This window comes from Haemaphysalis longicornis, unplaced genomic scaffold (genome assembly GCF_048455015.1).
Source record: "Haemaphysalis longicornis isolate Haplotype H1 unplaced genomic scaffold, Haemaphysalis longicornis Haplotype H1 scaffold_6, whole genome shotgun sequence".
Classification (NCBI taxonomy): Eukaryota; Metazoa; Arthropoda; class Arachnida; order Ixodida; family Ixodidae; genus Haemaphysalis; species Haemaphysalis longicornis.
In genome coordinates this window covers 62,139,690-62,256,935 of record NW_027526407.1, presented here as the reverse complement: position 1 = coordinate 62,256,935, position 117,246 = coordinate 62,139,690, and the positions used below count along the sequence as shown (strand labels likewise).

The 117,246-nt window shown below is 44.3% G+C and overlaps 3 protein-coding genes across 17 annotated transcripts; all 3 read left to right on the top strand.

Annotated features, from left to right (window-relative positions):
• Positions 1–6,703: 6,703 nt before the first annotated feature.
• Positions 6,704–34,554, top strand: LOC144142806 (uncharacterized). Its single transcript, XM_077674574.1, has 12 exons — positions 6,704–6,824; positions 12,910–13,120; positions 16,103–16,186; positions 24,427–24,495; positions 25,951–26,007; positions 26,241–26,297; positions 26,527–26,583; positions 28,476–28,568; positions 29,104–29,163; positions 29,241–29,327; positions 32,362–32,646; positions 33,787–34,554. The coding sequence occupies exons 1-12, from the start codon at positions 6,793–6,795 to the stop codon at positions 34,003–34,005; spliced, it is 1,311 nt and encodes a 436-aa protein (XP_077530700.1). The 5' UTR covers positions 6,704–6,792; the 3' UTR covers positions 34,006–34,554.
• Positions 34,555–46,110: 11,556 nt separating this feature from the next.
• Positions 46,111–73,375, top strand: LOC144142807 (uncharacterized). Of its 5 annotated transcripts, XM_077674575.1 has the most exons (12): positions 46,184–46,269; positions 54,447–54,513; positions 55,007–55,220; positions 57,629–57,712; positions 63,498–63,566; positions 63,645–63,716; positions 67,170–67,226; positions 67,453–67,509; positions 70,026–70,085; positions 70,163–70,249; positions 70,891–71,175; positions 72,614–73,375. In XM_077674575.1, the coding sequence occupies exons 1-12, from the start codon at positions 46,266–46,268 to the stop codon at positions 72,830–72,832; spliced, it is 1,275 nt and encodes a 424-aa protein (XP_077530701.1). In that variant the 5' UTR covers positions 46,184–46,265; the 3' UTR covers positions 72,833–73,375. The 5 variants fall into 5 exon arrangements, with proteins under 5 accessions (XP_077530702.1, XP_077530703.1, XP_077530705.1 ...); XM_077674576.1 differs by lacking the exon at positions 54,447–54,513 and having other exon boundaries at positions 46,111–46,269; XM_077674577.1 differs by lacking the exon at positions 63,498–63,566 and having other exon boundaries at positions 46,182–46,269.
• Positions 73,376–78,496: 5,121 nt separating this feature from the next.
• On the top strand, positions 78,497–115,109 carry LOC144142805 (uncharacterized). 11 transcript variants are annotated; one of them, XM_077674563.1, is made up of 18 exons: positions 78,518–78,689; positions 85,723–85,933; positions 91,556–91,639; positions 98,074–98,142; positions 98,223–98,294; positions 104,929–104,985; positions 105,217–105,273; positions 105,507–105,563; positions 105,798–105,854; positions 106,088–106,144; positions 106,379–106,435; positions 106,671–106,727; positions 106,963–107,019; positions 108,924–109,016; positions 109,569–109,628; positions 109,706–109,792; positions 112,204–112,488; positions 114,210–115,101. In XM_077674563.1, exons 1-18 carry the CDS (start codon positions 78,658–78,660, stop codon positions 114,426–114,428), a joined length of 1,668 nt encoding a protein of 555 aa, XP_077530689.1. In that variant the 5' UTR covers positions 78,518–78,657; the 3' UTR covers positions 114,429–115,101. The 11 variants fall into 11 exon arrangements, with proteins under 11 accessions (XP_077530699.1, XP_077530695.1, XP_077530689.1 ...); XM_077674562.1 differs by having other exon boundaries at positions 78,521–78,689; positions 106,668–106,727; positions 114,210–115,099; XM_077674573.1 differs by lacking the exon at positions 85,723–85,933 and having other exon boundaries at positions 78,497–78,689; positions 106,668–106,727; positions 114,210–115,109.
• Positions 115,110–117,246: the final 2,137 nt, after the last annotated feature.

The window sequence follows — 117,246 nt, the reverse complement described above, 5'->3', positions numbered from 1 at the left end:
GATCTGATCGCCGCTTTTAAGATAAGCCCTGATAGTAATCCCTAGCACAATTTTTTACCACACTTGCACCTACTTTCTCGCATGTGGAACTTCTTTTTAGCGATCACATTGATTCGGAAAAGCAGCGACAAGCGGTTGCTACCGTGGTCTGCATGCGCCTATTCGAGCCGCTGAGTGTACCGAGTTGGCAGGCGCGGCCGGCGTGTGCGCGGACTGTTCCTGAAGGCAGAAAACGCTTCACGGTTGCCTGCTTTATTCATTTCTCGCGAGCGACGACCGGAATCTACAAATTCCGCTCAGCGATCGTCATAGTTGAACGGGTGAGTCGAGGAACGAGCCGCAGGTTTCGCTTCAGCCATGGTCACGCGCAGCCTCGCTGGCTGCGAGAGAGACGCAAGAATGCAAACTCCAGCTTTGGGGCGCCCACTATTTCTGCAAAATAGCGTGCACGCTAGACGCAAACCCAAAACCCAAAGGACGGCTTGGTTTCTGCGCAAGCGCAGTGCGAAGCCCCAAATCGCTTGGGGGCCCCAGAGCGTTGGGGCCCCCTATTCTAAAACTCCCTAACAACTGCCAGGAATGCACGCGGCAGCTCTTGCAGACCGACACTCCTCCACGTCGTGGAGTGCTGCACCATATTCACCCCTCACTATTTCCCTCCCCCAACTGCCCTTCGTGTGGTGCCCTAGCCACCGTGTCGCACTCCATGTGGGCATGTCCTAATGATCGCTTCCCCTCCATAGCGTGTGACGAGCAGTAGGAGGGGGTGCTGGGTAGCTGGGATCCGGGGATCCAATCTCCCTGGTGAACCGAGCCATCGCTGTCGCCGTCAGGATCATGTCACCGGCCACCCCGCCCTCTTAACTGCATTGTACAATAAAGTTTCTCTCTTTCTCTCGCTCTCTCTCTCTCTCTGTCCTTCAGCTGAACTTGAAGCACTAATAGCGTTATTTGAATACGTGGACGAGATCGGTGTCACTTAAGTGATTTAAAACTACTACTGAGAACTTGATGTTCTTCGAACTCTTCACACAAATTCCATGATGTCTGCTTTTTTACTTCTTTTGTCCTGTTTCTCGAATAAAGAGCTTGCTCTTTATTAGAGAAGAACTTAGGAACTTAACCTTAACTCTCTCTCCGGGTGAATGGGTATTTGTGAGGATTGATCGGTTGACTTCGATTGGGAAGCCTACGACATGCGGGGTAATATGGCACTGTTGCACTGTCACTAGATGCGAAATATTTAATCGGGTAATGCTGTTCCTTACTCCGGAGCGGCTAGTGAGTTGGACTTGATAGGTAACTATCTGCGTACGTATAATTTTCAATGTAGCGTTACGGGCTTGCAGGGCACACAGTCGATAGTTTGCAGCAGCGAGTGGGAGTGCCAGGGCAATCGATGTTGTAAGGTTCACAGAGTGCCCGAACGAAACACTGCTTTTAGTGCGTCTAAGAGACATGAATTCAAGCGCGTACGCATGGAGCGGATGACATCACGAATCTCGCATTTATTCTTTAATGCCTTTGTCGATGAGTGTCGCAATTGTGGCCCTCTTCTTTATTAAGCTCGTAAGCGCGCGCAAAACCACACCATAACGGGTATCACGCTTCATGTATTTTGTTTTTATACGGCACGAATGTCATTAATAGGACAAAAAAAGGGTAACATATATGCTAACAGCGACGCCCCGATGCTGCTTTTTTCGTCGGGACTTGGTCTTCTGCCAAAAAAGTGTTTATTTTTGTCTCAGCAATATCAACGAAAAGGGTACACAAAGATAACGTAAAAGAATACAGATACATAAAACATAAAAAAAAACATATTAGTATTTTTGTTTTATGTATGTGTATTCTTTCCCCTTATATTGGCATTCTGCCTTCTGGAACAATGCACACCAGCATTTTCGTCACGTCTTATTGCAAAATATTTACATCCACTTTTGATCTCACTGTAGGCATAAAAGCAAAGTTGTGCTGGTGCGTTAGCTTGCTTCTTTTCCTGCGACCCTGAGACAAAGGCGGTATAATAAATGACTTATAAGATGTTTAAAGCACGCTTCTTTCATTGGGAAGCTTGCAAATCTGACCATATTAACACAAAAAAATTTAACCACCTTGAATGCTAACTGCAAAGGTTCTTACCCACCTAACGGAAGGTGAAAATTGTTATAATTGTATATATTTGCCGCACTTACTCAAGAATAAGCTCAGTTTTCATTTTTTAGATTTCTGTCTTGAGCTAAATCTATATTTATAGTTTGTTAAGGCAATGCGCTAGTTCTTTTCTCTTGTTTCGAAGTACTGTTGTTGAGACTTTCATTGCTCATAATGCAATGTGTTACGGGTAGTCAATTTTTCGGAGCGTAAAAAAATCATAATGCGTGTAGTGCCCCCGATAACATTTTGTACTTATTTGTATGCGTGCTGAGTTTGTGCAGTGTAATAAAGTTGCCTTGTGTTTATCCTGGAATAAAATTGACATCACGATTATGACATGATTATGCATTATTTCTTCTCTTAGAACAGAAGTGCACAAACCGCGTAAGCATTATAAAACCTTGATCTACCCTTATGCTCGCACGAAACCTTCGTATGCGCGACGCTATTCAACAACGAAACATTGGCGTAGGCAGAAAGTTGTGTCGGGGGGAGGGGGACACGTTTTTTTATATAAAGGGGGTAGCAGCAGAGAAGTGTGGTAGGATGTCATTTTGTGCTCTGTAGCCCATGGCAGAAAAAATTGGGGGGGGGGGGGTAGAGGGGGGGGGTTACATGTTTTGTTCACTGTTTGCCACCCACTGCATTAGAGGTAAACAACTGCTTGCTTTTATACACCAGTGAAAGATATGAATATAGAATAATGTTAGAGAGAACAAGCAAGATGTTTTCAGCAACACCGAGGCGAATCATACGACAGTATGCTTAAGTACGTTTCTCTAGTCGCGACTCTGTACTATTTAAGCTGGCAGTGACATGAGCCCTCAGCGGTGAGGCCCGCTGTAGCGATTTTCAAGTCGAATTATTGCGCTATTATTATAGATTATTATAGAATTATTATAGATGGCCTCACTTGTTCACCAGATCTTGCATCACGTCCGGTTTATTTTTTGTTCAGCCAGAAGAGTTCCTTCCTCACACAGGTGGCGCTAAGCTTCGTTAGCAGCTTAAGTTCCGCCATTTTCTGAATGTATGGGCTTTCATGGAAGCTTCGCTACCAGGTACATTTACCTTGGTTTTTAGACTCCCTCAGTCGATTCTGTTCCTGCATTTACATGGAAAGCAAGACATACCTGAAATTCATCAAATTTATCAGAGAGTAGCTGTACCGATTTATTAAGTTTTCGAACTTTTTCAGGTTAATTCAGAAGAGCTTCTTTCTAGGTGTTGAATGGAATAACCTAACTTGAAACGTGGACGCCAAGTCTTTGCTTTTCTGCCGCGTGATTTTTCTTCTGGGATGTACCTGCGCATGTGTAGCACTTCCAGTGCTCCTTTGTACCACTGTGGTTGCCCAGTGTTCTGGTTACCCATTGCGGTTGCCCACTCCAGACCAGACACTGCGATAAAATTTTAATTGAAACTCAATGCAAGTTCCGCATATGCCGTTTTCAGGAACTTCCAACCGACACACATAACAGCGCGACATTTTTCCCGGCCAGACTGGTAGAAAGGTAACCAGCTTTTGGCAGCAGCAGCTCACAATACATCGTAATAAAAAAAGGACCGGAAAAATAAGAGGCGAGTTAAGAAAATGTGCCTGAACGAATGTGCCAGAAAATTGAACCAACTTCTTCGGGAACGAGCTAAGATGCCAAGGCGATGACATTGTAAACAGAAAGATACCAAATACGCCACTGAAATGCGGCTTACGAGGCCTTAACTTTAGTGTTTATGCAGCGAATCGCCTCTCCTTAATTCCGTACCAGCGATAAAAAAAGAACAGGCCGATAACAAAAACGCTAATAATGTTTGGCGTGCGCTCAGCGAGCTAAACAACGGCGTAAGCAATGCCAGGCTCAACCTGGTTTCATTGATACTAAATTAGTAACCGAAATAATTTATAATAAACGGAAAGTTGAGATCACCAAGAATGACTAACTGGGGCCACCCTGACTCGAACACTGTCACTAGCAGTAACATTAGTGAAAAAAGTTTTGGTATTTTTTTTTGTCCGGTGCAGTAGGCATTGTCTGAGGGCTCTGGGAAGCGACCGCAGTTTCTTGAAAAACCAGCGTGATAAAACGACGTACATTTTACTGGCCAAGCCACAGCTACGTGGCTAAAGAGGAGGCGGAAATTTTCTTGATAAGGACAATCCACTTTCAAACAACCCAAATGAGGCACACCGCTTTAAATCTGGGGTATCGTTGTCGACAGAACAAATTCACAGTGAATTTGGCCTGTTTTTTGCGGAAGCAAAACGTAAGCGAGAAATCAGGGACGTGTCACGCATAGCTATGGTGCAGTGTAATTTGGTGCTTTGCTTACAAAGATCACAACCCAGCCATCAAATATTGCGCATAAAAGATATAAAAACACTTGGCATGTATTACAAAAATTAGGACGGCAGCTTATGTTGGCAAAAGAAACACATGTCTCCCAGTTAAAATCGCCGTCAACACCACAAGGCGATGAAGTTACGTTGACCCAAAAGCCAGTGAATAGCAGGTGTAGGGTTAAAGAAAAAGCAAAATCTTTTTTACCGTATCTATTTATTTCTTTCACTCTCTTTTACTAACATCTTTGATCTCTCTCGTTCAATGCAAGCTTTGTTGCCTTATCACCTTCCAGGCCGCCACCATCGCCAGGCTATCGTCTCCTGCTATGTTACAAGTCTATGGCGTGATCACAGAAAAAGACGGCTGCCACCATCGGTTATGTATGACACATAAGGGCACCGAAGCGCTACGCCTCATAACCACGCAGCGTACCGATGCCGCCGATTCCCACATTCGTCAAGCTAGAGTTCAATCAGCGCAGTTATGAATAAAGCAGCCAGTTTTCTTTGTTGTTTTTCTCTTGAGTTTGATCATGTGACCCAGGCAGCTTACTTGGAGGAGCGTGGACAAATGCCATGAATTGGGTCCACTTTGTCATGTGGAGGCTTGTACTGCCCTCTGATGTTGCTGTTACGAAAAAAGAAATAATATTTATTTTATTTCCAAATATAAAAACGAAATACGGCAGGTTATTTGTATCCTCCGTTATCGCTGACTTGCAAACAGCAAAAGTGTCTTTCGCTAGAAAACAGTTTTAAACCGCGCGTCATGCGACACAGCGCCTGGTGCAAATTGAAGAGGATTTTACGGCGCCGAAGGTCGGTGATTTTTTTTGCCCTATTTACGGCGGTAGCAGCCGCCATTTTCAAGCTGTTACGTGTACCGTTGTGTCAGTTTTACGCAAGTTGAAGTTTCCAATGTGTGACGTGTTCGTTCCCGCACATTAAGTTACATCACACCTTTTCAGCCAATGATAGCAAGGGCGTGATATGCAAGCCGTATCGTGGTTCAATAGCAAAGACAGGCCTACGTTGTCATGTCCACTGCATTTAGTCTAGTTTACCATTAGCAGCCAAGAACTATGAGCTTTTAGCAAAGAGAAATAAGCCAATCTTTAAAACTGGTTTCAGTAAACGTCATGAAACGTTAAAGCGACGAAAGCACACACAATCGATTGTCAACTGGAACCACGTGACCAAAACTGAAAGCAAATCAGAAAAGATTTCCTGCATATTCACAGTTCGCTGTGAATTTGTGCAGTCGAGAATAGGGCCCAGGGTGTCAACAAAAGGGAATAGCCAGGAACGCAATTTGTTTGCAAACATTGCGGCATCGCTTTACTTTATTGATGTGTATATTGGAAAGATAAAGCCACATATGCAAAAGTCGCGGAATTTTCGCTTGTCTACCAGCGTCATGGCGTCACTTTATTCCTAATACTGAAAGTATCTCAAGTGTCTGGCCCCTGGCTACAACTCGTCGCCACCCGCCAGATCCGGACTATTGCTGAAAACCAGGTTACAAAATCGTGAAACGGGATGGCAGTGCGGTGAAAGATCGTGCTGGGTATCATCGTGGGCGCGGCTTCACAAAACGGTGGTGCTAAGTTTGTATTCCGAAAACTGACGTGCCTTCGTTAGCACGGCCGGCGCGAACAGCAGTGCCACGCAGCTAGTAGTATGTGGAGCATGCGCGCCGGCTGCTAAAAATGAAAAAGGGTGAACTGAAGGGCTTGTTGGTACATCATATCGTTTGAAAACAGCGCGGAAGACGGGACGGAGCAAGTAATAGACGACACAAGCGCTGTGTCGTCTATTACTTGCTCCGTCCCGTCTTCCGCGCTGTTTTCAAACGAAAAAAATGAAAAGCCGGACGAACCACTGAGTGAAGCCAATGACTGCACGTACCAATGAGCGCAAGCTCACTGACAAGTGCCTCTAGGTTGTTTTGCTCGAGCTTATTAACCCGTAGCATGCACAGAACTTTGAGACGCAAGTAAAGGATGAAATCTTCAAGCCACCACCCTTTGAAGGCCCCTTTTTTATCGCGCTAAAGTGACCATTTTTTTACATGATAAGCCACATCCAAGTGGCTAGAGAGGAGGCGGGAATTTTTTGATAAGGACAATGCAATTGTTAACAGCCTAAATGACGAATACTGCTTTGGAAGCGCACCACGCGTTGCCACGCCCCTTAAGAAAAAAAAAACAATCGGCATTAGGTCATGCGCACAGCTTGATAGAACACGATACTGCTAAAAAGTTAGCAGTAGCAATCGCCGTCTAGCAAGCAAGATGGCATGCGAGGAGCTACGGGGTGACCACGGGTATGTTTTTCTTCACTTTTTTCGCTATGCTTCCTAATAGCGCTCGCGCAAGTGGTCCACTGCTTTTTAGCATGAATGAAAAAAGATTGTATCTAGTACAGATGTTTTCACGTCTTTGTACTTCTACGCCACTGATTTCGAAGTGCTGCCGTTTTGAATGTTTGCATCGCCGAACGGGACTGCTGAGCACAAAATCTGCCCCGTTTTTTTAGCAAAGTGCTTTGGAATCTTATAGCTGGTTTTAAAGCTTTTCTTTTGCGTTGTTGAACTTGAATTACATCAGGCCAGCAGCATCAGAACTAAAGAAAGGTATCACAATCAGCGCATGCAATAATTTCTCCGCCTTCGTTTCACCATAGTGCCCACAAAACGCCGGCCAAACGTCAAGTTTTCGGGAAGGGGCGGTTTTGCACCGAAGTTTTGTCATCTCGATCAAACGCAAGGCGGGAGTTTCTTTTTGCCACGTATATCTCTTGCCTAATCGCGGTCAACCTGTTCTGTGACAACCATACTCAAATCCGCTCATATCTTTCGTGATTTGAAAAGCTGCAGTCGCGTTGAAGTTCACCAATTCGAATTTTGTCCATTCCCCGCCAACTGCAGGATGACTAGAATGTGCTGACAAGGCCGGGTTGCGGAAAAAAATTCTAATTGTCGCAAGGCAAATACAGTCGCTAGATTTAGGTTTTGTCTTTTGTCGGTAGAGGCAAATTTATTTGGGTGCTGGCAGCATTGGAAGATTTCAGTAAAAAAATATGTTTGTGCCTCTTATTGTTTTGCGAGTATTTAGCCTACCCAAAATATGGAAGCATATTTCGAAATTGAGTTTTTTAGCAACTAAAGCTTGTCCTTTAGCATGCCGATGGGTAGGCGCCCGGGCGTTCGTACGCACTAGAAGTCCAATCACGATACATTGAAATACTAACAGAGCAGAAGGTTTTCTGTGCACGCGGCCATTGCTGGCGAAGAGTCATGCGTGCGTGGTAGAAGTGGGCTGCGAATTTGTGTATCAGCATTCATATGCAAAAGACGGTTGCTGAGTATGCGAGTATTGCCCTGCCGCCTTGTTTGGCACACTTCTGCATACGGGTCTTTTACGTTTTGGCTTCATGTAGCAAAAACAGTGCTCGTCGCTACATGTCATCAAAAAATAAAAGCTTGCCGTTTGCATGATATAAAAGTCGCCCCGAATGCTTACAAGTTTTACAGCGCAAGCGCAGTTAAGTTTACTGCCATGGCGGTCTGAGATTAGAACTCTTCCTTCCTTAGAACAGAAAGCAATGTGAACTGCTCGTTGCACCTTATCTTTTTCGTGTATACTATCTCGTATACAGCATTTCACGTGCTCTGTAACCTTATATCCCAGCAGTGAAATGAAATTAGTGGCGAACGAAGCCGTTGCGTTTGGCTACATTGCGCATGTAAAGACCAGTATAGAGCATACTGCTACCCTAGTCTACAGTAAACGGAACTGCAAAGCGTGCGCATACCGGTACTTTTGTCAAGTGCGTCGGTAGGATTTAGAGTATATATTTATTATTAGGATGATACAAGGAGTGATGTGATAAAAATCGTGCTCTGCTTCGCATTACTCAAGCGGGTCGTCTGCAGCTTATGTCACTTTTTAAACAGTGTGGACGCGCTGTTATTTTAAGGCGTACCATTCTTTGCATTGTACCCCCACAGCCGGGACAGTGTTATGCCCTGCATTTCCAAATAGATGCAGATTTGGCAAAAGTTCCACCTTTAATGGTAACAATAGAGTAAACGAAGATAATTGGTCGTACATAAGGTTGAACCCACCCCCCCCCCTCCTCCCCTCCCCCCAAAAAAAGAAAATAGGACCAAAATTTTAACATAAACAGGACAAAGACAAAAATAGGAATCATATACATCTATCCCCAAAAATGAAGATTACATGCAAGCAGTACGCAAAAGAACGTTAAAAGTCCGGATAAAAAATAGCATCAACGGACTACTTCTACCTTCGCAAGAAATATAATCAGCGAAGTAAGGAAACTGCAACGGCATCACGATATAATTTTACATCACTTGCGAAAAGAAAGAACAAGCTCAAAAAGAATGAAATATTATGACTTCCGCGATACCATAGGCATATTTTTCTGCAAAGAACCCGCACTCTAGTCATGCGGCATCAAAGTGCTACGCAATAGCACAGAATATGTGCTATTACGATGGTGCCCAGCGTATTCTCGTAAGCGCTGGCATGGGATCGCCAAACTAAATGCGCCCATGGTCCTAGTCGGGCATTCTAACGCTACCTCAAACACTTCCGGGGCGGCGGCCGCTGCTTCTTCCGCCCTGTGTGTTGTACAGCTCCAACTAATAGAATAAACAGCGCGTTTGTGTAAACGCTGAAACGAGGAATATTCATTGCACAAGATCTTCAAATTCTGACTGGGAGTGAGTTGTCCGGAACTTATTCAACGGCTCAGCAAGAGGAAACTTGTGGTTATCCCCAAAATCTTTGCTGTTGACTCTACCACATGCACAACGCATAGTCACGGGAGAAGACACCGTTTACTCAATCGTTCATGCCCCAAGATATTTGGGCCTGGGAGAAAAGCCGCTGCTGGACCAGGTTCGCCGCCGAGAACTTCTCGACGGTGTAGCGCTTGCATCATGCTCTTATTTTCTAAAAAAATGCACTGTCAAGGTCATTTACTTTGCAAAAGCCTTGGCCCAATTTCATCAGCAGTGCATACAAAAAAGAACTGGCTATCCCGATTGAACTCAATAAGGGAAGCGCGTTCTGCTTACAAGCAGGGACTTGTAGGCCGTTACCAAGGGCGTGTTCCTCTCTTAACAATGGATTGTTACCATCAATTCCTAAAGAGACTTAAGAAATTAGCGTAGGATAACAGTGCATCCAGTCGATAGTCAAACCTTCAAAGGGTTAAATCACAAACGAACAAATAACCGACAAGACGATTTTTCAAGAAGTAAACACATCTATAAACGCGTTAAATGTATCTAAATCTAAATACGTGGTTTACGAGATAAGGGTATACTATTGTGTGCATCATCCATGACCGATGCGTGTATTCTCTTATTTAGAAGCGTTGCTTCTCCGCCACTGTCAAGTAACCGTTCTGAAACAACGGAATCCTAGTTTCACGTACGTGGCGTGTTTTGAGAGACCTTATCGGTCGAGAGAGATCAGTCGGCCAACCGAGCTAAGGGAAAACGAACTATATTCTTGACAGAACTCCATCTGTACACCTAACTGATAAAGCATTCGCTTCAATTTAGAACCGCGCCACCAGCAACCATAGTAGAGACATTCCCACGTCTGCTCGTCGCTGTCGCCCCTACAAGATGTATTCTTGGCACGGGAAAACTGAATTGCACCACAGGCAATACACAGTACTGTTCGGGGCCGCCGGCGCGAACGCGCAAAGTGCGGAGGTAAAAGGAAGTTTCCCTACCGATAGCTCATTTTTTGCGAAGGGTGCATGCAGTAATCATGCCACGGGCCTCCACTCTTCGCTTTGTCCCCTTCTCTGCATCCTTGGAATGAACGAGTGAACAAATGCATTAATTCACGTTTCCGTTGTCGATGCTACGGTGTACACGCACGGACGCAAAAAATTTGCCACGGTGGCTTCAGACAGCTTCGCAGCAAAATGGCTCACTTGGAGGCGTTTTATACCACGAGGTGTTCAATAGCTCGATCTTGTTACTCTCGGGCGTGGCCGCAGGTAACTCGTACCATAGTACAAGGCCTGCCACAGTACATAGTGCCTGCCATCGCACAAAGCGTTCCACACCTCGAGCTAAGACTTTCCATTGGCGAGAGGTGGTCGTCAACGACAAATTCACGTATCATTTTTGCTCGCAAAATTCGCTGTAAAGGAAAATAACATTAAAAAGGACTCTTTAGGCTACCGAAGCACCGTCCACAAGGATGCAAAATATATAAAAAAAAATTCAATAAGGCAGTGTATGCACGCTGTTATAAAGCCAACAAGCACACACAAAATACTAGGACACCAAATTATTTCACATGCGTTATAAATTTAAGAACATTACATTTTAATTGCACGCCGCACAGGGCTCTTTCAATTGAGTATGTCGACGTCACGGCCAATCGGAATGTGTATCGTCCGTGAACTTCTTTCGGCAGCTGCCATGGTGTCTCGCTATTCCCACTAAGCGATCGTGAGAATTTCAGTTGGCGGTGTTAATGTCGCCGCCAAATGAGAATTAGTAAAATGGCCGTGGGCTTTTCACGGCAGGCGTCACCGCCACCGGTTACTTATATTATTGGTTTGTTTTTCTCGTACTCAGATTTAAGGCGCGTTAAGAATATTTTTGCGAATGAGTAAGCGCGACCACCACCAAAGATATTACACGTCAACCCGAGTGCACCGATTTCGGAAGTTTTTCAAGTAAGAAGCAACAATGTCTGGTACACCATCAGTGAGCTAGGGCTTTTGAGTTGTAGTAAAGCGGCTTGTTGTCTGATGACCATTGGTTTTATTGTCAAATGTTCACAAGTTTTGCAGACGTTACAGTTGAATTACTTTCATCTTTTTATTAGCTGAGATGCCTAAGTTTTCCTCTAGCCATGCTCCACGTCAGCAGATAACATCACGCCAGAAAGTGGAGAGGCCCAAAACGCTAGTTCATGAAGTGTGAGGGGAGTTTGGAGGAGACACCGAGCAAACGAGATGTCGGGAAGGTGGGCCTCACGAAGCAACCGGTTCCCGTGATCTGAAACAAACATGGTCCCTTGCGTTATCACAACAGCGTGTGTCCGATTTTGCTATTATCGCATTCGGTTGGCAAAATATTTTGTTTGAGTTGGTAGCGCAGGCAGTGTATTTGGGCCTTGGCTGCGTTTAACTCTACTTTGTGTCCGGAATTTGGCAGTTTAGATATTGTGGACATTAATGTTTTTCACTTTGCATGAAGTCTTCGCTTTTCACCCATCATTTTTCAAAGAAAGGGGCAGAATTAGGGGAAGCCGAGTTAAAGGTACTCATGGGCGCAATTGCAAGGTGGGGTACTTTTTTTGCATTTTCGGCATCTTTAATTTGTTGGGCTGACCCGAACACAGATTTTGCCCAGAGATTTTTCGGCTCAAAGGGAAATTTGTGTTTCTGCAATATATACAGTACTCTACATGGATATTTATGTCCATCACAGACCCCGATGGAAATTGTAGGAACATTTTGTTTTGATGCACTGAGTTTAGTGTAGGGAAAAGAATAGAATGGACTTGTGAACAAAAAAGGTTTGTTTTCGTTTAGCATAAAAGAAAGTGAATCAATGATGTACACAACCGAGAACGCTTTTACGATTAGTGTATTACTCAAAGCTCCTTCTATATTCAATATCTGAAGATGATTATCAATGAAAATGGAAGAATTCAGAATTTTTCACATGTATCTTATTGGAGATCAAGTACTGTTAATCAGACAGTTCGCATGTTGTACTGTGCATATCAAGGCATGGAAATGGACAGCTTTGTTGCACTACTTCATATAGTACAAAGTTGACGTTCCCTCCTTGTCTATTCATTGGTCTCTGGTTCATTCCGCAAGCATTATAAGTGTACGGCAGGCTTTTTCTGGGAGTCGAAAGTCGGTGTTGACTGAAGGGGCAGAAACGTGAGGATATCCTAAACCCTGCAGAAAGCATAGCTCAAGCCCGCGTATCAGAGCCACTGGCAGAGTAATAAACGAAGTTACGCTAAGTGCAGGTCCAAGCGTTTTAATAGGCGTGAACTTAGTTTAAACGCGTCCTTTCTCAATTTGGGAAAGTGATCGTGGGCACCGCGTGTTTCACTGACAGTCGCTGGACCATCAGGAAAACAAAATAGCTTCATGAAAACTGGTCTCGAATTAGTGAAGACACACAGCTGGACGTAATAATGTGCTCAATAAGTCTTCATGAAGTAATGGATACTGAAATATGAGGATATAAGCGCTTGGAAATTATTTATAGAAGCCGTCGTAGTGCAAAGGACACGAGATAGTATAAAGATGATGATGGTCGTGGATACGATAACAGCGGGGGTGCGGAATATACTAGTGATGATATTTTAATTCTTTTTCAGCAACGTTGTGGCTATGGCCTTCCCAAACGGAAAAGTCCTGGCCAAGATTTACAGTTCGGCCTCCGACAAATTCGTCAAGTGTGAGAAGTGCGGTTTTGTACCAGAGACGTTCTACAATTATAATTGCCAGCACCGCATCTGCGCACACTGTGCCACATATGGCGGATCCTACCTCTGTGCGATCGACAACATCACGACCCAAATCACAAAGGTGAGTTATCGTTTTTAGAGCAGAGCATTGGTTTTTGGCCTACCAAACAGCGCTGGCAACAAAATGACCTGTTTATGCCCCAAAATCTCGTCTCGTACTTAGATATAATGGCGCATGAGAAGACTAACCTTGCGCACATTTCTGATCAGTGCTGTCACCAGTACAAAATGCTCACCACTTACACAGGAACATCATGTTAATGTCATTTATGCTTTCAAGAACTGTCACAACGGTACATTAGGGATAATGTAACGGGACGTTTTCAGTTATGTATATTTCATTACGGAGCACAGTTGTCTACATACCACGCGTTTAAATTGACATGTCCAATAATTCTTCAGCAGCTGAATGGTAGCTTTTGTGGTGGTGAAAGCTCTCGCATCCCTTTCACTTGCGCGGACATTCTCTGACTGCCAAATAAAGAGTGTTGATGACGGCATATAGCGTATTCACATGCCCTTCTCTGTTTTTATTCATGGTAACTTTACACATTATACTTTTTGAACTAATTGTGTAGAGCCGTTGTGAGGAATTAAAAATATTTCGCACGTAGGCCGTGCCGGGAGCCACACGTATTTTCTTCTTTTCACATTTTCCGTCATTCGCTGTTGCTCCGATAGCTGCTGAATAAGAAATACCAGGCAATGTAAATAAGCACTCCTGGAGGTTGACTGGGGACCGCTGCCTTCATGTTGTAACGAGTGAGAACATCATCCACGTTCAGTCCCAAGTTCTAATGACCAATTTTTGTGACAGCAGTGTGCAGTGTGATAAACACAAAATTTGCATGAAAACTATTTGTCGACTTCGGCGAGTAGAAACTACTTACCCGTAGGGCATTACATTCATCCATGGTCTCAATCTGTTGTGATTTTCTAGAAACCCATTCCACAACTTCCCTAAGTCTAAATGTGAACAAGCAGGGCACTTGCGTCCATATCAGTAGTCTTAGAGAACAGCTTCCTAGGAATCGACAGAGCCACCAAGTTACAGCACTGCTCTTCGGTCGTTTACAAAAGACTATGCTTTATTACTAAAACATGTGCAGCTTTCCCGCTCATGGCACTCCTTTCAAAAGTGATTACTCTGCAATTTTTTAGCGAAATGAAAAGTTATTTTGCACAGCTAATATTTGGGGTGAATACTTGCTTTGTGCACAGTTTCAAGTCACGCACGTTGCGCGACTAGGTGCCTGAGGCATGGAAACTATCCCATAGAAATGCATGGGGAGTAAGATTTGACAGCGAATTACACATAAAGTGTTCAGAATCCTGGAAACTTCTTTTAGCTTTTTCATCCTCATGTTGACTTCTGGCTTTATCCCAAATATCATTTTCCTAAAGTGGTTTTGCTAGGTTCCTGACAGGTTGGAATTTTGAGAGGGAAAGCTGGGTATGGAAACTTGTGCATCATTTTTGTTGGAGCATGCCACTCCCAGTAACATTCTTAGCCCTATGATGCCTTTCACCATGGCTTGCCTTCAGAAAAAGAAACCGTGCGACCGCACTGTTAACCGTATTTGCCTTGAATTACTTGCTGTAATTAATACAACCCCTCTGTATCGTAAAAATAACAAGTAAATTGATAAGACCGCTATTGTGGAGGCCAGTTTACGTAAGCAGGGAGCAGCAGCCATTGCTTTAGAGCCCATCCTTATGCTGGAAATCCTGCACGTCTTGATGGCGCGGTTAAAACGTCAGTGCGATCTGTTTAGCTGTCGAATGACACCTATACTAGCAGAATTGGGGCGGTTCAAGCACAACACTTGTGCAGTTCCAAAGACTACTTACGACGCACAGTTTGAAAATAGTGTCGGCTGCAGCCCACATTTAGAGACATTTTAGCGAGCGCTTAGCTTGTGCACAGCAAACTTCTAAATACACCTCCGATAGTGTGAATACCATTTCTACAAGAAAAAGAATTTAACTATTGGGGGTGGGGCGGAAGAGGAGAGAAAACATCCCCCTCGCGAGGGTGACGATCAAATGCAGAGCATTTCCGGGGGCGCACGACGTTAAGTAGTTTGCGTTACATTAATGTTGTTGCACTTGTGGCAACTGCTGACGAGAGAGCGCTCGTCAGCAGTATTTTGAATGAGTGAACGATATAAGGCGCGTTCGTAGTGTCCCATTCTGTGTCGGCTTTGTGGCGCAGTGGGTAGAGCACCATGTACATTGCGTTCCGCCCGCAGGGTCGAGGGATCGAAACCAGGCGCCGGATAGTATTTTTTTATATAGTAGGAAGGGTGCGGTGCGGGCTACGGACGTCAACGCTGGTGACATCGTGAGTTACTGATATGTTCTGCATTTAAAACACATCATTAGAAGCTATGTATTCTGTTTGGCTCCGCTTAATTCGAAGCTTTGGGATTCGAAGTACAACTGGTTTATTCTGCTTCTTTAAAATTCACAATCAAATGGAATTCACACGTTATCGGCTGCACAGATTGCAAAACTTGGTCTGCCATTTGTGAAATATCACCTATGTTTTATGGTTGTTACCTTGGGCCTGTAAGGTAGCTGTATGGACTCACCTCATAAAGAAGCTTTTTTGGTCTTCCTGTTAGTACCACAGCGGTGAATGTAATGCTAATTAGTCATGTAGCTTTTTAGCGTTCACAGATTTATTTTTTACTCCCATTATCGTTTTCTAGGAAAGCGATATACTAGAACAAGTGTATGCAGGACAGTTTTGGACAGGTGGAAGAGGACCTGTCCCTGAAATTATTTGTAGTACGGGTACACGTTGTGAGACCATATTCCAAATTTGGCATTGTAAAATCTTCGTGAGGAGCGAAACCTTTACATCTCATGTCGTGGATTAAAGTTGCTTGAACGTTGTGGTAAACAACGTTTCTGTTCATTCACCGCCCGTGAAAACACAATGTTGCGTACAAATATTTACAGCTAAAGCTGGGATTCACGTAGCACGTATTTTGTACCCAGATCTGATTCACCGTGGTGTGTGTTTTATCTTTTTAAGCCCGCAGTCCCCAACGCTGCTCTGAAGCGTGCAGGCCTACAATGCCCTGCATGTTGCGAAGTCATCCAGTGGGGGCACATTAGGGTAAGCAATGTTACCTATTGATATCATCGTTTTCTGTTGACAAACTCTGTGGGTGTGTCATCATAAAGAATGCTCCTTTCGTGATGGTAACTTGATTGATTGTAGGGTTTACGCAACGCAGGTGATGAGGCGTGCCGTAGTGGAGGGCTCGGGATTAATTTTGACCACCTGGAAATTTTTAACGTGCGCCGAAATCTCTCACAAACGGGCGTTTTTGCTTTTCCCCTCCATCAGAAATGTCGCCGCCGTTTCCGGGCATCAAACCGGCGACCTCGGGCTCAGCTCCGTGATGGGAACACTGTTCAATAGTTGGTGCTTGCCACCGATGATAGAGGCTTTTAGCGAATTCTAAAAAACGGTCTTTATTAGGCTACGTAAATTATAAGCAGGATAGAAGTGGACATGGTATAAAGTGGAAACAGGGTGTTGACATTGTCAACATGGAATCGAACTCACGCAGTATACTGGGAAAATGAAGGCACTGTTGTTTGGGCAAGCAGATCAGATCAATGGGCTTTGACGAACGAAAGGTGATTTTGTGTAATCTCACGTTAGCAGGCACTGACATCTTTCGACGTGCTGCTGTATGTAGCATGGTACATATTCAAATGCACACAGACTATGAGAGCCCAGAGGAATATATAAGGCACAGATATTACTAAGCTTTGTAAGTACAATGGTCTTTCTTGGGTAAATAGAAAAAATTTGGTATGGATATCTGTATGCTTGTGTATTACAGAATAAAGCCACCAGGCTCAATATAAAATGAATTTTTGAAGAAAAACTGTACTTTGCACTTGTTCTGCAACTCTTTAAACAACCTCCATACTTGTCAACGCTGCTGAGCAAAAAAAAAGCATCAGGCATAATATTTCAGGCAAGGTATCAACATAAAAGTGGTATGTGCAGGGGCCTTTACTGAAAATTCAGGGATGTTTCATACTTTTGCTTGCGAATGAGAAAATATGCTTTCAAGCAATGTTTGACCCAAAAATACAAGAAGCGCCCACCCAATCCTAGCGATCGCGGCGGCATTCCAAGGGCTCCGTCAAACAAAAATAAAAGGCCCAGTATAAAGCATGCGAGCTGTGGAACGCAGCAAATTGAAATGAGTTCAGCACAGGTGAGCCTGTTTTGGGGAGAAAGGAGAGATCGTGAGGGTAGGCTGTAAAGAAAAGAGGGATTTACGAGGGAAGAGTGGCAGCAGACAACAGTATTTATTTATTTGTTAATAGCCCGTGATGTGCATTACATAACGAGTGGGCGGAGGTTGTATACAAACGCAATAATCTATCATATTTGGACGAGGAGTAACACTCAAAGTACAACGATTATTCATCGCTCTTCCGATCAACGAAAAGAATTAGTACTGCGACAGGGTTACGTATATATTGCTAGCAAAAGGAACTCCTAGGATAAAAAACATCCGTAGGCCCATTGCAAAACATGCATACAATAAAATCAAACAATTCCAAACTGTGCACACTACAAGATCACAATGGAAAAGTGAAACTGCAAACAAAAATGCACATATTACAACACTTACAAAAAACATTTCCTAATGCTTTCTGGTAAAATTTTGGGTGATAAATGAGTGCAACGTGGTCTGTAAGGAATATAATTCTGTTAGATGAACGATTGTGGCCGGGAGCGACTTCCATTCCTGTATTGTTAGAGCAAGGGGAGGAGTTCAGACACTTTTTGGGTTCTAGCAAAAATCGGTCGTACTTTGTGCGCATGATCAGTTGGGGTGGAAATGTGACGAGCCGGCAAAATATTGGATGACCTGAAAGATGACTCTGAGTAGTGAAGGAAGTAGAAAAAACGCAAAAGTTTCCTTCGGGTATCCAGATTATGCAGATCAAGAGAACATTTCAGAGCAGATACCGTTATATCAAAGGAGTAGAAACCCAAGATAAATCTTGTAGCTTTGTTCTGCACGGCTTTGAGGGAGTTAATAAAGAGCATGTGGTGTGAATGCCAGATCACAGAAGAATATTCAAATGTGGATCTTATTAAGGAAATGTGCGCATGAAGTTTGCTAATGATGTTAGCTTGAAAAAGGCCGCGTTTGGGAAATCCAAGATTTTTGAGGGACTTATTTGTGATGTATTCAATGTGAGTGATCCAGGTCAGATCAGAAGTAAAAAATATACCCAGATATTTAAATGAGGAGACTGTTTCAATTCAACCGTTGCCAACAAAATACTGATTGGAAGGACTATCTAAAAGGGCAGAAAAAGTTGTTTGGTTTTTGATACGTTAATCTCCATTTGCCATCTGTCGCACCATTTTATTTTGGACAAGTCATCCTGTAGACTGACGTCATAACTGTTAGTTATCTGCTTATAAAGAAAACAGTCATCCTCAAAGAGGCGCAAAGACGAGTTAATACGAAGTGCTATGTCATTATATAGATTAGATACAGAAGGCGAATCCGCAAAGAGGCGCAAAGACGAGTTAATACCAAATTCTATATCATTCGATAGATTAGAAACAAAAGGCCACCTTAAACTGAGCCCTGTGGCACTCCCGACTTACCACAGCAGGTGCCGGATATGCACTGATTGAAGTTTACAGAACGAGATCGGTTTGTCATATTCATTTTTCTAGCGAGTAGATTTTTCGTTGAGTGGTAACGGCTCAACTTTAAGCATTATTCGATTGGTGGACACGCGATCAAACGCTTTGGAAAAATCCATGAATATTGCGTCTGTGTAAAGGGACATGTGGATTGATTTGTGAAGGTCAGTTACCAATTCAAATAGGTTATGCATGATCGCCTATATCTGAATCCATGTTGATTTGCGATGTCTATATAATGTTTTCTCTAATTTACTATGTTGATTTTTTGATAGAAAATGTTTTTTCATTTAAATGCACCAATAATTGCGTGAATATGTTTCTGTATCTTGCAGCAAACTGAAGCTAGGGAAATTGGTCGAAAACCGTTCGGATTGCATTAACCCCTCCCTTCGGTAAAGGCTTTACATGCGCTTTTTTTCCAATCATCCGGTATACTACTTGGGTCTAATGACTGTTGCAAAATTATTGATAATGGAGCGGCTGATGTGTGGGCAGTCATTTTGAAGAGCTTCGTGATACTCCCATCTGACCCCGAACTAGAGCTGAGGGGAAGGTGGTCAATTGCTCTCATCACGCAATGTCTGGTTATGGTTATCGGGTCATTAGTATTTGGGATAACAAGGGGTTGAACAGGTGCGATGGCATCGAAAGAAAGTTCGTCTCTGAACAAGCTTCCGAACTGCGTGTTAGGCAGCACTGAACAAGCTGCTAGAGATAGAGCGCCCCCACTCACGTCAGGAAGGGTAGGTACTGCCTGATTTTCCTTCGAATTAACCGCGCGGCAGAATTTTGTAGAATTACATTTTAACGGATTAGGGAGACTTTCGTTAAAATAGTGGTTTGTGCTGTTTTTATTGTATCTTGCAAAGTAGCAGGCAACGATTTATACTTTTCCCAATCAATGGCAGAATGTGTTCCAGCAGCCTTTCAGTATGCTTTCTTTTTGCTTAAATTTGCCTAACGTTCCTTGTAATCCGAGGTCCATTTTTTTATTTGATATTTATTTTTGGATTTGCCAGTGTTTTCTGTTTCTTGAGCTTATCTCGACACATTACCCAGTTTTGGTTTTGCGCGTGGAAAAGGAATCTTGATATGGACAGCAAAATGATTGAGCATGCGGTGCATTTTGTCTGTATCTGCCTTAGCATACTTCAGAATCTGTTCGTTAGTTTTCGTTTTATCGTGAGATGAAAATGACACAAGGCAATGTACGCAAGGATGAGCGCTGATTGTTTTCGAGAACTCGAGCACTGGCGTTACTTGAGGTATTCGTGATAACTAAGTCTAGTATATGCGGACCAGGTGGTTGTGTACGCACCAGATGGGAAAGGTGAAATAGGCTTAATGTGTGCACGAAACGAGCGCATTCACTTCCTCTTGAAAGGGTGACAGGTGTCTCCCAGGAAATAGTCGGGAAATTAGTCTCCGAAGGAATTGAACTCAACCTGGGAAATTTGTCGAATATGTGTTCCAGTGAGTTATGCAGGTGGTCCACAAAATCTGAGGAACTGTTTGAAGGCCGGTAACACGCACCAATTACAAAGGTAAAGAGACCAAAACACGTTTTTACACAAAGAAGCTCAAGGCTACTATCGCAAGATATGATCTATGGTTGGAAAGCATTTTTCACAGCAATCATTACACCGCCCCTCGAGAAACGTTTCCATATTTGCGGAATACTGTGAAGTCATCAAGAAAAACCGAGCCCGAAATTTGTTGTACCTTCGAAGCCAAGTTTCCGTACCGATCACTACGTCCGCTGAGCACGTGTGCGCCATAGCATGAACAGAATCAAGTTTTTGGAATATACTACGAAAATTCGCCATCAGCCCAGAAACTTGCTCGTGGTTACAGCATATCCTACGTCGGTCGCACGACGTCATTCTGAAGCTGGCTGGATCTGGGCGCTGTTGCTTATTTATACCACTAGGCCAGTAGCCGAACTTAATTGGTACATCATCCCAATTAAATTATCTTCTTGTAACGAACTGTTCTGACCGCGTTTGCAGCAAAAAAGATAGGTGGTTGATTTTCTGTTACAAACTTTTTGAATCGTATATATTGCACAGTAAGTTGATGCTTGCAGTTCTCGTATTGATGTCGACTATGGCAAGAAGTTTCATCTAAATCGGACATCTCAAATAGTCTCCCTAATGGAATTCCAACAAGTTACGCCCAATTGCCGCGAACTTTGTAAATACAACAATAATACTTTTCTCTTTAATCAAAACAAAAGTGAAAATTCGTGCAGATAAACGATCAAGAGGAGTAGTGGGTTGTTGCCTGGAGAATAATACCCGAATGTTCGAATCGTATAGCTGAACAGAAGTTCTCTGAAACGCCTGCATTCTACGTTGCCTGTTCAACAGTCCCTACTAAAGCAAGAATACATTGTATGCACATCTCTTTTCTGTGATCAAGTTTCGTGCAGTGCCAACGCGGGGGACAACCACAGAAAGGCGTATCATCAAAATCGATAACTTCCAACTGAGAGTTTTTGACAAAGGCGCGAATTTTTACCCGTGTGCGCGACATTACCGTTTACCAAAACTGAAAAAGAAACCTCCAACATTTACACACACTATACTTCACACAAGGTTGTAGACAAGAGGCAACACGAGGCACTGACATTGGTTGACGCCACCAATTTTGTTACAGCATATCTCGTTCGCAGATATCTGCGGACGGTGCGCTCACGCATAGGTCCTGGAGGCGTGCTATTCCAGTCTCTTCAATGATTTTATTGGCTTTTATATTGGGGTGAGCAATGGCTATACAAAACTCAGAGTAAGGCTTACAGAAACAGACGTGGCGAATAATGGTTATGTGCGCTTGGAAAACTACAGCGCGCAAGGTTCCTCCGGGTGCCACATTAAAGAGGAAGAGGGCGCTAAGACAGAAATTAACAAAATCGACAAGCAGCATAGAGGCAATTGCTAGCGAGAAACACGCATGCGCAGTGAGCTATATCGACAGCCGGCGCGGCGCTGGAAGGATTCGCCTCAGGGGCTGAGTTAGAAGGAGGTGTTAATGAAGGCCCGGCCTTCTCCTAATCAAGAAGCTGTGGGCGACAGCCCGGCCCATTGCTGTCTACATGAGAAAGTTTTTTCCCTGCCTGGCACAAGAGACGGAATTTCCAGTTCTGTGAATTTTATGTCTGTTTCAAAGTGTCCACTTTGAGCGAGCCCTTATTCGCTGACCGAATGTATCGCAGCACAAGCAAGCCGCTATCATTGGGGAAGAGAACCCGGTACTGCAAATACTTCATGTCTGAAATTGACGTTGTATGAACGTTTTTGAGGTGTACACAACATAGAATTTGAACCCAGGTTTTTTATGCGCACTGACTTCGCGGTTCTTTTAATTTGTCTCTAGTATTCAGATATTCTAACTGGTCCATTTGCGAATTAAAAATTTAGCTCAAGAAAAGGGTTTCCAACAGACTTCGAAACATGCACCTGCGTTGTTTTATCCAAGCGCCCGGGGATCTGGTCGGATGCCGAACAGGAATTGAGTACTCTTGTGGTTCCAGGAAAAAAGGAGCACACGTTTTATCTTCGTGTTCGTCAAAAAATTTATTTCAAGCATAAAACAACTAAAACTTAAAGGTTCCAAGAGAATGAGCCTTCCGGCCATCAGCGCTCATACAATTCAAACAACTTCTGGAGCGGGTTTTTACTACCTTGGTACTGGCGCAGTTAGACTACAAGAGTGTCGTGCATGGTCTAGCAACAACACATAAAATAAGCTCGACCCAGTTCTCCACAAGGAATTCGTCGTACGTTTGGTTCTCTTCGCACTAGCCCTGAGCAAAGTCTGTATTTGAAATGTGACACATGGTGCACAGGGAATCACCACATGTACCTTGACTTCGTACAGTAGAACGGTGTTTTTAATGACTATAGTCTTTCTTGGGCTACTTAAACCACTAAATTTTGCTCTGTCTGTATGTCTGCTGTCTGTCTAACTCGAATCAGCCACCCGGCCAAAGTAAAATTGATATATCGCAATAGTCTTATATACTCACAGCCAAATGTAAACGTCTAAGCCCGGTTTATACGTTCATACTTGTCAACTTTCTGGAACAAGCAGCAGACATAATACAAATATAAGACAGGAAATTAGTACTCAAGGGATATTTACCGTGTTCCTTTAATAAAAATTCCCGGATGCTTGGTTTTTCTATAGCAAATAATATTCTACATCTACTGCAGAAAACCACCGCCTCCTGGCGGCATATAAAAAATCACGCGGCAACAGCAACAAAAGGTTCCACTAGCTAGGTTCCACGTTCTGCTTGGAACGCACTTGGAGCACGGCCACGCGGTTCTATGAACCTTGTAGTCGGCCGCCTCCATTCCCGCGCGTCTCCCCCGTACTGCAGCGCTGGCATCGAGGAACCCGGCCTGTAGCAGTGGAATGCGGTAAATTCAAATCGCCTTGCTCAAACCTTTAGTGTGTTTACCTTGGGATGAGCGCGACGGTACAGGAACAGCATTAGATATGAGTGGGAAAGCAATCGGGGCATTTCCTTGGCAAGTTTCTACAAAGGCTACCGTCTTTTGATGACATATGCAACAAAAGAAGGCAATACGCTGCCTATTTTTTTAACAGACCAAGAAAAAACTCGCAGTGCCCTGTAAGCGTTTAAGGTGAACAGGCCGTCAGTACCACAAAAAACATGCGGGTAAACATACAAAAATCATAAGCCATGGTCCAAACACAGTTTCTTATTTTTCCATTTTAAAGGTTTAAAAACATCTGACAAGTGTTTTTTTTTTCTTTCTTCGGCTCGGTGAAATAGATTTCCCTCTCCAATTGTTGATTGCCTTGTGGCTCTCATAATAGGCGAAGTGGCTTACGTACCTTCGTATAACGTCCACTTAAATCGGGTTCTACAATGAATCAAAGACAATAGTGGCAGTGGAAACAGTTTTTAAACACGTGTATTGTTCCGTGTCAGTACATTGTCGACTACTCGCGAGAACGTCGAGTCCGTCTTCAAGCGAGAGGGCTTGCCGTTTTTTGACGCTTTTGGTGCCCGTGGCAAAGGCAAAGTCTGAAACATAGCTTCTCTTGCAGGAAACTCTTGAGGAAAACTCTACACCATTTTACAAGTAATTTCGTGGCGCTATTTGCTTTTTGTTTGGCTCGCTCCTCCAAAAAGTAGCAACAATCTCTTGAGGTTCGTGATATCGGGTTAGTGTCTTTGTGTGTTCCTACCGAACAGTAGATTCGTAATTACTCACGTGCTGTTTCACTGCCGTGAAGATTTACAGCCTAGGAAAATCAAATAAAATATACAAACCCTGCCGCACACTCCATTGCATGCATTGGAATAGAAGCTGACATATATTTGTAACTCAACACGCTTGGTACTGCAGTGGTTTCTAGAAGGGCAGTTCTTTCCTTCAAAGACTGTTTCTCAAAACGTACAACAGTTTTTTTGCGAAATACATTGATAAAACCAATTGAGTCTCTTCGTTTTGCTACGAGAATATTGAAACTGTACGAATTCAATGCTGCACAAGTAATCAACGAATATTTGTGTCCATAAAGATTAACGCGCAGTGCTCGCGGTGTTGTATGGGAGGGCATCAACTAAAATAAAATATAGCGTGTACAGCTAAAGATTCTATGTATTTTGTCCACAGAGCCACATCCAGAAGGAACACCCTGACCTCTGGAAGGAAGGAAATGCGCATACATGGTCTGATACCCAGGTGATTTTATCGCAGCAGCAAGGTTTCAATCTTGCTGTTAAACCATACATTTTGAAAAAGTTGGCTTTTTGCTTTGAGATGGACGCGGACCAGAATACCGAGAATCGTGTAGTACCGGATATTAAAAATAATTCCAGTAGCATTGCCGAGGTGAATATTAAACACTTGCCTCTTTTGTGTGCATCTGCATCTCCTGCCTCTCTTGCATCTTTGCATGTCTTTCTTCCTCTTTTTTTTCTTCTGTGCGCGCGCTTAATAATTAGCAATTGTTAGTTGTTCTGATAGCGAAGTATATTGTTTCTCATTTCTGATCTTCGTTATTTACTTGATTTTGGAAAGTTTAGTTTTACCATTGAGCAAGTGCCCCAGATCTTTGCTGTGCAAGGAGAAGCTGGTTCGTAAACGCCGTACGCATACACTATTTATAGCATGGAAAATGCTAGTTACGAACATTCCTGCGCTGCGATCTCCTCTTTTACTTTTTCTAAACATTGCTGTGATATTTTCAGTTCAAATTTGGTTATCTGTCACGTACTGGAAAAACTAAGACTCCATTAGTTGGAGACGAACATTTTAGTGAGTCGTTTGTTTGATTCCCGTGGTAGCCTGAATTTGAAAACGGAAATCGAAGCATTACTTTGATTACTTTGATTTGAAAAGCAAGTTTGATGGTCGCAGTTTTCCTCAGTCGATTTTTTGGTGTCGCCCTTCTGGGGTAAACTCCTTTCATTGGATCATGTTCTGCACTTCTTGTAAACGCACTTCTGCCATAGCAAGCAGTGCGGACACGAAGAATATATTGCAGCCTTGTCATGAAGCATTGAAACTCATGAAGTAGCTCATACACGCCAGCATCGTCTGCGGGTAGGAAACATTAGGCACACTGGCTGCAAGACTAAGTGCATACCTGAGGCTACCATTGCTTTTTTGTAAATGAACGCTTGATTGGTTAAAAAATCAGAGAAAAAACGTGTTCAGAAAGCATCGAAGGTAGTAGCAGAAGATAAACTGTATGTATCACAGTTGCGCTATTGGGCTCAAGGAAATGTAGAAAAATGTCGTATGGAGCTCCGAGATTGTTTCAGATTTGTTCAACTCGAGCCAGACTGCTTTGGGGCGAGGCCAACTCTGAGCATAAACGACGTGCTGTACGTGATGTTAGTAACTCTGTTCTTGCTGGTAGCTAGAACTTCCCGATAGGCAACAAGAGTAGTTGCGGACGTTGCTCAATTTGACGTAATTTTGGTTTCTCGTGCCACACCAAGAAAGTCTTGATGGGTAGAAGCCAGTGAAAATAACCTAAACCGGTAGCACTAAGCGGGCTTGCTTTATCGAACAGCACTGAGAATTCATGGCGGAAGGATTTTTCACAATTTTTATTAGTACAATTTTGCATGGCCCCTGACCAAGCCTCGCAGTAACCTTGCATTGATTTGTTTTCCCATTCCATGGAAGGCATCAACCTCGCCGGAGTCTATCGCAGACCCTGTGCCCCTTGATATCCCTGGAAAGGTAACCCATTGTCAAGTGTTCCATTCCAGAAACAAAGCCTTCTTTACGCTACATACCAGTGAAAGTACCACCATTGGATTGATATTTGTGTTCTTAAACGGTCTTGTTTTATCAAACAGTACTGACAATGCATGACGGAAGTTTTTTTTCACGATTCTTAGTAATATGTTGTATGACCCCTGAGCAGACCTCGCAGTCATCTTGCATTGATGTTTTTTTTCATTTCATGGAAGGCATCAACCTCGTCGGAGGCTGTCGCAGACCCTGTGCCCGTTGATATCCCCACACAGGTAATCCATTGCCATGCGTTGTTTCAGAAACAAAGCTTTTTTTACGGCACATACCAGTGAAAGTACCAGCATTGGATTGAAATACGTGTTCTTAAACGGGCTTGATTTACCAAACTACTGACAATTCATCACGGAAGGTTTTTTCACAATTCCTGTTAGTAATATCTTGTATGTTCATTGAGCATGCCTCGCAGGTAGCTTACATTGATTTTTTTTCATTCCATATCAGGTCTCAAGCTCCTCTGAGCCTCACGCAGACCCTGTGGCCCTTGGTATCCACACACAGGTAACCTATTTCCATGCGGTGTCTTTACGAAACAAAGCCATGTTTATTCTACATACCAGTGAAGGTACCAGCGTTGGATTGAAATATGGGCACTAGTCCTGCGGATACCTTTTTTACGTTCTTGTTTTTAAGAATGGTCTTACTACACCGGCCCTTTCGTTTTGTATAGATACGTTTACATACAAAACGAAAGCAGACCCAAACTTAATGCTGCCGCATTACGTAAACTTGCTTTTGAAACTGCACTAGGAGGAAATACATTGCCTTTTTTAGATGTCGCCTTTTATACTCCTTCGATAAGGCGGAGTTATTAAAGAGACGATACAGTGCTGTGCAGAAAAGCATTAAAGAACAAACTTGACGCCATGAGGGCTAACCTTCAACTTTTATTTGAGTAAACACATGGAGCTCATATATGTCAATGACCACAAAAAAAATTGGGGTCAGTTGCTTAATCGGCCATACGCTACGCTCTGCGGTGTCTCAGAGGCTAAGGAATTATTCTGCTACTCCCAACATGTGAGATTGATTTCTGCCACGGTGGTTTCTGTTTGTATGGAGGCAAAAATCAAGCATGTCCATGGATCAAGGTTTCGGTATGTGTAAATCTTGGTTGGGGAAGGTGTTAAATTAATCCTAAGACCTCTAATTCGGTACACATAAAGCCCTGTTATTTGGTTCGTTGCATTGTACCACAAAATTATACATTACCGCTTAGATATGACTCTTACTACTGCTATAATTTCCCGTTTCCCTTGCTTGCTGTGTATAAAAACTGCTTCCATGTGGCGCTGCCACCGGTAACGAACAAAAGAGTAAAGGCTGAACAAAAAGGAAACGTTCGTGCACAGATATTTTGATGAATATTGGGTGTCAAGGGGTTTACAATAACTTTTCAAATCGTTTTCCACACTCTTTAAAATCTAGGTGACTCCTCAGAACCTAAATCCCTAAGTGTGACTTTACAGGGAGTGAAAAATGTGTTATTTCGGTGTTCTTCACTCATGCGCTGCTGAATGAAATATTGGAACATGCAAAAGTGCGTCCTATAACTAGCTGTTCAATAGGGCTGCCCCTTTAAACGTTTGAGAATATTTTTCGGCCAGGTGTATTACTGTGTCATAATAAAAGGATATCCCAAACATTTTTCTCGTACCATTTTACGGGAGACGATAAATTTACTGGTAATATTGATTGATTGATCGTGATTCATTTACCGTTAGATCGATCGCGGAGGACAAGACAAGTAGCAGTACTGGGGAAATGGGATTCGGGAGTTTGAAAACAGCATCATTGTATACTACCTAGAGGTCTCAAACGGCATTTGAAATTCTTTCGAGGTGAAGCCTTGGTTTTGCAGGTGTGAGGTTGAAATATTTCTGTTAAGAAGAGACAGAATGCACCAATATAATATATTTCAAATGTGCCTTTTAGGAAGCGTTTTACGGCCTACTTCTGTAAAAATGGGTTACTTGTGGATACAGAACAATCACAAACAATGAACTTCCCAATGCAGAAAAACAGTATGTTCTAGTAGCCTTAAATAGTATATGCCAGCTGTACCTTTTTCTGAATCTTTGTGCCGCTACACCACAGGAGGAAAATAGAAATAGTACAAAAACTAGTGCCTTGAAATTTATTATGTTTGAGTTATCAAACTTCCTATGAAACACGACCTATCATGTGTGTCAGTCAGTGTTCCTGGCATTCTTTGATGCCTACTTCCCGAGATGTACTGCAGAAGAGGTATATACAAAATTGCTTGTCTATCTTCTGTTGTAATGGACAGTCAGTTTTACGTTTGTGCACTCTTAAAACTGAATATGCGTGCAATCTTTGTGCTTGTTCTGAAAAAAAAAATATGTTGAAAGTTTCTACCATATTTTCTACAGCAACGGCAGCAGAAGACTTCGATCAACGAGACGTACATAATGTATATTACACGCCTTCATACGACGATCTACTCCCTTAACGAAGAGATCGCGGTAAGCTGGTCATTCTTTCTTGCCTGCCAATATTTCTTTTCCTGCGGTAAAGAAGTACACCCCGCCTTGAATTGGATCAATTTTCTGATTTATGATTCGAGTGGCAAAATTCACGTTGGAGCAGCGCCCGTATAAATGTTGCAGCAGAAGTATCTAACAGTTACTGGGTGAATATTTGTATGCCACGAGCATGAAATGGGGTTTTTATGATCAACATTGTGTGGTAGGGACGCGAAAATACGTCAGTAATATTTCCATTATTGTAGTTAATACTCCGACTATCTTAATAGTCTTCATACTGCGACAACAATTTTGAGTCCCATTTGGTGTTGCAAGGAAGGCCTAGCTTTTCCGCGAGCTTTTCACCCAATATGAACGTTTTTCGTGGGAATTCACTAATGGTAAACTTCCCGATTTATTTAAAAAAAGATTTATAGTGTCGCAGTCAACAGCTGTCTATGGTTGCACGTATGAAAAGTTTGTTTATTTAAAACCGTTTCTGAAGTGGTCACAAACATGAATTTTTATGTTACAGGAACTTAAATCAACTGTCCAAAAGCTTATGTCGGCTGATGAGGAGCATCGCTCCACCATGGTAATTGTATTCATTCGGTGACGTTTTCTTAGTTCACAATACATAACCCAATACTACTTTATCTCTCCCTACTACAGGCTAAATACGTAGAAAAGCTGAACAACGCCATTACGTTCCGCTTGGATGTAGATGAGGTCCTCAGGAAACACTTCAGAGAACGTCAGGTGAGTTGCTGTTTTAGAACTATGGACACTCAACAGCGGAAGAATTTTCTGTGCAAAAAAAATTTTTTGTACAACACTTAAGTCTGTTTACCTGACGTACACTGAAGCACGGCGCATGAGAATTGAGTGGTAAATATGATTTCTCGTCGTCGTCCTAATGTCGTTTGCAGTTTAGTTAAAAAAACGGGTCAATTTGTTGGTTTAATAAAACGCCAACATTTTGATACGTCCGTCCGCCTCACTGCATCTGTGTCGCCTGTCTCTCAATACAGCCTCCCAGTCAAATGTAAAGAATGCTTGAACAGGTGATTTATAGAGGTAGAACATTTCAATCCCCTTTATTTGGAAACATGCCCTATATTTGCCAACGTTGCCCAGCAAAAAGAAACCATCGGGCATATTTAGGGAAAAAAATCAAATTATATTAATTTTATTTCCATTATCGAAACTAAACTTAAGGGAACCCATACAAAAAGCCACTAAGGCTTACTGCGACTGCGCCCCCTTGAGCATTACATGGGCAATATATCCTGGCATAAAGCAGGATCTTCTAAAAAATTGACTGTAGAGGGAAACATTCCTTAGTCTTCAAGTTAGATCTGTGCACTGAAACAAAACAAGCAAAACAAAAAAATACAGGAAGTCGCAATTTCACTAAAGCTAAAAACGATACCTCTATAGCCCTGAAAAACCGAAAATACAGCCCCCCCTAAAATAGGCCCTTTCCCATATGTTGCAGTGAAATACACAGAAATGCAAAAAAAAGTACCACCACAAGTGCAAGCGCGCAACAAATCAATTGCGCTCCAAGAAAACTCCAGAGCGACACTGCATGCAGTAAATTCATGCGCCGTATAATTTGCACCCTAATACATCGCTGCGGTGTTCAGTAAAACAGGCAACTGGCGAAAACTCTTGCGACCATAGTTCTTCCTTGCTCGTGGAATTTTCCTGAGCTTATTTATTACACGTACGTTATGGACGTTTTCGTTTAATGTCAGATTGTACAATATGAATACATAACCGTTACTTATTTGGCTCTTTTAATTAAAAAAATAACATTTCTTACGAGAATGAAGGTTAAATTATGAAGATTTCTGTTGTGAAGCAAGGGTCAGTCAGTGCAAAATTCAAGCTTCCTCAATTTCTTCAGGATGATGCAAACAAATGGACGTCGACTGCATGTCGCCAGGCACCCAGGTTCAATTACAACCACCAAAAGCGGTCTTTTTTTCTTGGTGCTTCTATGACGTACGTTAAATGGGTTAGTCACAAACTCATATTAAGGTGGGTCCACGCAGAGCTTGGAGGAAATGAGACACACTGAGACAGTGAAAAACATTAACAATTTAATGGGGTGCCTCAGTGGTGCCGCCTTCCTCACCAGGTTGGGCGGAATCGTTCGGGTTGCAGGGGGGTCAATCGTCGACGGGTCGCCGACGGGCCAAGTGGGTCTCGGGGCCACGAGATGGAGGCAGTGCGGAGGCGGTGGCTCGAAAGGTCTGCGCGGTGAACTGCAGGGAAAGAACGGGAGTCAGTACCGGACCGGTAGTTCGGCGAGCTCGAGCTGTAGGCCGCGGTCAGGAAGGAGAGGCTGGGCAGGACAGGTAGCTCAGCGAACTCGAGGTATAGACCGGGGCAGGAAACGCTGGCAGCGAGCGGGCTCCTGGGAGGGACGCGCTTTCGGATTGCTGCTACGACTGCGTCCTAATGACAAGACGGTCGCCCCAAGTCTAACCTCGATTCCCTGTGTTCCGCTTTTCTCCTCCACCTCCTACTTTCGAGCAGCAGTGAGAAAAAGGGAGAGAAGTGCCGGCTTAAAACGGCGGTGGACGACGAGGCTGTCTGCCCATTCGCCAAGGACGCGCCGAACGGAGGGAAGCCTGGCTCGCCCCGAGGCAAAAAGGAACCATGTGTCCTTAGCGAAGCGGCCACGCGTTCCTACGGGAAAACTTCCTGCTGCCAAAGTTCTTCCATCTGGTTCGGAGTAATCCGGGCACACACACGACCACCACACTTCCCATCTTGTAAAGTTGGCATTCCTGAAGCGCATTTTGGCAAAATCATTGCACAAGTGAGGTATCAAAATGTCTCTTTAAAATAGATGTGTTATCAGTGGTTGTGAATGCAAAGGAATAACGCGTTGAATACTTAACTTGAATGCAACAAAAAATCGCGACCTTGAGTCGTGTTCTTGGCTGAAGGGCCAATCTCAATGGTCTGAAGACGAGGCTCTACAGCAGTACAAACGCGCTGAAAGTGAACTCGGTAAACCTGCAATGCGTGCACTGATATCAGATAAAACATATATAAAAACAGAAAACAGAAACTTAATGTTTAGTTCATATGTCGCCCTTATTATCTAGGTGTTCATCCTTCTGTATTTGTTTTTTCGCTCATTTTACCATGTCGAAGTTGTATTCCCCACTACACCAAACTTCCGGGCTGAATAAAGCGGGTTTTTGTTTCGCGTAAAGGCACAAAAATAAATATAACAAGGAGTCGAACCGCATCCAAACAGAAGCGAACCGGAAACCCCAACCAAACCGTATGTTTACACGAACTCAAACCGAACCGAAAGTGTTACAATAAACACCCTGGACACAGAAAGCAACTGAAATAAAATATAAACGGTTGCCCTTTGGTAAAGTGGTAACACATGCGCACTAGTGTTGCATTGATATGTTTTGTCGCACTTTGAGAGCGCAAGGCTGAGCAAAACGAGTGACACAAGGATGGCGAACACAAAGTAGACAGGGCAGGCGCAAAATTTGAGTATTTATTTCGTCATGAGCTGCTCTCTACTCAACCGAAACAAAACGTCCAATCGCAAGGCGAGCGAAGAGCGAGCGAAATTGAATGGAATTGGAGAAAACCTTCTCACATTCGTCATGAGCCGAGCGAAGGGTGAGAAAGGATTTCGGGAGTAGGAATTGTGAGAGACATCACGTGCTTATTCTGATGTATTATTTGACATTTGCAGTGAAGGAAGCAGTTATGTGGGCCATTTTATTTCTCTCTACTGTTCCCGCAGATCACTCCTATGTTCCGGCATACTTGGACGCTCCGGCCGTACTCGGACCTGTGGCAAGAGCTTGTAGTTAATAATGCTACCCTGTCGACGGGTGTGCTCTCCGTAAATACTCCGGGCTACAAAGTTGAACTGACCATTAGCATCACGGGGCACACATGTGAATGGCGACGTCCATGGCTGAAAGATGAGCTGTGTTGCCCACCTTCGGCACTTCACGTGGCCTTCATGGTGAGGTTACACCACGGGGAAGAGGACGACTTGCTAGTTTGGCCTTTTACGAATAAGGTAAGGAATTCTGAACAGGCCCACTTGGCGGGTAAGAAAGCTCTGTGCGATCTAAGGTTACCACCGTGAGTGGCCTTTGAGCCCGCCTGAGGTGTGCGAGTGTGTGCTGTCAGTCTCGTTGAGTTTAAATTGTACGTACTGCTCGACGGAGTTTAAGCATTTCATTCAAGTGTTTGCACTGAAATGGCCGGTAAAGATGTTTGGTTTAGAAAGCATGTAATTTCAGCAAAACAGAAATTTTTCAAAGGTGTCTGGAAGAATTCGCCACGTTAAGCCTTTCGAGGTTGAGAAAATGCATTAGTGCAGCATAAAATGAAAAGGATATTTGAATTGGATGGAATTGGCTTCTTCGGGAGCGCCTGAAGTGTCGCAATAAACATCATTATGATTTACTTCAGGGACACATACATGGAACTGATGCAGATGGCGCACTGAGATCGGTATACGCTGTGGCAGCAGTTACCGCATATTTCTTCATAGTCATGCCAGACAGCTCTTAGTTGTGGCTCTGTATAACTTTAGGAAACCCTAAAAACAGACATCACTGACAGGAAACCGTGAAATTTGCATTTTCTGGGTGGAGATGTTTCTTTATATAATTCCACACTTTGTCGGCGGGTACATAGTTAATGTAGTCGACCTATTTGTTCATTTCTGTCAAGTACCAAAGCTTCAAGAAAAGCAAGAGAGAAGTCAAATTTTGTTTAGAGTGTGATAAATTTCCGAATAGGCATATTATGAACACTAACGGGTTATGCCAGGTAAATGAGTAGAAGAAAATTCAGCATTTTCCTTTTTAAATACTGATGTCCTGATACATGCAGAAGCGATAAAAGTAGTCTGGGATATAGCAAACCAACCCCACGTAAAAAAACATACTTTATGTCAGGTTAGATAAAGACGTGCATCCGAGCGTAGCCCTGACAAAATGATATATCCAAGCCATGACACAGAACTAGAGGCAGGAGCAAGTCTAGAGACTATACACTGTGTTGCAATAATTATAAGGAGCTGTTCTTATAAACTCTCCCAAATATCTACACACCGCGTGCCAATCACCATGCCCGATGGAGTTGGCTTTGTACAAAAGCTCGAAGTGGCCTCTCTCACACTGCCTCGGCTGTGATTATTGTTTTTCAGATTGAATTGGCTCTGGTTAACCAGCTCGACGACGACAAAAGCATACGTCAGGAGCTCGAGTCGAGTGAGGCTGACGCTGGCAGCTTGAAGAAACCCGTACCAGGAACCCCCAACCCATGGTTCGGCTTTCCACGAGTCATCTCAGTCCTGAAATTACACACTCCGGAAGAAGGATTTCTGTTCCAGGACAGCATTGTGTTTAAGCTTAGCATACATTGACTTACACAGTTTTGTCGGTTGGGGACATGAGAACGCCTGGCTGAGGTTATCAGGATGCGGCCTGACCAACAACTCTGTTCAGATCCGCTTGAACCTAGCATTGTTTGTATAAGGTATGTGGGCATCACGAATCCATTTTTGACGCTAAAAAACGGGTATTTTGCCGTAGCTGCATGTGCTGGTTGATAGCTTTATTTCTAAATCAACTTGCGCGTTTATATGACATTGAAGAGTCAGAAAAGCGGCATATCGGATTGCCTCCGTGGAAATGCGTAAACCCCAACTGGCACCCCGTTTGCTATGTTTGTTAACGGGCTGAGAAACTCTGAACGGGCAGAACTGAAGTTTTATGTTCCGGACCCATAATTTCATCTCACAGAATCGTCCTGGCGATGTGGTGGCGCACACACAGTCTGTTTTCTACTCGCGGCTTAGAAGTACTTACGGTTTAGTTGTGTGTTAAACACGTCGCTCAGTTGAAATGCATTTAGTACTGACAACTAGCCATCGCGCTAGAGCTTATGACCAAATAAAAGTGGACTACCCTCACTTTGGTCTCATTTGTGATCATTTGGCGCTGTTCGTTTGTATTCGCCGTTTTCACAAAAGATCAAAATACACGGAATCTACGTACTGCCGCAAAGCCAAGAGCCGCTGGGGTACAGGCGTAAGGCTAGGCCTCCCTGACTGGTTCCCAAACCAATTGGCAACTGAGGAGCTTCCATTTAGAGGCTGCGGAATGGCGGGTAGGCTTTTCGCTAGTACATGATCCGAATAATACCACCACTGTGGGAAGCCAGCATTTTTGGCACCAGTGATCTTTTCCCACCGAATTTTATGTGTGCAAACTTGTTTGCCTCTATGTAGACACATAGGGTATGCTGAGATGCAGAAAACAAGACAACAGTTGCTCGTCCGCTGACTTTGACGTTCTTTGTCAGCGGCGCGCGCCTTAAGATCCCCTGTACTCAGTTGACATGCCCTGTTAGATGGTGGGGCCATGAATTAAAATCCCTTTACATCTTACAGCGGTATTCACGCGAGGGAGCAAGTCAGCTAAGGAACCCGAGGGAGGACTTGACGTTACCGCAGTCGGGCTTCCGCTCGGCAAGCTCCTTCGCTCACACGAAGGATACGACTGTGGGAAGGATATCACTGTTTGCAGTCGCCAGTTTCTAACTACGAGCAGAGCTGCTGTAGCACAGCCGATTTCGCGTCGGTGGGAATTTCTGCTAGAGCCCCTACGTACTTATCTCGCCAGCCGCCCAAAAACCTGCCGTGGATGTGATGCAGGCACTGCGAGTGCTAATTGCTGCCGGGCGAGCTAACGACGCTAGACGCAGTGGGTGGGAAGACGCGCACTGGGAGAGGGCGGGCGGTCTACCTACATGTCTGCCTATTGATATTAGGGTTAACACTGTGGATATTCTATCACTGCTGTCGTAAGCGGTGTAAATGGCAATTTTTATCGGAATGCGCCGTGAAATTGTTAATTCCTTTCTCGTATGTAAGCTTTATTTGGTGATTGAGTTTCATATAGGGAGCGGTAACAAGCTACCGTGATTATAGCGGTATGACATGATTTTATGGTTTTTGCTATACCAGCAGAAGTTTGATATAATTTGATAAATCTTTACATCTAGGATATGCGAGAGGAGACTGGGACTAAAGAAACAGACGGTCTGATAGAGCTCCTCAACTTCCTACACACTGTCAGCAGCATTTCAACGTAACCAAATATTTCACAGAATGTATATCACGGTATGCCTCTCTATAAATACAATCTAAATGAACGTTCACTATCACAAATGTAGAAAAAAGTAAAAATGATAAAGCAGCAAAAATGGAGAATAAGAAATATGGTGACCAAAAGATTAAGATCTACAACACAAGTTTACAAACAACTCTGAGTCATCAATGAAACCATGAATAAAAACGAATATTTTTCTACATATACATACACACTTATACAAAGATAGTTCGAAGCAAAAAAAACTCACTCGGGTACCAACTGCAAGTATAGAGCTCCGCATTACAAACAAACAATGCAAAAAGGAGCAGGCATGGCAAACGAGTTTGCAAAAAAAAAAATTACGGTATTGCAAACTGGAACCACCTCCTCGCAGTGCATTCAAGGGCAGGAACTGCTAACGCTATATCAAGCTTCAGTCATTTGGTTTCAAACCAAATAAATGGACAAGCGATACCTGTGCCAGTTAAAAAGTTAAGCTGGCAACAAGAACTTATATGATGACAGCGTACAAGACAGAATTCGAAATAAACTTTAAGACAACAAGTATCAAGTTTTCAAAACAGCCGCATATTCTCTGCAACCAATGCACTGTGGCCAATGCTGTGTGGCATTCATCCTAAAACAATAACAGAATAATATTTTAACGCATATTCCAATTATCGATCAACAATGCACAACACAGTCAGGTGTCATGCAGTCTCAGATACTGAACAAAATGATGGACGAGAAAAGCAAAAACGCCCATGTTTTCAAGATTTCGTTGTGCGTAAAGATACCCAGTTCGCGAAAATTAATCTGGAGCCCTCTACTATAGGGCGCCTCATCACCTGTGTAGTGTCAGTACAGTAAACCTCTTAAGCAATCAATGAGTAATGAACAAAATGTATATTATCTTGGAACAGAGAGCCGCAATTATAACGGTTACAAATGGTTCTCTGCATACTCCTCCACTACAGATGACGGCGTCCCGTGTCAGGCAGCCTCAGCTGCTGAACAAAATACATCTGCTGCTGCCATACAGTACAACATTAATAAATGGTACAGTTGGTTGTTCGCGTACTCATCCACTAAACATGATGTAGTCGAGTGTCAGACAGCCTTATTTACTGAACAAAAACCATCCGCTGCGTTCATACAGTACGACACAAAACATTTCCAATTTGGCACTCGGTGCTGCCATTTGGCAAAAAAAGGTTGGCGATTCCACAATTAAGGGGCACGTGGTGTCAGGTAGGTTTGCAGGTGAGGTTACTCTAAGTGGAAGCACAACGACACTTGGCTTCCCTACATACGTGTATGACAGTTAGGATCGCAGTAGCCTTGTGCATTTAACCCACCTGCCGCCGAAAGAGTTCTTTGTTTGGTCACGAAAGGCAAACTCGTTAAAAACTTTTTCGAACCCCCGCTCGACAACTTGTTGGACAGAGCTCATGCCCTTCTGGAAGGCTAACTATAGCGGAGTCAGGCTGAACCCACCGTATGGCTTAATGAAGAGTGGCTGCACTGAATACGCGGGATCGCCGTAAATGAGTGACAACGCGTATGTACAGTATAAAAAATACCAATCTAATTCAATCCGATGCAATTCAATTTCATATAATTCAACCCAATTCAATGCAATTCAAATCCAATCCAATCCAATCCAATCCAATGCCACTCACGCATATGCAAAACTGTGTACACGGACGCCAACGGACAAGCCACGGACCAAGCGAGGTCCTAAGGTGCTTCGCCCCAAAAAGCACTATTGTGGTTGTTGTCCGGTCAAGTTAAAGGCCAACTGCCCTCAAATTTCACCTCGACCAAATTTATTTTTTTAATGCGTAGTAAGTACCCCCAAATAAGCTGGGACACAAGTGGTAGCTCCGTGACACGCGTCGTTAATCAGTCAGAAGCGCTTAAAAAAGCTCCTAGATTCCACTCTATTACCCTGAAACTGCAGGCCAGTGGCCTTCAGTGTGACACGTCTGCGACACTGGGAGCGAATTTCTGGGAGCGAATTGTTTGGGGACACTCTATTGCCATAAGTATACACTTGTTAGGTGCGAACACTCCAACCTTCTGAAGGACCAGCATCCCCAAATTTTATTCTTGGGCTGAAACAAAGGCTCATGAATAAATTGGAGAAAATGTTATATGGTATCCTGGATTTTTTTTACTAATTTCATAAGTATGCTAATAGCGATGCAAGTTTAAAACACAGCCTCATGGAACTCTTTAAAACTCCAGCGCACCTTTTCTACGGGTTCATTCTCAAAACCGAATGTATGTGGAGATGTAGCAGCGGTTTGATATAAGTACCTTCACCATACACAGACAGAGACAGCTGCTGAAAAATTAGTGAATATTCGTGCTTCACATCTGGTCATTCAAAGCGTAAATGTTTATTAAATAAATAAAATGCGAAATGCCCTGCCCGAAAATGTTATGCCCCTTCTGAAATAAAGCTTCTGCTGTATTCTTGCAGCTCTTGCCCGCAAGTGCATCATGATGTGAACTGTTTTCATTGAGTGTGCCTCTGTAATCTGTTGTTCTAGCTGCAATGTGTGTATGCAGTTTTAATTACGCCAAACGCTATTTTTTCTCTTCTTTAAAATTGAAGGTGTCATGTTTGTGACTTCTTGTGTTGATACACGGTGCATCACTCCGACGGTTTATTTGCAGCCGAGAGCCGTAATGAGCGCATGTCTGAGAGTCAAGATAATGGCCGTTCTCGCGTGTCAAGAGCTTTTTTTTGGTGCTTCTTCTCTACCCATACGGCTAAGTTGGACAGCCTTGCAGAGCATAAGATGGCACGTATCCACATGGCTTATACCTGTCTTTGAAACATACCACAATGCCCTGATGATGCTATAATATATGCGCTCAATATTCTTGTTACACAATGAATAAAATAATAAATAAACACAATCGCAACGTCTGCCTCGCAGCCAGCTTCGTGTGGCGCTCACGCCAAGTCACAAGCACTAACCATCAAAACAGACGTAGAGAGTATACAAGCAGGAAACAAGCATTGCGAAGAAGAGGACGCACCAGGAAGATGAAAGGTGATTTTGTTGCAGCGATGGGGTGCATCTCCCACTTCTCTTCTTGGAATTTGAAAGTAATGCTGGATAACCTGAATATTCCAAGCGATCCAAAACGACTTATTTACGGTTTCACCCATTACCAAAATAATTATTGTGCCCTTTTCGGTTTTGTTCCAGCCAAAAATATTGGTTTTTTGCTTTGATTTTTGTTTCCGGTTTTGGTTCCGTTACTCCGCTCTTCCAGCCCCACAGAACCTAGTTGATTCAAAGGAAGCGATGGCGTATGCCAGTCTGCTTGCTAACATAGCTTGCCCTCTAAGATGAAGAAAGGAAAGTAAAGAAAGACGTGCACACGGTGTCTCAGACAAAAGCTGATCGAAATGATTCGTGCCAAAGAAAAAGAAACGAAAGCGAAGAAAGTAATGCACATGCGATGTGGCGGGAATAATTTTTCGTTTAAAGCACTCAACCGTTGAAGGTAGGTAACTGCTTTCAGTAAGTGTCAAGAGGAATTTTTTCGACAGTACTATAAAATGTTATTACTTTTAACCAAAAGGAAGTGTAACATTTTTTTTAAAATAAATAGGTGTCGAATTAGTCATTGAATAATTAAAGGAAAATGTTTACAGGTCACGTGTGGTCCCTTTGCCGATAAAACTGCGGCGGCTATTTAAAGCAGTGTACGCCAGACCAGATTTCCAGAATTTCTTTAGAGCCCCCAGTTTTCCCACAATGTTGCTAATCTTGTGAGCAGGACAGAATTGCCGTACGTGAAATGAGCGCCACTTCCTATGCCTTCTCTTTTCTGGCTGGCCTTTAACTCCTTGGAGCTACATTGGTGCGCGCCCGCCATGATGGCGCCGATGGTCACCCCGTCATAGATTACGGTAACTTGGTTCCAGTCTACGCTTCTAACACAGCGAATTCGGGAGGTACAGTCATGGACAAATAAAATGCGAACGGAAAAATATGAAGCAGATCAAACAAATAGCGATATTGTTTCCTTGCAAGTGAAATTGCGGCACCGCTTTATTACCGCCGCGGGGTTCGAAATGTGTCTCTAAATATACTACTGCGTAATTCTGTTATCACCACTACCCATTCTTTTGATTTTGTTCTGGCTTATATTTTGATTTTTCATTTGATTTGTACATGACGGTGCGTTCTGTGAGCCTACGAATGAACTCCTCTTTGAACTCAATTTCCAGTTTTTTTGTTCGAATCAATGGGTGTAAGGTACAATTTAATTGCTACGGAAAAAATATTTGCCCCCAAAATTCTATGTATGCTCTCCTGAATGGCTTAAAAATCGACGTGCATGCCCTTCACTATAGCATCGTTAGATATGGCTGCAGCTGGCATCAGCGAACTGAACGGTTATGTTTCCCAAAGTTATTGTTGGCCCACACATTTTCGCCACCAAAGCCCCGCGGTTCCTGTAATACTGTTCAAGCAGTTGATTACAGCGCAGAGCATTGCTCGCTGCGTACCATGACGCATTATTGCCACGAAATCCCTGGGGTTTGTGCACATAGTATTCTAACAATTAATTTCACGTTTGAAATTTCCTCACTTCGAACGAACCCCCACCCCGAGCAGTACGCTTCCTGTAATTAGTGTTCAATGAGTTATTTCCGGCCCAGTAGATTGCTTACTTCGAGCCATCCACATCATCACCAGCAGAGCCCCTAGGTTACTCCAAATAGTGTTAGAGCAAATATTTCACCTCGGCACAATAATTGTTCACTGGGAGAGCAAGTCTCACTAGATGTCCTCGAGCAGAATCAGGAACTGAATGAGTATGTGTTTCCACAACTTAGAACTTTTCAAGTCGACTCCGCACTAGTATTTTCCAATTGCTTTTGAAACCCTAATCAAGGAATGTTTGGCAAAGCAAATATTTCCTAGTATTGAATAGGGTAAGCCATAAAATTCGCAAATGAACCAATCTGCTCGTTCACAGTACAAGGTACTAGTATTTTTTCGGGAAGGTGGTATGGTGGTGCTGTGGCCTGTGAGCTCCTAACGAAGCATTCGTGAACGTAGAAAAGCGGCAGCCGCTGAAAAACGAAGGACGCACCTTGGAAAAGTTGGTGCATGTACCCTAAAGCATCTTCATAGCGAAGTCCTGGACAGAGAAAACCTGCTTTGCAAAAATCGATACAACGTTAAAATCGGAGGCAGTTTGCTCCCAGTGCACCAAAATGGAAATCTTGGAACTCTTCGAATTAAACTATATTTTGAATAAAATGACGTCATAAATAGGGCTTACGATATGTGATCGGATGTATTTTGGTTCCTTTGCCTCCATTGTAAAAACACCATAGAACTCGATGGAATGTCATTCATATGCGGACCTTCTGTATACATAACGCTTGATGACCTCACGTAGATTGTTCAACAACCAATATGAGATAGTTTTATATTACCTATAATTTGAACCAACCATTCCGTAGAGATACGTTCACGTCCCAGAAGAATTAAGCAGCAACAACGCCATACACTGCTTGCTGCCTATGTCCCATGCAAATAAAAGACTGAAAAACAAAACTTCCATTACGCATGCGCTAATGTAAAAAAACCAGTTCATTGTGATAGCGTAGCCAACCCCGACAGATCAGCTGTTTACATCGATGAGTCTCACGAAGGGTGATACCCTCCAGTTAATTAAAGGGTATTTTAAATCACCCCCGATCTTTTAACAAACCAGAAACTTTAAAAATTGAATCAGTTCCACCTTTTGCGTGTTACGGTGCATATGTGATGATGACATTATGCATAGAAAGTTACCTTATACAGGGCTGAGATGCGGCTTACGTGAACATGCATTTAGTGTTGCTGCAGCTGTCACCTCTGTCAGCTTAATGGCGTGGCAGTGGTTTCAACGAAAGTGCGGGCCCAGCACAAAGAGGGCTATTGATTGATTGATTGTAGGGTTTAACGCACCGATGCAACACAGGCGGTGAGGGGCGTCGTGGTGAAGGGCTCCGGATTATTTTGACCACCTGGGGATCTTTATGTGCGCCGAAATCCCGAACACACGGGCGTTTTTGCTTTTTGCCTCCAACAGAAAAACGGACGGCGGGACTGGTAATGTAACCCGCGACCTCATGCTCAGCAGCACAACGCCTTAGCCACTGACTCACCGCGGCGGCTAAAGACAGCTATGGCTCCTTAGCGTTGCGCTCATCGAGCTAAACAGCCGTGTAAGCAATTCCACTCTCAACCTGCGTTCATTCACCTTGAATTGGTCGGTTAAAATCTGTAAAAAGAAATTAAGGTTAGCAAGAATCACTAACTGGGGCTCTCTTGAATCGAGAAGTGTTCTGGGCAGAAACCTTAGTGAAACAAATTTGCATTCTTTGTTCCGCCGCAGTAGGCATTCCCTGAGGCATTGACTCTCGAACGGACAAAATTTTCAGCAAATAAAAAATTACCTTCCTTCCCTAAACGAAGTCGAGAGAAACGGGAAAGGTGAGTTACGTCGAACCTTCGCGGAATGTTTGTCAAATTATTCGTCAAACCCCCGAAGGCCGAAATCGAAAACAGAGAACGAACCCATTCGACGATTTTTCACGTACTAGGAAAACATATCTACGCGTGATTTGGATATACCTATGCATGGTTTACGGGTTAAATGTATACTATTGTCTTAAAGGTGTATTTTCGTAATTCAAAACTGTTCGTTCGGCGAAATTAATTTTCAAGTGACCATTTTGGGATAACGGAAGCCTGGTTTCGCGCAAACCGACTCTGTGTGTTACGTGAAGAGAGAACGACATCCGCGTCTTAGTGCATGGAATCTCAACGAACACTGCTTTATTCTCTTCTTCTGCTCCCTCGCTCGCCTCGCGCGTCTCCCCGCGTGCCACCTCCTCTTCCTCTTCCCCTGCTGCCCGGGAGGTGTGCCGGTTTCCGCCAGGGAGATTCAACATATTCCCGCCCCCGCGCTGGGTGTATCGGCTTCCAACAGGTAAAGCCGCTGGACTGCACGCCGGATCTCCTGTCCGCCTGGAAGCCGCAGTCGGAAATACCTGCTTGTTCCGTCTCTACCCGGCAATGCCTCGATAATGCGCCCGATTTTCCACATAAGAGCGGGCACATTGTCGTCCTGCACGATGACAACGTCGCCAACTCGGAGCCGGGAGGGAACAGCTGGTAGAGCATCATGAGCAGAGCGAAGAAGCAGCAAGTACTCTTTTCTCAATCGCCTCCATAGCTCGCTGACAGATTCATCTCGTTCGTGGTCTCCAGGAGGTACTCGAAGCGCTGAACGAACTCCGGCAATACCACGTTGACCGGCTCGTTCGACGCCACCTCGCCCGTCAGCAGCGAGTTGAAGTACCGATCCCAGTCGATCTTCGGCTCCAGTTTCTTGAGTTCGCTGAGGGGCATCTTGTTGTACAGTTTGCTGATGTTGCGGCGCTCCTCGCGCGGTGTCGAATAGTTGGCGAGCATGATTTCGAAATGCAGGGCGTCCATGATCTCCGTGCGAGCAGTCTCCTTGTCCGGCGCCCCGAGCAAGTGGGTGGCCTCGACCATGAGGCGCAGGTCGGCCTCGACGGCCGTGTCGTTGAGTCCACGGATCAAGTACGTGTGGTCGGGCAGCTCCAGCGACGTCTGGTCCAGGTCGATGATGTAGCGCGTGTTGTTGTGGAAGTCCGGGATGACGGACAGGTTGAGCAGGATGTCGTGGCTGTAGCCGAAGTTGCGGTACTGGATGAGGGCGTCGAGCCAGTGGAAGCGGGAAGCGTCCCACGAGGCGCCCTCGACCACGGGCCAGCCGCCCAGGACGGTCAGCACGGCCTTGAGGGGCCCCTCGCCCAGGCAGTCGATGCGCAGAGTATGTTCCCTGGACGACCCAACCAAAAACTGTCTCCACAGCACACATGTTGTCCCCTAAACGTTTGATACGTCCTGTGACCAGCTTCCAGTAATTGTCAGAGCCCACTAAGACGCTAATAGTAGGACTCTGATCCTTCCCATCTTGAGGCTCGTCCGCGATGGCCAAGTTTCGGTTAATAGTAGGACTCTGATCCTTCCCATCTTGAGGCTCGTCCGCGATGGCCAAGTTTCGGTTACGTAGTATGGAAACTAGAGCAGGTTCCATGGGCGAACTTCTTACAGTGCATACCTCCGGAACCTCCAGAGTGTCGAGGGTCACTTCTTTCGACTCGAGACGACCAGTCAGCGTGACGCTCACTTTCCGGCAGCTGTACAGACGCGAACGATGACAGTCGCCGAACGTGAATACCGTAAGGTCTTCAACGCCGGTGGATGGAAGCTCTAGCTTGTTCGCCAAGTCGCTGCGCACAAACGTTCGCTGGCTGCCGGTGTCAAAAAGAAGGCGGACCAGGACACGGCCAGCATTGCTACATGCCCATACCGTCGCGGTTTGTAGCAAGACAGACGACGTGAAATTGCCACTAGCAGAAGCAGTCGTGACCGGCTCTTCTTGTAGAGTCGCCATTTGCCGATTCATGCTCCCAAAAGGTGCTGGTGGTACGGGGTCCCCTGAGTTGGGCCGCGTCCACACGTCGCAGAGAACCGACAAGTGGCGTCGCGCACAATGGCGACACCAAAGCCACGTGGGAAGGCGGCAGCTGCGTGCGAAGTGTCCTGGCTTGCCGCATCTGAAGCAACAACGCTTCCTTCCAAGTCTTCGTCGCTTCTCTTCTCCCGGCAGCTTAGCTTGGCAATCCTCGGTTCCGTGATCTGGCGCTTCGCAGAGTGGGCATGCTCGCGGCTCTGACAACGATGAGCCGGTAGCCAAAGCCAGGGTGGACGGAAGCTCAGGAAAGACGTTATCGCGCGCTTGCCGCTCCACCGATGTCGCGTTCGAAGTGGCTCTTTTCTGCGTCACCTTGCTTTCCTCCCTGCTCTCCACCTGAATCTGCAGGAACCGCAGTACTCGTTTGACCTCGTCGCCTCTTGGCTTTGGGGTGGTGGAGTCATCGGCTGCAGCCTCCTTCATGCGTTGCCTGTATAGCACTGCCAGATCCTCAGGTAGTGCGCGCATGAGGACGCGATGGAGGATTACTGCGTACTCCGATGCAGGAACTCCCAGGCTCTCTAAGCAACTTGTCCTAAACAGGATCTGTTCATATAGGTCACGAAGCCGCGAGACCTGTGCCGAGCTTTCGATGGGGGCAATGGCGAGGAGGCTATCAATGTGGTCATCCACGAGAACGTCTGTTCGGCCAAAACGATCTGTCAGCACCTTGATCGCGACCTCGTAATTGCTTTCGGTCAGGCGTATCCACTCAACTGCCCTCTTGGCGTCCCCGCTCAGGTACGTCTTCAAATACTTAAATTTTTCTATTTTAGGTAGTTCCGGATGGGTGTGAATAGTCGCCTGGAAGTGCTCCCAAAAACCTTGCCACTCACGAAGCACGCCGGAGAAGATGGGAATCTGAAGCTTCGGCAAGGCAACCCTCTGAGTAGAAGAGCGGAAGCTGACGTGAGCCGCGGCTTCCTGGTCGAGTTCGCCGTTAATGCCAGCAGAAGTGCCACGTGATTTGTCGCTCGGTGGGAACACTCCTGGCTGGCCGACGTCTGTAGGGGTGACACTCTTGGTCTTCAGCATGAACCGAAGCTTGGTGATCGCGTGGCGAATTTTGTCGTGGTACTCTAGCGCACTTGCTGTCTCGTATTCGTACTCTTGATCATCAAGAAGTTCATCCATCTTCGCGTCCAGCTCGCTCAAGACGGCGTCCTTTTCCTCGAGGTCTTCGATGGCTGCTTGTAAGTCTGAGGCGTCCGAATCGGTATCTTGTAGGAGCTCGTTGGCCGAAGCCAAAAGACGTGTAGCGGCACTGCGAAAAACACCCCGACGACGGCGCAACTTCTCCATGGTCAGCGCAGACGGATGTCGGTCTTCTCCCGGGTTCTCGGCACCAGAAATTATGTTACGTGAAGAGAGAACGACATCCGCGTCTTAGTGCATGGAATCTCAACGAACACTGCTTTATTCTCTTCTTCTGCTCCCTCGCTCGCCTCGCGCGTCTCCCCGCGTGCCACCTCCTCTTCCTCTTCCCCTGCTGCCCGGGAGGTGTGCCGGTTCCCGCCAGGGAGATTCAACACTGTGTGTCCAGACATCTTATCAGTGTTTTTCGGTTGACCAACCAGTCTATAGATAAATGCATCAGTATTTTTGACATTACGCCATCGATCCAACAAAAAGCGTTTGCTTTTAATATCGGGCCGAAGCGACGCATTTTTTACATGCTGGACCTCATCTAATTGGGTAGACATGAGGCGGAAATTTTTTGATAAGAACAATGAACTTGCAAACAGCCTAAATGACTACTACTGTTTCGAAAGCAGACCACACGTTGCCTCCCCCCTTAGAAAAAAAAAAACTTTCGGCATTGGGTCATGCGCACAGCTCGATTGAACTCGATAGTACAGAAAACCTGTAGCAGCAGAATACGCCCGTCTGGCAAGCACGATGGCCTGCAAGGAGCAAAGGAGCGACCATGGGTTCGTCTTTGTTCACTTTTTCTGCTATTCTTCGTACTATTACTCATTGAAGTGGTCCACTGTTTTTAGCATAAATGTAAAAATGATTAGTACAGATCTTTTCACGTTTTTCAAATTCTACACCACCTACTTAGAAGTGCTCGCGTTGTGAATGTTTGTTGCGCCGAACGAGACTGCTGAGCACGAAAGTTTTCGCATGTTTTCTAACGCAAATCACATTGGAACCTTATAGCTGATATTTACACTTGTCTGGTGGGCTCATGAACTGAGTATTACATCAGACCAGCAGCATCATAAATAAAAGAAGGTCTAACACAACAACGCCTGCAATAATTTCTCAGCTCCCGTTTGACCAAGCCGTACAGTAAACACCGGCCAAACTTCAAGTTTTCGGGAATGGGCAGATTTGCACCGACGTTTTGTCGTCTCGATCAAACGCAATGCTACACTTCCTTTTTCGCAAGTATAGCTCTCGCCTAATCACGCAGACCGGAATCATTGGGACCCCTACTCTAATGCGCTGCTATCTTTATTGCTTTTAAAAGCCGCGGCCGTGTGGAAATTCACCAATTCGAATTTTATCCATTCGCCAATAATCTCAGGCAGACTCGAATTGGCTGACAAGTTCGGGTTGCAGACTCGAATGTATTTTGTCGGGAGAGGCAAGTTTGTTTGGGTAATGATAGGATTGGAAGAATTTGGTTAAAAAATGGTTTTAGCGTGTTAGTTCCCCTTGCGGGTATATAAGCTACACGAAATGTACAACGATTTCTGAAATAGGATTTTTTAGCAACTAAAACTTGTTATACGGGATGCCGACACGAACGCATCCCTTCATACGCACTGAAAGAGGTTGAATCATGACACATATAAATACTAATTCACCATACGGCTTTCCGTGCACGAAACCACCGCTGGCAAAGGGCCTTGTGTGCGCGGTAGAAGTGGGTTGCAAAAGTGGAGGACAAGCTTGATATGCCAAACACCGTCGCTCAGTATGCAAGCATTTATTTTGCTTTCCGCCTCAATTGTTTGGTATACTTCCGCGTTCCCGTCGTTTACTTTCGGGCGAGTACGGCAACAACAGCGCTCGCCGCTATATCTTAAATAATAATTTCCCGGCCGCGAACAGGATATAAAATTGGGCCCGAATGATGAAAACTTGACGGCGAATGCGCGGTGTCTTGGTTTTACTGCCATGTCGGTCTAAGATTACACATCTCCATTCCTTAGAACTGAGAATCATCCGAATTCGTGATTACACCGTATCTTTTTCGTATATATTTGCTAGTACGCAGCATTGCACCGCCTCTGTAACCTCGCAGCCCAGCAGTGAAATGAGCATACTGCCGTACAAAGCCTTTGCGTTTGAATAAATAATGCAAGTGAAAACCCGCATGAAGCATACTACTACTCTAGTCTAGTAAACGGAGCTGCGAAGCTGGCGCAAACCGGTACTGTTGATAAATGCGTCGGTAAGAATTAAAGTATATATTTAATATGAATGAACGCCACCGACGTATGATACAGTTATGTGATAGCAATCGTGCTCCGGTTCGCAATACTCAAGCGGGTCGTCTGCAGCTTGCGTCACTTTGTGAACAGTGTGGGCGCGCTGTTATTTTAATGCGTACCATTCTTTGCCCAGTACCACCAAAGTTGGGATAGTGATACGCCGTGCATTTTCACATAGATTGAAATTAGGCGGAAGTTCCACCTTTAATCGTAATAATATTGTAAACGGGAAAAATGGTGGGACATAATTCTGAAAAAAAGAAAATACAAACATTTGAACAAGAAAAAGGACAGAACCAAAAGTATGAGGCTCGTACATCTCGTCCCAAAAGGGAAGAATACACGCAATAAGTGAACAAAAGAACGTTAGAAGTCCGAATAAAAAGTAGCGTCAACGGACCAACTTTGCGGTAAACCTTGCATAATCGTAAAAAACATCACCAGCGAAATAAAGCACTTCACTCTATATTGGCATAAATTGACATCATTGGCGAAAAGAAACAAAAGCTTAAAAAATTACACCATCTTCCCGTAGAGGAACCCTGAGTAGTATGTGAAGCAGGCATGGGGTCGATTCAAGTGCCCATTACTTTTCACTTCGTCGTTTCCGTGAGGTTGAGGTACGTAGCTACCGTTATATTTACCATTTGGTTTCCCACACTTCTCACTTACCAGAACTACGAAATGTGAAATTGCGTTGACCCCATGGCTGTTTCGCATACTACTCAGAGTTCCCCTAGGGGAAGATGGTGTAATTTGACTGGAGGGGGGTGGAGGTGTTAGAGTGGAGAGGCATTAAATAGACAGAAAGAGAGCGACGTTGTACGTGGTAAGAGTTTGTCTTCATTTAAGAATTATCATCATCATATACAACGTTTGTGACGTCGAGCTGTGGTTCGCGTTCCGCTTTGATTATGAACGCCTTATGATCTCGGAAATGTAAACTCAAGGGCTGTTGTAGTGGATGAACCCTAAAGTTGCTGTAGATGAGGTCGATGCAAGTTCCCCGTTTGGCTGTTGGCTGCTTGTATTCACGGCCCGCGGACACTGGCCGACGCACGCCGCTTCCGGCGACGATGAAACGTTGAAGGCGCGTGAAGCGTGCTTGTCTCGTGCCGGCCCTGGAAGACACCGGCAACACTGTCGCTCAAGGAGCCATACAACGGTAAGACACCACCGGGCGTTCAGCAAGCCCAGCATGCGCAGTGGTGGTGTGGACAACGCAACGACAACGACAAGGGAGGGACATAGCCCATACCATGAGATGCCTAGGATCAAGACAACGTTTTCCCCCTCCTCACCCGCAGCTTACTAAAACAGAAGTAAAACTCCGGGGGCTTCAAACAAAGGCCTTTCCTCACCCAACTTGGCTACATTGGATGTACCCCACCGAATACCCTGGCACATGTAAATTCTGCCCTAACTCATGTACCCTCATACACATGATCTTGGGGTGCGCACACAACCCAGCCCTCACACCTTTACCCACTTCCCTTCCCCTCCCTGAGCTGTGGGAGAACCTGACGACTAGGGCATTGTCCAGGGCTGAGACAGCAAGGTCTTCCCATGGTCTCCTGGACTGTGGAGCCACTCCCACATCACCAGACTCGCAATAAAGTATTTCGTCCTTCTCCTTGGATCTAAAAGAATGAAATATTACAACGGTTTTCGCTAGCCACCGCCATATTTGGCTGTAAATAACCAACACTCTAGTCAAGCGCCATCAGAATGCAAGGCATTAGTATACAATTCTCTGAATCTCTGAAGATTTTTGTGTTTTGTGTAAAAAGGGTGGCGTGTGGTTGATGGCTCCTTCACTACCGTGCAATTTTGCCTTCGGCGGCTTCTACAGCAGCATTTCGGATGATCAAGCTGACTGAAAGACAAGACAAGTCGGAGGCCCGCAAACACTGTTATGCTGCCCGGAGTGTTCCTAACAAGACATGTCCACACTGTTGATTAGAGAAATAGGCAGGACCATCTTTGCGCTCGCTCGTTCCGGCTTTTTTTACAACGTTTATGTGCTGACTTTCGTATGTTCAAAGAGACTTATTCCTGTGTCCTAAAGGTATCTCATATGGTATGATGCTGCATGCTCAGGGCTGCGATAATGGTTGAAATACCAGAGGCTGTCACAGAACGGATACTCGCGGGAGTATTACGATGGCGTCCAGAGTATTCTTGTAAGCGTTGACATGGGAGCGCCAGACTAAACGCGCCCATAAATCTAGTCGGCCCATTCGCACGCCACCTCAAATACTCCTGGCGTGGTGGCCGTTGCTTCTTACCAGCTGTGTGTTGCACAGCACCGACTAAGAGAATAAGCGGACTGTATGTGTATGCGCTTACAACAATAACGTTCATTGCACAAGATATTTAATTTGCCATAGGGTGGAAGTTAGTTGTAAATTAGTCAAACCCGCCGTGGTGGCTCAGTGGTTAAGGCGTTGCGCGGCTGAGCACGAGGTCGCGCGTTCGATGCACGGCCGCTGCGGCCGCTTTTCTGATGAAGGCGAAAAGCAAGAAAGCCCGTGTGTACGAGATTTCGGTGCACGTTAATGATCCCCAGGTGATCAAAATTGAACCGGAGCCCTCCACTACGGCGCGCCTCATCGCGTGCGTTGCGTCGGCGCGTTAAACCCTACAACCAATCAATCAAGTTAGTCAACAGATCAGCAAGAAGCAACTTGTTTCGCCCCAAACTCTTTGCTATTGATCCTGCAACATGCACAACGTCTACTCCCTGCAGGAGATACCGTTTATTGAATCGTTCGTGCACCATTACGTTCTTGCCGGGGAGAAAAGCCGGTCTTCTCAATGGCGTGGCGCTGAAGTCTTGCATCACTCTCTTTTTGCTGAAAACCTGCATTTTCAGCGCCAAATGTATTTGGGGAAAGCATAGGCTCAAATTAAACAGCCCACACAAAGAGCGGATGAACTTAAGGGAAGCGCGTTCTGCATGCAAACCGATCCCTGTAGGCTATTTGTCATGAGCGTGCTCCGCTCTTAGCAATAAAATCATACCATCCCTCCCTAATGAAAGTTGGGAGAAGGGCGAAAGATGAAAGTGCATCCAGTCGATCGTGAAACCTTCAAAGACTCAAATCGCTAACGAAAAACCAACCCATGCGACGATTTTCTGAGAACTTGAAAAATGCATCTATGAACGATTGAAATGTGTTAAATCGAAATACGTGGTTTATGAGATAAGGGTAAATCTTTGTATTCCTTCTTCATGGTAAATGCGTGTACTGTCTTTTCTAGAACCGGTCCTTTTCGGCAATTTTCACGTAACCGTTTTGACGCAATGAAAAAATTTAAGATCACTAATATGTGCGGTTGGGCCATTTGGCGCATTATCAATTACGAAAATTGCGCTTAAAGGACAAACCGAGGAAGGACGACAGGCAATGCGCAACTCGAAACTATTTATTTCCGCGGAAAGAAGTTGCCTTAAATAGGCTTCTACATGACATAAAAACATCAAAGCAGACAGCTAAATCGATGACAACACCACAATATTCAAAGCCCGCCTACCGCTTGCTGTCTAAAAGAACGAAATTCATTGTTAAAAAGTGATAATGATGGTTCACTGATGCACCCTTCGCGATTTTTTTTAATGAAGTACGCTCCTGAAAGCTCACGTGCCACAGTGTCACGGCTTCTGTCATGGTTTCTTTGAGGAGCGGCGTACAACCACACTTACGATCAATCAAGAACGGCACTGGATCACACTTGCCCATTAATTGCCGTGAGTGTGGTTGTACGCCGCGCCCTAAAGAAACTATTATGATTGACAGAAGCCGTAACACTGTGGTGCGTGAGCTTTCAGAAGCGTACTTCATTCTAAAAAATCGCGAAGGGTGCATCCGTGAACCACCATTATCACTTTTTAACAATGAATTTCGTTTTTTTTAGACAGCAAGCGGTAGGCGGGCTCTGAGTATTGGTGTTGTCATCGATTTTGCTATCTGCTTTTATGTTTTTATGTCATGTAGACGCCTATTTACGGCAACTTCTTTCCACGCAAATAAAAAGTTGCGAGTTGCGCATTGTCTGTCGTCCTTCCTCTGTTTGTCCTTTTAGCGCAATTTTCGTAATTTATAAGAGATTGGTAGACCAACCGAGCCAAGGGAAAATGCATTATTTTTCGACAGAACGCCATTGGTTCCGATACGAAAACATTCGCTTTAATGTAGACCAGCACCACCAGCAACCGTGGTCGAAAAATTCACAAGTGCGCTCCTCGCTGCCTCCCCTACAGGATCTATTATTGGCATGGCAAAAGTCAATTTGCCCCAGGCAATACACAGCACTGCTGGACACCGGGGGAGTGAACTAGCAAAGAGCAGATTTAAGAGGAAGTTTTTCTACCCATACCCTATTTTTTGCTAGGGGTTAGCGCAGTAGATGTCCCACGTGCCCTCACTCTTTCCGTTGTTGCCTTCTCTCCATCACTTACTTGGAATGAACCAAAAAATAAACGCATTCACGTTTCCTTTGTGGATGCTACGGTGTACACCCACGTACGCGGAACACTTGCCAGGGTCGCTACAGACAGCTTCGCTGCAAAACAGCTAAGTTAGAGGAGTTTGATACCAATAGGCGTTTCTTAACACGATCCTGTTATAATAGGGCAGGGCCAAAGGTAGCTAGTTCGGTAACCTGCCCTAGCGCAATGCGTTCAATACTTCGAGCTAAAATTGGCCTTATCGGAAGGTGGTCGTCGATCACAGAAATTTACATATCGTTATAGCTCGGGAAATGCGCTGTACAGGAAAATAACGAGACTGTATACACGGTGTTACAAATTCAACAAGCACACACAAAATAACCGGACACCAAATTATTTCACATGAGTTATAAATTCCAGAACATTACACTCTAAGTGCACGCCGCAGAGGGCTATTTCAATTGAGTATGTCGACGTCGCGGCCGATCGGAATGTGTGTCGTCCGTGAACTTCTGTCGGCAGCTGCCATGGTCTCTCCCTGCTCCCACCAAGTGAGCCTGCGAATTTCAGTTGGTGGTGGTAATGCCGCCGCCATATGAGAATTGTTGAAATGGCCGTGGGCTGCTCACGGCAGGTTTCATCGCCACCAGCTGCTTCTATGATTGGTTTGTTTTTCTCGTACTCAGACTTAAGGCGCGGTTAGCTAATTTTTGAGAATAAGAAAGTGCGACCACCATAAAACATTATGCACGCCAACCTGAGTACAACGCTTTCGGATGTTTTTCAATTTAGAAGCAACCAAGTCTGCTACCCCAACAGTCAGCCAGGGCTTCTGAGTCGTAGTGTATCGGGTTGTTGTCCGGGGATCATTGGTATTAATATGAAATGTTTACAAGAGTTGCGGTTTTTACAAATGATTCACTTTCCGCTTCTTAGCAGCGGAGATGCTTAAGGTTGAACTCCGGGCGTGTCCAGCGTCAGCAGAAAACGCCGCTCGAGAAAGTACAGAGGCGCAAAATGCTAGTCAATGAAGTGTGAGGGGGGTTGCGTGGAGACCAGGAGCAAACGAGAAGGTGTCGCGAAGGTGGGCCTCACGAAGAAATGGTCCCCGTAATCTGAATCAAACATAGGGCCCTCGTGCTATCACAACGCCGTGTGTTCGATTTCGCTATTATCGCACTCGGTTGGCTCAGCATTTAGTTTCGATTCGTAGCGCGCGCGTCGGTTTTGAGATTTGGCAGCGTTTAACTGTACTTTGGCTCTCAAATTTGGCAGTTTGAATTTTGGACTTAACGAGGATATATTGTGGACATTGATTTTTCTCAGTTTGCATAAAGAAGCCATCGCTTTTCACCCATAATTTTTCAATAAAAGGGGCATAGCTAAGAGAAGCCGAGTTAAAGCCAGAGATGACCACCAGTTCCGCAGTTTTTTCGCGTCCTAATTGCGAAGGTTGGGCAATTTTTTGCGTCTTCGGCATTCTTAATTTGTTTTTATGACTCGAACACCAATTTCGCCAGGCGTCTTTTCTGCTGAAAGGGAAATTTGCGCTTCTGCATGATTACAGTAACCTACTTCGCCATTCATGTCCATTAGAGAAACAAATGGAAACTGTGGTAAAATTTTCTTTTGATGCACTGAGTTTAATGCAGGGAAATGAATAGGATAGACTTGTGAAGGGGAAACGATAATACATTACGTGCACTGTAAAAATAAGTGAATCGATAATGGCCGCAACGGAGAACACCTTTACGATTACTGTATTACTCACAACTCCTTCTGTCTTAAGCTTCTGCTGTTTCATTATGAAATAAATTGAAAGAAGTGAGCATTTTTCGCATTTATTTTATTGTGATCAAGTATAGTTTTTCAGAAATTTCACATGTTGAACTATGTACAGTCGGTAAAACGCTTGTCTATAACAGCGATTTCAACTTCAACCAGCTACATCCGAAAACTACCGCAACAAACTCGTGCCAAACATGTCGGAGGCAAAAGCGAAGGGCTAAGTCTTCTGAATTCCTCAGTAGGTTTATTCAAATCCCCCTCCGGCGGGGCAGGATAGGGCTGAGAGTACGAAAGCTGTGTTATAGACAACCCTTTTACCGGCTGTACATCAATGCATGGAAATGGACAGAGATCTTACTCTTGTTTTGAGTTAATATAGTGAAAAGTTGACGTTTCCTCCCTGTGCGTGCCTTGGTCTTAGGTGCACCCCTCAAGCTATATAAGTGTACGGCAGGCTCTTTCTGGGACCCAAAGAAAACGACTTCCCAGTATGTGTACGTTTATGTTGACTGACGGGACCGAAACGCGAGGATATCCTAACCCCTGCAGAAAAGGCTGCGTGTAATAATAGAATAATAATAATAGTAGTGTAATAATAGAAGTTACGCTCAGGACAGATCAAAACTTTCTATTGGTGTTAAGTTTGTAAAAGCGCGCCCTTTCCCGAATTGGGAATGTGGTCGTGGGCACCGCATGTTTCATTGAGAACCATTGGAACATGAGGCTTAAAAAATGGTTTCCTGGCGACTGGACTCGAAATAGTGAAGACACACTGCTGAATGAAAAATTGTGCCCAACAATTATGGATGAAGTAATTAAAACTGAAAAGTAAGGATATAAGCGCTTGGAAATTTTTGTAGAATACTTCGTACTGCACAGGACACGAGATGGGATGCTGAGTATAAGGATGATGATGGTCGTGGTTACGATAACAGTAGGGGTGACGATTGTGATAATGATGATGTTTTAATTCTTTTTCAGCGACATGGTGGCAATGACCATTGCAAACGGAAAACAAGTCCTGGCCAAGATTTACAGTTGTACCTCAGCCGACTTCATAAATTGTGTGAAGTGCGGTTTTGTACCATTGATTTATTACAAGCTTAATTGTCAGCACTGCATCTGCACACACTGTGCCGTATATGGCAGATCCTACCTGTGTGTGACCGACAACATCACGACCAATATCACAAAGGTGAGTTATTGTTTTTACAGCAGATTATCAGTTTCTCGCCTGCCAAAGAGCGGTGGTGACCAAATGAGCTGTTTCTGTCACAAAACCTCGTCTCGTACTTTAATATAATTGCAGACACATTTTTGAGATGTGTTGTAACCTGCACAATGGCTCACACCTTACCCAGAAAGGTCATGTTAACGACATTCACGCTTTCAAGACTTGTAACCACGCTACATGAGGGATGATGTAACCGGAAGTCATCGGTTATTTGTATTCCATTGCGGAGCACATTTGTCTACATAACACGCCTTTTAAAATGACATCTCCAACACTACTTTAGCAGCTCAATGATAGCTTTTGTGGTGGTGAAAGCTCTCGCATCCCTTTCATTGACGCCCTCCATTTTCTGATTGCCTAATCAAGAGTTGTGATGAGCGCATATAACGCTATCACAAGCCCTTCTCGATTTTTATTCATGGTAACTGGACACATCATACTTTTTCGACTAATGATGTAAAGCCATTGTGAGCAAATAAAATATTTCGCACTTACGCGTTGCTGGGAACCACAAGTATTTTCTTCTATTCACATTTTCCTCCGTTCACAGCAGCTTTGATACCTGCTGAATAGGAAATACCAGGCACTGCAAATACCAGGGACTGGAAATGAGGACACCTCGAGGTTGGCTTAGGACCGCTGTCTTGATGTTGCAACGAGTGTGAACATCATGCACGTTCACTTCCAAGTTGTAATGACCAATTTTTGTCACAGCAGTGCGCAGCATGATAAACGCAAAATGTGTGCGGAAACTATTCGTCAACTTTGGCGTGTAGAATCTATTTACCCATCGAAAATTACATTCATGCAGGGCCTCAACCCGTTATGCTTTTCTAGGAACCCATTGCAAAACTTCCCTAAGCCTAATTATGAACAGGCAGGAGACTTGCGTCCACATCAGTACTCTTAGAGAACAGTTTCCTAGGAACCAATGAAGCCACCAAGTTAGCGCTATTATTCAGTCGTTTACAAATGACTATGATTTATTACAAAAAGAAACTTGGGCAACGTTTCTGTAGAGGCATGCCACTCCCACTTATCATTTTCTTTGCCTCATGATACCTTTCACCATGACTCGTCTTCAAAACAAAAGCGTGCGCCCACACTGTTATGCGCCCCTTCCTTGATTTGCGTACCGTACTTAATACACGCCTCTATATCATAAAAATACCTAATAAATATATAGAACCACTATTGTGAAGGCCGGTTTACGTAATCAGGGATCGGCAGCCATAGATTGAGCCCGTCCTCTTGCCAGAAATCGTGCACCTCTTGGTGGTACGGTTAAAACGTGTAAGTGCGACCTGTTGAGCTGCCGAAGGACACCTGTACTAGCAGAAAGGGGTCGGTTCAAGCACACCATTAGAGCAGTTTGACTGCTTGTGACGGACAGCTTGAAAACAATGTCGGCTGCAGCCCCCATTTGAATTTTTAGAGAATTCTCAGCTTGTGCACAGAAAACCTCTAGGAACACCTCTGCTAGTTTGACTACCATTTCTACAAAAAAAACACACATCATTCTAAGCTATGTATTCTGTTTAGATCTGCTTAATTCGAAGCTTTGGGATTTGAAGCACAACTGGCATATTCTGCTTCATTACAATTCACAATCAAATGAAAGTCACACGTTATCAGCTGCACAGATTGCGAAACTTGGTCTGCCATTTCTGAAATACAGTCGATCTCAGATATGTCGAACTCCAAGGGGATCGCAAATAAGTTCGATATATCGATAATTCGATATATAAAATATTTTCTTTCGAATAGGATTTCCAAGGGGATTTTGGACTGTTCAATATATGCAGTAATTCGCTATATCTGGGTTCGATATACCCGGGATTGACTGTATATCCCTTATGTTTTCTCGTTGTTACCTTGGGCCTAAAAGATAGCTGTACGGACTCACCTGATAAAGAAGCTTTTTTGGTCTTCCTGTTAGTACCACAGCGGTGAGTATAGTGCTAATCAGTCAAGTAACTTGTTAGCCTTCACAAATTTATTTTTCAAAATGTCGTTATCCTTTTCCAGGAAGGCGAAGTATTTGCACAAGTGTATGCAGGACAGTTTGGACAGGTTGAAGAGCACCTGTCCGTAAAATTATTCGTAACACAGGTACACGCTTTGAGACCATATCCAAAATTTGGCATTGTAAAATCTTTGTGAGGAGAAAAACCTTTGAATGTCATGTCGTGGATTAAAGTTGCTCAGAAGTTGTGACAAACAACGTTTCTGTTCATTCACCCGCCCGTGAAAACATAACGTTGTGTAAAATTATTTACGAGATGCAAGGGAAATCTGGCATTCACGTAGCACGTATTTCGTACCCAGTTCTAATTCACCATGGTGTGTTTCTGTTTTATCTGTTTAAGCCCGCAGTCCCCTACACTGCACTGAAGCGTGCAGGCTTCCAATGCCCCGCATGTTGCAGACTTTTCCGGTGGGGGGACATTTGGGTAAGCAATGTTACTTATTGATATCATTGTTTTCTATTATCAGACTCTGTGTGTATGTCATCATAAAGAATGCTCCTTTCCGTGCACTGTTCAATAGTTGGCGCTTGCCACAGAGGATAGAGGCTTTTACGGGATACTAAAAAACCGTCTTTATAAGGCTACATAAATTATATGCAGGATAAAAGAAGGGGACATTTTTAAACCTGGAAACAGAATGTTGACATTCTCAAAATAGAATCGAGCTCACGCAATATGCTTGGAAAATGAAGGCACTGTTTACTGGACCAAGCAGATTAGATCAATGGGCTTAGACGAGCGAAAGGTGATTTGGTTATATGTCACATAAGCAGACACTGACGTCTTTCGACGTGCTGCTGTATGTAGAGCGGTACATTGCCGAATGCACACAGGCACTGAGAGCCCAGAGGAAAAATTTACTGGTATTACGGCTAATTTACGGGTTTTCGAAGTACAATGCATTTTCTTGGGGTACTTAAATAAAAAAAAAGTGGTATGAATATCTGTATGCATGTGTATTACAGAATAAAGACACCCGGCTAAAAATAAAATCAATGTTTGAAGAAAAACTTTACATTGCACAACTCCTGCAAACCAGTAACTCTTGAAACACACTGTGTACTTGTCAACGCTGCTTAGGAAAACGAAAACATCAGGAATAATATTTCAGGCAAAGAATCAACACAAAAGTGGTATGTGCAGGGGCCTTTATTGAAAATTCAGGAATATTTCAATCCTTTGCTTGCGAGGGAGAAAATATGGTTTGAAAACCATGTTTAACGCAAAAATAAAAGAAGCTCCCGGCCAATCCTAGCGGTCACGGCGGCATTAGAAATACTTCGTCCAACAAACATAAAAGGTTCCAGTAAATGGTGGGCGAGCAGTGGAACGCGCCAAAATTGAAATGACTTCAGCACTGGTGCACCCAGTTTATTTTGGGAGGGAAGATCATGAGGGTAGGCTGTAATGAAAAGAAGGATTTACGTGGGAAGAGTGGCCTAGGAATACAGTGTATATTTAGTTTATTTGTTTTAGTACTTTAATGGCCCGTTATGTGCATTACATAGCGGGGTGGGGGGGGGGTTATGTACAAACGGAATACTATATGACAGTTGAACGAGGAGTAACAAACTAAGTACATCGAATATTCATCGCCCTTCCTTGTGTCAATTTTGTTTAACAGGGCATGTATCAAATAAAAAAATTAGTACTGTGAAAGGGTTACGTATAAAGTGCTAACAAAAGCAATGTATAACATCGAAATCCTCCGCAGGCACATTGCAAAGCATGCATACAATAAAATCAAACAATTCCAAACTTTCTGCACACTACTACATTACACCGGAAAAGTGAAACTGCAAACAAAAAGCATATGTTACAACACTTTCTTCAAAAAAACAGTTCCTAAGGTGTACTGGTCAATATTTTTTGTGATGAATGTTTGCAATGCGGTCTGAAAGGGAGAGCATTCTCTTAGATGAACGTTACTTGCCGGGAGCAAGTTTCTTTCCTGTATTGTAAGAGCAAGTAGGGAATTCTGATACTTTTTGGGTTCTAGCAAAAAGCGGTCGTACTTTGTGCGCAGATCAGCTCGGGAGGATATGTGATGACCAGGCAAAATATTGGATGACCTGAAAGAGGACCCTGAGTAGTAAATTGAGTGAAAAACAAGCGCGAAAATTTCCTTCGGGTATCCAGATTAGGCAGATAAAGAGAACGTTTCAGAGTACATACGCTTATATCAAGAGTAGAAGTGCAAGATAAATATTGCAGCTTTGTTCTGCACGGCTTTGAGGGGGTTAGTAAAGGTCGCTTGGTGTGGACACTAGATCACAGAAGCATATTCTTATGTGGCTCTTATTTAGGAAATGTACGCATGAAATTTGGTATTGCTGTTAGCTTGAAAAAGGCGGCGTTTAAGAAATTCAAGTTTTTTGAGGACCTTGTTTGTGATTTGTTCAATGTGAGTGCTCCAGCTGAGATCGGAAGCAAAAATATACCCAGATATTTAAATGAGGAGAGAGTTCAAATTCAATCGTTGCCAACAAAATGCTGTTTGGAAGAAGTATCCAAGAGGGTAAAAAAGTTGTTTCGTTTTTGATAAGTAATCTCCATTTGCTGACTGTTGCACCATTCTAATATATTAAGCAAGTCATCCTGAAGACTAATCACGTCATGAGTGTTAGTTATCCGCTGATAAATAAAGCAGTCACCCGCAAAGTGGCTCAAAGACGAGTTATTACCAGATGCTATATAATTAATATTATTACGTGGTGGCAGGACACAGATGAGACGAATGATCGGATGGGGTGAGGCGATCTATTTACAAAATGTGCATAGCAGCCATGAGACAGACTTCGCGCAAGATGCGCGCCAGGAATGTCGTCTTCGTCGTAAGCGATCTCCGGTCAAGGGGCTGTGAGGCATTGTTTTCTTTGGTCCCGTAACATCACGCCCCTGGTCTAGGGTGACCGTCCCGATCGATGCCGAGGCAACGTGAGGATCGCGATGGGGTGAAAATATACAGTGAAGATCAGCCTGCCGCCACTGATGAAGATGACGCCCCTGTTCACGCCTGGCCTCACAAAAGCGATGTCTTCAAGGCAGAAACAAACCGTCTGCGGAATTCGAACCACGTCAGACGAAAGGGCTGGGGACATGGCGTCTTTGGTCGGTCTCGGCCTGTATAGGCTGGTCTTCAGTGGCTGCTCATGAGCGGGGGACACAGGGCGGGGGATGTGGTCGAATGCAGGTCGCAATGGTCTGGGGCTGCCCGGCATGGCCGATGGTCCCTCGACGATTTCGCCCAAGGCCGAGACGTTGTGATGCGGAGGCCAGGATGGGGGTGATCCCGCACACTCCACCAAAATGTTACGTGGCGGCAGGACACAGTATAAATTAGATTAGAATTAGAACAATATAGACTAGAAATAGAAGGCGACTCAAAACGGAGCCCTGTGAGACTCCCGATCCACAGCGGGTGCTGGGTATGCACTGATCAAAGTTTACAGATCAAGATAGGTTTGTCAAAAATATTTTTGTAGAGCGAGTGGTTTTGTTTTTTAGTTTTAACTGCTCAACTTTTAGTATCATTTGATTGTGGGGCACGCGATCAAACGCTTTGGAAAAATCTGAATTTTGCGTCTGTGTAAACGGATATGTGAATAGATTTGTGAAGCTCAGTTATCAATTCAAACAGTTGGGTTTGGCATGATCGCTTATATCTGAATCCATGTTTATTTTCTATTAGTAAATTACTCGCATTTAAATGGACCATGACTTGCGTGAACATATGTTCCAGTATTGTTCAGAAAACTGAAGTTAGAGAAATTGGTCGAAAATTCTTTGATATTAGCATCCTCCCGTCCCTTAGGTACACGTTTTACGTGCGCGTTTTTCCAATCATCTGGTATACGACTTGTGTCTAATGACTGTTCGTATTCAAGGGAGAGGGATTGCCATTTTTGTCGCCATTGCAGCTAGTGGCGAAGGAAAAGTCTGAAACATAACTTCTCTTGCGGAAAATTTGTGAGAGCAGTGCAACAATGTGTACAGCCGTGGTTATTACAACCTTTCCCGTGCAAATAGGGTAGCGCACCACTCTGACGGCGAAACCGATGATCATGATTACAGGAGTAGTGCCATACCCTCTGGTTTTTTGGAATGTAGGTGGCGTGTTAGCAGCGCTTGTTGAGGACTATGTAGATAAGAAATTTATTTGTTTTTTGCAATTTGATCTTTGGCTATATTTTTAATTATTTCTGCCCCATAACCACAACGTACGGAGCAGGAATGTCCTTGTATGACGACGTATTGAGTGAGATTGTGAAACATGGCTGTGTTTTGTAGTTTCTTGGGACTGCGTAGCATGACGTAAAAGCAATTAAAACCTAATAGTATGGAATGTGTAAACGGGGTCCTACTGTATGTTTTTAAAAGTTCTCAAATCTCTCGAATTCAATAAACATTTATCACAAACGACGTATCCTCAGTACAACTGTTTGTATTGGCCGTCTTTTTCTGTGCATTTCCCTTTTAGAGTGACAGAGTAGGCTTTCGGGCTTGTCATCTCCTTCTGAGACAAATACGAAACTTGCACAACTGACTATACCTAACCTGTGTCTCTACCCTGTATTGTGGGACCTTTCGTTGTCCGAAATTGAGAACAAGGTATAAAGAAGTATAAGTACACAAGAATTCTTGTATGCACTGGAGAAATACCATCGTGCACAATTTTGCTGCGACGCCACAAACGCGGTACCTATCACGCCCTTTCTTGCATTCGGAGCCAACTTAAAAGAGTGCACGAATATGAACCCTAATATCAGTGTTTTCGCGGCCGAAGCGTAGACATTCTTCTCATCAACCGCATTTCAGAACATTTAATTCTTAATTCAGTGATACACATACATGCACTTAGTCTGGTTTGCACACTATCATAGGAAAAGCCTTGTAAAAAGCACGTTGTCAAATCTCGCTTTTTACTGGAATTATGTTTGCGTACACCCGGAAGGTGGAGCTAAATATATGGTTTGTTTTTCGGTACTCTTGCATCGAAGGGAAAGAGGAGGCCGGTAACAGGGCAGCTGCTGCCGCACTTAAGAAGACATTCGCCATAAAATTCCACCACTAGCCACAGATCGGACAACTTCGTGAAGCATGCCAGCGCAATGGAGAGAACAGGCAGTCAACAAGCTACACCTAATGAAACCACTTTAAGGAGAATACGCTACTAACACACTTACAGTATTATTGAGACGTCTTAGACAGGTTACCGACACGCCGCACAGCCGAAGCGCACTCACCTACTGACTCGACCTTCAAAGCCCCTACTTAACTGGAGCGCAGGGTGCCAACCTGTCAGTAACGTTATTAATTGCAAACCCCTCGACAGCGCACTACCAAAAAACACAAAAACTGAATATAAAAAAATTCAACTACACTCATTGTACCTTTTACGTAATGATGCGATTTCCTCCCGTAAGCGCGGTTTAAAGTTTTTATAGGAGAACAGGAATTACAGCTAATTTTTTATCATCAATAATCACAAACTCTTGTATACGCCATCCCTCTAATTTGTCTTTTAAACCCTTTTACTCTTTACTCAGCAGCCTGGCCTTATACACTTCCCCTTTAATTTGTAATTGATCTGTTTAAACCATTTCCTTTACTTTGACCACCTCATTTTATTCCCACTCCGCTCCATTTTACAAGTTATTTCTTCCCGCAATATGCTTTTTGTTTGGCTTGCCCTACCAAAAACCAGCAACAATCAGTTGAGGTTCGTGATATCGGCCTGGAGCCATGGTGTGCTCCTAACGAACAGTAGATTCGTAATTACTCGCATGCTGGTTCACTGCCGTAAATATTTACAGCCTAGGAAAATCAAATTAAACATACATCAGCTGTCGTACATCAGTAAGTTAACATCCTTGGCACTGCGATGGCTTCCAGAAGTGCAGTTGTTTCCCCGAAAGATTGTTTCTCGCTACGTACGACGCTTTGTTCTCGAAAGACATTTATAAAAGCTCAATTGAGTCTGTTCCTTCCTTTCTGCCATGCGCATATTGAAAGGGTACGAATTCAATGCTGCACAAGTAATCAACGAATATTTGTGTGCATAATGATTGACGCGCAGTACTCGCGGTGTTGTATCGGAGGGCATCCGCACGCAGAAACGGCGGGTTGTCCCTAAGTCAATACTTTTGGTTAACTAAAATAAAAATATATCGTGCCCAGATAAATACTATATGTATTGTATCCTCAGAGCCACATCCAGAATGAACACCCTGACCTCTGGAAGGAAGGAAATGCGGATACATGGTCTGATACCCAGGTGATGTTATCGCAGCAGCGAGGTTTCAATCCTGCTGTTAAATCATACTTTTTGAAAAAGTTGTGATTTTGCTTTTAGATGGGCGAGGACCCGAATACCATGAATCGTGTAGTACCGGATACCCAGAATAAACCCAGCAGCATTGCCGAGGTGAATATTAAACACTTGACTCTTTTGTGTGCATCTGCATCTCCTGCCTCTCTTGCATCTTTGCATGTCTTTCTTCTTCTTTGTTTTCTTCTGTGCGCGCGCTTAATAATTAGCAATTGTTAGTTGTTCTGATTGCGAAGTATATTCTTTCTCATTTGTGTTCTTCGTTATTTACTCGATTTTGGAAAGTTTAGTTTTCCCATTGAGCAAGTACCCCAGATCTTTGCTTTTCAAGAAGCTGGTTCATAAACGCCGTACGCATACACTATTTTCAGCTTGGAAAATGCCAAACTTACGAACATTCCTGCGCTGCAATCTCCTCTTGTACTTTCTCTAAACCTTGCTGTGACATTTTCAGTCCACATTTGGTTGCCTGTCATGTACTGAAAAAATAGACTCCACTAATTGGAGCCGAACATTTTAGTCAGTCGTTTGTTTGGTTCCGCTGGTAGACTGAATTTTAAACCGGAAATCACAATATTACTGTGAATGCTTTGATATGAACAGCAAGTTTGATGAACGTAGTTTTCCTCCTTCTATTTTTTGGTGTCGCCCTTCTGGGGTCAAGTCCTTTCATTGGATCGTGTTCTGCTCTTCTTGTGAACGAATTTCTTCAATAGAAAGCAGTGCGGACACGAAGTATATATTGGCACCCTTGTCATGAAGCATTGAAACTCGCGGAGTAGCTCATACACGCCGGCATCGTCCGCGGATGTGAAACATTCCCGGACGATGCCGACGGATGTTACACTGGCTGCAAAACTAAGTGCATACCTGAGGCTACCATTGCTTCTTGTAAATAAACACTTGATTTGTTAACAAATCAGAGAAGAAACATGTTAAGAAAGTATCGAGGACAGGAGCAGAAAATTAACAGTATGAATCACAGTTGCGCTATCGGCAACAAGAAAATCTAAAAAAAGTCGTTGTATTGAGCTCTCGGATCATTTCAGCGTTGTTCGGGTCGAGCCAAACTATTTTGCGTCTTGGCCAACTCTGAGCATAAGTGACGTGCTCTAAGTGACATTAGTAACTGCGTTCTTGCTGATGGCTATAGGCCTCCTGCGCTGGAGTCTTGGCGACATGCAGCGCCCCTAGCGGCCGACCCCTCTGGGTAGTACAAAAGCAGACGACCCTCGCCGCCCTCCATGTGTTTTCAATTACAAGCCAGAGTGAAAGTTGGTTGTGGCGCTTTGTGGCGTGTTTAAATGACTGCATACTGTAGGAAATAGCCCTTAAGGTAGTTGCAGAGGCTAAAAAATAATATCCGCTAAAAGAAGCCGATTTGTCGGCTTTCTTTTGAGCGAGCTGTCGCGGTGGTCGCGGCGTGGGACAGTATCGCCAGGTCGGGTGGTTTAGCTGTTTGACGACAGTTACAGTTTTTTTCTTGTTGCGTGCGGTCGAAAAAGGAAAGTTCACGAGTAGCATAAACACGGAACGCTGCTCATCCTATATCCCGAGGTAACTGCAAAAGGTTGCTTCAGGGGGAGCATGCAAGCGAACGCAAGAATTGCGTAGCCGACTCAGCTGGCCTGGCACCGCCTTTGAAACGAGTGGAAATTTTGTTTTGTATTTTCGCGAACTAAAGGATTCTTGCGTAACGTTTTACGCCGCACGATAACGAACAGCAGGGTACATGTATACTAGCGAGTAGGTGGGGCAATACGCCAAATAAACAAATTAAGCGCTATTAAAAGACGCAATTGATCACACGCCCGCTGCCTGCAGAGATGTGTACTTCTATAACACCACATAACACAGCATAACATAACACAGCCGCATACACGGCGCGGGGCCCCGAATATTTACAAACGATCATCACTGACTGTGTTGGTTTTCTAGTGCAGGGGTCGTCGAATCTGAACGCCGATACGCCAGTGTTGACTTCAAATGGAGCTAGACAGCGAGACAAGAACAGAGAATTGGCGACCTCCAGTTGAATTAATTGCGCCTCCCGGCCCCCCTCCCCCCATTTTCACACTTCACCAGATTATTGTCAAATATTATTAGAAATTCGCTGAATTTTTTCTCTTTGCATTCAAAGCCCCCCTCCTCCCCCCCCCCCCCCCCTTCCGATTTGCCCTCCAGCCCTCCGCCGTGTCGGCTGCATGGAACTCGGCCGTTACTGACCCTCATTCTAGGCTATTAAGTGCGAACTGGGAATGTATGTTGCAAGAGCGTAATTAAGTAAAGTGAGAGCAAACAAGGAAAGCGAGCGGTCTCTTAGTTCGCCCGACCACTTTATTTTACGGCCACTAATTTCGGAATCGCAAAATAGATTTCACGCTTCTGACGGTCGCGGCATTTTGTCACTGAGACACGTACAAAACGGCAAGCTAAGGCTGCATCATGTATTCGTAACGGCGACGCAAACGAGCACTGTTTAATGAAAGTGCACGCATAGAGTGCAGGTACGCAAAAGAGCGGCGCACCGCAGCAGGCGAGCCTGCGGTCCGCCGGACTCGCTGGCTTTTTAAAGCGCGATCATCGCCGATTACGTCACTCTTCTTTTTTGATTAGCTGTTTTTGAGAAGTCTTTGTCACCTAGAGTATTAGTTTAACCTAGAAATTTCACTTAAAATTTCACTTCGTACGACCATCGATCGGTGAACCTGCGAGTAGCAGACGCCGTCACGGTCCCGGCACTTTCGTCGTCGCTGTAAACGTGTTGTGCGGCGCAAAGCTTTTTCCCCTAATGCCAAGTTGATCGCTGAAATAGATCGGACGAGTCGGGGATGAGCTGGTGACCACGTCGCAAAATAATCGGGAGCGTCGAGCTCATTTTGCTTCTGTCAACACGGGATCCTGTGGGACCCGCGCAGCTTTGTACTACCCGGAAGTACTGCCCAGAAGCCGCTTGCGCAGCGCCCCCTGGGCAGCGCAGGAGGCCTATAAGTGCCCGATACGCAACAAGAGTAGTTGCGGACGTTATCCGATTTAACGTAATTTTGGTTTCTTGTGCAAACTAAGAAAGTCTCGACGTGGGTAGAAGCCAGTGCAAATAACCTTAACCGGTCGCGTTACACTGGCTTGCTTTATCAGGGAGTACTGACAATTCATGACGAAACATATTTTTTTTCACAATTCTTATTAGTAATATCTTGTATGACCCCTGAGCAAGCCTCGCCCAATCTTGCATTGATTTTTTTCTATTCCATGGAAGACATCAACCTTGTCGGAGTCTATCGCAGACCCTGTGCCCCTTGATATTCCCACAGAGGTAGCCCTTTGCCATGCGGTGCGTTCCAGAAACAAAGCCTTCTTTACGCTACACACCAGTGAAAGTACCTGTAATCAATTCAAATATGTTTTCTTACACGAGCTTGTTTTATTGAACAGTACTGACAATTTATGAAGGAAGGATTTTTTCACACTTGTCATTAGTAATATGTTGTATGGCCCCTGAGCATGCCTCGCAGGTAGCTTACATTGATTTTTTTCATTCCATGGCAGGCTTCAACCTCCTCTGTGCCTCACGCAGGCCCTGTGCTCCTTGGTTTCCCCACACAGGTAACCCACTGCCATGCGGTGTTTTCCAGAAACAAAGCCTTCTTTACGATACATAGCAGTGAAAGTAGCAGCATTGTATTGATATGTGTTCTTGAACGGAGTTGTTTTATCGAACAGTACTGACAATTTATGACGGAAGGTTTTTTTACAATTCTTATTAGTAATATGTCGCACGTTCCCTGAGCAAGCCTCGCAATAATCTTGCATTGATTTTTTTCCATGAAAGGCATTGCCCTCCTCGGCGTGTCACGCAGACCCTATGGCCCTTGATGTCCACACACAGGTAATCCATTGCCATGCGGTGTCTTCCTGAAACCAAGCCTTGCTTATGCTACATACCAGTGAAAGTGCCAGCATTGGATTGAAATGTGGGCACTAGTCTTGTGAATACCTTTTTCACGTGCTTGGTTTTAAAACAGGTTTTAGCACACATGTCGCTTTTGTTTTGTAAGCATACGTATACATATAAAGCAGACCCAAACTTAATGCTGCCACATTACGTAAATTTGCTTTGGAAACTTCACTAGGAGGAAATACATTGCCTTTTTGAGATGTCGCCTTTTGTACTCCTTCGCTAAGGCGGAGTTGTTAAAGAGACGATACAGCGCTGTGCAGATAAGCATTAAAGAACAAACATGACGCCATGAGGGCTAACCTTCAATTTTCATTTTAGTAAACACATGGAGCTCATATATGTTGATGACCACAGAAGAAAATCCGGGTAAATTGCTTAATCGGCAATACACTACCTTCTGCGGTGTCTCATTGGCTAAGGAATTATTCTATTGAGCCCAGGTTGCGAGATTGATTTCAACCGCGGTGGATTCTGTTCATAAGAAGGCAACAATTAAGAATGCCCATGTATCAAGGTTTTGGCATGTGTAAATGTTGGGGGGTGATGGAAATAAATTATTTCTAAGACCTCTGATTCGGTACACCTAAAAGTCCAGTTGTCAGGTTCGTCGCGTTGAACCACAAAATTATACATTACCGCTGAAAAATGACCAATACTACTGCTATAATTTCCCGTTTCCCTTACTTGCTGTGTATAAAAACTTATTACACGTGACGCCGCTATCTGTAACAGACAAATGAGTAAAGGCTGAACAAAAAAAACGCTCGTGCACAGATATTTTAAAGAGTATTGGGTGCCAAGGGGTTTACAAAAACTTTGCACATTTTTTCCACAATCTCCGTAACCCAGGTGACACTTCAGAGCATATTAACCCCAAGTGTGACTTTACAAGCAGAGTAATAATGCTATTTCGGGTTTCGTCACTCATGCGCTGTCAAACAAAATATTTGAACACACAAAAGTGAGGCATGTAACCAGCTGTTCAATAGCGCAGCAGGTGTAAGCCCTTTACAACGTGTGGGAATATTTGACGGCAAGGTGTGATACTGTGCCACAAAAAGGGATATCCCAAACGCGTTGCTCGTTAACATTTTATGGGAGACATTAAATTGACTGATAATATTGACTGATTGACCGTGATTGATTCATCTGTTGTGATTCATTTATCGATCAATCGATCGATCGCGGAGGACAAGGCAAGTAGCAGTACTGGGTAAATGGGATTGGGGAGTTTGAAAACATGATCGTAAGTAACTAGCGGTCTCAGACGACATCCGAAATTCTGTCTAGTTAAAGAGGCTTGGTTTTGCAGGTCTGAGGTTTAAATTTTTCTGTTAAGAAGAGACAGAGAACACCAATATAAAATATTTAAATGTGCCTTTCAGGCCGCTTTTTACGGCCTACGTGTGTAAAAACGGGTTACTTAGGATACATAACAACCTCAAAAACATTGAACTGCCAAATCCACAAAAATAGTATATTCTAGTAGCCTTAAGAGTACATGCAAGCAGCATATTTTAATAGTATAACAACTACTGCCTTCAAATTTATTTTGTTTGGGTTATCAAACAGCATAGGGAACACGACCTATCATGTGCATCAGTCTGTATTCTGTGCAATCTTTGAATCCTACTTCCCAAAACGTACTGCAGAAAAGCTATAAAGAAGATTTCGCTTCTATCTACCATTGTATTGGACAGTCCGGTTTACGTTTGTGCGATCGTAAAACAGCATATGCGTGCTACTTTATTACTTGTTCTGAAACAAAAATGTGTTTATAGTTCCTACCATGCTTTGTATAGCAACGGCAGCAAAAGACTTTATTCAACGAAGCGTACACAATCGATATTCCACAGCTTAATGTGAAGACCTACTGTCTTAACAAAGAGAACGTGGTAGGATGATGAATCTCTTGCCCACCAATATTTGTCTTTTTATGACGTTAAGAACACCCCGCCTTATATTGTATCAATTTTCAGATCAGTGATCATCTGTGAGAGTTTGTGATTGGAGTGGTAAAAAACACTTAGGCGCCGTACCTGCAGATATGTTGGAGCAGAACTATTTAACATTTACTGGGATCCATATTCGAATGTCACAATCCGGAGGTGGGGTTTTTATGTTCAAAGTTGTGTGGGAAGGACGCAAAAATACGACGGTTACCTTTTGTTAACCGCAGTGCGAAAGCCGAAATGTAATGAATATAATACTGGGACTACAATTTTAAGTCCCATTTTGTGTTGCAAGGACGGCCTAGTTTTTCCACAAGCTATTTTATTCAGTATGAACTACATTCCTGGTACCTTAGATAAAGTGAACTTCCCGATTTATTGGAAAGAATCATAGTTGCGCAGTGAACAGCTGTGGATTGTGGCATGTATGCAAAATTTCGTATTTAAAACCGTTATTGAAGTGGTCCATAAACCTGGATTCTAATGTTGCAGGAACTTAAATCAACAGTCCAAAGACTTAAGTCAGCTGATGAGGAGAACCGCTCCACCATGGTAAATATATTCATTCGGTGACGTTTTCTTAGTTTACAAAACGTAACGCAATCCCCCTTGATCTATCCTTACTACAGGCTACATACGAAGAAAACCTTTACAACGCCAATACTTTCTGCTTCGATGTAGAAGAGGTCCCCAGGAAGCACAAAAGCGAATGGCAGGTAAGTTGCTGTGTTATAACTATGCACACTCAACAGCGAATCAATTTTTTGTGCAAAAACGTTTTTGTACAACACATAAAAATCTTCACCTGACGTACACTAAAGCATAGCGCATTAGAATTCAGTGGTAAATGTCATTTCTCGTCATTGTCGCATTGTCATTGGCTGTTTAGTTTAAAAGACCATAGGCTTTGTTGCTTTAATAAAGCGAAACATTTTGATATGTCTGTTCATCTCACTGCATCTGTGTCGCCTGTCTCTCAATTCAGCCTCCCAGCCAAAGTTAAATAATATTTGAACCGGTGGTTTATATAGGAAAACAATTCAATCCACTATATCTGGAAAGATGCTCAATATTTGCAAAGTTGCTCAGCAACAGGTAACCATTGGACACATTTAGGAAAAAAACAAATCAAATTCAAATGAACTAATTTTCATTTCCAGTATGAAAACGAAACTGAACTGGACCCATACAAAAAGTCACTAAGGCTTGACAAGGACTGTGCCACTTTAACATTACATAGTCAACATATCCGCACATATAGCAGGATCAGCTAAAAACTTTATTGTAGAGCGAAAAATATCTTAGCCTTCAAGTTGTTATGGGCGCCATTTCATCTCTCTGGGTATTGTTCCCGCAGATCACTCCTATGTTCCGGTATACTTGGACGCTCCGGCCGTACTCGGCCCTGTGGCAAGACCTTGTAGTTAACAACGCTTCCCTGTCGACGGGTGTGCTCTCCGTGAACCCTCCGGGCTACAAAGTTGAACTGATGATCAACATCACGGGGCACACTTGTGAATGGCGACGTCATTGGCTAAAAGATGAGATGTGTTGCCCACCGGCGGCACTTCAAGTAGCCTTCATGGTGAGGTTACACCACGGGGAACATGATGACTTGCTAACCTGGCCTTTTACAAATAAGGTAAGCAGTTCTGATCATGCCCACTTATCGAGTAAGAAAGCTGCGTGCCATCTAAGATTATCGCCATTATTGGCCTTTAATCCGGTATGAGGTGGGCTCGTGTGCTGTCATTCTCCTTCAGTTCAAGTTTTACCTACTACTCGAATGAGTTTAAGCATTTCATTCAAGTGTTTGCACTGAAATGAGGGGTAGCGATAATTTGTTTAGGTAGAATGTGATTTCGGCGCCCGTTAAAGATCCCCAGGTGGTCAAAATTAATCCGGAGCCCTCCACTACGGCGTGCCTCATCGCCTGCGTTGCGTCGGCGCGTTAAACCCCACAATCAATCAATGTTTAGGAAGAATGTACTTTCAGCAAAAGAGAAATTTCTCAAGTTTGTCTCGAAGAATTCGCCACGTTAAGCTATTGAAGGTAGAGAAAATGCATTAGTGGAGAGTAAAATGAAAGCGATATTTGAATGGGATGGAATCGGCTTTTTCGGGGAGTGCCTAAAGTGTCGCAATGGACATCATTAGGATTTACTTCAAGGACACTTAGATGGAACTGATGCAGGTGGCGCACTGAGATCGATATACGGTGTTGCAGAAGCTACTTCATATTTCTTCATGGTTTTCAACTTGTTCAATCTCTCTTATGTCTAATGCCTTGCCGGTAAGGAGCCTATTTAAGGCTTCTGATCGTGGAACGTTTCCGATATTAGATCACAGTCTACGTTGATAGTTATGCCAAACAGGTCTTATCTTTGACCCTGCGAAACTTAAGGAAACCCTAAAAAACAGATATCACGGACACGAAACCGTGAAATGGGCATTTGCAGGATGATGTTTTTTTTTATATTCCGCACTTTGTTGGCAGCTGCATAGTTTATGTAGTCTACCTATTTGTAACGCCCATTTCTATGTTTTTTCGTGTACCTATGAGTGCCAAATGATTAGCTGTGTAGTGCATATTGAAGATTATTCTTTTTTGTCAAGTACCGAAGCTTCAAGAAAAGCTAGAGAGAAGACCAAATTGTATACAAAAGCGTGATAAATTACCGAATAGGCATTGTACGGAAGCTAAATGAATAAAAAATTCATCATTTTCCTTTTTAAATACTGGTTTCATGACGCATTCATATGCAAAAAAATATAGGGTGGGAAATAGCAGACCAACCACATAAAAAAAAACGTCGTTTATGCCGGGTTAAATAAAGATATGCAACCAAGCCTGACCCTTAAAAAATAGATATCCAAGTCATGACATAGAACTAGCGGTAGCAGCAGGTTTAGAGAGTGTGCACTGTGTAGCAACAATTATTAGGAGTTATGTTCTTATAAACTCTCCCAAATATCTACACGCCGCGTGCCAATCGCCATACCTGATGGAGTGTGCTCTGTACAAAAAGCTCGAAGTGGTCTCTCAGGACGGCCCTGACTGTGAATATTTTGTTTTTCAGATTGAATTGGCTCTGGTTAACCACCTCGACGACGAGAAAAGCATACGTCAGGAGCTCGAGTCGAGTGAGGCTGACGGTGACAGCGTGCAGAAACCCGTACCAGGAACCCCCAACAAACTGTTTGGCTTTCCACGAGTCATCTCAGTCTTAAAATTGCACACTCCGGAGGAAGGATTTCTGTTCCATGACAGCATTGTGTTTACGTTTAGCATATATTGACGTACATAGTGGTTTGTCAGTTTGGGACTTGAGAATTCTTGGCTAAGGTTATCAGAGTTCGGCGTGAAGAACACCTGTTCAGATCCGCTTATACCTACCATCTTTTGTATAAGGTATGTGGGTATCACAAATGCATGTTTCACGCTAGCAAAGGGTTATTTTGCCATACGTGCATGTGCTGGGTGCTAGCTGTATTTTTAATTCAACTCGCCCCTTTTTATGACGCGGTAGATTCAGTAAAGTAGAATATTGCATTGCCGCCATGCAAGTTTGTTAACCGCAACTGACACCCCGTTTGTATATGATTGTTAGCGGTCAGAGAAACCCTGAGCGGGTACAATTCAAGTTTTACATACAGTACCCAAAATTAAATCTCAGCTAATCGTTGCTACGATGTGGCGGCGCACGCACACAGACTGTTTTCTGCCCGCGGCGTAGAAGTTCTTACTGTTTATTTGTGTGTAAACACGTCATTGAGCATTTAGTACTGACAACTAGCCACCGCGCTGGAGCTTATGACCAAATAAAATTAGACTATCCACACCCTGGTCTCATTTTTGATCACCGTAGGCCCTGATTTTTGTTTCAATATTTCGCGCTACTGGATTGTATTTATTGCTCTCTCAAAAGGCTGTACACACAGAGTTTATGTTCTGCCACCAAGCCAAGAGCCGCTGGGGCACTGGCCTCAGTATTGTCCTGCATGACTGGCTTCCCGACAAGTTCACAACTTAAGAGCTTCCATCTAAATTCTGGGGGATGGCTCCTGTTTTGCACGCTTTTTGCTGGTATACGATCCAAATGACAACACCAATGCACGAAACCAGCATTTTTGTTACCAGTGATCTGTTTTAACCAAATGTTATGCGCGCCAACATGATAGGTTTTAAGTTCTCCTTGGAACGAGAAGATAAAATCTGAGAAGGGACTGGTGCTGGGGCCACCATTTCCAGCGCTTGAGATCTGGGGGTCTATCAGAATTAAGACCACTGCCTCATAGGTGTTTTTTTTCGGGCATCTCAAAGACCAGGACAAGTCCACAGCAAGTTTTCAAAATCAGCTTTTGACGCAGGAAGCACACAGAAAGGGCAAGTGTCCGCCAACGGCGCGTGATAATGGGCAGGTCAGGGGCGGGTAACTGCTGGGGATAACGCCACCCCCACCCGAAGCCTCCTCATCCGAGCTCCTCCCAACAGGCGAGAACACTGGGGGGGTCATATACACGCGAAAGAAGTAAAGCATGCGTGGCGCGACGGAGTGTTCTCTTTTCCACCACCAGTTATGATATGGCTGTGCTGGAAGAAATAGTAGTGGCCGTGGAAGGTCTCTGTGGAATGCGCGATCCGTAGCTGTGTGTGCAGGAAGCATGTCGTGCCGAATCCACAAAACCCGCACAGGGCATGGACAAGTGTCAATAATCACTTGAATGCGTGCCACAAGGCTTGTACAAAGCGCAACGTGATGCGAATCCCAAATCGCTGCCGTTGGCTCGGTATAAAGTTTCAGCCTGTCCCCACTAGTCAATGTCTGAGCAAGCGCCTGCAGTCTATCCCGAATGGCAGTATGTTCTGCAAGCAGGCTTGGGAATGCACGGCAAATGTTGGCATCGTATCCGGTATCTGGCCCATGTACACAGTGACAGCTGCTGCCTCTTGAACCAGTCCACGTTTAAGCAGACGTGTGGAACGACGCTGACAAATCAGTAAATTTAAATTGTTTAGCTCAGCTTCTACTCGGAGCTCTGGGATTAGTATGACGTGGGGGAGGCAAGTAATGGTGCTCATGGCGGCGCTGTCCACTCGCTTCGTATGCTGGAACTGTCTGGTACAGCAGACTTTCTTTAGCACGGCGCGCACTAGGAGACGGGCAAACGCCGAGCAGGCCCCGCCAGACTCCTGAGAGCTGCGGCGAACACGGTGGAACATTTTCCCGGCTTTCTGTTGAGTAGATCGGAGCCGCTAAGCCGCTGACCTTGAAGCCAATATCCAATCCCAGAACACGAAGGTGTCCAATCATGGGAATAGCGGACCATTCAACTGCACAGCGATGGGACGTAATGCATGGGCGCCATGGCCCCAAGCGTTCGTGACCGGAAGCGCAGCTGTCTACTCTTGAGGGAGGGTGAGCCCGCACACTCGCACCATTACTGGCAGTCTGTAAAGGCTTGGTGGAGGCACTATGCTTGTCGTGACAGGTCCGGATGAACAGTCAACCCAGTAATGTCATCTGCGTACATGAGGAAATACAAGTCTTGCATAGTGGAAAGTTGCGAAGCTAACGGAAACAAGACAATGCTAAAAAGTAGCGGAGCCAAAGCAGCCTTGTGGTTCCCCGCGTACTGGTGAAAATGAGCCGAAATGTTCGATATTGATGCGTATAGATACGTAAAATTATATAGGTATAGATACGTACATATAGATACGTAAAAAGACAGCTGTTCAAGAAAGTTTTGGATAAACTCAGCGACCTTGCCTCGCCGGCAAAGACAACTTAGTACCTGTATTATTGCAGCCTGACTAACGTTGTCATACGCCTTGGATGGGTGTGTCCATAGCTAGTACAGTCCGCACACAGTCATAATGGCCTCTCACCAAAACCATAAAAGACAGGTATTGCAAGCCATCTTCAGTACCAAGATGAGGCCTGAATCCGATTTGCGCCGGGTTATGCCATTGCAAAGTGTCAAGCTACCACTGAAGACCTGTGGCAAGCATTCGCTCACACAGCTTGCACAGCGTAGATGTCAAGCGATTGGTCGCAAATTGGAAATCTCGTGCAGCGGATTCCCGAATTTTTAGATTGGAACAATAGCTCCCTGAAACCTGGATTCAGGGAGTTTACCAGACACCCAAACCTGATTTACGGAGTCCAAAAGCATCGTCCAAAAGCATCGACACAGAGCAGTCGCCACTTTAGCTCGATCGATCGCGGCCAGAAATTCAGCGATTTTAAACGGTAAGAGAGCTCCGGAGATGGCATCATGAGTTGGCGGTGAGACCACACTGCTCGGAAGGGGGAACGAAATTGGCATTGACCAGCATCAAAGACACATCACAGCATCAAAGTCAGGAATCAAGGCCCGGGCAAGGTCGGGGGCGAATTGTGCCTGATCCCTTCAGAACCTGGGTGTTTAGGTAGGGAGATGGGTCTCTTACCACTACGCCATTTCCGCAAGTTGGCAGTGGTGATACAAGGAAGAGTCTGCAGTTCGCTCTGCAGCATCGCGTACCTATAATAACTGTTTCAACGCAGATTAACCTAAACTTAACTACGCCAAACCAAAAGCTAACTCAAACCTAACCAAGACTAATGGTGCCCAACCCAACTAGAGTTCTTGTTCAATTTTGCTTCACTTACCTCTTCGTGATACTGACGAACGACCTGCCAAAAAGTCGGCGCAGAAAATAAGGGAAATAGATATAGATATAGGCGAAAAAATGAAGGAAGCTCACACTAACGCGCAAGAACTAATGGTACTGAAGCTGTACGCTACCATTACAACAGTCGCGAATGTTTAAGTCTACGATTGCAGCCAATTTACTCGCAGCCGCATTCACCTTTACTCCATTTTTGTTGCTGTAAGTGTCAGCTTCTTTCATTTTTCCGCAATTGTTAATCATCGCAGATCACCTTGGAGGCGTGTACGTTGTGACGTGTTTTTATCGTTCGTAGCAAATGTTGAAAGGATTACGGCGTTTTTTTTTTGCTAATTTTGGCTCGAGTTTATTCCCAGTTTTGGCCAATTTCCCGAAGTAGGTGTGCTTGGTTTGACAAAAGTGTGGTGAGGACGCTTGGCAGGTGCCACGGGGTGTGCACTCGCGAGCGCTCGCCATTTTCTTGGTGGCGGTGGTGGTGGTGGTAAAAACTTTATTTATCCAGTGCTATTAAGAAAGAGGCACCGGCTGGGCACACCGGCAGACTACATTCCCTAGTCAACGGCCAGGAGCCCGTGGGACCTAGCGGCGATGTCGGCCAGCTGAATCACACACTCTTGAACTTGTTGGTCAGGGCTGAGCAGAGTAACCTTCTATTGCTTTACTGTGGTAAGGGGCAGGGACAGAGTAAGATGGAGGGGGGTTCGAGGGGCACGCGGCCACTATATGGTTGAGGGAAGCAAAAGGCGCGCCGAGCCACGTGCACGTGTGGCAGTATCGCGTGGGGAAGTCGAGATGGCACAATGCCGGACGCGGGAAGGTGTTATTCTGCAGTGGACACCAGTGAACACACTGCCTGCGTTTTAAAGTGGGAGCGGGTCCGAGGAAGTGCATCCAATTCATGCGGTAGTGCTGCGTTATTTCCCGATACGTAACCAGGCAGTCCCTCCCTCCCGCCCGAGGTGGAGAGGCATCTGGCTACCTCGGCATCTGGCTACCAATATCTGGCTACCTCGTTAGCCAGCTCGTTACCCGGAAGGGTCGAATGGGCCGGGGTCCATATCAGGAGTGGACAATGTGCAGGCGGAGTCTGTGCAGTCTGCAGGATACGTGCGGTTATGGGGGATACACGACCCCTCGCAAAGTTCCGAAGAGCCGTCTGCGAGTCGGAGATTATTGCGGTGGCCGGGGCAGCTGTAAAGGCCAGGACAATGGTGACTTCTTCACCAACTTCAGGGTGAGGCGTGGAGAATGAACACGAAGCTACAGAGTCTCCTCGGGAGTTCACGACTAGGGCGACGCAGGCTGCACGGTCGGGATATTCCGCTGCGTCGATGTACAGCGTAGTGGGTTGCGAAGCATGGGCCTTGTGGAAGGCCATGGCCCGGGCAAGGTGGCGTTCTTGATGGAAGCAGGATTGGCTTACGTGGAGTAGTATTTTGTGTTTCTGCAGCAGTCACCTCTGTCAGCCTAATGGCGTTGCAGCGGTTTAAAAGAAAGTGCGGGCCCAGCGAAAAGATGGCTATGGCTCATTATCGTAGCACTCATCGAGCTTAACAGCCGCGTAAGCAATTCCACTCTCAACCTGCGTTCATAGACCTTGAATTGGTCGGTTACAATTTATAAAAAAATTCAGGTCAGCAAAAATCATAACTGGAGCTCCCTTGAATGGAGCCGTGTCCTTGGCAGAAATCTTAGCGAAACAAATTTGCATATCTTGCTCCGATGCTGTATGCATTGCCTGAGGCAAGGCCTCTAGATCGAACAAGATTTACAGCAAAAAAAAATTTACTATCCCTCCCTAAAAAAAGTTGAGACAAACGGAAAAGGTGAATTGCGTCAAAACTTCGCTGAAAGTTCGTCAAATTATTCGTCGAACCTTCGAAGACCGAAATCGAAAACGAAGAACGAACCGATTCGACGATCTTTCGCGTACTAAGAAAACACATCCACGCGAGATCTAGGTGTATACCGTACACATGATCGCTGCGCGTATTGTGTTAATCCAGAGCCGTTTTTTCATCGCAATTTTCAAGTAACCTTTTTGGCATAACGGAAGCCTGGTTTCACGCAAACAAACGCAGTGTGCCCAGATATCATATCAGTGCTTTTCGGTTGGCCAACGAGTCTATGCGGAAATGCATCAGTATTTTTGACATTACGCCACGGGCTCAAAAAAAAAAGCATTGGCTTTAATATCGGGCCAAAGCGACGCATTTTTACATGCTGAGCCACATCTCATTTGCTAGACAGGAGGCGGAAATTTTTTGATAAGAACAATGAACTTGCAAACAGCCTAAATGACTAATACTGCTTTGAAAACAGACCACACGTTGCCTCCCCCCTTAGGAAAAAAAGAAAACTTTCGGCATTTGGTCATGCGCACAGCTCGATAGAACACGTTAGTACAGAAAACTTGTAGCAGCAGAATTCGCCCGTCTGGCAAGCACGATGGCCTGCGAGGTGCAATGGAGCTACCATGGGTTCGTTTGTCTTCACATTTACCGCTTTTCTTTATAATATTACTCGCGCAAGTGTTCCGCTGTTTCTAGCATAAATGTAAAAACAATTAGTACAAATGTTTTCACGTTTTTCAACTTCTACACCACCGACTTAGAAGTGCTCGCGTTGTGAATTTTTGTTGCGCCGAACGGGACTGCTAAGCACGAAATTTGTCGCGTGTTTTTTAACGCCAATCACATTGAAACCTTATAGCTGATTTTACCCTTGTCTGGTGCCCTGATGAACTGAGTATTACATCAGACCAGCAGCATCATAAATAAAAGAAGGTCTAACACAATAAAGCCTGTAATAATTTCTCAGCTCTCGTTTGACCAAGCCCCACAGTAAACCCCGGCAAAACGTCGTTTTCGGGAAGGGGCGGATTTGCACCGACGTTTTGTCATCTCGATAAAACGCAATGCTACACTTCCTTTTTCCCACGTATGGCTCTCGCCTAATCGCGCCGAACGGAACAATTGGAACCCCTACTCTAATGCGCTGCTATCTTTTGTGCCTTTAAAAGCCGCGGCCGTGTTGAAATTCACACATTCGAATTTTATCCATTCGCGAATAACTGCAGGCAGACTCGAATTGGCTGAAAAGTTCGGGTTGCGGAAAAAACCGAAGTGTCGGTAGGCGAATGCAGCAGATAGACATAAGTTGATGTAGTTTGTCGCGAGAGGCAAGTTTGTTTGGGTGATGGTAGGATTGGATCATTTCGGTAAAAAAATTGTGTTTGAACGTCTTAGTGCTGTTGCGGGTATTTAAGCTACACGAAATATACAACGAATTCTTAAATAGGATTTTTTAGGAACTAATTTAAGCCACACGAAATATACAACGAATTCTTAAATAGGATTTTTTAGGAACTAATGCTTGTTATACGGGATGCCGGCATGATCGCACCCCTTCATACGCACTGAAGAAGGTTGAATCATGATACATATAAATACTAATATAGCACATGGCTTTCCGTGCACGCAACCAAGTTGAAAAAGGGCAATTTGTGCGCGTTAAAAGTGGGAGGCAAAAGTGGATGTCAACCTTGATATACCAAAGACCGTCGGTCAGTATGCAAGCATTTGTTTAGCTTGCCGCCTCAATTGTTTGGTACACTTCCGTGTACCCATCGCCTACTTTCTGGGCTCGTACAGCAACAACAGCGTTCACCGCTATATGTCTTGAATAATCATTTGCCGGCCGCGAACCGCATATAAAATTCTGCCCCAATGCTGAAAATTTGACAGCGCATGCTAGGTTGCTTGGTTTTAGTGCGTGTCGGTCTAAGATTACACCTCTCTATTCATTAGAACTGAGAGACATCCGAACGCTTGATTGCACCGTATCTTTTTCGCATAAATTTGCTCATACGCAGCATTGAACCTGCTCTGTAACCTTACAGTCCAGCAGTGAAATGTACGGCCTCCCAAATTTTTAATAATATAGCGGGAGCGACTACCAATCGAGATGTCAGCGCCTTGTCACGGTGTTCACAGACAAAATTGGAGAGGGTACGCGCACCCGCATAGAACTATCTGTTGTGAGAGCGTCGTCTGCTCCGCCTTTCTTCTAAGCGTAACACACTCCCTCTTTTTTTTATCCTGCGACGCCGTTTTGCTACCGTCAAAGGTAGCTAAGCCGTGTGGGGAACAAAGTCATTCAGATGCAGCGGCAGGGGGTGCACCACTCTCAAGAAAACGGCGTAGCAAACGACACTCATGCAGCAGATAGCCCTATGCGCGTGCGTGTACTCTCGTCTATTTCGCTGCTGAACACTGTGATAAGGCGCTGACATGCCTATCGGTCATCGCTCCCATTATATTATTAATAATTTGAGTGGCGGTACATAGTGGCGAACGAAGCTATTGTGTTTGCATAAATTGTGCGAGTGAAAACCCTCATGGTGCATACTACTACTCTAGTCTAGTAAACGGAGCTGCACAGCTTGCGCATACCGGTACTGTTAGAAAGTGCGTGGGTAAGAATTAAAGTATATATTTATTATGAATGAACGTCACCGCCGGATGATACAAGGGATTATGTGATAGAAATCTTGCTCCGCTTCGCATTTCTGAAGCCGGTAGTCTGCAGCTTGCGTCTTTTTGTGAACAGTGTGGGTGCGCTGTTATTTTAATGCGTAACATTCTTTGCATTCCACCTTAACAGCCGAGACAGTGTTACGGCCTGCATTTCCACATAGATGCAGATTTGGCAGAAGTTCCACATTTAATCGTAATAATAGCGTAAACGGAGAAAATTGGTCGGCCATAATTCTCAAACAAGCATCCGAAAAAGAAAATACGAACATTTTAACAACAAGGACAAATAAAAAATATGAATCTCGTACATCTCCTTTCAAAACTGAATAATACACACAAGAAGTACGCAAAAGAACGCTAGAAGTAGGAATAAAAAGTACCGTCAACGGACGAACTTTGCAGTAAATTTTGCATCTTCGTAAAAATCATAACCAGCGAAGCAAAGACACTTCATGCTAAAATGGCATCAATTTGTATCATTGGCGAAAAGAAACAAAAGGTTGGAAAGAATAAAATCTTACAACGTTTTCCTCTACCCGCTATTAAAGTTGGCTGTAAAGAACCTCTACTCTACTCAAGCGGCATCAGAGTGCTACGCATTAGTGTACAATTCTCCGAAGATTTTTGTTTTTTGTGACAAGGGTGGCGTGTGGTTGATGATTCCTTCACCACCTTCTACAGCAGAATCTGCAGCAGCATTTTGGAGCATCACGCTGACGAAAAGACAGACAAGTCAGAGGCCCGCAAACACTGTCATGCTGCCTAGAGTGTTCCTTAAAAAACATGTCGACACTGCTCATTACAGGGAGAGGCAGAACCAGTTTAGTACCCACCCCGTGCCGGCTTTCTTTACGACGTTTATGGGCTGAATTTCGTGTGTTCAAAGAGAATTTTGCCTGTGTCCTCAAGGTATGTCATATGGTATGATGCCGAATGTGCAGCGATGCGATAATGGTTGAAATACCAGAGGTTATCACAGAACGGATACTCGCGGGGGCATTACGTTAGTGCCCAGCGTATTCTCGTAAGCGTTGGCATGGGGGCGCCGAACTAAACGTGCCCATGAACCTAGTCGGCTCATTCTAACGCCACCACAAATACTCCCGGGGTGGCAGCTATTGCTTCTTAGCCTTTCTGTGTTGCACGGCACTGACTAAGAGAATAAACAGCTTGTATGTGTAACTTTTACAACACCACTGTTCATTGCACAAGATATTTAATTTGCCCTCGGGAGGAAGTTATTCGTACCTTAGACAATAGATCAGCAAAAAGAAAGTTGTTTTGCCCCCAAAATCTTTCCTATTGATCCTACCATATTCACAACGTGTAGTCCCTTTGGAGATGCCGGTTATTCAATGGTTCATGCACCATGATGTTCTGGCCGGGGGGAAAAGTCGGTGCTTGGCCAGGTTCACGGCGAGCAACTTCTCAATGGCGTGACGCTGAAGTCCTTCATCATTCTCTTCTTGCTGAAAACCTGCATTCTCAGCGCCAAATTTATTTGGTGAAAGCATAGGTGCAAATGAAACAGCGCACACATAGAGCGGATGATCTTAATAAGGGAAGCACGTTCTGCATGCAAACCAGTCCTTGTAGACTATCGTCATGGGCGTGCTCCGCACTTAGCAATGCAACCTTACCATCCCTTCCTTATGAAATCGGGAGAATGGCGAAATATGAAAGTGCTTCTAGTCGATCGTCAAATCTTTAAAGACTCAAATCGCTAACGAATAACAAACCCATGCGACGATTTTTCAAGAACTTGAAAAATGCATCTATGAACAATATCACTGTGTTTAAATCGAAATACGTGGTAGATAAGATAAGGATATATCTTTGTATTCCTTTTTCATGATAAATGCGTGTACTGTCTGATCTAGAACCTGTCCTTTTTTGGCAATTTTCACGTAACCGTTCTGATGGAATGGAAACCCAGTTGCACGGACGCGCTGTGTTTTCAGAGATCTTGATGGTCTAGAGAGACTGGTAGACCAACCGAGCCAAGGGAATATTGCAATATTTTTAGACAGAACACCATCGGTTCCGCTAAGAAAAAATTCGCTTTAACACAGAACAGCACCACCAGCAACCGTGGTCGAAAAATTAACAATTGTGCTTCTCGATGTCGCCCCTACAAGATCTATTCTTGGCATGGGAAAAGTCAATTGGACCAGCCAACATACAGCACTGCTCGGCGCCGGAGCGCGAACACGCAAATCGCGGATTTAAGATAAAATTTGTCAACCCATACATTATTTTTTGCGAGTGGATAGCGCCGTAAGCGTCCCGCGCGGCCTCACTGTTTCCTTTGTTCCCTTCTCTCCATCGCTTACTCGGAATGAACCAGGGAATAAACACATTCACGTTTCCTTTGTCGATGCTACGGTGTAGACGCACGGACGGAGAAAATTTGCCAGGGTGGCTACAGACATCTTCGCTGCAAAAAGACTCACTTGGAGGCGTTTTATACCAACAGGCGTTTCTTAACAGGATCCTATTATCATCGGGCAGGGCCAAAGGTAACTAGTTCGGTAGCCTGCCCAAGCACAATATCAGAGTTGAAGGACTCTCACAATATGTTCAATACTTCGAGCTAAAACTTGGCATTATCGGGAGGTGGTAGTCGATCACAGAAATTTACATATCGTCTTAGCTCGCGAAATGCGCTGTAAAGAAAAATGACATAAAAAGGTCTCTCTAGGCTACCGAAACACCACCCCGAAGGATGCAAAAACTCTAAAAAAAATTTCAATGAGAGACTGTATGCACTCTTTACAAAGCCTAGAAGCAAACACAAAAAATCAGGATACCAAATTTTCTCACATGAGTTATAAATTTGAGAACAATACAATAATTTCACGCCACAGAGGGCTCTTTCAATTGAGGAAGTCGACGTCGTGGCCAGTTCCAATATGTATCGTCCGTGAACCTTCGTCGGCAGCTGATTTGGTCTCTCCCTGCTCCCACTCAGTGATCGTGAGAAATTCAGTTGGTGGTGTTGAAGTCACCGCGTAATGAGAAATGGAATAATGGCCGTGGACCTCTCTAGGCAGGTGTCATCGGCACGGGCTACTTATATTATTGCTTTGTTTTTCTCGTAGACAGATTTAAGGCGGGGTTAGCGAATTGTTAAGAATAAGTAAGTGCGACCACCATAAAACATAATGCATGCCAACCTGAGTGCATCGCGTTCGGAAGATTTTCAAGTCAGAAGCAACCAAGTCTTGTACCCCATCTGACAGCTAGGGCTTTTGAGTCGTAGTGTATCGGCTTGTTGTCCGAGGACCATTGGTTTTAATATCAAATTTTCACAAGTTTTCCATACTTTACAGGTGAATTACTTTCCACTTTTTATTAGCGGAGATGCTAAAGTTTTCCTCTCGCCGTGCTCGAAGTCAGAAGAAAACTCCACTCCAGAAAGTGGAGAGGCCCAAAACGCTAGTTCATGAAGTGTGAGGGGAGTTTGGATGAGACACCGAGCAAACGAGAAGGTGTCGCGAACGTGGGTCACACGAAGAAACCGGTTCCCGTAATCTGAATCAAACATGGGCCCCTCGCGTTATCAGAACTGCGTGTGTTCGATTTCGCTATTATCGCATTCGGTTGACTTAGCGTATAGTTTTGGTTCGTAGCGCGGGCGTCGGTTTTGAGAATTGGCAACGTTTAACTGTACTTTGGCTCTCGAATTTGGCAGTTTGAATTTTGGACTTAACGAGGATATATTGTGGACATTACTTTTTCTGAGTTTACAGGATGCAGTCTTTGCTTTTCACCCGTCATTTTTCAAAGAAAGGGGCAGAATTCAGAGAAGCCATGGTAAAGCAAGTCAAGGCAGCCAGCTCCGCAGTTTTTTCGCGTCTTAATTCCAAATGTGGGATATTTTTTGTGCCTTCGGCATTTCTAACTCTTTTTCTGACAATAACACAAATTTGCCCCATAGAATTATTGGCTCAAAGGAAAATTTTTGCTTCTTCATAATTACAGCAACCAACTTCGCTATTAATGTCCATAACAGCAACCGATGGAAATTGTGGAAACATTTTCTTTTGTTGCACTGAGTTTATGCAGGGAAATGAATAGGATGGACTTGTGAACAGGAAACATTTCTAGTTTTTGTTCAGTGTAAAAGAAAGTGAATCAATATTGTACACAACCGAGAACACTTTACGATTAGTGTATTACTGTCAACTCCTTCTATAATAAGCTTCTGCTGTTTCATTATCAATAAAATGAAAGAATTCAGAATTTTTCACACTTCTTTCGTAGGGATTAAATACTTTTTCTCAGAAATTTTACATGTTGGGCTGTGTACATCAATGCATGGAAATTGGAGCTTTGTAACACTCGCTCGTTTTGAGTTCATATACTAAAAAGTTTACGTCCTTTCCCTGTGCGTGCCTTGGTCTCAGGTGCCTTCCGCAAGCATTATAAAGGTACGGCCGGCTTTTTCTGGTAATAAAAGAAAACGAATTCCCACAATGTGTACCCCGGTGCGGGCTGACGTGGCAGAAACAAGAGGATTTTCCAACGCCTGCAGAAAACATAGCTTCCGCTCGCGTGTCAGAGCCACAGGAAAAGCCATAATATGAGTTACGCTAAGTGCAGGTCCAAGCGTTTTAATACTTGTGAAGTTTGTTAAAATACGCCCTTTCTCAAATTGGGAAAGTTCTCATGTCACCGCACCGCACGTTTCACTGACAACGGTTAGACCATCAGGATAACAAAATTGAGTCCTGGAGAGTGGACACGAAGTAGTGAAGACACACAGCTAGATGAAAAAATGTCCTCAAAGATGCATGATGAAGTAATGAATGCTGAAAGGTAAGGATATAAGCGCTTCGAAGTTGATTGTAGAAGCCTTCGTACTGCGCGGGACGCAAGATAGGACTCTTAGTATAAGGATGATGATGGTCGTGGGTACGATAACAGTAATGGTGAGGATTATAGTAGTGATGATGTTTCAATTCTTTTTCAGCAACGTGGTGGCATTGATTTCTCCAAACGGCAAAGTTCTGGCCAAGATTTACAGCTGGGCTCACGAAAACTTCGTGAAGTGTGAGAAGTGCGGTTTTGTACCAGAGAGTTTCTACAAGTATAATGGCCAGCACAACATCTGCTCACACTGCGCCATATATTCCGGATACTACCTGAGTGTGCCCGGCAACATTACGACCGAAATCACAAAGGTGCGTTGTTTTTAAAGTAGAGCATAACATTCTTGCCTACCAAAGAGCGCTGGTGAGAAAATGAGCTGTTTCTGTCACAAAACCTCGACTCGTACTTCGATATAATGCCGGATGAGGAGACTCACTTGGCCCATATTTTTGAAATGTGTTGTCACCTGCACAAAGACTCACCACCTACCCAGAAAGAATTTCTGAGTTTATTTTTTTGCACATTCAGACTTCTTCAGAGCATCCTTTCAGGGTACACCGAATTCGGAGTTTTTTTTAATTATCTGGGTCGTACAGTATTGATTTTTAAGAAATGCCATGTATAACAGTAAAAGAAATCAAACAGCAGATACATTTTAATTGCAGAATCAATATTTACAACATTGGTGGTGACATCTATTTACCACTTGTTGTAGTATATGCAGGAATATTTTCCGATGTAAGTGTCTGTCGCCGCAACACGCTCGGTCCGACTGACCACGCGAAACATTAAGAAGGCTCTTACAACATTCGCACTGGATATGGGAGGACCTAGCAAATTCAGTGCGCAAATTGAAAGAGTGGGCCAATCTCGTGCATGCATCCGCCAAAACTGTAGCGGCTCCACAATTTCCTTCAGAACGTAGGCCTGATACGCCAGGAACTCTCTGGCTGGGTAATATCATGCCCTCGCTGCACGACCAGTGTGAACAAGTACTTTTACATCTGGAACAGGTGAGATAGTTCTGCCTTCACGTTCAGGTTGACAATCTGCACCCAATACCAAAACGAATCGATGATCTATTGCAAGTCGTCCGCAATATTTCGATGGACGAACTGGTTCCACTTCCCGGCTAGAGCACCGTAGTACTCATAGAAGCGGTTAACTGCGTAGAAGCGCTTCTCCTCGTCAGCAATGTCGAACATGCAGTCGACTTCCCCGCAAAAACTCGTGACTGAGGCGCTGGTCTATTGGCTTAGCAGTGCCTTCAGGCGCACAGCAAGTGTGGAATAGACCTCATGCAGCAATGTAGATTCAGGTTGCAGTTGCTTGATTATTGAGAGCACTTCGTTCGAGGTTTTTTTTAAGAATGTTGAGCTTAACAAGCAGGTCAAGCAGAGAGCTAGGTGTCATCACAAACGCTTTCAGCTTGTCACACTTCTTCTCTTTTACTTCTTCGCTCTTTAGAAACGCCACAATAGCACGCCAGTTGTCGAGGACGTCAACAAGAGCTTCGTGAAACGAAAATCATTTGGACGGGGTGACAGTCGATAAGCATTTCAGCTAAGTTCATGCTCGCACAGACGGAACCAAACGTACGGCGAAGTTTTCTGGAGCTCTTCAAAAGGGCTGGGAAAAGCAGAACGAAGTCGTAAGCTTTCCTGAAGCAATCTATCTTCAGTCTCTCCTCAAGGATATTGTTCAGAAGATGGCAGGGATTTTTTTAATGCGGAGCACGGAATTCTGTGCGTGACTGCTGCGTGTTCCTGTGGAGGTTCTGCATGCAGGAAGCCGAATACGAGCACAGGACACAAACGACACTGAGGAACTTGGCAAGTTTTTGACGGACCTCTTGTATCAGCATTCCAAGAGACACGGCATTGCACTGCAGTAGAACGTGCTAATCTGCCATCAAGGTCCGAAGGCCAGGTACCTCGTCGTCGTAGAATGTCACTAACACCGCCACGGCTGTCCTACCACGGAGCTCTGGCGTTTCGTCGATGGTTATAGATATCGGGCGGTTCTTGATTGCTTACTCAATTGTCTCGAGGTCATGCTCGTAGACCTCTGGTAGGTATTTTCCGTACATTTGAGTGTTTGATGGCATTGTCCGTGCCGCTGGGCACTTGTGCCGGAACACGCTGCCAAGCGGCCCATCTGCCTGATGGATCGGAACCACTGCTTGGCAAAACGCTCGGCAGAACTTGTGCTTAATATCATCAGCGTCCTCCCGGCGACTCTTCCTTCTTGTCAAGCAATCCTTCATCGAGCTTTGGTGAGACGACTAACCTAAATATAGAACCATATGTTTTTATAATTTAACAAAGCAGCCTTTCATAGGCATCGCATTGAGGTGAGCTTTTAACGATACAAATTATTTTGTCCAAAATAAGTACAGTTACAATAAATTCACTCACCTGCCTCGAGACGAGTTTTTTTTTTCAGCTGGATATGCCGATTTCAACTCTCGGGGTCCGCGATGCCGAGGGCTCCTATTTCATTAGCCGTACTTACTTGCACGCGGCACAAATTGCAGACGACGAGGTCATTGCTGGAAGTTGCTTCAAAATCTGGATAATGTTTGGCGTAATTAGCATGGAGCTTTCGCTTCCTGCCCATGCCGTGGCTATGTTGGAATGAACTGGCCTTTTCGCTGTCACGCCCGATTTTATACGGGATGGTGCACTCTGAACGAACGAAAAGAAGGGAAGCGCAGGAGCACAAGTACATACAATAAACACTAAAAACGAAAAAGTGGAGGATGACAGTTCAAACACCGGCGTAAAAAAGGCACTTTAGGAAGGCAACAAATTGTGACTGGGTAAGAATTTCAGTTCCTTCTTTGTCAGCGCTATGGAAGCTGTGCTATAACGCATTTGTCTTTCAATGAAGCAATCTTGTAGGCCTCGATGATTTCTTTTGTTAGCCTATTTTCGTGTCGGCCTACAATGCTGGTGTTACAAAGTGTGGCCTATATTTGCAATCTCTGCATTGTATGCCCAGATGTCCCTTACTCGTCTTTTCTACATTTTTCCTATCCTCTCTAAGTCGATCCTTCAAGCAACGACCTGACGTACCGACGTACTGTCTTCCACATGATAAAGGAGTAGAATAGAGGAAACGAATATCGAACACAACCGAATAAGATTGTGAATTTAGGCCATATTTTGATAAGAACGGCATTCTAGACCGACACGAGTATCAGCCAACCAGAGAAATCATCGAGGCCTACCAGATTGTTTCATTGAAAGAAAAATGCATTAGCACAGCTTATATAACACTGACAAAGAAAGAACTGAATATTATATCCCATCCTAGTTTTTGCCTTCCTGAATTGCCTTTTTAACGCGGGTGTTTCAACTGTCATCCTCCACTTTTTAGTAATTATTTTTTATCTTATTTTCTTCCGCTCCTCATCTTCCCCTTTTTCTTTCATTCGCAGTGTACCATCCCGTATAAAATCGGGCGTCACTGTGAAAATAAACAAGTTAATAGTCGCGCCGCGTCCCGTCCACTTCGTTCATCCTTGTTTCTTTGTGCTTACTCGAACGTTCAATCTTTAGAGAAATGGGGTCAGAGAAGGGTGAATGAAATTCTATGAAAAGAACATATCTGGGAAAAGGCCTGAAGTGGAGTGGCAGGGAAGGTGAGAAGTGTTTGACCTTGGTTCGACTATTGTTGTAGGGAGAGAGATTTTTTTATTAAAAGGGTCCAAAGTGACTCCCTTTGTGAAGCTTTTGAACGTAAGTGGAAGGAACAAAAGTTGAAACGTGAAAATTGAACAGGAAAAGTTGTTCCAGAATGCCAGGGAAAGATAAAGTGTAGTCTGGTTTTCAGAGGCAGCGGTCCATGAATCCGAAGTTTTTCGGATAAATCCGAATTGGCCAAACTTTTACCGGCGAGTGTTTTTCGGATTTTATCAGATTTTTTGAAAACCCAGAACCCTAGTGATAATGTAACAGGAATGTAACGGTATTTGTATTCCGATACGGAGCACAGTTGTCTGCATAACACGCTTATTAAAATGGCATGTCCAATATTTCTTCAGAACCTTAATTGTAGCTTTATGGGGGGGGGCGAAAGCTCTAGCATCGCGTTCATTTCCGCCGGCCATTTTGTGACTGCCTAATGAAGAGTGCTTATGACCGGACATAACGCTTTCATATGCCCTCCTCGGTTTTCTTATTCATGATAACTTGATGCATTATACTTTTCCAACTGATGTTCTAGAGCCATTGGGATCAATGAAGTGTTCCGTAGTTAGGTAGTGACGGGAACCACAGCTATTTTCTTTTAATGACATTCTATTCACATTTGCCGTCATTCGCTGCAGCCTCCATACCTGCTGAATAGGAAATACCAGGGACTTGAATTACGGACACCTGGAGGTTTGCTGGGGACTACTGCCTTGAAGTTGCAACGAGTGTGAACATCATGCCATTTCAGTTCCTAGTTCTATTGACAATTTTTGTGACAGCAGGGTGCAGTGTGATAAATATGAAATCTGTGTGTAGAAACTTCGGCGAGTAGAAACTACTTACCCGTAGGGCATTGCATTCATCTATGGTCTCAATCTGTTATGATTTTCTAGGAACCCATTGCACAACTTCCCTAAGTCTAAATGTGAACAGGCAGGCCACTTGCGTCCATATCAGTAGTCTTAGAGAACAGATTCCTAGGAATCGACAGAGCCACCAAGTTACGGCAGTGTTCTTCGGTCATTTACAAAAGACTATGGTTTATTACGAAACAAAACTTAAGCAACAATTTTGTAGAGGCATGCCACTCCCACTTAACATTTTCTTAGCCCTATGATGTCATTCACCATGATCGCCTACAGAAAAAAAAGCGTGCGCCCACTTTGTTAAGCGTCTTCGCCTTGATTTGCGTATCGTACTTATTACACCCCTCTGTATCATAAAAATAAGGCGTAAATATATAGAGTCACTTTTGTGAAGGCCGGTTTACGTAAGCAGGGAGCAGCAGCCATAGCTTTATAGGCCGTCCTTGTGCAGGAAATCGTGCACCTCTTGCTGGCGCGGTTAAAACGTGTCAGTGCGATCTGTTTAGCTGTCGAATGACAACTATACGCGCAGAATTGGGTCAGTTCAAGTACAACACTGGGGCAGTTCTAAGGACTAGTTACGGCGCATCTTTTGAAAATAGTGTGGGCTGCAGCCCCCATTTAAAAACTTTTAGCGATGGCTTAGGTTGTGCACAGCAAACCTCTAAATACACCTCCGCTGGTGTGAATACCATTTCTACAAAAAACACATCATTATAATCTACCTATTCTTTTTAGCTCCACTTACTTTGAAGCTTTGGGATTAACTGGTATATTCTTCTTCATTCCAATTCACAATCAAATGGAATTCACACGTAATCAGCTGCATATATTGCCAATCCTGGTCTGTCATTTGTGACATATATCACTTATGTTTCTGGTTCTCACCGTGGGCCTAAAAGGTAGCTCTATGCGCTCACCTGATAAAGAAACTTCTTTGGTCCTAATGTTAGTAGCACAAAGGTGCGAATAAGTCATATAGCTTGTTAGCGTTCACACATTGATTTTTTAATCCCGTGATCCTTTTACGGGAAGGTGAATTACTAGAACAAGTTTATGCTGGACAGTTCTGGACAGGTTGAAGAGCACCTGTACGTTAAATTATTCGCAGCACAGGTACACGTTTTGAGACCATATTCAAAATTTGCATTGTATAATCTTCGGGAGTAGTGAAACCTTTACATGTCATCTCGTGCATTAATGTTGCTTAAACGTTGTGGTAAACAACGTTTCTGTTCATTCACCTCTCGTGAAAACTTATTGTTACGTACAGTTATTTACGGGACGCAAGGGAAAGCTGGCATTCACGTAGCACATATTCTCTACCCTGCTCTGATTCACCGTGCTGTGATTGTTTTATCTCTTGAAGCACGAAGTCCCCAACGCTTCTTTGAAGCATGCATCCATCCAATGCCCCGCATGTTGCAGACTCTTCCAGTGGGAGCAGGTTACGGTAAGAAGCGTTAATTATTGATGTCATCCTTTTCTATGGTCAGACTCTGTGGGTATTTCACCATAAAGAATGCTCCTTTTGGTAATGGTAACACTGTTCAATAGTTGGTGCTTGCCACTGATGATGCAGGATTTTACAGGATTCTAAAAAAAACCGCCTTTGTTAGGCTACGTAAATTATAAGCAAGGTAAAAGCAGTGGACATTTTATAACCGGGAAACAAAATGTTGATATTCTCAACACGAGGTTGAACAGGGATAATGACGGCACTGTTTATTGGGGTGAGAAGATTAGATCAATGGGCTTAGAGGAACGAAAGGAGATTTTGTTTTTTGTAACATAAGCAGGCACTGACGTCTTTCGAGGTGGTGCTGTAAGTAGCACGGTACATCGCTAAATGCAAGCAGAATATGGGTGCACAGAGGAATAATATACGAATATTACTAAGGTTTCTAAATACAATGGTCTTGCTTGGGGCAATAAATAGAAAACAATTGGTATGGATATCTGTATACATGTGTACTGCACAATAAAGCCACCCGGTTAAAATTAAATGAATTTTTGAAGAAAAAGTGTACATTGCAGAACTTCCTAAAAAGTAACTCTTGGAACACACTGCGTACTTGTCAACGCTGCTGAGCAAAAGGAAAGCATCAGGCATAACATTTCACGCAAAGTATCAACACAAAAGTGGTATGTGCAGTGGCCTTTATAGAAAATACAGGCGTGTTTCATACTGCTGCTTGCGAATTATAAAATATGCTTTGAAAACAATGTTTGACCAAAAAATACAAGAAACGCCCAGCCGGTCTTAGCGATCGCAGTGGCATTCTAGGGACTCTGTCCAACAATAATAAAAGGTTCCAGTAGATGGAATGGGAGCAGCGGAACGGGGCAAAATTCAAATGACTTCAGCACAGGTGCACCGTGTTTATTGTGGGAGGCTAATCTCGTGAGGGTAGGCTGTAAAGGAGAGAGGTATTTACATGGCAAGAGTTGCAGAAGTGTTCTGACCGCATTTGCAGCAAAGAAAACAGGTCTTTAATTTTTTGTTTATATCTCTTTGAATTATTTTTAAGGCACAGTAAGTTGATGTTTGCTGTTCTCGTATTGGTGTCACCTACGGCAACAAGTTTTATCTAAATCGGACACCTCAAATAGTCTACTAATGGCATTCTAACAAGTAACGCCGAATCTCCGCAAACTTTGTAGATACAACAATAATCTCTTTTCTCTTTTATAAAAACAAAAGGTATAATTGGTGCAGATAAACGATCACCAGGGCAAGTGTGTTGTTGCCTGGAGAATAATTCCAGAATGTTCACATCGTATAGCTGAACACAAGTTCTGTGAAACGCCTGCATTCTACGTTTCCTCTTCAAGCAGTCCCTACTAAAAGCAAGAATACATTGTATGGCACCTGTCCTTTCTGTGGTCAATAGTTTCGTGTAGTCCCAACGCGGGGGACAACCACAGACCAATGTAGCAGCAAAATCGCTAACCTAAAAATGAGTTTCCGATAAAGGCACGAATTCATACACGTAGGCGTGGCATTACCGCATACAAAAAAAAACAAAGCACCATCGTTTATGCGCACAATACTTCACACAAGGATGTAGAGAAGAGGGAACACGAGGCACTGACTGTGGTTGACGCCACCATTTTTTATAGCTCTTTCGCAGATACCAGCGGCCGGTTAGCTCACGCATAGGTCCTGGAGGCGTGCTATCGAAGTCTCTTCAATGATTTCTGTAGTTTTATATTGTGCCGAGCAATGAATAAACAAAAATTTGGAGTAAGGCTTACAGCAGCCGTCGCGGCGAATAATGGTTCTGTGCATTTGGAAAACTACAGCGCGCAAGGTTCCTCCGGGTGCCACATTAAAAAGGAAGAGGGCGCTCCGACAGAAATTAACAAAATCGACAAGCAGCATAAAGGAAATCGCTAGCGAGGAACACGCATCCGCACTGAGCTACATCGACAGCCGGCGCGGGCCTGGATGGCTTCGCCTCAGTGGCTGAGGTGGGCAGGAGGTGTTAATAAAGGCCCGGCCTTCTCCTAATCAAGAAGGTGTGGGTGACGGCCCTTCCCATTGCTGTCCACATGAGAAAGTTTTCTTCCTCCCTGGCACCTGAGGCGGAACTCCCAGTTCGGTGCATTTTATGTCTGTTTCAATGTGTCCACTTTCAGCGAGCTTTTATTGGCTGAAAGCCGACGATCGAAATGCATTGCTTCTAAGAAACTTTGGCCGGGAACGAAAAGAAATAGGTATTAGTTCGAAAAAAGTAATATCCCTAATCGTATCAGCGAGATTCCACTGAATTTGCATTGGGACACATGGTGCAGAGGGCATCACCACATGTACGTTGACTTCGTACAGTAGAACCACGTTTTTTGTTCTTCAGACGGAAGAAAGACACGTAGTGGCTGGAAGCGTAGTAAATAATGACATGAGCGTAAGCATAAAAAAATGCGTAAGCAATGGGCCAAGCACAAATGGACTGTAGCATTTTTAAGGCATGGAAACATCTCGCAAATGTTTTTTTTTATTTCCTTCTTCGTTAAGTTGCCTTGTGGCGTTCCTAATAGCCAAATTGGCTCACATACCTTCGTAAAACGTCCACTTAAATTTGGTTCTACAAAAGAGTTCACAGACAACAGTGCAGTCGAAAAAATTTTGCGATACTTATCTTCTTCCATGTCGGTTCATTGTCAACTACGCGCAGAAGGTCGAGTCCGTCTTTAAGCGAGAGGGCTTGACGTTTTTTGACGCCATTGGTGTCCGTGGCAAAGGCAGTCAGAAGCAGAACTTCCCTTTCAGAAAACTCGTGCATGCACCGCAACAACGTGTACAGTCGCGGGCACTACAAGCTTTCCCTTGCGCGTAGGGTAGCCAATACTGTGACGGTGAAAGTGATGATCATAATCCCAGGTGTTGTGCCGTACCCTCGGGTTTTCTGGGATGTCGGTGGCGTAAGAGCAGCGCTCGCTGAGGACTACGTAGTTAAGAAATTTCTTTTTTTTTCTGCACTTTGATTTCTTTGGCTATATTTTTTATATTTCTACCCCAAAACTACAACGTACAGAGCAGGAATTTCCTGTTATGACGACGTATTGAAGGGGATTTGGAAAAATAGCTGTGTTTGACAGTTTCTTGGGACTGCGCTGGCATGACGCAATAGCAATTAAAACTTAATATCAAGGAATGTAGAAATGTGGTTCTACTGTGTGTTTTAAAAGTTCTCTAATGGCTCGCATTCTTTAAAAATCTGTCACGAACGACGTATCGTCACTAAAACTGTTTAAATTATTCGTCTATTTCAGTCCATTTCCCAGAGTTGGCTTGAGCACTTGTCACCTCCTCCTCAGCCATAGGCGAAACTTCCACAACTGACTATACATAACCGGCGTCCCTGCAACGTATCGTGAAACCTTTCTGTCCAAAATTGACAACAAGGTATAAATAAGTACAACTACGCAAGGATTTTTGTAGGCGTTGGAGAAATACCATCGCGCACAATTTTGCTGCGACGCCCCAAAAGCGGCCACTGTCGCGCTTTCTTGCATACGGAGCCAACTCTAAAGCCTGCACCAATCTGAACTCTGATATCAGTCTTTTCATTGCCGAAGCGTCGACATTCTTCTCATCAGCCGCATTTTAGAACATTGAATTGTTTGGTCAGTGATACACACACATGCGCTTAGTGTTCTTTGCACGCTATCATACGAAAAGCCTAGTAAAAAACACGTTGTCCAATCTCCCTGTTTACTGAATATATGTTTGCGTACACCCGGAAATTGGAGCTAAATATATGCTTTCTTAGTGGGCCCTCTGGCATCGCCGGGAGCGATGGGGTGAGTAAAAGGGCCGCTGCTGCCGAATTTAGCAGGACAGAAGCCACAGATTGTACAACTCCGTAACGCATGCCAGCACAATCGGGAGAACAGGTAGGAAGCATGCTACACCTAATAAAATCCCTCTAAGGACAATGCATTAATGACATGCTTAACAGGAATTTTGAGACGTTTTTCCCAGGTTAGGGATACGCCGCTCAGGCGAGCACACTCATCTGCTCACTGGACCTTAAAAACCCCTGCCTAGCAGGAGCGCTGTGTGTCAACCTGTCAGTGACGTTGTTACCCTGCTGAAACGTTCCGTGTCTACGGAATTATGGGAATATGGAGTTCATACGGATTATGCCACCTCCAAGCATACCGAAAGTAGATGTTAGTATAAAAACAGGGAATCACATTAGTGTGCGCAATAAAAACGTTTGGCACAGGTTTCGTGTTTTTGTCTTCAATAATAAGCAAAATGACGCTCCGTATGTTTTCCGTATACTCCGTATATACGGATTTCATACAGTCAATGATTTGGCGGTCCTAGTAAGCTTAGACATAAAATTGGTGTCAAATTTTTGGATAAGTATGCACTATTTCGTTCAAGTGTGTTTTTCAAAAAGAAATCGTGTTTTGTTGCGGCTTTGGGTCATTCTACGAAAGTACTCAGTATTCCCATATTTCCGTATATACGGAACTTTTCAGAAGGGTATCTAATGAAAACCACTCGACAGCCTACGACCAATAAAGGTTACCGAGCTGAATATAAAAAAATTCAACTACACGCATTTTACCTTTTAACTGATCATACAATGTTCTCAGGTAAGGGCGGTTTGAAGTATTTATAGGAGAAAAGTTATTTCAGCTAACTTTTTATCATAACTAATCACAAACTCTCGTACACACCATTCCTCTTATTTGTCTTTCAAACTACTCTTTTTACTCCGCAAGCGGGCCTTACACACTTGCCATATCGTTTGTAATTGATCTGTTAAACCATTACCTTTACTTCGACTATCTCATGTTATTCCCATTCCGCACCATTTTACAAGTAATTTCTTCGCGCTATTGGTTTTTTGTTTGGCTTGCGGCACCAAAAACTAGCAACAATCAGTTGAGGTTCATGATATCGGCATTGCGCCGTGGTCAGCTCCTACTGAACAGTAGATTCGTAATTACCGTGTAAACCGGAATATAGGTCGAGTTTTTTTCCAAAAAAATCCCCACAAAAGTCACCCCTCGTCTTATATAGCGGTCATTGGCAGAATGTAAATCGTTGTCTGGCAACAATGTGCAAGCGTAGTCCGTCGCCATCGCCAGTCGTGTCGGTAGTGTTGGACTGCTCTCTTGCACTATCCGGCCTTTATTTGATTTCGCTTTTCTCTAGTTTTTCGTCTTTTACTCATCTATTGTGCGTGCGTGCGTACATTTCTGTACGTCTCTGTTCCGAGATTAGTGGCGGCAGTCGACGCCAGTTCACCGCGGCGTTTAAGCTGGCGGCGACTGAGTCACCGAGCAGAATGGGAATATGGCGGCGCAACACCAGTTAGGCTTTTCGGAGAAAAGTGTGCGGTACTGGCGGAGCCAGAAAGCTAAGCTGTGCGCGTGCAACCCCCGAAACCGATCGTTCCGTGGACGTCAAGTGGTGCACCCCGAGTTGGAGAACCAAGTGCCGGACTTCGTCCGGGAACTTCGTCCGGGAACTTCGCTCACGATCGCTCTGGAGGACATGCGCGGACCGGCTCCGCGAACTGTACAATGAGTGGATAGCCGGCGACAACAAAAAGACCTATACGGGCTGGTTGCGACCGTGTCAAGCTGGGTGTCCTTCTCTGGGCAGTCGCTGCCCGACGACATGGTTACACGAGCGTTCAGGAACTGCTCCATCAGCAACGCGCCTGATGGCAGGGAAGATGACAGTGCGAAGCAGTCATCCTCGGACGACTCTGAGAGCTCGTACGAGTGACTTCGGCAGGCATAGTGAGTGGCAATGACGGACCGGCGTCGAAAATAAATACAGACATTGTGAGTGCGCTTCTGTGCCGAATTATTTTTTTTTTTGTCAACTTTTCCCACCTCAAGGTAGGGGGTCGACCTATATACCGGATCGACCTATAATCCGGTTTATACGGTACTCGGATTCTTTTTCAATGCCGCAAATGTTTACTGCCTAGAAAAACCAAATTAAAAACACCAACCCTACCGCACACTCAGTTGCATGCATTTGAATAGCACCTGACGTATATTTGCAAGTGAACACTCTTGGTGCTGCGGATGTTTGGAGTAGTGCAGTAGCTTCCTTCAATGGTTGTTTCCCAAATGCTTCTACGGTTTTTTTCTCGAACGACATTGATAACTGCTCAATTCAGTCTATTCCTTTTTGCTATGCGAATATTCAAAGGCCACGAAATACATGGTACACAAGTAATCAACGAATATTTGTGTGCATACAGATTGACGAGCAGTACTCGCGGTGTTGTGTCGGAGGGAATCCGCACGCAGAAACGGCGGGTTATCTCTGAGTCAATATTTTTGGGTATCTAAAATAAAAAATATAGCGCGCACAGCTAACGACTTCATGTATTCTATCCCAAGGACCACATCCAGGAGAAACACCCTGACCTCTGGAAGGAAGGAAATGCACATACATGGTCTGATACCCAGGTGATTTTATCGCAGCAGCAAGGTTTCAATCCTGCTTTTAAACCACACATTTTAAAAGAGTTGTAACTTTTTGCTTTCAGATGGACGAGGACCCAAAAACGAGGAAGCGTGTAGTACCGCCTACCCCGAATCCTCCCAGCAGCATTGCCGAGGTGAATATTCAACACTTGCTTATTTGTGTGCATCTGAATCTTTTGCCTCTCTTGTATCTTGGCATGTCTTTCTGCCTCTTTTTTTTCTGTGTGCGCACTTAATAATTAGTGATTTTTAGATAGTTGTTCTGATAGCGAAGTAGATTCTTTCTCATTTCTGTTCTTCCTTATTTACTCGATTTTGGAAAGTTTAGTTTTCTCATTGAGCAAGTACCGAAGATCTTTACCCCACAGGGGCACCTTGTCTATTCATGGTGACGGTAGTGGCGACACCGCGGACCCCTATCCCATGTGGGTGGGACCCACCCACGCCCTAGGCTGTGTGTGGCATTGCCGTGTCCGGGGAAACGGGCATCGTAGTGGCTGAGCCAAAGTCCGGGTTGTTTGGGAACTTTACAGCCCCCTGGAAGCGGGAACACGCCAATCAGGCCCCCACTTCTCGTAGACAGTGGCCCCAGACCAACCCGTAATAGGGGGAATCAGCCAGTCGCCTTTTCCTGTCCTCTTCTTCACTCTTTCCCATTCCAATTTTATTTCCTAACGCTGTCCTATCATCTTTTCTCTTCCACAATTCTCCATTCTTCTCCAAGCGGCGACGGTTAACCCTGTGCGAGGACATCACCCTAGATTCCGACCGTAGGGTTAGGTACAGTTAACGTGTGCTTCAAACCACTTTTCCTTGCTGGGCTCGGTGTTGGGCGACTGACCTTGCCACCGAATTGTTATGGCTATCTTCTCCACTCCAGCAAAACACCCTGATCGACCTCCTAAAAGGGGTCGCACCGACGCATCCGCACCCAACCATGTCAGGAAGCTTTCAGCAAATACCTAGTTGAACACTCGACCGAAAAAAACCAATCACAGACCTGTCAGTCTCCTTTATTGCCAAGAGTATTGAAAACAATGTTGGGAAAGTCTACAATGCCAAAACGATGCCCTCTCGAGATCTCCTTGTGTAAGTTATGCGAAAAAACGAAAGCGAGAACTCCCTGAAGCAAGAAAAAATTGCCAACTTGGCCGTCATCGTTACGCCACACCGCACGCTAAACACTGTTCAAGGTGTTATCTCTGACAAAGAACTCCTCTATGAGACAGATGATGATCTCCTTGAGGGACTGCATGACCAAGGTGTTGTTGGCGTCCGTAGAAATATTATGAGAAGATATGGAGCAGAGATCAAGACCCGACACATCATGCTAACATTTGCTAGCTCTACCCTGTCCGAGACACTGAATGCAGCTTTTATTAGCTGTCGTGTACACGCCTACATTCCAAACCCGAGGCGATGCTTTAAATGTTAACACTACGGTCATGGAACTCTAGCTTGCCGTGGCAAGCTCACCGGTGCGAAATGTGGCGAAAATGATCACTCTTCTGATGACTGAAAAACCACAATCATGAAATGTCCTAACTACAGTGGCTCACACGCTGCATACTCACGATGTTTCCCAGCTTTCAAGAAAGAAAAGGAGATTATTCAGACCAAAGTAACCGAAAGTATCAGTTTCTCTAGAGCACGCCAACAGCACAAGATGTTTTCGGCTGCATCCTATTGAGACACCGCACACCGGGGGTTGGGGCGACGTTTGGTTAGTACTGCGACTCAATGCAGCTTAGCTGCTGTGTCGCTTTCATTAACCCCCTCCGAGCAGCCACCAGCACCTCCCTCTAAAGCAGATGCACTGGTGGTTCCTCCTCTTGCTTGGCTGCCATCCACAGCCGAGCACCCCATCGCAACTTGTGCGGAGCCCGTGGAGGACGTAGTGACGGGCGCTGTTGGGATTGGCCTAGCCTCTTCCACTCCAGGTCTATTGGCCCGCACGACACCCGAGGGCTTTCAGAGCATTAACACAGGTAGTACTTCACGTACCCCTTCCCTTCCCGTACCGCAAGTCCCAACCAAGAAACCTGCGGCCCCCTCAGGAACCAATTCACGAGGTGGATATCGGGAGGACACCTTTTTGGTGCCGCCTGAATTGTCAGTCGAGCACATGGACACTTCGGCAGCTCAACCTGCCCAACAGGCGCAAAATGAGCGCCGCAGCACTTTTGACAGTGAGAAAAAACCACCTCCTCGTATCACAGCCCCTAAACAAGACTCAGTGACATGAACCAGAATATTCAACTTCCCAACTACATTTTATTACCTTTAATTCAAAATTGCGGTTGAAAACATAGTTCAATGGAACTGTAGGGGTCTGTAGATGATGTATACGAGCTCCTTTATAAACGTCAATCCAGTATTGTTTGCCTCCAAGATACACACCTGAATCACAAGCAAGGTAACTTTCTGAAACAATACACTGTCTTCAGGAAAGATGGAGAAGCCTTTGCTCATTCATCTGGAGGGTGGCCCTTGTGACGCGAAAATCCATTTCATTCCAGTTCATTAGACTACTCGCCAGCCTTAAGGCAGTTGCTGTCCACGTCATCATTTTTGGTCGGCTGATTACGGTATGTTTCTTATACAATCTCCGGATCATCGATTGTCTACCTCAGAATTTGAGTCCTTGGTGGATAAGCTTCCTGAACCATTTATCTGAGTTGGAGATCTAAATGCATACAACAAACTCTTGGGTTCTGGGAGAACTGATGCTCGTGACCCCTTCATTGAACATTTCCTAGTATCATCTGGTGCGTGTTTCTTTAACAAAAAACAGCTTACATATTGTAACGTCACACACAACACGTACTCACACATAGACTTGGCAATCGGTTCTGCTTTTTTTTTCGCTCGTTGAGTGGCAGGTGGGGAAACACCCGCTTGGAAGTGACCATTTCTCAGTATTCTTGAGAAGCCTGGACAGAGACCCCTACACTCCAACCTCATCTAAAGGTTTAAAGAAACCGCTGCAGACTGGGCAAAATTTAAGCAGAAATCTCAACTCACACACACTTCCATAGAACACTTAGCGTGGGGCATTCTTCGCCGGTACCCAACTGCGGACACCCTTGTAGCGTTCAGGTGCACCAAAGCCATGGGAAGGCGCATTCGCCGTCAGGCCAAAAACAATAGCTGGAGGTCCCTCCTAACTTTAGTAATGTCTTTTACCAATACACGAAAGGTTTAGAACAGGATAAGAAAACTTCGTGGACAAAGCACACATGGCGCATTCCTTGTTAACACTACTGGTGGAACCCTAGAGGGCCAGGCAAATGCGTTGGCACAACACTTCGAACACGTCATTACACAAGCGCATTTATACACTACAAAAAGTCGGCTGAGCGGAAGTTCATAAGTGACCACAAGCAGTCAAATGACTCCTATAACTCTCCATTCTCCCTTTACGAGACCATGACAGCGTTGGCTGGTTGCAGTCTTCAGCGCCAGGTGCAGATAACATTTACGCACAGCATGATCAAACACCTTCATACAGACACAATCATTACTCTTCTGTTTCAGTTTAACAGAATACGGCGTGCTGGGCACTTTCCTAAGGCATGGAAACAGGCTATCGTTGTTCCACTGCTGAAACAGATAAAGGATGCCTCCTGTGTTACAACTTATCGTACAATTCCCTGAGCAGCTGCTTGTGCAAGCTGTTCGAAAACACGATCAACAGGAGGTTACTATACTTCAGGAATACAGTGGTATTCTTGACAACTGCCAGGCAAGTTTTCGTTCGGGCAGATCACCAACTGACCAACTTGTCGGTCTTGAATCCTATGTGAAAAATGCTTTTGTTAAAAACAGATTTTTCTTTCCATATTTTTCTTATATAGAAAAATCATATGACACTGCCTGGCGATATGGCATCATGTGGGACCTAAAATACTTCGGGTGTTTGTGCGAATAGGGTTAACACCCTCGAAAGCTATCTGCCTGAACGAACGTTCAGACTGACAGTCGGGGCTGTAGTATCTGCACTGTATATGCAAGAAAAGGGTGTTCCTCAGGGTGGAGTATTTATTTGCACACTTTTTATAGATAAGATAAGCACACGGGGAAAAGCTCTACCCCGTACCACTTTTTACTCCATTTACGGCGATGATGTTGATATCAGTTTCCGGTCCTGTACACTGTCTATCCGTGAACGGCAGTTACAACTGGCCACAAACAGGCTTGTAAAATGAGCCAATGAAAATGGCTTTAAGCTAAATCGTCAAAAGAGCACATGTGTCTAATTTTCAAAGAGGCGTGGTATTCACCCTGAGCCCACCGTCCAGCTGAGTGGAGTAGCTGTGCCTGTGAAGCAGGAACACGAGTATTGTATTTAGTCATTGTGCTACATGCAAAGCTGTCATTTATTCCACATATATTAAAGCTACTCAAAATAAAATGTATAAAGGCAATAAATGTCCTAAAAGTCCTATCCCACCAATCTTACAGCGCAGATAAGATGTGCCTGCTGCGTCTCTACAACAGTTTAGTGAAGTCACGGTTGGACCGGGAGAGCATAGTACACGGGTCAGCTTCGAAAACCGCTTTTATTAAACATGCTTGACCATGTTTTGCACTTGGGGTTTCGCCTTTCGTCAGGAGCCTTCCGAACTATTTCTGCACAAAGCTTATATGTGGAATGTGACCAGTGGTGCCTGGAAGACCAGCGCTTATAAACAGACCTATTGTATGCCGTGAAAACAACATCCGTAAAAAATCATCCTTCTTCGTTTATTGTTAATGACATCTCTGTCATGCACTCGTGTCTCAGTCGGCCCTCTAAATTTATGACCCGCCGTGGTGGCTCAGTGGCTAAGCCGTTGCGCTGCTGAGCACGAGGTTGCGGGTTCAGTTCCCCGCCGCGGCGGCCGCTTTTCTGATGGAGGCGAAAAGCAAAAACGCCCATGTGTACGAAATTTCGGCGCACGTTAAAGATCCCCAGGTGGTCAAAATTAATCCTGAGACCTCCACAACGGCCCGCCTCATCACCCGCGTTGCATCAGCGCGTTAAACCCTACATTCAATCAAAAGAGAAAAGGTTCATAGAAATATCAATATGCAGATTAAGAATTACTCCACACGCACGCTACACACCCATATCTTTTAAACTGAACCCCACCACCAACTTGTGGGAAATGCGGACACAGACTTACAGTCCACGTATTCATTGAATACTTGATAGACCATGACAGCAAGGAAACGACACTTCCCCGTACTATACACCTACACGACACCCTTACACCCATCATTGTTTTTAGCTGATCAACCCCCGATCAGAAGTGAACGCCTTTTAACCTACCTCGCTGACATTGGATTTTTGGCACTAATCTCATACCATGTTTGACGTCAGGGCCACCCGATGCAATCAGTGAGGGGGGTTCTAAGAGTTTTCATAACCTGCCAGGGACGTCACTGCCATCCCTGTTATGTTATGACACCTCCAGCACACACCTGAACATGCATCTTCATTGTTTCCTCTCACCTTATTCATCTTCGCTTTTTAGAGTAAAGGCCCTTTACACCCATATATACATTATTTTTATCAAGTACATCACAACAATCATCATGGCATTTTAACAACAAATATGACAAAACAAACATTGCCTCGGTGCTCTTTGGCCTCACATGCCCTTGCGCCAATAAAACATACATAGCAGTACTACTAGCAGATCTTTGCTTTGCAAGAAGAAGCGGATTCGTACATGCTGTACGCCCCCACTATTGTCAGCTTGGAACATGCCAAAGTTACGACAATTCCCCCACTGCAATCTCCTCTCTTCTAAACCGTGCTGTGAGATTTTCAGTTCGCATTTGGTTGTCTGTCATGCACTCAAGACAATAAGGCTCCACTAGTTGCAGCCCAACATTTTGGGGAGTTGTTTGTTTCGTGCAACTGGAAGACTGAATTGTATGTAGGAAATCGCAACATTACAGTGATTAGTTTGATATGAAAAGCAAGTTTGGCGAACGCAGTTTTCCTGCGTGTATTTTTTGTTGTCGCCCTTCTGGGGTCAACTCCTTTCATTGGATCGGTGTTCTGCACGTCTTGTATACGCATTTTTGCGACAGCAAACTGTGCGGACAAGAAGTATATATTGACTATCTTGTCCCGAAGCACTGATACTGGTGGCGTTGCTCATACAAGCCGGCATCGTTCCGCGGATAGGAAACATTAGACACACTGGCTGCAAGGCTAAGTTTGTACCTGAGGTAACCATTGCAATTTTGTAAATAAACGCTGGATTGTTTGTTAACAAATCAGAAAAAAAACGTTTCAAGGATCTATCGAAGGGAAGAGCAGCAGATAGAAAGTATGTACCACAGTTGTGCTATCGCCACAAGAAAATCTAAAAAAAGTCGTATTGACCTCTCCGATCATTTCAGCGCTGTTGGGATGGAGCCAGACTGCTTTGAGGCTTGGCCAACTCCGAGCATAAGTGACGTGGTCTACGTCCCGTTAGTAACGGTGTTCTTGCTGGGCTCTCTAAATGCCCAATATGCAACAATAGTAGTTGCGGACGGTGCCGATTTGAAGTAACTTTGGTTTCTCGTGCCAAACTAAGAAAGTCTCGACATGAGTGGAAGCAAGTGAAAATAACCTAAACCGGTCGCATTACTTGGATTGTTATATAAAACTCTACTGACAATTCCTGACGACACGTTTTCTTACATTTCTTATTATTTATATCCTGCATGTCCCCTGATCAAGCTTCGAAGGAATCTTTCATTGGTTTTTTTTCTATTTCATTGAAGGCATCACCCTCCTCGGAGTCTGACACCGACCATGTGCCTCTTGTTATCGACACACAGGTAACCCATTGCCATGCAGTCTCTTCCAGAAACGAAGCCATGTTTATGCTACATACCAGTGAAAGTACCAGCATTGGATTTAAATGTGTTCTTAACAGGCTTGCTTTATCAAACAGTGCTGACAATTCATGCAGGAAAGTTTTTTCACAATTCTTATTAGTAATATGTTGCATGTCCCATGAACAGACCTCCCAGTAATCTTGCATTCATTTGTTTTCCATTACATGGAAGGTATCAACCTCCTCGGAGTCTGACGCCGAAACTGTGATCCTTGATATCGACACACAGGTAACCTATTGACACTGCGTGTCTTCCAGAATCAAAGCCTTGCTTATGCTACATACCAGTGAAAATACCAGCATTGGATTGAAATATGTGTTCTTAAACGAGCTTGTTTTATCGAACGCTACTGACAACTTGTGACAGAAGGTTTTTTCACAACTCTTATTAGTAATATGCTGCATGTGTCTTGAGCAAGCCTCTGAGGAAGGTTACATTGATTTTGTTCTATTTCATTGAAGGCATCAACTTCCTCGGAGTCCGACGCCGACCCTGTGCCCCTTGTTATGGACATGCAGGTAACCTATTGCCATTGGGTGTCTTTCAGAAACAAAGCCTTGTTTATATTACATACCAGTGAAAGTACCAGTTTTGGATTGAAATATGTGTTCTTAAACAGGCTTGATTTATCCAACGCTACTGGCAATTCACGACAGAAGGTTTTTTTCACAATTCTTATTAGTAATATGCTGCATGCCCCCTGAGCAAGCCTCTGAGGAAGCTTACATTGGTTTTGTTCTATTCCATTGAAGGCATCAACTTCCTCGGAGTCCGACGCCGACCCTGTGCCCCTTGTTATTGACACGCAGGTAACCTATTACCATTGGGTGTCTTTCAGAAACAAAGCCTTGTTTATGCTACATAGCAGTGAAAGTACCAGGATTGGATTGAAATATGTGTTTTTAAACAGGCTTGATTTATCCAACGCTACTGGCAAATCACGACAGAAGGTTTTTTCACAATTGTTATTAGTAATATGCTGTATGTCCCCTGAGCAAGCCTCTGAGGAAGCTTACATTGGTTTTTTTCTATTCCATTGAAGGCACCAACCTCCTCGGGGTGTGACGCCGACCCTGTGCCCCTTGTTATCGACACACAGGTAACCCATTGACAAGCAGTGTCTTCCAGAAACAAAGCCCTGTTTATGCTGCATATCACTGAAAGCACCAGCATTGGATTGAAGTATGTGTTTGTAAACAGGCGTGTTTTATGAAACAGTACTCACAATACATGACGTAAAATCTTTTACACAATTCTTATTAGTAATATGTTGCATGTCCTCTGAGCAAGCCTCGCAGGAAGCTTACATTTATTTTTTTCCATTCCATAAAAGGCATCAACCTCCTCGGAGGCTCACACAGACCGTGTGCCCCTTGATATCCACACACAGGTAAACCATTGCCATCCATTGTCTTCCCGAAACGAAGCCGTGTTTATGCGACAAATACAGTGAAAGTACCAGCATTGGATTGAAATATGTGTTCTTAAACGGGCATATTTGATCAAACAATACTCACAATTCATGATGGAAAATCTTTTACACACTTCTTATTAGTAATATCTTGCATGCCCCTGAGCAAGCCTCCCAGGAAGCTTGCATTGTTTTTTTTTGCATTTCATAGAAGGCATCAACCTCCTCGGAGTCTCACTCAGACCGTGTGCCCCTTGATATCCACACACAGGTAAACCATTGCCATCCATTGTCTTCCAGAAGCAAAGCCTTGTTTATGCTACATACCACTGAAAGTACCAGCATTGGATTGAAATATGTGTTCTTAAATGGGCTTGTTTATGAAACAGTACAGACAATTCAGGACTGCGGGTTTTTTTTTTAATTTCTTATTAGTAATATGTTGAATGTCTCTTCAGCAAGCATCGCAGGAACCTTGCATTGATTTTTTTTTCATTCTATTGCAGGGATCAGCCTCCTTGGAGCCTCAGGCAGACCCTGTGCCCCTTGACATCCGCACCCAGGTAACCCATTGCCATGTGGTGTCTTCCAGAAACAAAGCATTGTTTATGCTGCATAACAGTGAAAGTACCAGCATTGGTTTGAAATATGGGCACTAGTCTTGCGGATTACGTTTGTCACGTGATTGTTTTAAGAAGGTCTGAACACACTGGCGGCTTTCGTTTTTTAATGCTATGTATACATAAAAAGCAGATACAAACTTAGTGCTGCACTTTACGTAAACTTGCCTTGGGAACTGCACTAGAAGAAAATAAATTCTCTTTTTTGTACGCCTGCATTTATACTCTTCTGCTAAGGTGGAGTTGTTCAAGAGGCGACAGTGCTGTGCAGATAAGGATTAAGGAAGAAACATGATGCCATTAGGGATAACCACCAACTTCATTTTTGTAAACACATGGCGCTCGTATATGTCAATGACCACAAAAGAAAACTTCGGTCATTTTCTGAATCAGCCATACACCATCATATGTGGCGTCTCAGTGGCTAACGAATTATTCTGCTGAGCTCAGGATTTGTGATAGATTCCTGCCGCGGTAGTTTCTGTTTATGTGGAGGCAAATATCAAGAATGCCCATGGATCAAGGTTTTGGCTTGTGTAGATGTTCGTGGCGGGGGGGAGCTAAAATTGATCCTAAGACCTTTTATTTGGTACACCTAAAAGCCCGGTTTTTAGTCTGGTATAGTTGAGGAATAAAATTATACATTACGGCTAAGATATGACTCATACCCCTGCTATAATTTTCCGTTTCTCTTGCTTGCTGTTTCTAAAAACTTCGTGCATGTGACGCCACCATCGGTAACGGACAAAAGAGTAAAGGCTAAACAAAAAGCGTTCGTGACAGATATTTTTATTGGTATTAGGTGCCAAGAGGTTTGCAAATAACATTGGAAATCTCTTTTTCCACGCTCTCCATAACCCTGGTGACGCTTCAGAGGATAAAACCTTATGTGTGACCTTACAAGCAGTGAAAATATGGTATTGCGGTGTTCTTCACTCATGCGCTGCCGAACGAAATATTCAAACATACAAAACTGCAACATGCAACCAGCTGTTTAATAGCGCAGCCGGCGTAAGCCTTTACAGCGTGTGAGAATATTTGTCGGCAAGCTGTAATACTGTGCCTCAAAACGAAGGATATTCCAAACAAGTTTCGCGTTAAAATTTTACTGGAAACCTTAAATTGATTGATTGATTGATCGAGATTGATCCTGAGTGATTAATTGATTGATTTACCGACCGATATATCGCTGCGGATAAGGCAAGAAGCAGTAGTTGGGAAATGGCACTGGGGAGTTTAAAAACAGCATGATTGTATGCTAAGTAGCGGTCTCACACAACATCCAGAATTCTTTTGAAGTGAAGAGGCTTGATTTTGCAGGTGTGAGGTTTAAATTTGCTTGTTATGAAGGGACAGAATACACGAATTTAAAATATTTAAAATGTGCCTTCCAGGGCAATTTTTACTACCTACCTCTATAAAATGGTTTTCTTGTGGAGACAGAACCACAAAAACAATGAACTGCCCAATGCACAATGACCGTATGTAGCCTTAAGAGTATATGTCCACAGCCCTTTTTTCCGGAATCCTTGTGCCGTTACATGACTGCACGAGAATAGAAATAGCATCAAAACAACTCCAGTGCAATTTCTTGATTATTATAAATGGGATATCAAACCGCATATGGATCACGACCTGTCATCTTAATTACCTGGTATACTTTTCAATATTTCAATCCTACTTACCGAAATGCAATGAAGATCTATATACAAAATTGTTTTTGTATCTTTGATTGTTATGGACTGTTCGTTTTACGCTTGTGCGATCATAAAGCTACATATTCGTGCTACTTTCAAGCTTTTTCTGAAACGAAAATCTGTTAGAATATCGTGCCATGTTTTGTGCAGCAATGGAAGCACGAGACTTCTACCAACGACACGCACCCAATCGATATTGCACGGCTTGATAGGAAGATCTACTGCCTTAACGAAGAAAATTTGGTAAGCGGATGAGGAATCGTTTTTGGCCGCCAATATTTTTTTTCTGACGTCACGAACAAACCGCCTTAAATTAGATAAATTTCATGATCAGTCAACATCTGGAGAATTTGTGATTGGAGTTGTGTAAACACATGGGGGTAGTACCCTTCAATGTGTTGCAGCAGGACTGTTTACCATTTCCTAGAATCAATTTTTGTGGTCCACGAGCATGATATACGATTTTTATTATCAAAATTGTGTGGTAGGTACGCGATAATATGACGGTCTCTTTCTGTAAACCGCAGTTCGAAAACCGGATTATAATGAATATAATACTCTGACAACAATTCTAAAACCCATTCTGTGTAGCAAGGAACGCCCAGATTTTACAGAACCTATTTTTCTCCAATATGAACTTTTTTCCTGGGAATTGAATAATAGTGAACTTCCCAATTTATCGGAAAAGAATTATAGTTGCGCAGTGAACAGCTGCATACGGTTGCATGTATGAAAAGTTTGTTTTATTTAAAACTGTTTTGAAAGTGATCACAAACCTGGGCTCTAATGTTGCAGGAACTTAAATCGACTGTCCAAAAACTTTTGTCGTTTGACGAGGAGAATCGCACCGCCATGGTAATTATGTTGATACGGTGGCGTTTTCTTTGTTTACAAAACGTAACCCAGTCCACGTTTATCTCTCCTTACTACAGGCTATATCTGATCAAAAGCTAAACAGCGCCATTACTTTCCGCATGACCATAGACGAGGTACTCAAGAAGCACATCAGCGATTGTCAGGTCAGTTGGTGTTTTATAACTTTGGACACTCAAAATCGGAGCAATATTTTGTGTAAAAACATTTTTGTACAACCTCTGTGTCGGTTCAACAGACCTACACGGAAATATGGCACATTTGAAGTAACTGGTAAATGTCATTTCTCGGCATCGTCGTAATGTCGTTGGCTGTTAAAAGACGGCAGCCTTTGTAGGTTTAATCAAACGCAAACATTTTGGTACGTCTGCCCGTCTCAGTGTATGTGTGTTGTCTGTCCCTCAATTCAGCCTCGCAGCCAAAGTTATAGAATGTTTGAACTCTATGCTTGTTTGAACTCAAACGTTTAAACTCAACGTTTGAACTCAAATGTTTGAAACAAAGTTAAAGAATGCTTCAGCCACCATTGCTGCGCAAAGAGGAACCATGAGGCATATTTATGGAAAAAATATGAATACATAACTGTTACTTGCTGGGTTCATTTAGTTAAAAATGAAAGCGCTTTTTTTAAGAGAATGATGGTTAAAGTGTGAAGATTTTTCTTACAAAATCAGAGCCAGACAGTCTAAAATGCTGCCTCGACTTCATCAGTATGGTGCAAACAACAAGACGTCGAATTTGTGTCAGCAGGGGCCCAGGTTACGTTTCAACTGCCGCAAGCGGTTTTTTTTTGTTTCTTGAGGCACCTCCAATTTTATCAAATTGGCTTTCTGCCGTGCATTGTAGCACAACGATTCTCGCCTTAAAATAGATGCGTTATCGGTGATTGCGACTGCAAACGAAGAATGCATTTAACACAATTTTTAACCTCAAAATACAACAATAAATCCCTCCCGCGAGTCGTGTTCTTTGCTGAAGGGTCATGCCCCGAGGCCCAAACATAAGGCTCTAAAGCAGTGCTACTGCGCTAGCATTGAATTCAGAAAACCTGCAATGAATGGACCCTTAGCAGATAAAAGATATATACAAACAAAACCAAAACAAAAGGTTTCGTTGAGGCGTATCCCTCTTACTATCAAGGTGTTCATCCTTGTGTCCCTGTTTTTTCCCGCATTTTACCATGTCCGAATCCAAAATGGAACCGATATTCTCGCCCGAACGGAACAAAAACCGTAATCATGACTTTTAACACTCTTCCTCAAAACGAAACTGAAGCGAAAAATAAACGATCGCCGGTTTACGACGAAGCGGTTCGACCCTCATAATGCCAAGGCAATCCCATTCGGGGCTTTTCACTAGCTTGCCAAGTCCAGTTCGCAGACTCTCCTACACCTTTTCATTACGCATCCCTATCAACGCTATATACGTGGTCGCTACAAAGGGGTAAAACCCCGCCACGGCGGCTCAGTGGCTAAGGCGTTGCGCTGCTGAGCACGAGGTCGCGGGTTCGATTCCCGGCCGCGGTGGCCGCTTTTCTGGTGGAGGCGAAACGCGAAAACACCCGTGTGTACGAGATTTCGGCGTACGTTAAAGATCCCCAAGTGGTCAAAATTAATCCGGAGCCCACCACTACGGCGCGCCGCATCGCCTGCGTTGAGTCGGCGCCTTAACGCTATCATCAATAAAAAACAAAGAGTTAAAACATGCGCACTAGTGCTGCATTGGTATGCTTTGTTGAACGTGGAGAGTGCCAGGCCGAGCGAAAAAAGTGACACACGGAAGGTGAACACAAATTAGACGCGACAGGCGCTAAATGTCTACTATGAATTTTGGCAGGAGCTGCTTCCGGCACAACAGTAACGAAACGTCCAATCGCAAGCCTGAAAGAAAAGAACTGACGTAGGGAAATTGAATGGAATTGGGCAAATTTTTGTACCATACGTCAAGCACGAACGAAAGAGGAGGATGTGAGAAGTAGGAGGGGTGAGAGACGTCACGAGCTGGCAGTAAGATTTCTTTCGACGACATTTGGAGTAAAGGAAGCAGTTATGTGGTCTGTTTTAGGTGCGGAGTACCTTAGGACCGCACAATGTCCGTCCGCGTCCGTGCGCATAGCATTTACAATCGCAAAAGATCACACAGGCATGCGAGAAATCGATGCTCTGTCTGATAGACAAGACAGAGGTAGTGTCAGTCGTCTTACCCATTGGACTATGACTGTGAGTTCGTACCGGAGAGTCAAAGGGCCTACTCCCTCGCCTGTAACGGCGCGGAGTACCTTAGGACCTCCCAATGTCCGTCCGCGTCCATCCGTGCGCACACCAACATCAAGCGAAAAATCAAGCGAAATTCGATTTGAGCCGTGAGTTGTAGTTTCATTTAGGGAATAATCAAGGTGCAACTCACGGCTGAAATCGAATAAGGGTAGGGGCGCAAATCGGATGTCACTCGGGGCGCAGCTTGGACGTCATTTCGAGTCCCCGTATTCCGCACCCTCGCCATCATCCACGGAGTGGAGATGCTGCCATTTTTATTTCTTTCTCGTCCGTTCCCCCAGGTCATTCCTGTGTTCCGGCATACCTGGACCCTCCGGCCATACTCGGCCTTGAGGCCAAGGCTTCTATTTAATAAAGCGACGCTGTCGACGGGTGTGCTCTCCGTGAATACTCCGGGCTACAAAGTTGAACTGACCATCAGCATCACTGGGCACACATGTGAATGGCGACGTCCGTGGCTGAAAGATGAGCTGTGTTGCCCACTGTCCGCTCTTCAAGTCGCGTTCATGGTGAAGATACATCCTGGGGAAGATGACGACTTGCTAGTCTGGCCCTTCGCGAATAAGGTAAGTAGTTCTGAACTGTCCCGGCGGATCAGCAAGAAAGCTACATTCAATTTACCTTGCCTGAGATGTGCTATTTAGCGTTTACTCTCTTTCAGATGGAATTTTCGCTATTACGCGATTGAGATAGGCATTTCACTGAGGTGTTTTTAGTGATATTACTGTAACAGTACATGCTTCCCCAACGAATCATTTTTTAATGATCACAAATTTCTCAATTCAGTGCAGCAGAACTGGCATGGTTAAAACCCTTTGAAGATGTATAAAATACATACGTGAAAAGCAAAATGAAATGCTTACTTGAATGGTACACAAGCCGCTTCCTCAAGGCGAAGCCTGGAGTGTTGCAATGCACATTATTAAGATTGACTTCACGGACGCCTATCTGGAAGTTATGCAGATGGCGCGCTGATTCGGGTGTACACTAAGGCAGCAGTTGCCGCATAATTCTGCATCACGTTATTTTAAAACTGCTCAATCTCTCTTATGTGCTGTGCATCACCAGTAAGAATCCCATCAGTGGACTGAAATGGTGGAACGTTTCCTACAAACAATACAGCCTAAGTTGATCATAATGCCGACCAGTGCCTAATTGTGGCCCTGTGAAAAATTAGGAAACACCAGAATACCACAGATGACACAGAGGGAAAACCTGGAAATGGGCATCTGTTCGACAGAGGTGCCTGTGATGCGTAACCTTTTCAATACTACACAGTGTGTGGGCTGACACATATGCAACAACGCGAAAAAGAAAAACGCCCGCGTGTTCGCGATTTCGGCGCACGTTAAGGATGCCCAGGTGGCGAAAATTATTTCGAAGCTCTCAACTACGGCACGCCTCATCTCCTGTGTATCGGCACGTTAAACCACCTTTAATCAATAATACGTAACAACGTAGTCGGCCTCCTTGGGGAGCCCATCACTATTTTATTGGTGTATACGCATGTATAGGCCGGACTATCGGGCTTTATTTATTGCAGGAATATACATTTTGTCCTGTACTAAAGCTTTAGGAACAGTTATACAGGAACTGTACCTGTCTTTCTGAAAGAATAAATATTTGCCGCACAGGCACCTCATGAAAACGAATGGTCTACTTTCAGGTAAATGACTCGAAGAAGTTCAGAATTTTTCTCTTTAAACTCTGGTTTGAGAATCTAAGCATATGCTATAAAAATATAGGCTTGTAACCAGAAAACAGGCTCCAGTTGAAAAGCATCGTATATGCGTAGGTAGACAAGAATGTGCCCAGAAGCGTGGTCCTCAAAAAATTTGAAATTCCAACTCTTATAAAAAACTGGCACCCGCCGCGGTGGCTCAGTGACTAAGGCGTTGCGCTGCTGAGAACGAGGTCGCGGGTTCGATTCCCGGCCGCGGCGGCTGCTTTTCTGATGGAGAACAAAAGCCAAAACGCCTGTGTGCACGAGATTTCGGTGCACGTTAAAGATCCCCAGGTGGTGAAAATTAATTCGGAGCCCTCCACTACGGCGCGCCTCATCCCCTGCGTTGCGTTGGCGCGTTAAACCCTACAATCACTGAATAAATTATACACAACTGGCGGTGCGAGCACGTTTACAGGTTCCACACTGTGTAGCAGCTGTGTTACTGAAAGTCCCTTGAATTCCTATTCTCCGCGTGCCAATCGCCACGTCCGATGGGGCTGGCTTGGTAAAGAAAGCTCGCAGTGGTCGCTATGAACTAACGGGACTGTGATTTTTTTTCAGATTGCTTTGCTTCTAGTTAACCACCTCGACAAAGAAAAATCAATACTGCTGCACCTCGAGTCGGGTGAGGCTAACAGCGACTGCTTGAAGAAACCTGAGCGAGGAATCCTCAACCAAGGGTTCGGCTTTCCACGAGTCATCTCTGTCCAGGAATTAGAAACTCCGGAGAAAGGGTTTCTCTTTCAGGACAGCATTGTGTTTAAGTTCACCCTGCATTGACATCAATGAAGTTCCGCCACTTCTGGGACATGAAAACTAGCGGGGCTATTATTAGAATTCTCCGTAACGCAAAACTCTTTGAAGACCCCCCTATACTTAGAATTGCACGTATAAGGTTCTTCAGTATAGCAAATCTATTTTTAATGCCATGAAAGGTTTGTTTCGCCTTAACTATTTTCTGGCTGCTAGACTTACTTTCAAATTAAACTTACTGTTTTTATGACTTTGTCCCATTAGGGAAAGCAAGATATTAATTTATGTCTTTGCCATGGCCTAAACTCCAACTGACGCCCCGTTTCTATTTCATAGAACGGGCAGAGAAATACTTGTAAAAAGCACACATTAGGTTTTATTTTTAGGGCCCATGACTCTAGCACGCGTAATATTTGTTCCCGCAATGTGGTGCCGCACACATAAAGACTGCCTTCTGCATGCCACATAGAAGTACTCAGTTTTTTTGTGTCTTAAACTCGTCGCCAAATTAGAATGTATTTATTGGGAATGACGACTAGCCACCGAGCAGGATCTTATGAGAAAATAAAGGAAAACTATCCACTCTTTTCTTCTGTATCTCATCAGAGTAGCATTTTATTTTTGTTTCATTACTTCGCGTTGGATCGGAATCACGGTTCGCTTAAAAGACTGATTACAACAAACGTACGATCTGCCACCATGGCAGTAGCCGCTTGTGCAGGGTTGTACGGAGGGCATCCTCGACTAGTTCCCAACCCAGTTGACAATTGAGAAGCTTCCACTGGAAAGCTAGGTGGCGCCGCCTAATTTTAAGGCTTTTCTTAAAACAGCCTGGAGACAAAATGCAAGGTTGTTTCATTCCATCGATTCAGTGTTCTATAGAGCCGCAAGTGCTTTTCCGGCAGCAAACGACGCCGTATTCACTGAAAGATTATTCAAATTAGGTTAAAATTTTGATTCTCCGCCAAATCGTGTTTTGGTTACGTCTACCATGGAGCCAGAAAAGCGGGTATTCATATGAGTTTCCAGGGCGCCATTGGGCTCTGCAGCCTTGCTTACTGTCAGTCGTCCCAGATGGCGCTACCATACGGAGCCGTGGACAGTTCTCTGCCGTTTCTTTGTTTTTGACCATATTTGCACCTGGCTTGTTTTTGCTACGGTGGAAAGTTTAATCGTTTCGTGAAAAATGGGGTATGCTCGACAAACATCACGTCTAGACAACGTCGCTTAGGCCAATCGGTTAGTGTCGTGTAGGACAACTCCAGAGCGGTAGAATGCTGTGGAGCTAACACAAGCATAGTTCCCCCAGTACTAACAGCCGTGCGCATCGGCACTTCAATGTTTACGTGTATTTTCGTAACTTTAATTGTTTATCCCATAATTCTTACTGCTGGAATGTGCATTACATTTACGAACAAACAGCTCGTTCGGCAAGCCTGTAAGCTCTTCTCAGTTTGCATTTGGTTTGGCCGGCCTCATCCAATCGCACAGCTGGGCATACGACATCGTAGGTTCTGTTGCGGTAAATGAGCTAGTGGTTCACGTGGCCATTCCTTTTTTTCCTAATTATTAGGCTTATTTGAGCGAAGTGTTGGTTAACAGTGGTATCACTGTGATTCTAACGGGGCAATCTTTCGAATGAACTAAACTTGTGTTTTGTCTGCATGGCCCCTTTAAGTGTATGCTCCGAATGACATTACTGCAGGGAAGCAGCATTGTTATGACCAGAGATCTTTTGCCACCGAACATGATGTGTTGCATCCTATTCGCTTCAATCTAAGTCAAGCTAATCGCTGTTCACACGGCATTCTAAGTTGCATAGAACACTCACACTGCTTGGCATCTGAAATCGATGTGCTCTTTGTCTGCGAAGGCACGCCGTAAGTTCGCGGTACTGAGTTGCCAAGCCCTGTTAGATAGTGGGGCCATCCGGAAGTATCACTTAAACCCCTTTACCACAGCGTACTAGTGGTGTAAGCGAGGCGTCTACGGTAATAAATGACCCACTAAGCAAGTTCACCTTTCTTTACAGTAACTGGATCGGAAGGTGAAATACTATGCTATTTCCCTTCGCTGTAGGACACAAAGGGCACCTCAGCGTAGTCGTTTCATTCACGGTTGGTTGAGATGAATTCAAAACGACTGAAGGGCGTGTATTTTTTCCCATACAAAAAGGATTTTGAACCCGATAAAACGGTATTGTGCTGAGGCATTTAACTTAGTGAAATTGTTTTGGGAGTGCAGGATATTATCGAGCTTACGACTTTTCCCTCATCGACACTAAATTTGTGCAAAACGCACACGCAGTGGTGTTGGAAAATTTGGGAGGAGCCGCGATGTCATAAACTGTTTTTATGCGATACGAAAGCATTAGCTAAGAAAAATCCCGAACAGCTGGCTGAAATGGTTTTGTAGCTTACGGCTTCTACTGTTCTTAAGAAAAAACTGCCATGCGCTAGAGTGAAGACATCCCAGTAGCTAAAAATTGTTTTATTACCTGTAAAAGCAAATTCCTCTCATTCTCGAACCTTTTTTTTATCAAAAACTCCATTTATTTCTGGTCCTCGACTACTGTTCCTGCCTAAGTCTTGCAATAAATGAATTAAAATACACGAAATGAATTGTTTCAAAGCTACAAAAAATTTTGAATCCTCACCTATTACGAAATTCCGAAGTGCCTTCATTCCTACCGATCACTTCAGGGCAGGCCCTTGAGAATTCGGAATTTAAACTCTGGTAGCCAGAGTAGCAGCAACGTGCGCTAACCACAGAGGTAACCCGCCGCCCTGCTAGACTCAAACAAGAAGCATGCTGATGCGTGGCCCGAGACAAGTGAACGTGACGG

What these genes read in the sequence shown, in the direction of transcription:
- LOC144142805 (XM_077674562.1), top strand. Translation starts at nt 78,658, where the DNA reads ATGGCCTGCGAGGTGCAATGGAGCTACCATGG. An exon ending in ATACATGGTCTGATACCCAG is followed by an intron (nt 98,143 to 98,222) that starts GTGATTTTATCG and finishes TTTTGCTTTCAG; the next exon opens with ATGGACGAGGACCCAAAAAC. An exon ending in TCTGGCCCTTCGCGAATAAG is followed by an intron (nt 112,489 to 114,209) that starts GTAAGTAGTTCT and finishes ATTTTTTTTCAG; the next exon opens with ATTGCTTTGCTTCTAGTTAA.
- LOC144142807 (XM_077674575.1), top strand. An exon ending in CCAAAGAAAACGACTTCCCA is followed by an intron (nt 54,514 to 55,006) that starts GTATGTGTACGT and finishes ATTCTTTTTCAG; the next exon opens with CGACATGGTGGCAATGACCA. An exon ending in AGGAGAACCGCTCCACCATG is followed by an intron (nt 70,086 to 70,162) that starts GTAAATATATTC and finishes TCCTTACTACAG; the next exon opens with GCTACATACGAAGAAAACCT.
- LOC144142806 (XM_077674574.1), top strand. Translation starts at nt 6,793, where the DNA reads ATGGCATGCGAGGAGCTACGGGGTGACCACGG. An exon ending in AACACTTCAGAGAACGTCAG is followed by an intron (nt 29,328 to 32,361) that starts GTGAGTTGCTGT and finishes CTGTTCCCGCAG; the next exon opens with ATCACTCCTATGTTCCGGCA. An exon ending in TTTGGCCTTTTACGAATAAG is followed by an intron (nt 32,647 to 33,786) that starts GTAAGGAATTCT and finishes ATTGTTTTTCAG; the next exon opens with ATTGAATTGGCTCTGGTTAA.